Source organism: Meles meles, chromosome 21 (genome assembly GCF_922984935.1).
Source record: "Meles meles chromosome 21, mMelMel3.1 paternal haplotype, whole genome shotgun sequence".
NCBI lineage: Eukaryota > Metazoa > Chordata > Mammalia > Carnivora > Mustelidae > Meles > Meles meles.
The window spans coordinates 28,457,024-28,597,835 of NC_060086.1; the positions used below are offsets into that span (position 1 = coordinate 28,457,024).

At 42.4% G+C, this 140,812-nt stretch overlaps 1 protein-coding gene and 1 pseudogene across 1 annotated transcript; one reads left to right on the plus strand and one right to left on the minus strand.

Annotated features, from left to right (window-relative positions):
• Positions 1 to 14,430: 14,430 nt before the first annotated feature.
• LOC123933419 lies at positions 14,431 to 16,509 on the minus strand (annotated as a pseudogene).
• Positions 16,510 to 45,901: 29,392 nt separating this feature from the next.
• On the plus strand, positions 45,902 to 120,459 carry LOC123933618 (transport and Golgi organization protein 1 homolog). Its single transcript, XM_045992956.1, has 19 exons — positions 45,902 to 46,111; positions 50,793 to 50,814; positions 51,601 to 51,689; positions 51,920 to 52,000; positions 52,353 to 52,463; positions 52,959 to 53,022; positions 53,189 to 53,327; positions 55,585 to 55,686; positions 56,336 to 56,396; positions 56,505 to 56,540; positions 56,620 to 56,687; positions 56,811 to 56,905; positions 57,902 to 57,966; positions 59,914 to 60,061; positions 111,472 to 111,554; positions 111,654 to 111,774; positions 112,701 to 112,972; positions 113,078 to 113,233; positions 119,487 to 120,459. The coding sequence occupies exons 1-17, from the start codon at positions 45,968 to 45,970 to the stop codon at positions 112,730 to 112,732; spliced, it is 1,461 nt and encodes a 486-aa protein (XP_045848912.1). The 5' UTR covers positions 45,902 to 45,967; the 3' UTR covers positions 112,733 to 112,972; positions 113,078 to 113,233; positions 119,487 to 120,459.
• The last annotated feature ends 20,353 nt before the right edge of the window (positions 120,460 to 140,812 follow it).

The window sequence follows — 140,812 nt, forward strand, 5'->3', positions numbered from 1 at the left end:
TCTTAATGATGACAGCTTTGTAATAGAGCTTGAAGTCTGGAATTGTGATGTCACCAAATTTAGTTTTCTTTTTCACCATTCCTCTGGCTATTCGGGTCTTTTCTGGTTCCCTATAAATTTTAGGGTTATTTGTTCCATTTTTTGGGAAAAAATGGACAGTAGTTTGATAGGGATTGTGTGATTAAATGTGTAGATTGCTTTGTTTAGCATAGACTTTTTCAGAATATTTGTTCTTCCAATCCACGAGCATGGAATGTCTTTCCATTTCTTTGTGTCTTCCTCAACTTCTTTCGTGAATACTTTATAGTTTTCTGAGTATAGGTTCTTTGCGTCTTTGGTTAGGTTTATTCGTAGGTATCCGATGGTTTTGGGTGCAATTGTAAATAGGATTGACTCCTTAATTTCTCTTTCTTCTGTCTTGCTGTTGGTGAATAGAAATGCAAATGATTTCTGAGCATTGATTTTAAATCCTGACACTTGGCTGAATTCCTGTATGAGTTCTAACAGTTTTGGAGTGGAGTCTTTGGGTTTTCCACATAAAGTGTCATAGCAAAGAATGGGAGTTGGATTTCTTTTCCTATTCAGATGGCTCTTATCTCCTTTTGTTGTCTGATTGCCAAAGCTAGGACTTCTAGTCCTATGTTGAATAGCAGTGGTGATAGCTGTTGAATAGTGTTCAATAGGGTTGAATAGCTGTGTTCCTGACCTTAGGGGAAAAACTCTCAGTTTTTCCCTAATGAGAATGATATTCACTGTGGGTTTTTCATAGATGGCTTTGATGGTATTGCGGTATGTACCCTCTATCCCTACACTGTGAAGAGTTTTGATCAAGAAAGGATGCTGTACTTTGTCAAAAACTTTTCCCGCATCTATTGACAGTAACATGTGGTTCTTGTTCTTTCTTTTATTAATGTATTGTATCCCATTGATTGATTTGCAGATGTTGAACCATCCTTGCAGTCCAGGAATAAATCCCACTTGGTCCTGGTGAATAATCCTTTTACTGTACTGTTGGATCCAATTGGCTAGTATTTTGGTGAGTTTTTTGTGTCTGTGATCATCAAGGACATTGGCCTGTAATTCTCCTTTTTGATGGGGTCTTTGTTTGGTTTTGGGATCAAGGTAATCCTGGCGTTATAAAATGAGTTGGGAAGTTTTCCTTCCATTCTATTTTTTGGAAGAGTTTCAGGAGAATAGGTGTTAATCCTTCTTTAAATGCTTGGTAGGATTCCCCTGGGAAGCCATCCGGACCTGGGCTATTGTTTTTGGGGAGATTTTTGATGGCTGCTTCAATCTCCTGACTGGTTATGGGTCTGTTCAGGTTTTCTATTTCTTCCTGGTTCAGTTTTGGTAGTTTATACGTCTCTAGGAATGCATCCATTTCTGCCAGATTGTCAGATTTGCTGGCGTATAGTTGCTCATAATATGTTCTTATAATTGTTTGTATATCCTTGGTGTTGGTTGTGATCTCTCCTCCTTCATTCATGATTTTATTAATTTGGGTCCTTTCTCTTTTCTTTTTGATTCTTCTGGCCGGGAGTTTATCCATCTTATTAATTCTTTCGAAGAACCATGTCCCAGTTTCGTTGATTGTTCTACTGTTCTTTTGGTTTCTATTTCACTGATTCCTACTCTGATCTTTATGATTTCTCTTCTCCTGCTGGGTTTAGGCTTTCTTTGCTCTTCTTTCTCCAGGTCCTTTAGGTGTAGGGTTGGGTTGTGTGCTTGAGACCTTTCTTGTTTCTTGAGAAAGTCTTGTATCACTATATACTTTCCTCTCAGGGCTGCCTTTGCTGTGTCCCAAAGATTTTGAACAGTTGTGTTTTCATTTTCATTTGTTTCCATCAATTTTTTCAATTCTTCTTTAATTTCCTGGTTGACCCATTCATTCTTTAGTAGGATGCTCTTGAGCCTCCTTGTGTTTCTGTTCCTTCCAACTTTCCTCTTGTGATTGAGTTCTAGCTTCAGAGCATTGTGGTCTGAAAATATGCAGGGAATGATCCCAGTCTTTCCGTACCAGTGGAGACATGATTTGTGACCCAGGATGTGTTCTGCTTTGGAGAATGTTCCATGTGCACTAGAGAAGAAAGTGTATTCTGTTGCTCTGGGATGGAATGTTCTGAACATATCTGTGATGTTCATCTGGTCCAGTGTGTCACTTAAAGCCTTTATTTCCTTGTTAAATCTTTTGCTTAGATGATGTGTCCATTTCAGTGCGGGGGTTGTTAAAGTCCCCTACTATTATTGTATTATTGTTGATTTGTTTCTTTGATTTTGTTATTAATTGGTTTATATAATTGGATGCTCCCATGTTATGGGCATAGATATTTAAAATTGTTAGATCTTCTTGTTGGATAGACCCTTTACGTATGATGTGTCCTTCTCATGTCTTCTTATAGTCTTTGGATTAAAGTCTACTTGATCTGTTGTAAGGATTGCCACCCCAGATTTCTTTTGATGTCCATTAGTATGGTAACTTGTTTTCCATACCCTCACTTTAAATCTGGATGTGTCTATGAGTCTAAAATGAGTTTCTTGTAGAAAGCATATTGATGGTCTTGTTTTTTTTTTTTTTTTAATCCATTCTGATACCCTGTGTGTTTTCCCTGGGGCATTTAGCACATTTACGTTCAGGCTAACTATTGAAAGATAAGAATTTAGTGCCCTTGTATTGCCAGTAAGGTGGCTGTTACTCTATATTGTCTCAGTTCCTTTCTGGTCTATTACTTTAGGGCACTATCTTTGCTTTGAAGACCCTTTCAGTATTTCCTATGGGGCTGGTTTGGTCTTTGCCAGTTCTTTTAATTTTTGTTTGTCCTGGAAGCTTTTTATCTCTCCTTCTATTTTCAATGACAACCTAGCGGGATATACTCTTCTTGGCTGCATATCTTTCTAGTTTTGTGCTCTGAATATATCGTGCCAGTCCTTTCTGGCCTGCCAGGTCTCTGTGGATAAGTCTACTGTTAATATAATATTTCTGCCCTTGTATGTTACAGTCCTCTTGTCCTGAGCTGCTCTCATGATTTTTCTCTTTGTCACTAAGCCTTGTAAGTTTTACTGCTAGATGATAGGGTGTGGGCCCATTTTTTATTGATTTTGAGGGGTGTTCTCTGAGCCTCCTTGGTTTGATGCTTGCTCCCTTTGCCATATTAGGGAAATTCTCTACTATAATTTGCTCCTTATACCTTCTGCCCTATCTTCTTCTGGGATCCCAATTATTCCAAGATTGTTTCATCTTATGGTATCACTTCTCTCTCTAATTCTCCTCTTTGGTCCAGTACTTGTTTGTCTCTCTTTTGCTCAGCTTCTTGATTCTCCATAATTTGGTCATCTATATCACTCTCTAAAATAAGAAAATAAATAAATCTTTAAAAGAAATTATTGGGATGCCTGGGTGCCTCAGTCAGTTAAGCAGCTGCTGTCTGCTTGGCTCATGATCCCAGGATCCTGGGATTGTGTCCCACATCAGGCTCATTGCTCAGCAGGGAGCCTGCTTCTCCCTCTGGTTCTCTGTCTGCCACTCTGTATGCTTGTGCTCTCTCTCCTTCTGACAAAAAAATAAAATCTTTAAGAAATAATAAAAGAAATTAGCAAGACAAGTTCTAAATATGGAGAAGATTGTACTAAGCAGAGTGTTTCAATCTCTTTCAAAGGAAAGGCATGGTGATAGTTTTTAGTATGTTAAAAATGATGATAGTGTCCACTGATTCATCCATTTCCAATTTCTTCACTTTTCTGTTTTGCTTATTTTCGAATTCACATAATATATTCTTATGTCTTCCTAAGTTTTAATACTGTAAAGGCTCCTTTCAGGTGGCTTCTTGTATGAAACAAGGCAGGCCTTCTAAGCAGAATGCAGCTTTCTATAATAGCAGCATTTGTTGCTGTAGGTTATTACTATCTTTACCCACACAGGTGAAGATTTCTTCCCACACTGACTAGTCATATAAAAAAGGAATGTATCTGTATCAATATGATTTCATTTCATCTTAGTGTATTTTATTTGATAGTTTATTTGTATGTGTGTAGTTAATATAAGTATGTTTTAGACATAAGGCCATCCTCTCATTCACTGATTTTGAGAAGAGGTATTTCCTAGTTGTACAATTTTAAGGTTTGCACATTTGAATTCATACATAGAGAACTTTTGCTCATGGTATTAAGGTAATTTGCTGAAGAAGATGCAAGTGGGCATAATCATTTTTGGGGGAGATTTAACAACATATATCACACAGACCTGCTATAGTTACTCAATTATATATCTGGATAGGAGGAATTTTATGACCACACCGCCATTTTGCCAATTTAATAATGATTTCAGAAACTTGATATATCACATTTTCATTCCAAGATAACAAAATCAACAAATCTGTTGCTGTGCCAGTATTCTTTTTGAAATATTGTTATTCATGTCTAAATACCAAGTGTTATTTTAGTGTCAGGTGCGGGATATAATGATTCATCCATTGTATACATGAGTTTTGTGTGCATCACCATCAGTGTCCTCCTAATCCCCTTCACCTTTTTCACCCATCCCCCTTCCCACCTCTCCTCTGTCAACCATCAGTTTGTTCTCTGTATTTAAGAGTCTGATTTGATTCATCTTTTTTCTTTGTTTATTAAATTCCAGATATGAGTGAAATCATTTTTTATTTGTCTCTCTGAGTGACTTCTTTCAGTTAGCATTATATCTTCTAGATCTATCCATGTTGTTGCAAATGGCAAGATCGCATACCTTTTTTTAATGCCTGAGTATTTGTGCATAGATACTTGGGTTGCTTCCCTCTCTTGGCTTTGGTAGTAATGCTTCATTTAAAGTAGGGGTGTATCTCTCTTCCCAAATGAGTATTTTCATTGATCTCGGGTAGATTACTGGATCCTGTGGTATTTGTAAATTTTGTGAAGAACCCAAATCATGTTTTCCATAGTGGCTGCACCAGTTTGGACTCTCACCAATAGTGTGTGAGGGTACCTTTGTTCTAGCACTCAATACTTGTTATTTCTTATGGTTTTTCTTCTACCCATTATGACATGGGAGAGATGCTATCTCATTGTTACTTTGCTTTGAATTTCTCCCATGGTTAGTTATAGTAAGCACCCTTTCATGAGTGCGCTGCTCATCTTTATTTACTTATACAGAATTGTCTCTTCGTGTTCTCCATTTACTTTTCAGTTGGATCAAATTGAATTATTTGGGTTTTTTTTTTTTTTGGTATGGCATTTTATAAGTTCTTTATATATTTTGGATATTAATTTCTTACCAGACACATCATTTGCAAACATCTTCTCACATTCTGTATGTTGTCTTTGTGCTTTTTTTGGTAGTTTTCTAGGAGAAGTTTATATTTCATCGTAATCCCAGTGTATTAATTTTGCTTTTGTGTCCCTTGACAGAGGAGGCCTTCCTAGAAAACTGTTTCCATGGCTGATTTTAAAGAAACGACAGCCCATACTCAGGAATTTTATGGTTTCAGGTCTCACATGGAAGTCTTTGGTCCATTGTGAGTCTTTCTTGTGCCTGGTATAAGGAAGTAGTTTGATTTCATTGTTTGTGAGTGGCTGTCCAGTTTTTCCACATCATTTGTTGAAGAGACAGAGCTTTTCCCCATTGTGCGTTACTGATCTCCGTTGTCATGAATGAATTGACCGTACAAGAATGGGATTATTTCTGGACTGTGTGTTCTGTTCATTGATCTCTGCATTCATTTTTGTGCCAGGCCGTATTGTTTTGATTACTACCTTGTTGTAGTAGATCTTGAAATCAGGAATTTTGGTACCTTCAGTTTTGTTCTTCTTTTTCAAGATTGCTTAGGCCACTCAGGGTCTTTTCTGTTCCATAGGATTCTTTGTTTGGTTGAGTGAAAACTGGTGTTGATAATTTGATAGGGTTTGCATTAAAACTGTGAGTTCCTTTAGGTAGTATGGACATTTTAATCTTGGTTGTCCCAGTTGATGGACGTGGCATTTTCTCATGAATTTGTTCCTGTCATCTTCAATTTCTTTCACCAGTGTTGCATAGCATTCAGAGTACAGGTGTTTCACCTCCTTGGTGAAGTTTATTGCTGGGTGTTTTAAACTTTCTGGGGTAATCATAAACAGGATTGTTTTTCTTAATTTCTCTTTCTACAATTTCATTAGGATTATATATAAATGCAACAGATCCCTAATACTAATTTTGTATCCTGAAACCTTACCTAATTCATTAATCACTCTAGTAGTTACTTGGTAGAGTCTTTAGTGTTTTCTCTGTATAGTAGCATATCATCTCATAAGAGAGAAATTCTTTAGTAGGATGCTCTTTAGCTTCCATGTATTTGAGTTCTTTCCAGTTTTTCCTCTTGTGATTGAGTTCCAAATTCACAGCACTAGGGTCTAATCCCAGAGTTTTGGCACCAGTTGAGGTGTGATTTGTGACACAGTATTTAATCTATTCTGGGGAATGTTCTATGTGTACTGAAGAAAAATATTTATTCATTTTTTTTCTTTAGGATGGAATGTTCTGAATATATATGTGAAGTCCACCTGGTGTCCTGTGTCATTTAAAACACTTGTTTCCTTATTGATCTTCTGCTTAGATGATAGGTCCATTCCTGTGAGTGGGGTGTTCAAGTCCCCTACTATTTTTGTATCATTATTGTTGTGTTTCTTTAATTTTGTTGTTAATTGGCTTATCTAATTGGCTGCTCCTGAGTTAGCAACATAAATATTTACAATTGTTAGATCTCCTTGTTTGATAGAACCTTGAAGTATGATACAGTAGCCTTCGTCATCTCTTAGGACACTCTTTGGTTTAAAATCTAATTTGTCTGGGTGCACCTTGGTGGCTCAGTGGGGTAAGCCTCTGCCTTCAGCTCAGGTTATGATCTCAGTGTCCTGGGATCGAGTCCTGCATCAGTCTCTCTGCTCAGCTGGGAGCCTGCTTCCCCATCTCTCTCTGTCTGCCTCTCTGCCTACTTGTGATCTCTCTCTCTGTCAAATAAATAAATCTTTAACCAAATAAAATCTAATTTGTCTGAAAAGGGTTTCTACCCCAGTTTTCTTTTGATGTCTACTAGCATGATAAATATTTTTCTACCCCTCTCACTTTCAATCTGGAGGTGTCTTTGGGTCTAAAATGATTCTCTTTAGATGAAATATGGATGGGTCCTGGCCTTTTCATCCAATCCTAAACCCCATGCCTTTTGATTGTCCATTTATTCCATTTACATTCAGAGTTACTGTTAAGGGATGGGAATTTAGTGCCATTGTATTACCTCTAAAGGCACTCTTTCTGTATATAGTCTCTGTTCCTTTTTGGTCCGAGTTCCTTTTGGGCTCTCTCTTTGCTTAAAGGATCCCCTTTAGGGGTGCCAGCGTGGCTCAGTGGGATAAAGCCTCTGCCTTCACTCTGGTCATGATCCCAGGGTCCTGGGATCGAGCCCCACATCGGGCTCTCTGCTCTGTGGGGAGCCTGCTTCCTCTTCTCTCTCTGCCTGCCTCTCTGCCTAGTTGTGATTTCTCTCTGTCAAATAAATAAAATATTTTTTTAAAAAAAGGATCCCCTTTAGTATTTCTTGAAGGACTGATTTAGTGATCACAAATTCTTTTAGTTTCTGTTTCTCCTAGAAGCTGTTTCTTTCTCCTTCTATTCTGAATGAGAGCCTTGCTGGTTGCTTTTATATTTCTAGAGTTGCAGCTACTCTTTTCTTACATCTCTGGGTGAGTTCACAGGTGTTCAGAATGATTCAATAACTGTCTAACTGAATTACTGAAACCAGATCAAATTAAGGTTTTCTATTTCTCCACCATCTTAGAGTCTCTGGGAGTACATTTTATTTGTTTTTATTATTATTATTTTTTTTAAAATCAGATAGAGTGAGGAATTTGTTTTAAAGATTTTACTTATTTATGGGGCGCCTGGGTGGCTCAGTGGATTAAGCCATTGCCTTCGGCTCAGGTCATGATCTCAGGGTCCTGGGATCGAGTCCCACATCCGGCCCTCTGCTCGGCAGGGAGCCTGCTTCCCTCTCACTCTCTCTGCCTGCCTCTCTGCCTACTTGTGATCTCTCTCTGTCAAATAAATAAATAAAATCTTAAAAAAAAAAAAGAAAAAGGAGATTTTACTTATTTATTTCACAGAGAGTGATCCCAGGACCTTGGGATCATGACCTGAGCTGACGGCAGAGGCTTAACCCACTGGGCCACCCAGGCACCGCTGGGAGTGCATTTTAAATTATATATATATATATATATATTTATGCATATATGTATACATATATAGATTCATGACAAATAAAGTTAAGAATTTATTCTAGCCTACAATACATGGTGAGAGACTTTAGTCTATTTCATTTGTTTTTGATGCCATGTGCAGCCTCTGAAAATGCCCAACAATAGAGAAATGATCAAATTATTGACAATATTTAATACCACATAATTTAAAAAGCTGATGCAGAGCTATCATTTGTAACTTAAAAAGAGCACAGTATCTTGTGAAGAGGAAAAATACTGTCAATGAATGTACATATTACACTATTTGTTGAGAAACACTATTCAGAAGGAAACCCAAGCCGAAAATTGAACAAGTCCTTCTTTTGCCATAATACGTTTCTGAGATTTCAGAATGTTTACACTCGAGATACAAAGGTATACAGCTAAAATTTATTGAACATTTACTGTGTGTGCCACGTGCTGACTCAAACTTTATATGTCTTATTACTTCATTTAATCCCCCCCAATCCTGAGATGGTATGGCTCAGAGCCTGACAGTAAGTTGCCTGAGGTTGGAGTGAAGAAACAGGTAGAACTGGAAGTCAGACCCATGTGTCTCAGACAACAGAATTCATGCTTTACCTGTAAGGCTGTGCTGCCTCATAGAGAGGAGACTGGAGGATGCATGCCAGTTAGGAAGGGCCAGATGTTACTGTGAGTAACACGTATCCCTGTGTCTTAGCGGCTTCTACTAGGGAAGTATGTTTCTGGCACCTGCCACATGTCCACATGGTCTTCGTGGGACCAGGATAAAAGAGCACCCACCATAGGTAACTGCCAGGTGCTATATGAGATGGACGGAGGGGGAGCCAGACTCAGTCCAAAGTGTTCTGTTTGAGGTGGCATGTCTCACTCCCTCACCCATCTCACTGGTCAGAGCTCATCACAGGACTGCATCCAACTTCCTGAGGCAGAGGACCCTTCAGTGGACTTTTGTGTTGCTTTGATGTGACCCCACCAATGTTCGATTACTTCTTTACTTTCTGATCTAACAAGAGGTCTTAGACTTACCTGGTATTTGCTCTACTCCATACCTGGAAACATCAGTTTCTTGTAGGATCTCCTTGAATGGGCAATAATATTTAGAAGTCATGATCTGGGCTATGTTGATTCATTGCTATTACATGCCATTGCTTTGAGGACCTTTTAGTACACAGAACTGGGAAAAACAATTTCCAAATCAAACTTAACAGGACAGTTTCTTTTTAAGAATTATTTATTTATTTGAGAGAGAGGGAGAGAGAGAGTGTGTGTGTGTGGGAGGAGGGGCAAAGGCAGTGAGAGAGAGAGAGAGAGAGAGAATCCTAAGCACACTCCTAGTGAACACAGAGCCAGATGTGGGGCTCTTATGACCCTGAGATCGTCCCTGAGCCAAAATCAAGAGTCAGATGCTTAACCGGCTGAGCCACCCAGGCTCCCAAGGGTGGCTTATTTATCATTATTCCTATTCTTATTATAATTAGTTTATTTATTTGTTATGTCCAATTAGCCAACATATAGTACATTATTGGTTTCTGATGTAGTGTTCAAGGATTCATTAGTTGGGTAACACCCAGTGCTCATCACCAAACCTGCCCTCCTCAGGACCCATCATTGATTCCCCATCACTCCATCCCTTCTCTTCTGTAACGCTCTGTTATTTTTTTAATGTTTAAGGAACATTTGCTTATCATTTCCTGTAAACTGTCTATTCAAGTATTTTGCCCATTTTCCTACCAAGTTTGGTCTTTCTCTGCTTTAAGAATTCTAGATATCTTAGAGACATTAGCTCTATGTCTGTTGCATAAGTTGCCAATATTTTCACTCAGTACCTCATTGGTATTATCTGATCCCCATTAGCCAGCCTGGAGCTAATTTCTGAAGAAGGGCTCTTTCTCCATACAAGCAAAACATGGGCAGAAGAAAATGGAATTCCTGTTTCTTGGGTGTCAGGCACAGTTCGGGGAGCTTTGTGAACATTTTCTCCCTCGCCGCTTATGAAATATCTTTCAGTATTATTTCTTACCTGAAAACCATATGGCTAATGTGTTTTAGAATTCGTTGTTTCACAGCTTTTATAAAGGTGATATGGTGCATAAAACCATGGAGCTGCATCTTGAAATCATGCCAATAAATATTTCTGCATTGAAATATATGACTATGCCAACTGATTAGGATAAAGACTGCAGAGAGTTTCACTTCCTGATCGGTCAGGTTTTGAATCAAATGAGATATGAGAAGCAGGTTTATTTTTCAGAGCTTCTCCGATTTTGGCATGGGGGATAGGAGATGTTGTAGCTCTATCAGCCTTACATTATAGTCAGGGGAAAGGAATTCTGGTGTTTGTTGTTTAACCAAACACATCCCCCGACTTTCACCCTTTTCTTCTTTTTCTCTTTGTTTTGTAAGGAGGGGAGGAGGGAGCAAGCTGGAGAGCTTGGAGACTCGAGTGGATACCATGAAAACCGTGGTGTCTCTCTACTTCTCTCCACCTTCCTGCAGCCAGGGTGAGACTGAGATGGGCAGCCCTTCAGGGAGCGCAATATTCTTCATAACGAATATTTAACCAACATCCTTTATACACTTGTTCAACATCTGTTTGGAGGAAAAGCTGTTTGCTGCATGGGGAAGGATGAAAAAGAAAGGTATAGGGGACAGTGTGCAGCCTCACCCCCAGAGTGCCAAGCAAAGCAGCTCTGGCCCCAAGCTTGCGTATCCTCTCAGTCAGAAACAAAGCCCTGCAGTTAGTCCGATCTACTTTGCTTAGGTAGGTGGTTAGCAACTTGCTCCTTTCACTGCTGTGTCCTTTATGGATTTCTTAGCCAATATCCCAAATTACTTCCAGCCACACACTCTCAGTCTCTCTGAGAAGAATTAATATACTGCACATTTCTTTGTCTTATTACTTTTCTGGTTTCCTGGAAAGATTATCCCCCAGACAAATACGGTACAGGCCCTGCTCTGTAATGAAATATTTTGCCAGATGGGCTTGTTTTGCTCCATTATCTCCACTTCTCTGGCTGCATAGGGCCTCCTTCAGGACTGTGGAGTTTTATGGTTTTTATATTCTGGTTTTTCATGACCTGTCTCCTTTCTCCATCAAAACCAAACTACCTTGTCCCCTTGTGCCTTAGTGCACTACAGAAAATCTAGTAAATGAGGAGTGACTGGTTTTGTGATCCATCTCTCCCACAGTTCTGGTCTTGAATGATACCTGAGGTCAAAATTGCTGTATCGACAAGCAGGTATTTTAGACCAAGCATGTAGGTAGAGGGACTGCGAACTGAGGACTTTTACTTTCATAATGAGCACACCACCCTCTGCTCAATCTCACTCAATTAGGTGTCCAACTCTTGATTGAGTTTTGGCTCAGGTCATGATCTTTTGGTGTCAGACTGAGCCTCATGTCAGTGCCAGGCTCCGCATGCTGTGGGGAGCCTGCTTGAGATTCTCTCTTCTCTGTCTCTTTCTCTTCCTCTGTCTTCCCTTCTGAACTCATGTTCTCTCTCTCTCTCGTTTTCTCTCCCTCTCTCAAATAAATAAATAAACCTTAAATAACCAGTCAGAAAAAGACAAACATTCAGATTTTAAAATGGGAAAAGGACAGTTAATATACAAAAAACTTCAATCTGGGACACCTGGGTGGCTCAGTGGGTTAAGCCTCTGGCTTCAGCTTGGCTCATGATCTCAGGGTCCTGGAAACAAGACCCACATCAGGCATTTGCTCAGCAGGGAGCCTGCTTCCCTCTCTCTCTCTGCCTGCCTCTTTGCCTGCCTCTGTGCCTACTTGTGATCGCTCTCTTTCTCTCTCTGTCAAATAAATACATTTTTAAAAAATAAGAAACACGTTGGGATGCCTGGGTGGTTCAGTTGTTAAGCATCTGCCTTCAGTTCAGGTCATGGTCCTGGGGTCTTGGGATCGCGCCCCGTGTCGGGCTCAGTGGGAAGCCTGTTTCTCCCTTTCCCACTGCTCCTGCTTATGTTCCCTCTCTCACTGTCTCTCTCTGTCAAAAAAAAATCTTTAAAAAGAAACACTCCAATCTTACTAGTAATCAAAGGAAAAATAAGATTAACATGGAAGATTTTTCACTTTTCACATTGGCAAAGGTTTAAAACCTGATAACATCCAGTGTCACTTGCTCCTTTAGTGTCTGAAAGGGTTTTTGTAATTTTTGTGTTATTTCTTCCATAAATGTTTGATAGTATTTGCCAGTAAAACTACTTGGATCTAGGACTTTCTTTCTGGTAAGGTTGTTAATAATTATTTCAATTACTAAAATAGATATTGAATCATTCATATTTTTGTTTAATTTTGTGTTTTTATATACTTTTCTTTTTTTTTTTTAAAGATTTTACTTATTTATCTGACAGAGAGAGAGAGAAAGAGAGATCACAAGTAGACTGGCAGGCAGAGGAGGAGCGGGAAGCAGGGAGCCCGATTCGGGCTCAATCCCAGGACCCTGAAATGATGACCAAAGTGGAAGGCAGAGGCTTAACCCACTGGGCCACCCGGGCCCCACTAAGGTATATTTTTCCATTTCATCTACATTGTTGAATCTGTTGACATAAAACTGCTCGTAGTATTTTCTTGTCATCTTTTTTTTAATGTAATTATTTAATGACACAGGAAAATAACATGTTATAAAACAAGATGGTTATAAGCAGGGAGTAAAGGATGACTTCACTTTTGATAGAAAATTTAAAAGTATGTATACAAAACCTCTGATGGCTATGTATGAAAATACTGAGTTTTTACTCTTGCTCTGCGATTAAAGAGTCTTCCCCTTGTTTTTGCGTGTTTTTTGAGACATGATTATTTCTTTTAAAAAAAAGTTACTGAATGTCTTATATGAAGCATTCTTAAATGTCACAAGTCTAACCGTCAAGGCCTGAATCTGAGGACAGGTCCGGCCAGGGGACAACAGTCCAACCCAGACACAGAGGATCACTTTTTTTTTTAATCTACTGGGATGCTATTTGTATTAAGCTGTTTCCACCATATTTAATGTTCTCAGTGTATTTGTACTTAACAGGAGACTATGAATATTAACTAGCACAACAGCAAAATAATACCAACAATTTTGGTTTCACATTGATCAAAATGTAATAACCATTTTATAGTTATAAAATGCACTGGAAATAAAACAAGACCTACTAAATACTCTGGAAGTCAAGAGTTCCTACAACAAAATCCCCATGTGATGAAACGTCCATCTTTGCTGGTCTTTTTGACTGCTGTTCATTTCCAATCTTCATCATAAACCTATTTTCATTTCACAGACCTGGAAGGGGCACTTTTTCCTCAAAAAATGTTCTGCCTCCCTGAATATTCTGCAGAGTTAGAAGGGTTCAACAAAATCCAAACCACTTGGAACAAAGTTGAATGAGCAGTATCATCATTATGTGCCTTTTGCAAAAAGATATTTGCTAAGTTGTTAAAGGGAGAATAACAGATTATTACACATATATTGGTGTAAATGAGGCTCAAAAATCTCAGGTTCCCACTGTTTCCAACAAATATTAGGACTGTGAAGGGTGCTTTATTCAAATAACAATGACAAATAACCTACACCGTGGGCTCTTAAAAAAAAAATAGGAAAGGCTGACTCCTTTAAAATCTGGAGTATACAAAATCCCAATGCCACATTTAATGTAACATGCTTCCTAGCCACAGTAGCATTTTCAGGGGAGGTCAAGAACTACGGTTAAGCTCCAAGAAACAACCAAACCAAACCAAACCAAAACAAAACCCAAAAGCAAAAACAAAAAAACTGAGATAATTTTCTGCATCACCACCCCCAGTGTACCAGGTCACTGCCTTCTAAGGTAGGCTGAACTGGGTAATGGACATTAAGAGGGGCACATGATGTAATGAGCACTGGGTATATAGAAGACTGGTGAATCACCTAACTGCACCTCTGAAACCAGTAATATATTTTATGTTAATTACTTGATTTTAAATAAAAAAATAAAAAATAACCTGTCCCCCCCAACAATGACAAATTCAGAGGCAAAAGATCTAAAACACTCTGTTATCCAACAAAATCCAAAAGATCCCTTGTTTTGCTCTTGAACAACCTAGAAAAATTTAACTCAGTTTTACATCCCCAAATAAGAGCGGTATCTCCTGGAAGTATCAGTGCCTGGAGCTTGAAACCATCAACTCTTCCATCAGTCCCAACCCTGAAGCTACAGTTCCTTTGTTAGAGAGAGGGGAAAATATCCATTTCAGGACAAAGCTATTCGAGACAAAAGGAAGGTGTGTCTTCAGTGGGAGAACTGCTCGGGATTGGAGGACTTGTTACTAATGAGTTTGAAGATTTTGGATTTCTGGACATTTTTGGTTTTCTGATAGCGGAAGCCACCACTGCCTCCTCTCTTTTTAAGCTTGCTGTCATAGCTGTTCACATTCAGATCAACAAAAGGAGGCACCTTGAAACCAAATGGAAGAGCAACCTGAGGCAAATTTAAGTTATTAACATTGAAGATCTGTTTCAGAGAGTGGGAATCATATGCTCAAATGTAGGACTTATACACTTCCTGGTCTGACTTATGAAGGGAGTTGTGCTTTTCAATCAATTTTTCAAGCTGAGACTGAATGTCAGAAATTTTGGACCAGGAAAACTGAAATTCACTTAATGGAATCTTGGATTGCTTCAAGTAATGAAGGAAACCCAATTCTTCAGGGTGTAAAATGAGCAAGGCATGCCCTCTCCCGTTTAGGCTTCTGGCTGTTCTTCCCACACGATGAATATATTCCTTGGGGTCATCAAACAATCCAGTCGACTTCAGGAATATCCAGCCCTCTCGCTGCCACATCAGTACATAACAATATCCCTGAATCTGCGTTGCAAAACTGGAAGAATGTGGTTGTACACTTATTTTGCTTCTGCCTTCCATGAGTGGCCAAGACAGGCACATCGATGTAGTTCAGCAACTCATAGTGGTATTTCACGGACTTACAGGATGAAAAGAAGACCATCAGTTTCTTCTTCCGGTTCTTCTTAAGGAATGTAAAGAGTAGGAGGAATCTCTTTTCCAAGGGACAAACAACGTAGCCCTGCTGAAGAACATCCACTGTTGCATTAGCTTTATCGTCATCAACACCACATACAATGGCTCCTTTTTCAAAGAAATCCTTGCCGAGTTCTCAACTTTTCGAGTTTGTGTGGCAGAAAAGAGCATGGTTTGCCTGCGTGTTGGCAGAAGTTTAATAATTGTTTTAATTCCTCTTTAAACCCAACATCCAAGATACGATCAGCCTCATCAATAACCAGACACTGCAGATTTTTATACATAAACCCTGGGGTATTCTGCATGTGGTCTAGGAGGTGGCCTGGGGTGGCCACAATGATGTTGATCCCATTACCGAGTTTCTGTGCTTCAGCCGACCTGTTGCTGCCACCCATTATCAAACCATATGTGTGAACATGGTGCGTCATTAGCTCCTTAAGAACACCGAAAGTCTGCATAGCCAGTTCCGTACTAGGTGAGAGGATAGGAACTCCAGTTCCATTCCTAGGCATGAACTTTAACTTGACAATGAGTTTGACTGCAGGGATGAGAAATGCCAGCATTTTGCCACTGCCTGTTTTTGCGGCTGCTAGAAGATACCTGCCTTCCAGAAGTGGTCTGATACTTTTATGCTGGATTTCAGTCATGTTTGTAAAACCCATTTCTTTTATTGCCCTGGGAGTGTTCTCAAAGACAAGATCAGTAAGAGAAGCAAATGATATCCTCAAATGCGCCTGTCAGTCCTAGGGGTAGGCTGGACACTTCACTGTCCTCTTCCTGACCATCTGGCTTCTCCACACTGTTTTCTGTCCCTTCAGGAGCTTGGGTCCCTTCATCAGAGTCCCCTTTGTCTTCAGTTTTCACTTTTTTGGTATCAGGCCCAGCATCATCCACCATTTTTTCTCTTTTTCTTTTTCTTCTTTTTCGGTTCTGAATTGGGAGGCTGTGTTGCTGCTTCTCCATTGATTTTTATGGTAGATTTCGTTTCTTTCTTTCTTTTTTTTTTTTTTTTTTTTAACTTGTACAGTTTCCACTGTTTCTTTAATTCTCTCTCCATTCTGGGCTTCTGAGGAGCCCACATTCACAGACTGTTTCAGGGAATTTTTTAGCCTTCCCACCTCCCACTGGTTCTTCAGACATATCTCCATTTTGCGTTTCTGATAAGCTCACATCCGAGGCTCCCTGGAGCTTTAAGTTTCACTGGCACAATTTCAGGTTCCGTTTCTCGATCTTCTTGTGTGGGAGTTTCATGGGTAGATGGGACATGTTGTCGGTAAAGCGCCTCCACAGCGGCGCCACAACTTGGCTACTGGGTTGATGTTACTTTCTCCTGGTCGCACGTGGCATTATCTTTTTTTTTTTTTTTAAAGAAGATTTATTTATGTATTTTAGAGAGAGAGTGTGAGGGATCAGTACAGGGGTAGAGGGAGAGAGAGAATCTCAAGGAGGTTCCTTCCTGAGCACAGAGCCTGAAATGGGGCTTGATTCCATGATCCTGAGATCATGACCTAAGCCAAAACCGCTGAGGCAAACATTAATCAACTGAGCCACCCTGGGGTGCCTAACTTTTTTTTTTAATTTTATTTATTTATTTGTCAGAGAGAGAGACAGAGAGAGAAAGATCACAAGTTGGCAGGTGCCTAACTTTTTTAAATGTGTAAGATCTGTAGTGATAACATTTTTCATTTCTGATACTGGCACACAAAAGTTTTGTATTATAGGATGATCATCCAAGTGTTTTATAAAGTAAAAAATTGAAAAACAAAAAAAAACAAGCCTCCAACAGTGAAAGATTAGTAAACTAAAAAACTTTATCATCTTGACAGAATGAACTACTACATGGCCCTTAAAATGATATGAAAACTCTGATGAAATAATGCTGCAGTCTTACTGGGATAACTAAAGTTTGAAAGATTCATGACAATAAATGTTGTTGAAGGTATGGAGCAAGTAGAACTTTTTTTTTTCCACTTTATTTTTTCAGCATAACAGTATTCATTCATTTTGCACAACACCCAGTGCTCCATGCAAAACGTGCCCTCCCCATTACCCACCACCTGTTCCCCCAAATTCCCAGCCCTGACCCTTCAAAACCCTCAGGTTGTTTTTCAGAGTCCATAGTCTCTTATGCTTCGCCTCCCCTTCCAAATTTTTTTTTTAAATAAACATATAATGTATTTTTATCCCCAGGGGTACAGGTCTGTGAATCGCCAGGTTTACACACTTCACAGCACTCACGATAGCACTTACCCTCCCCAATGTCCATAGCCCCCTCCCCCTCTCCCAATCCCACCTCCCCCCAGCAACCCCCAGTTTGTTTTGTGAGATTAAGAGTCATTTATGGTTTGTCTCCCTCCCAATCCCATCTTGTTTCATTTATTCTTCTCCTATCCCCCTACCCCCCCATGTTGCTTCTCCATGTCCTCATATCAGGGAGATCATATGATAGTTGTCTTTCTCCGATTGAATTATTTCACTAAGCATGATACGCTCTAGTTCCATCCACGTCGTCGCAAATGGCATGATTTCATTTCTTTTGATGGCTGCATAGTATTCCATTGTGTATATATACCACATCTTCTTGATCCATTCATCTGTTGATGGACATCTAGGTTCTTTCCATAGTTTGGCTATTGTAGACATTGCTGCTATAAACATTTGGGTACACGTGCCCCTTCGGATCACTATGTTTGTATCTTTAGGGTAAATACCCAGTAGTGCAATTGCTGGGTCATAGGGTAGTTCTATTTTCAACATTTTGAGGAACCTCCATGCTGTTTTCCAGAGTGGTTGCACCAGCTTGCATTCCCACCAACAGTGGAGGAGGGTTCCCCTTTCTCCGCATCCTCGCCAGCATCTGTCATTTCCTGACTTGTTAATTTTAGCCATTCTGACTGGTGTGAGGTGATATCTCATTGTGGTTTTGATTTGTATTTCCCTGATGGCGAGGGACGTGGAGCACTTTTTCATGTGTCTGTTGGCCATCTGGATGTCTTCTTTGCAGAAATGTCTGTTCATGTCCTCTGCCCATTTCTTGATTGGATTGTTTGTTCTTTGGGTGTTGAGTTTGCTAAGTTCCTTATAGATTTTGGATACTAGCCCTTTATCTGATATGTCGTTTGCAAATATCTTCTCCCATTCTGTCAGTTGTCTTTTGGTTTTGTTAACTGTTTCCTTTGCTGTGCAAAAGCTTTTGATCTTGATGAAATCCCAATAGTTCATTTTTGCCCTTGCTTCCCTTGCCTTTGCTGTTGTTCCTAGGAAGATTTTGCTACGGCTGAGGTTGAAGAGGTTGCTGCCTGCATTCTCCTCAAGGATTTTGATGGATTCCTTTCTCACACTGAGGTCCTTCATCCATTTGGAGTCTATTTTCGTGTGTGGTCTAAGGAAGTGGTCCAATTTCATTTTTCTGCATGTGGCTGTCCAATTTTCCCAGCACCATTTATTGAAGAGGCTGTCTTTTTTCCATTGGACATTCTTTCCTGCTTTGTCGAAGATTAGTTGACCATAGAGTTGAGGATCGATTTCTGGGCTCTCTATTCTGTTCCACTGATCTATGTGTCTGTTTTTGTGCCAGTACCATGCTGTCTTGATGATGACAGCTTTGTAATACAGCTTGAAGTCCGGAATTGTGATGCCACTAACTTTGGCTTTCTTTTTCAATATTCCTTTGGCTATTCGAGGTCTTTTCTGGTTCCATATAAATTTTAGGATTATTTGTTCCATTTCTTTGAAAAAAATGGATGGTATTTTGATAGGGATTGCATTAAATGTGTAGATTGCTTTAGGTAGCATAGACATTTTCACAATATTTATTCTTCCAATCCAGGAGCATGGAACATTTTTCCATTTCTTTGTGTCTTCCTCAATTTCTTTCATGAGTACTTTATAATTTTCTGTGTATAGATTCTTAGTCTCTTTGGTTAGGTTTATTCCTAGGTATCTTATAGTTTTGGGTACAATTGTAAATGGGATTGACTCCTTAATTTCTCTTTCTTCAGTCTTGTTGTTGGTGTACAGAAATGCAACTGATTTCTGTGCATTGATTTTATATCCTGACACTTTACTGAATTCCTGTACAAGTTCTAGCAGTTTTGGAGTGGAGTCTTTTGGGTTTTCCACATATAGTATCATATCATCTGCGAAGAGTGATAGTTTGACTTCTTCTTTACCAATTTGGATGCCTTTAATTTCTTTTTGTTGTCTGATTGCTGAGGCTAGGACTTCTAGTACTATGTTGAATAGCAGTGGTGATAATGGACATCCCTGCCGTGTTCCTGACCTTAACGGAAAAGCTTTCAGTTTTTCTCCATTGAGAATGATATTTGCGGTGGGTTTTTCATAGATGGCTTTGATAATATTGAGGTATGTGCCCTCTATCCCCACACTTTGAAGAGTTTTGATCAGGAAGGGATGCTGTACTTTGTCAAATGCTTTTTCAGCATCTATTGAGAATATCATATGGTTCTTGTTCTTTCTTTTATTAATGTGTTCTATCACATTGATTGATTTGCAGATGTTGAACCAACCCTGCAGCCCTGGAATAAATCCCACCTGATCGTGGTGAATAATCCTTTTAATGTACTGTTGAATCCTATTGGCTAGTATTTTGGCGAGAATTTTTGCGTCTGTGTTCATCAAGGATATTGGTCTGTAGTTCTCTTTTTTGGTGGGATCCTTGTCTGGTTTTGGGATCAAGGTGATGCTGGCCTCATAGAATGAGTTTGGAAGTTTTCCTTCCATTTCTATTTTTTGGAACAGTTTCAGGAGAATAGGAATGAGTTCTTCTTTAAATGTTTGGTAGAATTCCCCTGGGAAGCCGTCTGGCCCTGGGCTTTTGTTTGTTTGGAGATTTTTGATGACTGTTTCAATCTCCTTACTGGTTATGGGCCTGTTCAGGTTTTCTATTTCTTCCTGGTTCAGTTGTGGTAGTTTATATGTCTCTAGGAATGCATCCATTTCTTCCAGATTGGCCAATTTGTTGGTGTAGAGTTGCTCATAGTATGTTCTTATAATTGTCTGTATTTCTTTGGTGTTAGTTGTGATCTCTCCTCTTTCATTCATGATTTTATTGATTTGGGTCCTTTCTCTTTTCTTTTTGATGAGTCTGGCCAGGGGTTTATCAATCTTATTGATTCTTTCAAAGAACCAGCTCCTAGTTTCATTGATTTTTTTCTATTGTTTTTTTGGTTTCTATTTCATTGATTTCTGCTCTGATCTTTATGATTTCTCTCTTCCTGCTGGGTTTAGGGTTTCTTTCTTTTCTTTCTCCAGCTCCTTTATGTGTAGGGTTAGGTTGTGTACTTGAGACCTTTCTTGTTTCTTTCTTTTTTTTTTTTTTGGGGGGGGGGTTTTATTTATTTATTTATTTTTTTCAGCGTAACAGTATTCATTCTTTTTGCACAACACCCAGTGCTCCATGCAAAACGTGCCCTCCCCATCACCCACCACCTGTTCCCCCAACCTCCCACCCCTGACCCTTCAAAACCCTCAGGTTGTTTTTCAGAGTCCATAGTCTCTTATGGTTCGCCTCCCCTCCCCAATGTCCATAGCCCGCTCCCCCTCTCCCAATCCCACCTCCCCCCAGCAACCCCCAGTTTGTTTTGTGAGATTAAGAGTCATTTATGGTTTGTCTCCCTCCCAATCCCATCTTGTTTCATTTATTCTTCTCCTATCCCCCTACCCCCCCATGTTGCTTCTCCATGTCCTCATATCAGGGAGATCATATGATAGTTGTCTTTCTCCGATTGACTTATTTCACTAAGCATGATACGCTCTAGTTCCATCCACGTCTTCGCAAATGGCATGATTTCATTTCTTTTGATGGCTGCATAGTATTCCATTGTGTATATATACCACATCTTCTTGATCCAGTCATCTGTTGATGGACATCTAGGTTCTTTCCATAGTCTGGCTATTGTAGACATTGCTGCTATAAACATTCGGGTACACGTGTCCCTTCGGATCACTATGTTTGTATCTTTAGGGTAAATACCCAGTAGTGCAATTGCTGGGTCATAGGGTAGTTCTATTTTCAACATTTTGAGGAACCTCCATGCTGTTTTCCAGAGTGGTTGCACCAGCTTGCATTCCCACCAACAGTGGAGGAGGGTTCCCCTTTCTCCACATCCTCTCCAGCATCTGTCATTTCCTGACTTGTTAATTTTAGCCATTCTGACTGGTGTGAGGTGATATCTCATTGTGGTTTTGATTTGTATTTCCCTGATGCCGAGGGACGTGGAGCACTTTTTCATGTGTCTGTTGGCCATCTGGATGTCTTCTTTGCAGAAATGTCTGTTCATGTCCTCTGCCCATTTCTTGATTGGATTGTTTGTTCTTTGGGTGTTGAGTTTGCTAAGTTCCTTATAGATTTTGGATACTAGCCCTTTATCTGATATGTCGTTTGCAAATATCTTCTCCCATTCTGTCAGCTGTCTTTTGGTTTTGTTAACTGTTTCCTTTGCTGTGCAAAAGCTTTTGATCTTGATGAAATCCCAATAGTTCATTTTCGCCCTTGCTTCCCTTGCCTTTGCCGTTGTTCCTAGGAAGATGTTGCTGCGGCTGAGGTCGAAGAGGTTGCTGCCTGCATTCTCCTCAAGGATTTTGATGGATTCCTTTCTCACATTGAGGTCCTTCATCCATTTGGAGTCTATTTTCGTGTGTGGTGTAAGGAAGTGGTCCAATTTCATTTTTATGCATGTGGCTGTCCAATTTTCCCAGCACCATTTATTGAAGAGGCTGTCTTTTTTCCATTGGACATTCTTTCCTGCTTTGTCGAAGATGAGTTGACCATAGAGTTGAGGGTCGATTTCTGGGCTCTCTATTCTGTTCCACTGGTCTATGTGTCTGTTTTTGTGCCAGTACCATGCTGTCTTGATGATGACAGCTTTGTAATAGAGCTTGAAGTCCGGAATTGTGATGCCACCAACTTTGACTTTGTTCTTCAATATTCCTTTGGCTATTCGAGGTCTTTTCTGGTTCCATATAAATTTTAGGATTATTTGTTCCATTTCTTTGAAAAAAATGGATGGTATTTTGATAGGGATTGCATTAAATGTGTAGATTGCTTTAGGTAGCATAGACATTTTCACAATATTTATTCTTCCAATCCAGGAGCATGGAACATTTTTCCATTTTTTGGTGTCTTCCTCAATTTCTTTCATGAGTACTTTATAATTTTCTGTGTATAGATTCTTAGTCTCTTTGGTTAGGTTTATTCCTAGGTATCTTATAGTTTTGGGTACAATTGTGAATGGGATTGACTCCTTAATTTCTCTTTCTTCAGTCTTGTTGTTGGTGTACAGAAATGCAACTGATTTCTGTGCATTGATTTTATATCCTGACACTTTACTGAATTCCTGGACAAGTTCTAGCAGTTTTGGAGTGGAGTCTTTTGGGTTTTCCACATATAGTATCATATCATCTGCGAAGAGTGATAGTTTGACTTCTTCTTTACCAATTTGGATGCCTTTAATTTCTTTTTGTTGTCTGATTGCTGAGGCTAGGACTTCTAATACTATGTTGAATAGCAGTGGTGATAATGGACATCCCTGCCGTGTTCCTGACCTTAACGGAAAAGCTTTCAGTTTTTCTCCATTGAGAATGATATTTGCGGTGGGTTTTTCATAGATGGCTTTGATAATATTGAGGTATGTGCCCTCTATCCCTACACTTTGAAGAGTTTTGATCAGGAAGGGATGCTGTACTTTGTCAAATGCTTTTTCAGCATCTATTGAGAGTATCATATGGTTCTTGTTCTTTCTTTTATTAATGTGTTCTATCACATTGATTGATTTCCGGATGTTGAACCAACCCTGCAGCCCTGGAATAAATCCCACTTGATCGTGGTGAATAATCCTTTTAATGTACTGTTGAATCCTATTGGCTAGTATTTTGGCGAGAATTTTTGCGTCTGTGTTCATCAAGGATATTGGTCTGTAGTTCTCTTTTTTGGTGGGATCCTTGTCTGGTTTTGGGATCAAGGTGATGCTGGCCTCATAGAATGAGTTTGGAAGTTTTCCTTCCATTTCTATTTTTTGGAACAGTTTCAGGAGAATAGGAATGAGTTCTTCTTTAAATGTTTGGTAGAATTCCCCTGGGAAGCCGTCTGGCCCTGGGCTTTTGTTTGTTTGGAGATTTTTGATGACTGTTTCAATCTCCTTACTGGTTATGGGCCTGTTCAGGTTTTCTATTTCTTCCTGGTTCAGTTGTGGTAGTTTATATGTCTCTAGGAATGCATCCATTTCTTCCAGATTGGCCAATTTGTTGGCGTAGAGTTGCTCATAGTATGTTCTTATAATTGTCTGTATTTCTTTGGTGTTAGTTGTGATCTCTCCTCTTTCATTCATGATTTTATTGATTTGGGTCCTTTCTCTTTTCTTTTTGATGAGTCTGGCCAGGGGTTTATCAATCTTATTGATTCTTTCAAAGAACCAGCTCCTAGTTTCATTGATTTTTTCTATTGTTTTTTTGGTTTCTATTTCATTGATTTCTGCTCTGATCTTTATGATTTCTCTTCTCCTGCTGGGTTTAGGGTTTCTTTCTTGTTCTTTCTCCAGCTCCTTTACGCGTAGGGTTAGGTTGTGTACTTGAGACCTTTCTTGTTTCTTGAGAAAGGCTTGTACCGCTATATATTTTCCTCTCAGGACTGCCTTTGCTGTGTCCCACAGATTTTGAACTGTTGTGTTTTCATTATCATTTGTTTCCATGAATTTTTCAATTCTTCTTTAATTTCCTGGTTGACCCATTCATTCTTTAGAAGGATGCTGTTTAGTCTCCATGTATTTGGGTTCTTTCCAGCTTTCGTCTTGTGATTGAGTTCTAGCTTCAGAGCATTGTGGTCTGAAAATATGCAGGGAATAATCCTAATCTTTTGATACCGGTTGAGACCTGATTTGTGACCCAGGATGTGATCTATTCTGGAGAAGGTTCCATGTGCACTAGAGAAGAATGTGTATTCTGTTGCTTTGGGATGAAATGTTCTGAATATATCTGTGATGTCCATCTGGTCCAGTGTGTCATTTAAGGCCTTTATTTCCTTGTTGATCTTTGGCTTGGATGATCTGTCCATTTCAGTGAGGGGAGTGTTCAAGTCCCCTACTATTATTGTATTATTATTGATGTGTTTCTTTGATTTTGTTATTAATTGGTTGATCTAGTTGGCTGCTCCCACGTTAGGGGCATAGATATTTAAAATGGTTAGATCTTCTTGTTGGACAGACCCTTTGAGTAGGATATAGTGTCCTTCCTCATCTCTTATTATAGTCTTTGGCTTAAAATCTAATTGATCTGATATAAGGATTGCCACCCCAGCTTTCTTCTGATGCCCATTAGCATGGTAAATTGTTTTCCACCCCCTCACTTTAAATCTGGAGGTGTCTTCGCGTCTAAAATGAGTTTCTTGTAGGCAACATACTGATGGGTTTTGTTTTTTTATCCATTCTGATACCCTGTGTCTTTTGATTGGGGCATTTAGCCCATTAACATTCAGGGTAACTATTGAGAGATATGAATTTAGTGCCATTATTAGCCTGTAAGGTGACTGTTACTGTATATTGTCTCTGTACCTTTCTGATCTACTACTTTTAGGCTCTCTCTTTGCTTAGAGGACCCCTTTCAATATTTCCTGGAGAGCTGGTTTGGTGTTTGCAAATTCTTTCAGTTTTTGTTTGTCCTGGAAGCTTTTGATCTCTCCTTCTATTTTCAATGATAGCCTAGCTGGATAGAGTATTCTTGGCTGCATGTTTTTCTCGTTGAGTGCTCTGAATATATCATGCCAGCTCTTTCTGGCCTGCCAGGTCTCTGTAGGTAAGTCTGCCGCCAATCTAATATTTTTACCATTGTATGTTACTGATTTCTTTTCTCGGGCTGCTTTCAGGATTTTCTCTTTGTCACTAAGACTTGTAAATTTTACTATTAGGTGACGGGGTGTGGACCTATTCTTGTTGACTTTGAGGGGGGTTCTCTGCATCTCCTGGATTTTAATGCTTGTTCCCTTTGCCATATTAGGGAAATTCTCTCCAATGATTCTCTCCAATAGACCCTCTGCTCCCCTCTCTGTTTCTTCTTCTTCTGGAATCCCAATTATTCTAATGTTGTTTCGTCTTATGGTGTCACTTATCTCTCGAATTCTCCCCTCATGGTCCATTAGCTGTTTGTCCCTCTTTTGCTCGGCTTCCTTATTCTCTGTCATTTGGTCTTCTATATCACTAATTCTTTCTTCTGCCTCATTGATCCTAGCAGTGAGAGCCTCCATTTTTGATTGCACCTCATTAATAGCTTTTTTGATTTCAACTTGGTTAGACTTTAGTTCTTTAATTTCTCCAGAAAGGGCTTTAATATCTCCAGAGAGGGTTTCTCTAATATCTTCCATGCCTTTTTCGAGCCCGGCTAGAATGTTCAGAATCGTCATTCTGAACTCTTGATCTGACATAGTACCAATGTCTGTGTTGATTAGGTCCCTAGCCTTCGGTACTGTCTCTTGTTCTTTTGTTTGTGGTGATTTTTTCCGCCTTGTCATTTTGTCCAGATAAGAGGATATGAAGGAGCAAATAAACTACTAATAGGGTGGCAAAGACCCCGGAAAAATGCGCTGTAACCAAATCAGAAGAGACCCCAAATTGTGGGGGGGGGGGGGGGAAGGGGATAAAAAACAGGTTCTGAAAAAAAAAGAAAAAAAAAAAAAAAGAAAAAATTTAAAAAATAAAACAAATAAAAAAATATAAAAAAGAAAGAAAAAATATATATATTTAGATGAACTAGTCAAAAAACGTTAAAAAAGAAAAGGGTAAAAGTTTTTAAAAAAATTTAGCAGAAGAAGAAAAAAGAAAAAAGAAAAAAAAATTGAAAAAAGAAAAAAAAATAAAAAATTGAAAAAAGAAAAAAAAATTGAAGTAGCCGCAAGACTAAAGAATCATGGGGAGAAAGCCATGAGTTCCGTGCTTTGCTTTCTCCTCCTCTGGAATTGCTCTGCTGTCTTAGGAATTGAATCTGCTTTCTCCTTGATAGATGAACTTCGTCCTGGCTGGATATTTTGTTGATCTTCTGGGGGAGGGGCCTGTTGTAGTGACTCTCAAGTGTCTTTGCCCGAGGCGGGATTGCACCGCCCTTACCGGTGGCTGGACTAAGTAATCGGCTAGGGTTCGCTTTTGGGAGCTTCTGTTCCCTGAACGCTTTCCGTAGAGTTCCGGAGGACGGGAATGAAAATGGCGGCCTCCCAGTCTCCGGCCCGGAGGAGCCGAGAGCCTGGGGCCCCACTCCTCAGTGCGCCCCCAGGGGACAGCACCCAATCACTCCCGTATCCCCAGCCTCTAGCCGCGCTCCGAGCTCACCCAGCCCGCGACCAGTTCAAGGTAACCCCGAGCTGAGAGTTCAGTCCTCAGCTCTGTCTCTGCAGCCGGTTTCTCCGTTCTAATACCTGCGAGCTCTCCGACACTCTGACACCCCCGATCCTTCTGTGACCTTGCGGGGCCTGGGGCCACGCTGGCCCCGCGTGGGCTTCACCCCGGTTTAGCCCCTGGAGCAATGTCCCTCAGTGGAACAGACTTTTAAAAGTCCTGATTTTGTGCTCCGTTCCTCCGCCGCTTGCCGGGAGCCGGCCCCTCCCCCCGCGGTCTATCTTCCCGTCGTTTTAGATTCACTTCTCCGCCAGTCCTACCTTTCAGAAAGTGGTTGATTTTCTGTTTCTAGAGTTGCTGTTCTTCTTCTCTTCGCTCTCCCGTTGGATTTGTAGGTGTTTGCTATGTTTAGATAAGCTATCTAGCTGATCTCCTGCTACCTGATGTAGTCTCAGGCTGCTACTTCTCCGCCATCTTGACTCCTCCTCACTTTTTTTTTTTTTTTAAGATTTTATTTATTCATTTGACAGAGAGATCACAAGTAGGCAGAGAGGCAGGCAGAGAGAGAGGAGGAAGCAGGCTCCTTGCGGAGCAGAGAGCCCGATGTGGGACTTGATCCCAGGACCCTGAGATCATGACCTGAGCCGAAGGCAGCGGCTTAATCCACTGAGCCACCCAGGCGCCCCACCTTTCTTGTTTCTTGAGAAAGGCTTGTACCACTATATATTTTCCTCTCAGGACTGCCTTTGCTGTGTCCCACATATTTTGAACTGTTGTATTTTCATTATCATTTGTTTCCATGAATTTTTTCAGTTCTTCTTAATTTCCTGGTTGACCCATTCATTCTTTAGAAAGATGCTGTTTAGTCTCCATCTATTTGGTTTCTTTCTAGCTTTCCTCTTGTGATTGAGTTCTAGCTTCAGAGCATTGTGGTCTGAAAATATGCAGGGAATGATCCCAATCTTTTGATACCGGTTGAGACCTGATTTGTGACCCAGGATGTGATCTATTCTGGAGAAGGTTCCATGTGCACTAGAGAAGAATGTGTATTCTGTTGCTTTGGGATGAAATGTTCTGAATATATCTGTGATGTCCATCTGGTCCAGTGTGTCATTTAAGGCCTTTATTTCCTTGTTGATCTTTGGCTTGGATGATCTGTCCATTTCAGTGAGGGGAGTGTTCAAGTCCCCTACTATTATTGTAGTATTATTGATGTGTTTCTTTGATTTTGTTATTAATTGGTTGATCTAGTTGGCTGCTCCCACGTTAGGGACATAGATATTTAAAATTGTTAGATCTTCTTGTTAGACAGACACTTTGAGTAGGATATAGTGTCCTTCCTCATCTCTTATTATAGTCTTTGGCTTAAAATCTAATTGATCTGATATAAGGATTGCCACCCCAGCTTTCTTCTGATGCCCATTAGCATGGTAAATTGTTTTCCACCCCCTCACTTTAAATCTGGAGGTGTCTTCGCGTCTAAAATGAGTTTCTTGTAGGCAACATACTGATGGGTTTTATTTTTTTATCCATTCTGATACCCTGTGTCTTTTGATTGGGGCATTTAGCCCATTAACATTCAGGATAACTATTGAGAGATATAAATTTAGTGCCATTATTAGTCTGTAAGGTGACTGTTACTGTATATTGTCTCTGTACCTTTCTGATCTACTACTTTTAGGCTCTCTCTTTGCTTAGAGGACCCCTTTCAATATTTCCTGTAGAGCTGGTTTGGTGTTTGCAAATTCTTTCAGTTTTTGTTTGTCCTGGAAGCTTTTGATCTCTCCTTCTATTTTCAATGATAGCCTAGCTGGATAGAGTATTCTTGGCTGCATGTATTTCTCGTTTAGTGCTCTGAATATATCATGCCAGTTCTTCCTGGCCTGCCAGGTCTCTGTGGATAAGTCTGCTGCCAATCTAATATTTTTACCATTGTATGTTACAGACTTCTTTTCTCGGGCTGCTTTCAGGATTTTCTCTTTGTCACTAAGACTTGTAAATTTTACTATTAGGTGACGGTGTGGACCTATTCTTGTTGACTTTGAGGGGGGTTCTCTGCATCTCCTGGATTTTGATGCTTGTTCCCTATGCCATATTAGGGAAATTCTCTCTAATACTTCTCTCCAATAGACCTTCTGCTCCCTTCTCTGTTTCTTCTTCTTCTTCTTCTGGAATCCCAATTATTCTAATGTTGTTTCGTCTTATGGTGTCACTTATCTCTTGAATTCTCCCCTCATGGTCCAGTAGCTGTTTGTCCCTCTTTTGTTTGGCTTCTTTATTCTCTGTCATTTGGTCTTCTATATCACTAATTCTTTCTTCTGCCTCATTTATCCTAGCAGTGAGAGCCTCCATTTTTGATTGCACCTCATTAATAGCTTTTTTGATTCAACTTGGTTAGATTTTAGTTCTTTAATTTCTCCAGAAAGGGCTTTAATATCTCCAGAGAGGGTTTCTCTAATATCTTCCATGCCTTTTCCGAGCCCGGCTAGAATGTTCAGAATCGTCATTCTGAACTCTTGATCTGACATATTACCCATGTCTGTGTTGATTAGGTCCCTAGCCTTTGGTACTGTCTCTTGTTCTTTTGTTTGTGGTGATTTTTTCCGCCTTGTCATTTTGTCCAGATAAGAGGATATGAAGGAGCAAATAAAATACTAAAAGGGTGGCAAAGACCCCAGAAAAATGCGCTGTAACCAAATGAGAAGAGACCCCAAATTGTGGGGGGGAGAAAGGGGATAAAAAGAGGTTCAGAAAAAAAAAAAAAGAAAAGAAAAAAATTTAAAAAATAAAACAAATAAAGAAAAAATATAAAAAAGAAAGAAAATATATATATATTTAGATAAACTAGTCAAAAAACGTTAAAAAAGAAAAAGGTAAAAGTTTTAAAAAATTTAGCAGAAGAAGAAAAAAGAAAAAAAATTGAAAAAAGAAAAAAGAAAAAAAATTGAAGTAGCCGCAAGACTAAAGAATCATGGGGAGAAAGCCATGAGTTCCGTGCTTTGCTTTCTCCTCCTCTGGAATCGGGCTGCTTTCTTAGGAGTTGAACCTACTTTCCTTGATAGATGAACTTTGTCCTGGCTAGATATTTTGTTGATCTTCTGGGGGAGGGGCCTGTTGTAGTGACTCTCAAGTGTTTTGCCCGAGGTGGGATTGCACCGCCCTTACTGGCCGCCGGACTAAGTAATCAGCTCAGTTCGCTTTTGGGAGCTTCTGTTCCCTGAACGCTTTCCGTAGAGTTCTGGAGGACGGGAATGAAAATGGCGGCCTCCTAGCCTCCGGCCCAGAGGAGCCTTGAGCCTGGGACCCCACTCCTCAGTGCACCCCCAGAGGACAGCACCCAATCACTCCCGTATCCCCAGCCTCTAGCCGCGCTCCGAGCTCACCCAGCCCGCGACCAGTTCAAGGTAACCCCGAGCTGAGAGTTCAGTCCTCGGCTCTGTCTCTGCAGCTGGCTTCTCCGTTCTAATACCTGCGAGCTCTGTGACACTCCGACACCCCTGATCCTTCTGTGACCCTGCGGGACCTGGGGCCACGCTGACCCCGCGTGGGCTTCACCCTGGTTTAGCCTCTGGAGCAATGTCCCTCAGTGGAACAGACTTTTAAAAGTCCTGATGTTGTGCTCCGTTCCTCCGCCGCTTGCTGGGAGCCGGCCCCTCCCCCCGCGGTCTATCTTCCCGTCGTTTTAGATTCACTTCTCCGCCAGTCCTACCTTTCAGAAAGTGGTTGATTTTCTGTTTATAGAGTTGCTGTTCTTCTTCTCTTCGCTCTCCCGTTGGATTTGTAGGTGTTTGCAATGTTTAGATAAGCTATCGAGCTAATCTCCTGCTACCTGATGTAGTTTCAGCCTGCTACTTCTCCGCCATCTTGACTCCTCCCCTTAGTTGAGTTTTTGAACTTGAGTCAAAACACTGGGAAAGCAAGTTTGTGGTTTTAGAGAGTGGGATGTTCAAATTGCTTGTCATATTGAACATTGTTGTGACTTTTGTGGTTGGCCAGCTCTGAATCGGGATGGCCCATGGAATCTGCTTGCCATCCTCTGCCACTCAGAATTTATTGCTCTTTGGATTTAATGGACTTTTCTCAGGCCCCAAAACTGCTTTAGGCACAGAAATTACTGCCAAGTTCATAAAAGGGGAAGTTCAGTTTTCACAGAGGTCTGAGGACATGAGGGAGCCTATTAGGGTGCTGGGAAAAGCTTGTGTCCTCATCTAGGTGGTGATCACAGGGGTGTAAACATGGAAACATTCATTGGGCTGTTCATGTAAGATTTGTGTGCTTATTGAATGTATGTTTAACTTAATTAAAACATTAAAAATGGTATTATATAGGTGTGCCCTATTGCACAGAAAAATGTTTTTCTTCTACTGCTGAGTGAAAAAGACAAGTTATGCTAGAACACTTCTCCTTCAGTTCACTTCTACTAAAAGAGTGTTTCTACATAAGAAGAAAGAAGACTAGTAGAATATACCCCAAAATAGGAGATGAATGACTTTTTAAAAAATTTTTGCCACTTGCATTTTCTAAACTTTCTCTAATGTTTATGTATCCGAGGTGGTCCAGAGCCCTCCGCAGAGCACCACAGCCTCCAGGCTCAAGAGCACTTACCAGAAGCATCTGACTTCAACACCTCTGTGACATCACCCAATCTTTCAGTCCTCCAGAGGTAACGATCTTCATCCATGATCCCTTTGTGTCCTCTGAAGTAAGCCATGTGCACTCTTGCTGAAGCATATTCCTCCCAGCTCACCTGAGAGAACAAATTCAGAAACCTAAATTCACATAACTTTCACAATCATTTAATGGTGTGAGCTGAGCACTGTGCTGGCCCTGAAGGGAGACAGAGAAAAATAACACAAAATCTTCACTCTCCAGGTGCTTCCCATAGAGAAAACACACATGCAGATTTTTTGTTAAGATTTTATTTATTTGAGGGTCACCTGGGTGGCTCAGTGGGTTAAAGTCTCTGCCTTCAGCTCAGGTCATGATCCCAGGGTTCTGGGATCAAGCCCCGCATCCAGCTCTCTGCTCAGCAAAGAGGCTGCTTCCCTTCCTCTCTCTCTGGCTGCCTCTCTGACTACCTGTGATCTCTGTCTGTCAAATAAATAAAATAAAATCTTTTATCTTTATTTATTCGAGAGAAAACCAGAGAGAGAGTGAGAGAGAGAACACAGGAAGAGAGCACAGAGAGAGATAGAGAAGCAGACTCCCCACTGAGCAGAGAGCCCAGCATGGGGCTTGATCCCAGGATCAGGACCTGAGCTGAAGGCAGACCTCCAACCGACTGAGCCATTCTGCCATCCCCAGTATCCACAGATTCTAACAGCAATTGACTCTGACTGCTGTTGGAACCATAAGACCAGTTTGTCTAGGTTCTTATCTCCAAAAAAATCTGCTTATTAAAGTTCTAATGAACTTTGGCAAAACTCTATGTAAGCAACGCATTCTCAAATAGCACAAGAATTCAAATAGGTGTATGAGGTATCAGAATCTCTTGTTTGGAAACTCTATATTATGGAAGAGAAAGAGATTTTTTAGTCTCAGTGTATTTGAGTTATCATCTCAAAGTTTGAAAAGATTACGCAGTATTCCTTATAGAAATTTTGTAATACTAGAACTTTGAGAAGACAAGAAACAGCATCTTAACTCTAGAAAACGAATGGTTACCAAGGGGGAGGTGGGTGAGGGGATGGCTGAAATAGGTGATGGGGATTACCAAATGGGCTTGTGATGAGCACCAAGTGTAGTATGAAAGTGTTGAACCATTGGCGGCACATGGGTGGCTCAGTCATTTAAGCCAATGCACCTCAAGTCATGATCCTGGGCTCTTGAGACCCAGCCCTGTATCAGACTCCTTGCTCAGCAGGAAGTAGAGTAAATTACCTAGCCTTTATCTCAGAAATTTGGCTTTTGATAAGTTCTCATAGGAAATAATTAAAATGAACATCTCAAGAGTTAAAAAGGATACTCATTGGAAAAGTGTGTTTAATATAAAACATTGGATACTAGCCCTTTATCTGATATGTCGTTTGCAAATATCTTCTCCCATTCTGTCAGTTGTCTTTTGGTTTTGTTAACTGTTTCCTTTGCTGTACAAAAGCTTTTGATCTTGATGAAGTCCCAATAGTTCATTTTTGCCCTTGCTTCCCTTGCCTTTGCCATTGTTCCTAGGAAGATGTTGCTGGAGCTGAGGTCGAAGAGGTTGCTCCCTGCATTCTCCTCAAGGATTTTGATGGATTCCTTTCTCACATTGAGGTCCTTCATCCATTTGGAGTCTATTTTCATGTGTGGTGTAAGGAAGTGGTCCAATTTCATTTTTCTGCATGTGGCTGTCCAATTTTCCCAGCACCATTTATTGAAGAGGCTGTCTTTTTTCCATTGGACATTCTTTCCTGCTTTGTGGAAGATTAGTTGACCATAGAGTTGAGGGTCGATTTCTGGGCTCTCTATTCTGTTCCACTGATCTATGTGTCTGTTTTTATGCCAGTACCATGTTGTCTTGATGATGACAGCTTTGTAATAGAGCTTGAAGTCCATTGGAAATGACCAAAATTTCCAGTAATAATGGAGATATATATATTTTAAGATTTATCTATTTGACAGAGAGAGATCACGAGTAAGCAGAGAGGCAGGCAGAGAGAGAGGAGGAAGCAGGCTCCCCGCTGAGCAGAGAGCCTGATGTGGGGCTCGATCCCAGGACCCCAAGATCATGACCTGAGCTGAAGGCAGAGGCTTAACCCACTGAGCCACCCAGGTGCCCTATGGATATATTTTTTAAAGGTTTTATTTACTTGACACAGAGAGAGACACAGAAAGAGAGGGAACACAAGCAGGGAGAGTAGAAGAGGGAGAAGGGGGCTTCCCGCTGAGCAGGGAGCCTAATGTGGGGCTCAATCCCAGGACACTGAGATCATGACCTGAGCTGAAGGCAGACACTTAATGACTGTGGCCACCCAGGTGCCCCAATAGTGGATATGTTAAATAAATCATAATACTTCCATTTGGTAGGGTACTTTGAAATTCATAACATTTTCTGTAATATAAGAAGAATTACCCATATGTGAAAATCACAAGTATAAAAGCAAGATTGAGAGCCTGCAGGGAGAATGTCATTCCAATTTTATAAAATAATATATGTACATAGAAAAATGTATATCCAAATGTTAATGACTAGTAATGGTGGGATTATGAGTGAAAAGAATTTTCTTTGCCCTTTTTCTTAGTTTTTCAAAGTCCTCTATTTTGAAGATAAAGTTTTATTATTAGAAAGTTTGAATAAATAATATATATTTAAAAATAATTAAAAGGAGGCTTCCCTTTACAGAAAAAAATGGCTATCTCTTTATAGAGGAATGCCACCTAATTAATATTAAGGAATGATGGGTTGAAAACCGCCATTTTGGGTCCTTCATTTTCATAATTGATTCAGGAACGAATCATCAGTGTGTGCTAAAATCAATGGGCGAATGTTGATCGGAAAATAAGGTATTCACAAAATGTCAAATTGTTGCCACACAATTACTTTCTAATTGTAAAGAGGAAAGTGCATCTTTACAATGGAGATATATGGTAGTACGCCATCTACCAAAGGACCAATATTAACAGCTCCCAAAGCAGGACAGTACGTTTCCCCAGTATGAGGAATGAGAAATATGCATCATCACTTATGTAGTATTTTTGTCAAAAATGTTTATCCCGAGTCTCATTATAAGGAAACAATAGATAACTCTAGAATGTGAGACATTTAACAAGACAACAGTCCTCTATTCTTTAAAACTGTTTGTATCCTGAAAAACCAAAAACTTGTTGGAACTTTTTTTAGATGGGAAAAAACCCTCACAAACCACAAGAACCAATGAAATGCACAAACATTGAGTGAATTCTGCATTTAGAAAAGGTAACAAATTTTGAATAGTTGGGGAAAAATATAAATATGGACTAAGTATTAGGTAATATCACAGAATTATTATTATTTTAAAGATTTTATTTATTTGAGAGAGAGAACAAAGTAGGGCGCCCATTTTCTGGGGAGGTAGCTGACTCCATGCTGAGCCAGGAGCCTTTCGTGGGTCTCAATTTCAGAACCCTGAGATCATGACCTGAGCCAAAGACAGATGTTTAACTAACTGAGCTACTCAGGCACCCTAATAGTAGAGATTCTAACACCTCAGTTATATCAATGGATAGATCATCCATACAGAAATTCAATATAGAAACATTGGCCTTCAATGACATTTTAAACCAGATGGACTGATTTGACACAGAGAACATTCCATCCAAAAGCAGCAGAATATACATTTTCTCCAGTGCACATGGGAAGTTATCCAAGATGGATTATAGGTTAGTCTATAAAAACAAGTCTCAATAAATTTAAAAGATTGAAATCTTCACAAGAATTTTGTTCTGACCATAATGGTATGACAGAAGAACTTGATTATGGAGGAAAACTGGACATATCACAAATATGTGGAGATTAAACAACATGCTACTGAACAATAATTGGCTCAAAGAAGGCATCAAAGGAGCAATGAAAAACATATCTAGTGACAAGAGAAAATGAAAACGCAGTAGTCCAAAACCTATATGGGATGAAGCAAAGTGCTTTTAAGAGGGAAGCTTATAGCACTACAGGCCTACCTCAAGAAACAAGAAAAACCTGAAGTAAAGAAACTAACTGTACACCTAAGTGAACTAGACACTTAAGAACAAATAAAGTCCAAAGGTAAGAGAAGAAAGGAAATGTTACAAATCAGAATGGAAATAAATGAAATACAGACTAAAAAGACCATATAAAGATCAATGAAATTAGGAGCTGGTTCCTTGAAAATATAAAGAAAATTGGCAGGCCTTCAGCTAGACTCATGAGGAAAGAAACACAGTGGGTTCAAATAAATAATGTCATAAATGAAGGGAGAAAAGTTACAACTGATGTCACAGATAGAAAGGACCACAAGGGACCGCTTGAAAAATGATACACCAACCCAACTGGACAACCAAGAATAAAATGGATACATTTCTAGAAACATGCAGTCTTCCAAGAATAAATTATAGACGGAGGATATCTGAGCGGACCAACTGATATCAAGGAGATTGAATCAGTAATCAGAAACCTCTTAAGAAACAGAAGTCCAGGACAAGATGGCTTTACTGGTGAATTCTACCAAAGATTCAAAGACTTGGTACCTAATCTTCTCAAACTCTTTCCAAAAATTGAAGAGGAAAGAATGCTTCTAAATGTATTTTCTGCTTTTTTGCCTAAAATGTTGTAAGAATTCTCAGACCGAACTTTTATTATCATCTGAATGTAATAAAAAAATTACCACCGGTTTTCATATAAATTTGGATTGCTTCTTCTCTTTTCAAAAAAAAAATGTATTTTAGGAGTTCAGCACTACTCTGATACCAAAACCAGATCAAGATACAAGAAAAAAGAAAATTACAGGCCAATATCCCTGATAAACATAGTTGCAATAATCCTCAACAAAATACTAGCAAAACAATACTACAATATGTTAAGAGGATCTTGCACTATGACCAATGGGGATTTATTCCAGGGCCACAAGGATGGTTCAACATCCACAAATCAATCAACATGATTCACCCCATTAATAAATGAAGGGAAAGAAATCACATCTCAATAGATGCAGAAAAAACACTTGACCTAATTGAGCCCTCATTTATGATTAAAAACTCCCAACAAAGTGAGGATAGAGGGAATGTACTTATATAAGAAAGGCCATATATGACAAACCCATACCTTACATCATACTTACGGTGAGAAGATGAAAGATTTTCCTTACTCCTCCAGGAGTAAGACAAGGATGTCCACTCTCACCACTTTTATTTAACATAGTATTAGAAGTCCACAGCCATGAGGCAAGGAAAAGAAAAGACAGCTAGATTGGAAAGGAAGAAGTAAAACTTTTGCTATTTGCAGAGGACATGATACATACATGTATATAGAGAGAGAAATCCTAAAGACCACCCAAAATTGTTAAGAGTCCTATATCAATTCAGTAAAATTACAAACAAAATCAATATAGGGAAATCTATTGTGTTTCTAAACACCAAAAGTGAACTATCAGAAAGAGAAAGTAAGAAAACAATCGCCTTTACAATTGGATTATAAAGAATAGAATACCTAGAGTCTAATTAACTAAGGATATAAAAGATCTGTATACTGAAAACTACCAGACACTGCTAAAAGTCATCGAAGAAGCCCAAACAAATGGTAAAATATTCCATGCTCATGGGTTGGAAGAGTTACCATGGTTAAAATGTCCCCACTACGCAAAACAATCTGTAGATTCAATGCAATTCCTATGAAATTTCTAATGGTGTGTCATGCTAACACTTTCCAGGATGAGAGCAGTTGTCTTGGTGTCAAGGTTCTGCTCTAAACTGTGAACCCTCACGTGGTCCTGCAACCACTTCCTGGGACTGACTGGCAAGTGTGGCAAGATCCTCCCTCCGACCAATAGTGCAGGTCTACACCACAGGAGTCCCTGAAAGGCTGACACATGGATGGGGTAAATGCAGGATTCAGATGGAAACCTGCTGATCTAATGGGGAAGAGTATGCAGAATTTGCATGAATATTTAAGATAAATGTTGAGAGTTCCATTATGTTTCAGGCCAAGGGAAACTGCTTGAGCCAAGCCCCAGTGCTTGGGGAGGACTAAATATTCACCCTCCTCCCTGAGCAGAGGCAGTGAGGTGAGAAACTCTGGGGAGCGTGCGAGTGTTGTATTTCTCAGCATGGAGTGCGCATTCTTCATGTTTGGGGCCAGATACTGTGACAGAGCCAGGTCCCCGGTATCTGGCTCCCTGTGACAGCTTTCCTGCAGGCCAGAGGTAGATGTGACCCTCCAAAACATGAAACCTGAGGGCCTGGGTCTCCTGACCCAGGCAGCTGCTCAGAAACCAAGCAAGAGCCATTGATCCTGCAGGAACCGAATCTGGCCCCTGGAGGCGGAGAACGCCCTGAGCAAACATCTGGCGGTGGCTGAATCAGCTGTGGTGAGCAGCCCAGACCCAATTCAAAAGGAGGTAAGGAGGACACAGAGGTGTTGTGTCTGTGTGTGGGCACTAAGGCACGTGCAGGGGAAGGTTCCTGTCTCCCCTGCCTGGGACCTAGGGTGGAGGGAGGCCCTGGGAACGTGGATGTGCATTTACACCGTGTGTTCAGCAGAGGGCAGTGTGGCCTCCCTCGTGTGTGAGGGATAATGATGCTTGTGAATGTGGCTTGCTGCTGGGGCTGCTGCTGCCCATCTCCTTGTTACTGTGCCCCTCCTGCCTGCTGGCTCATTTCCTGCTCATTTCCAGCAGCCCCATTAATTAAGGACTCGGAGACCCTCTTTTTTTTTTTAAATTTATTTATTTTTATTTGTTTACTTACAGCATAACAGTGTTCATTGTTTTGGCATCACACCCAGTGCTCCATGCAGTACGTGCCCTCCCCATTACCCACCACCTGGTCCCTCAACCTCCCAACCCCCCCACCCCCCCGCCACCCCTTCATAACCCTCTAGTTGTTTTTCAGAGTCCATAGTCTCTCATGGTTCATCTCCCCTTCCAGTTTCCCTCAACTCCCTCTCCTCTCCATCTCCCCATGTCCTCCATGTTATTTGTTATGTCAGAGACCCTCTTTTACAGAGACAGAAACAAGCATAAGGAAATGAAATAAGTGGCCTGATCACAAAGCTCTAAAGTGGTGGAGCCAGAATGGGAATCTGAGCAGCCTGGCTCCAGAGCGTGCATTCATTGATTCACTGTGTGCTGAGTGCCTACTGTGTACAAGGCCCTGTGCCCTGTAGTAGCGACATAAATAATACCAGAAGAGTTAATCACAACCACTTACTTAATGCCCACAAAACTCTCTCTACAGTAATAGTAAAAATGGTGATGATAGGTGTACCTGGGTGGCTCAGTCAGTTAAGCATCTGCCTTTATTTATTTTTTTCTTTATTTATTTTCAGCGTAACAGTATTCATTGTTTTTCCACACCCAGTGCTCCATGCAGTACGTGCCCTCCCTATTACCCACCACCTGGTTCCTCATCCTCCCACCCCCCGCCCCATCAAAACCCTCTGGTTGTTTTTCAGAGTCCATAGTCTCTCATGGTTCATCTCCCCTTCCAGTTTCCCTCAACTCCCTTCTCCTCTCCATCTCCCCATGTCCTCCATGTTCTTCGTTAAAGCATCTGCCTTTAACTCACATCATGATCTCAGGATCCTGGGATGGAGCCCCACAGCGGGCTCCCTGCTCAGCGGGGAGCCTGCTTCTCCCTCTCCCTCTGCCTCTGCCCATGACTTGGGCTCATTCTCTCTCAAATAATATCTTTTTTAGAAAGTCAATATAAAGTTTATTTAGCATAATGTTTAGAAAAATAAGTCTTTAAGAAAAAATGATGATAGTGATAGGCATAACAACCAGTTTAAACTAGCTTCATGGGTTATATGACTGATCTCAATGAATCTTGGCATCCATGCCCTGAGGCATGGAGCTGTGCTGTCCCCACATCACAGAGGAGGACACGGAGGGTAAGAGAGGTGAGGTAATTTTCCAGGCAAAGAGTAGAAATTGCAAGAATGGACACTGGTCCTGTCCTCCTCCAGAGGCTCAACTGTCAACTAGTTTTTCTCCATTTCCTTAATAAACATGTACTTTTTAGACTATGAACCAGTGCTAAATTCTGTCTCTGCAGGATTCTGCCCAAGCCCCATCAGAGAGGGCTCTGGGGCCAGATTCTGTCTTCATGTTCCAGGGGCCCGGGGTGACTCCTTCCGTCTGTTCAACAACCAGGACACAGAGGTCTGGGGAGGGACCCTTCCTTGGCCGCCAGTGTCCACCTCTGCCTGGCTTGCCCACGCCATGATGGAGGGTGAGGTCAGAGTCAGAGGCAGTGAGGTGGCTGGGGAAGGAGGAAGAGGATGAGGGCAGCCCAGCCTGGTGATTCCACTTACCTGCCAGACCATTCTTCCCAGCTTCATCCAGCATCCCATTGATCTGCTGCTGCTGGTGCTGCTGCTTCCAGACCCCCACCGGCTCCAGCAGATGTGTGGGTGGGATCTGTCCCGTTGGGACCCAGGAATCCTGTAAGATGCCTCCAGCCCTTTCCACGGGTTCCCAATCCCCCATTCCTTGCAGGGAGCCCCAGAGCTCTGCCCCCCAGCCCTGTGGGATCCCTCACTCGCTCACCTTGCCCAGGGTCCAGGAAGCTCTTAGTCTCGCCAGGGCCCCAGAGCTCACCCCACAGTTCATGGTATCCTCCTGCCATCTGGAGCCCGAGAGGTGATGTGGGCAAAGGGCAGGGCGTAGCACAGGCCTGACACAGGAGGGGCCTGTGGTTGTCACCCAGGCTGCCATTAGCAGTTGTGAGACGTGAGGCGCTGGATCTGGGAAGACTCTTGGCCCATGGAGATGAGGACGCCAGTGTCTGTATGTGCTCAACATGTGGCTTCCTCTTGTCCTCTGCACAGGTATGGACACAGGTGCGGGCACTCCCCATTCACGGAAGGAAACGAGCACTGGGCTACACAGCAGGTAAGCAGGAAGGCTTAGAGTTAGATCTCAAACTCTAGATTCCTGGCTTGTCTCCAGGAGCTACAAAGGGTTTCATAGATGGCAGGCTGACACTGGCTTTGGGGACACATCCTTAACTCCGTGACAGATCTCACCTGTTCGAGGCCCCCAAACTCTGTTCCCTGCTTCTTCTATCCTTGCTCCTGCTTCTAATCCTGGTTCTAATTCCATGCTCCTCCTAATCTAGGTGGCTGTGGCCATCGTTCATAGAACTCCCTGGTCCCCCTTATATGCTGGTCCTCTCTCCTGTTCACTTTTGGGCTAATCTGACTCCACCCCTTCTGTAGCTGGTCTCTCCTTTGACAACCAGGGCAGCCCAACTCTGGGGCTCTTGAGGTAGACAGCAGCATCTAAACAGAATTTAATACTATTGTTTTGTTATCCTTGTTTGGTTGTTGGCGTATTTTTTATGGTTTCTTTATCTTTATGCTAAAGATGTTCTCCTAAGTGATGGTGGCTGGAGTGGAGGGCGAGTGGGAAGGATGGGGTGTCTGGGGGATGGACATTAGGGAGGGTGTGTGCTGTATTGAGTGCTGTGAATTGTATAAGACTGGTGAATCAGAGACCTCTATCCCTGAAACAAAAAATGCATTATATATTAATTAGAAAAAAAAGCTATTCTCCTATTTTAGCAGTACTAGAATGGTTCCTGTTTATAAGAAATTTACATAAATTGTGTGAGTCCTAGGGAGAAATAGTTTAGGAAGTTCAGCTCAGGACAGGGCCCAGGAGAGAGGATAACATGGGGTTTGTTTAGTCTCCTGGACACTTGGCCCTGCCTACCTGCTTGGCTGTCCCCACCCAGCACTTCTGGAGCTGCCAACTCTCTGGGTGTTGTCCTGGATCCCCAAGGGGAGAAGCTGGTGAAAGTCTTCTCTTTAAATGCTCTCATTCCTGGAGGTCCCAGGAGAAGCCATGAGAGTCTGATTGGATTGTTTTCCTCTGAGCTTCATCATGTACAGCCCAAGCCAGTGGGTAGTGTAAAGTTTTATAGGCGAGATAAACATGACACCAAGTGAGGTAGGCACAAGGTAAGATTTATTAAAGGCACTCTGTGGTGAAGTTTCAGGGCTCAGGAGAAGGGGAGCCAGGAAAGTCGCACCGGGAGGAGGTGGGCAACCTCGAGCGAGGTTCCTCGACTCTGGAAAGGGGAGTGAGGGAAGTCGCACTGGGAGGGAGTTGGCCAAGGTCTTTTATAGGGCCAAGGTAGGTCATAGGCTCACATCCATATATGATAGGGTATTTGGTGATCGGAGGGTATGGGGTGGGGGGTCCAGATAGTTCTGTTTCCTGCATAGGTATTGGGTTACCTATGAAGATTTGACCTGGGCATACATCATTTTGGAGGGTGAATCAAGGGTTAAGGAAAGTGGGTGGGAGGAGGCTGGAAGATGGCAGGCTAATGGTCATCTCTATTATTCCTCCTGCATTCCCAGAGCTGCCGACCCAAGTAGGAGGGACACAAAGAGAAGTGACAGATACACTCTGTTTGAGGTGTTCAAATGTCTCAGCCAATTAGCAATGACTTTGAGACCATACAGTCTTCTCACACTAATACCGGATGATAGTCCAGCCCAGAAGACATATTTGATTACAATTGTATCATCCTCGTATCATTCAGTTCAAGTGTTGCTCTTTTTCTTTTCTATTTCTTTACTCCTGTTTCATTTATAGAGGTACTTCACAATTGCTGTACTCATTTTTCATCAGTGATTTATAGCACATTATGTTACCACAACATGCTCTGTTGTTGTCTGTGATTTCATGCATCTGAAAAAAAAAATAGAAATTTCCCTTATGGCCAAAGTAAATTGGGTGCATTTTTGTAATGGTCTCCTATGTGCCTAAAATCAATGCGTCCTCCACAGTGGATATGGATGTGGACAGATGTGTGGAGACAGCTGTGGGATTCAGATGGTTTGCCATCAAGATCTACATCTTGTGGATGCTCTGTAGACTGCGTTGAGTTGCTGAGAGAGGGCTGGATCCTCCTACTCTGGTTGTGTATTTGATTATTGTTGCAGTTTGGTCCTCCTTTGCTTTCTCCATTGTTCAGCCAGTGGCTCTCGGACGGGAGTTTGGACAGGAAGGAGAGAGCACCCAGGAGAGGGAACAGGGACCTGGGTTGGAGGGAGCAAACAAGAAGGATGGCCAAAGTTCCAGAGAGGACCTGTCGTTAGGATGGCACATGGTGGGGTATCAGGTGGTAAGGGGCTATGTACAAATGAGGTCACGTGTGGCATCCATGTTGAGCTACTAGGGGCAAAGGCAGCTGATTGGTGGAGAGATCAGAAAGGTTCTAGGTTGCTAAGGAAACGTTCAAAACAGGGGGAGGCTTGGTGGAAGATGGATTCTTCATACCAACTGCTCCTGAGAATTTACTTTACCTGCTAATGTGTCCTGCTGACCTTTTGTTTTACTAACCTGCTGACCTCCTAACCTTTCTGAACCGTGCTACTTCCCCTCGAATACTTAATCTGACTGCGACACTGTCCCTGACCCCTTCTTCTCCTGACCAACACTTCCCCCATCCTACCCTCTATTTCCTCCCTATTCCCATCCCCAATTACCATCCTATCCCCTCCCCACCACTCCCTCCCCTGCCCCCCAACCATCTCCACCTCCTCCCTTGGGCCTCAGTGCCCCTTAAAAGGACCGGACATGATGGTGCAAAGGCTACTCTTCTGGTTCCTCTTGTTCCCGTGTCCCAGTTTCCCAAACCGAAATGTGAGTAAACATGACACTTGACTGGTGTCTTCCTCCTTCTTCTTATTTTTTGAATATGATTTCTTTGAGCAAAAGAAAGGGCACAGGTGATGGGGAAGGGCAGGGGGGAGGGAAAGAGAGAATCCCAAACCAGTTGTGCATTGAGCCCAAAGCCCAAAGAGGGGCTCAATCTCAGGACCATGAGACCATAACTTGTTCCAAACCAAGACTCGGTCACTTAACTGACTGAGCTATTAGTGGTGTCTTCCTTCTGACTGGGTTCTTTCACACGGTGGTTAAATAACAGCTTTTTCATGGGGTTCCTGATGGGAACCTCAGAAGAATGACAGTTCTTCCTGAAGACCAGGCACAACAGGGCAGGTTTTTCAGTCAGCCTTAAGGGGTTGTAGCCACAGCCATTTCCATCGAGTTTTGGGTCCTGTCTGTGCTGCTTGGTCCGAGAAGAGCAGCTTTGGTAGGATGGAAACCTGAACACACCAGGTTTAGAGTGTGAAGAGGAAGGATTTATGAAGATATGAAAAGCCATTGAGCTCTTTGTCCTAAATAGGGGGCTTGTGTGATATGTACATTGTATCTCATTAAAATTGCTTTTGAAAATGCAGGAACTCTAATTTAATAGGAGCTAGGGGTATTAGATTGGCCCCTGGAAGCCCAGTGATGATCCTGCTTCAAGCCTGGTAAACTCAGGGTCCATCTTCTTATAGTTGGGTTTCCTATCAGCACATTATTTGTATTTGTCATGTTTGACAGCCCTGGGTATCTTAAGCATTGGTGTTGGGACTAGAGTGTTAAAAAGTGAAATGTCCTTTGTGCTCTGTGCTTCTGGGTTTGTTGACTTTTAGCCACTTGTGACTCAGGCCTTTCCTTCTGGTCTTGGAGGTTGTCCCCAGGAACCATGTGTCCCACCAGGTCCATGGAGACCTGAGAATCCCAGAAGACACTAAGTGACTGCGTCCTGCTCAGATATATGTCAGAGGAAAATCACTAGGAGTGATGTGATCAGGAAGTGAATGAGTTGTTGTTCTTTCTCTGGCCAAGTATGTGCAGAGGGTTGATTTTCCCCAAATAAGAAGGTTCTGGATATCCTTAGGATTGTCCAAATATAAAGAAATACGTGGTTCCCAGCATGAATATTTCACTCTATGATGGAAAAGTAAAACCTGTACCCCAGGAGCGAGAGAGAGACAACAGTTCGGGAACACCCCTGGAAATAAGCAGACTTCTTTAGATCTGCTTGTACCAGATTATGAAAGAGGGGTCCAGAAGTGTCGGTGTTCAAGAAGGACCCTTGTATTGAGGCAGACCCATGCCACGTGAAGACCTCTAGTCAAAATAGATTTCATTCTGTTTCATTTGAGTCTTCAGAAGAGGGAATTTCTTGGTCATCTTGATTGGAATTATTCCCCTCTACCTAGGCTGCATCTCATGGATCAGTTCACCTTTCTCACCCTACCCCATCTCTGAACTCTTGCCTAAACAAACTGGTCTTGCATTTCCCACTTCCACCTGCTCATGACGATTGTCGAGAACCTAGTGTTTTCGGCCCCACTGGCTGTTATCTAGTTAAGAGTCAGCTACTGGTATCAGCATCCAGACAGCTGCCGGACATACTGAGTGCCCACAACTGGGCAGGTTTTACATTCCTGACAAGATGGCCTCTGTTTCTTGTGCATTCGATTCCCATGATCAACCATTGTGCTGACAGCTACTGCTCTCTTTCAGACAGTGGCTATTCAAAGACAGAGTACTTTTCCCACTAGCCCACATTTTCCTGACCTCAGCTGTGAGAGCTGAAGAGGAAAATGTTATATATTTCAGGAGCTCCTTTCTAGAGAGGTGTGTGTACACAAAATTCAAGCTTGCTGTGAATTAATATGAGTTGCATTGTTAGTGTCTTTTACCCTGAAATACGTCTAAATGTAGTTTTTGTAAAATGATGTGTTCCTTGCCTTGGTGTTCGTATCCAGGAATTCTGTATTCTTTTAGAATTCCTGGGCACCTGGGTGGTTCAGGCAGTTAAGTGTCTGCCTTAGGCTTGGGTCATGATCCTAGGGTCCTGAGATTGAGCCTGGTTGGGCTCCCTGCTCAGATGGCAGTCTGCTGCTCAGTCTCCCTCCGCCCATCCCCTCTCTTTTTCAAACAAATAAATACATTCTTTAATATTTTCTCTCTTTAAAAGGTTAAATTTTATAGATTTTTTGCCTGATTTAATTACAATACTAAGAAATAGGAACAGGAATTCCTTCCTTTGGCCTTTTGGAGATTCCAAACCTCACAGATATCCTTACAACATACATGATCACCTGATTATGCAGATCTTTATGTACTTCAGGAATCTGACATCTTGGACTGTGATTCAGAGGCAATGTGAGCATTGAAGGAAAATATCAATGTTTTCAGAAACTAAGCAATAACTCTAATTGTAATTTTTACTGGAAAATAGTTACATAGCATATTAATGAGCAGCCTCCCTTCTCTCTCACATAAACATCTGTCCATATAACATGCTCATTTGTACCTCTAGTACATTATATTCATGCTTTCTCTCATTCTTCCATAAAGTTTGGGTGTAGTTTTGGAAATGTTCCAAAGGAGATTTTCCAGGTCCTTCATGGATGTACAATAGAAGTCACTGACTTCTTACCTATTCTCAGTTTACATCGACTTATCTTGTCTATTTTATGTTGGCTTATAAATTCTCAAGATCTGTTAGCTGTAGAAAAAAATCTGCAATGTGCTTGTAGGTAAAGTAAAATCTCTTAAGATTTGTCTATTAGATTTTGCCTACAGCTTCAGTGTGTTATAATGTATATGTGATCACAACATCTTTTCAAAGGATACTGTTTGTTGATATTGGACATAGGTAAGCAACAAGGACCATCACCATGGTAAGATGATAAACACACTCATCACTCCCAAAAGTTTGCCCCAGCTCCTTGGTCATCCCTCTGTGCTCCTCCTCCTCCAGGAGGAGGTAGTTGAGAGGTATGCTTACCTCCTGGAGGCCGGTTGAGGGTTTGTAAAGTAGATTCTTTGTGACAGGTACACAGTAAATGTCGTTGAGATTCCTCATTGTCTCACATGGTATTTCAGCTTGTCTTTTCCTTGCCTGACCATTTCCATCTTGGCCCTGATGTGACTGAAGTTCTGTGGAAGCTTCTCATTTTAACTGCCTCCTTGGGATCCTGTGCCTTTCTCATTTACTTCTGGAGAAACGTCCTCGCTGTAAGTATACTAGTGTACCTTCTATACTTTCATTCATAAATAAGCAGAAAATTTTAGAGTCACTGGGCATTTTCATGTCCATTCAGTACTACAAATTTCCCTGCAATATGTCAATTTTGGTTATCACCTAGATTGATGTAGTTTTGAATTTCTATTGAAGTGCCTTCTTGATCCATATGTGCTTCTTCTTCTTCTTCTTTTTTTTAAGTTCCAGCATAATTGACAAAAGTGCAATGTGAGGTTCAGGTGTACAACATGACTCAGCAATTCTGTACATTTCTCAGTGCTCACCACAAAAAGTGAACTCTTCTTCCCCTTCACCTCTTTCACCCATTCCTCTACCCACCTGCCCTCCCACCCTTGTCTTCTTTAGAAGTGTGCTGTTTCATCTCCATTTTTTGGCCATTCTCCAGCTATCTTTCTGTTCTCAATCTCTAGTTTGAGTCACTTGTGGTCTGAGAACATACTTCCTGTGGTTTCAATTCCTTTGGTGGTTCACATGTGTTGTTTGGCCCCAAATATGGCCTCTCTCTCCGTGACTGTTCCATGTGAGCTTGAGAGGAGTGCCTATACTTTTGTTGTTGAATGAAGTATTCTGCCGATGTTAGGGGGCAGACTGCATCAGTGGATGGGTGATGCTCATCAGTTCACCTGTGTTCTCATGGAACTTCTGTATCTCTGGGTCTGTCAATGAGTGATAAGAGGGTTTTGAATTCTCCCGGTGTAGGAATGGATTCATCTGTTTCCACCAGAAGTATTTTCAGTTTCTGCTTCATGTGCTCTGGTACTCTGTTGTTGATGCATGCACATTAGAAGTTGTCGTGTCTTTTTGGAGAATTGACCCCTTTATCATTGAAATAATGCCTGTCATTACTCCTGACAGGTTTCCTTACTCTGTGGTGTGTTTTGAAGGATCCTTTCACTGGCCACAGGCTTCTAGTTCGATGTTTCTTTAAACACTATAAACATTTCTTCCTTCTTGATGGCATGGGTTCTGAAAAGAAGTGTGATGTCGTTCTCATCCTTCTTCCTCTGGAGTAAGGTGTTACTGCTCCCCTCTCCCCCTTCCCCCACCCACTCCCAACCCCTGCTCCAGATTTCCAGAACTGTTTCTTTGTCTTTAATGATCTGTAGCTGAATATTCTATAAGAGACATCATTGGTGTTTTTTGTTCGTTGTTTGTATGTGTGTTTTGATATTTATCCTGCATTAGATGTTTTATTTCCCTGGATCTTGATTTGGTAACTCGATTAATTTCAGAAAATCCTCTGTCATTATTGCTTCAAATATCTCTCTGTCCACTCTCCTATAGGAATTGGTATTCCTATTATGTGTGTGTTACACATTTTGCAGTGACCTACCGGTCTTGGATTTTCTGTGCTGTCTTTGTAATTTTTGTCTTTGTGTTGCTTTTCTGAATTATTAATAACTTTTTAACATTTATTTGACGGAGAGAGATCACAAGGGCGCAGAGAGGCAGGCAGAGCAAGAGAGAGGAGGAAGCCGACTCCCCACTGAGGAGAGAGCCTGATGCGGGACTTGATCCCTCAGATCATGACCTGAGCTAAGGCAGAGGCTCAACCCACTGAGCCAACCAGGCGCCCTTTCTGTTTCCTTTTTGGAAGGAAGTTTCTACTGGACATTCTTTACTGTCAATGATTCCTTCCTCTGGTTTATTTTGAGCCTCTTCATGAAGCCAGCACAAGCACTCTTGAGTTCTGTAATGGTGTTGTTGTCCAGAATCATGTTACAGTCTTAGAGTTTCATATCTCTGCCCACATTTACCATCTCTTCTTCCTCTTGTGCCCTTTTCCCTGAGATCCAGTATCATACATGGAAGGGACCTTAAAGTCCCAGCCTGCTAACCCATCACTTCTGCCACAGGAAGTGTGATTCTCGTGCTTGATCTCATAGTTTTTACCTGTAGTATGTCTTGTAGGGTTGTGTTGAAATCTAGATACTGTGTCCTGGTAAAGGAACTGAGGTAGGTGGGTGTTAGGGCGAGGTTTGCTGCTCCTCTGGCTCGGGGTTAGACTGAGGTATTCATCGTTGAGGCAGGGAGAGATGGCACTGGAGTTGAGCATTTCCCTCACCTCTGTGGCTTAGTCTTTGGGAAAGCCCGAGTTAGACTCTGGTGACATAATTTCGCTTGAGGGCAGTCCTTTCTAAGAAGAAAGACCCCTTTTGAGCTTCTTTCTAAATGGGGATATTCCCCCTCTCCCTGCCAATGGAGAAAACTTCCCTTCAAAGAGGAAAGAAAACTATTATGTATTTGGTGTAGCCATCGACCTTTCCACCTCCCCTGCCTATGGGGCTGGTGACAAGGGCCAGGGGAGCTCAGAGGTTCCTAATCAACATGTGAAATTCAAGGAATAACTATGGTTTCCTGATTGCCCTGCACTGATGCACTCTCCCCAACAACATTATTATGACTGGATTGTTGACAGCATGGTGAGATTCCAATATCCTGGCAAGATTTGGGGGTTGGCCTCAATCTCTCATCATCCTGTAAAACTTTTGACTGGGGAAATATGTTAATGGTGTCAAAATGAGGTCTGGCCGAGATGTTATTGAGCTTCAATAACATCAGGATGACTCAAGTCTGAATTGCCTGGCTCCCCTTTTTGGAAACATCAGCTGTCTTTCTGTCTTGGCTTATGCTTCATCTCTCATTGTGGGCCACTCTTTTTTCTCATTCGATGGCTTTTACTTCTTTTTGATGACACTCCGTCTGAAACAGTCTGGGAAGCTTCATAGCACCTGATGTGCCCTAACTGTGTGTGAATTCAGCAAACAGTCAACTCTTTGTAAGGTTTCAGGAAAGCTTTCTAGAGAAGGAAAGAGTCATCTATGACACAGCATTTGCTCCCTTGCCTGTCTGCCTGCGTTCTTTCGTCCTTCCTTCCAGGACTTTAAAATAGTCCCAGGTTCTATACTTCAGTGCAGATACTGGGTTGCAAAAACGTTAAGGACATATGCTAAGTGAAATAAGTCCAGTAGAGAAAGTCACTTATCATATGGTTTCAGTAATTTGTGGAACGTAAGGAATAGCATGGAGGATATTATGAGAAGGAAGAAAAAAATGAATTAGGGGGTGGAATCAGAGGGGGAGATGAACCATGAGAAACTATGGACTTTGGGTGCAAACTGAGGGTTTTAGAGGGGAGGGGTGTGGGATGGGGTGATGGGTGAGCCTGGTGGTGGGTATTACGGAGGGCACCTATTGCATGGTGCACTGGGTGTTATACACTAACAGTGAATCCTAGAACACTGCATCAAAAACTAATGAGAGACGCACAGGACCAGAGCATGGGGACACAGCTAGATCTTGGGATGTCCAGCACAGGGACCTTCCTAAAGGAAAGCACCAGAAGCATTCACAAAGGAAAGGAACCACGTTCACTGAACTAGAACTGGCCAATTTTGAATCCTTGCTTAGCAGGAATCCATACCCCACTCCCCAACCTTCAGAAAGAATTGGCCTGGAAACTGGAGATCCATTCCACAGTACTGCAGGTTTGTTTCATGTACCACAGAGCAAAACTCAAGAAAGCCAAGCAGCAATTAGCTGGAGTAGAAGTCAAGACCAGCTCTTCCAAGGGACCCATGGAAGCCCCTCCAGGTTTCCCCCATGGTGCCTACCAAGCTTCCCTGGTTTATACAGATCACCTAATACCTTCCTTCCCACTTGGCATATGATCCAATTTGGAGGTTCTCCCAGACCATTCTGTTGGCCACAAAATAATCCATTGTGGGCGCTTCCAAGACCTTAACATCTATTCCCTTTGTCCCATTATGGAATCTGAAATTCTTCCCACATGTTTTACTGCTAATTCTCTTGGTTCTGCATCTCCACAATGAACTTAATGGGTGAAGCCAGACACAAAAGGCCACACATAGTGTAATGATTTGCCACAATACCCGTCTGAGAGATGTGAGACCCACGCAACATGGATGCATCCCAGAAACATGCCCCATGAAAGACAAAAAAGACACACAACACCTGTAGGGTAGAATTGAGTGGAAAGAGGCAGTCAACAAACTGACAGTGAGGGGAATGTTTTGTGTTGTAATTAGGATGGCAGGAACTTGCACTAAATTCATCTGAAGACACAGAACAGCAATACTCTATTACATACACCACAAAAAGCAACCATGGGGCAGGCCCAAAGAGCAGCCGTGGTGGTAATCATTTTGCAATCTATAAATATGTGAAATCAACACACTGTACACCATATACTTGTATCTCAGTAAAGCTGGGGACAGTGTTTCAATTCCTTCTCAGTAAATACAATGAGAAAAAACTAATGACAAACTGTATGTTACTAACATTAAAAAAAGCTAGGGAAATGGTGAAATAATGAATATTTGTAAATGTCTGCATGATCCCTTGTCAAAATTGAACAGGTTGAACATTCATTGAATAGATTGGGAATAGATTTGGGGTAAAAAAAGAAGTCATACACACTTGTGCTCTTTATCAGAAATGGATTGTGAACTATGATGACTTAATCAGGAAATTCTAACTCTGTCTTCTTTTTTAATCCTGTGAAATCATTCTGCTAAGCAAAGTGATTATTGTAATATCTTTGGATTACAAATTCGGTATTTATCTGAACTATAGATTTTTACTCGTATTATGTTTTGAAATCCAGCTCATCTTTGTTTCTTCCTCTCTTAGATAAAGCCTCGACAATATGGAGGTAAGATTTCCAGCTTCAGTTTTCTTTGCCAAAAATTCTCGGTTTTGATGTGTATGATGTGGGTATAATTTGATGAGGGATGAATATGGTGACTTCTGATGTCTCACTGACTTGTTAAGTCTTGAAAATGGTTCTCTTCCCCATGTGGAGTCTAAGTGACAATGTGGAGGGAGTTGTCCTCTCTAAGAGACCAGGAGGAGGAACACCTCATGGGACTAGGGAGAATACAAGGTGTAATTTTGCAGAGAGATGTGTAGGAGGCAAGTGATGATCACAACCTGAGGTCTGGAGTGAGTATTTCGCCAGGAGCTGACTCTTGGTGAAACGTCAAGAGGAGAAAACTCTCTGAGTCTAGCAAACAGGCTACACTTAGAGAAGAAGGCAGATATTGCCATGCAGAGCATGCATCATAGGAGAGGATTAAAGCATGGTTTTGAGTCTAAAGTGGTGGGAGACTTTCCTGCCAGGGGAGAATGAATGGAATAGATTGTGTGCCCGCTAATCTACTATCCACTAATGGATAGTGTCTGGGGCCCATGGATTGTGGTGATTCCGTGGTGCTGGCTGTTGACGGCCTGGGTGGCCGTCAGGCGATTTGGAAACCATCGAATGTCATTGTTCATCACTGTGAGTGCTTGCTTTCTTCAGGCACAATGGGAACGCTAACAAGTTAGTGACACCCACGTGTCAGAGAATGTGTCTCTGGCCGCATCATTCAATCCCACTGGGATTATTCAGTGTCGCTGGTTTTGCTGATTATCTTAAAATTCTTTTTTCTCCTTTCAGTTACTTTAGACCAAATAAAGAAGAAGATTGATGACCTTAAAAAGGAAAACAGAGATCTTGAGAAAAACATAGCTAGTTGGGAGGAGAAGGTATGTGTGCCCTTTCAAATACTTTTTGTGATTTCATTTTGGTCACTTTCTCCTCTGCTAGTTCATTCTGTTGATCTATTTCATGGGATCCTGAGTGGTCCTTGAGTAAGAGAAGCTTCACAAATGTAGAGCACCGCCTCTCTTTGTGAAAGGAGTTACACATTGTTAGATAGGATTCTCTAACATGATGCTCTTTTGGGATTCTGATTCCTTTTTCATATGCTTTATAGATCAGGGAAGCAAAGAAGCAAGCAGAAACGAAGAGAGAACGAAGAGAGAAGCTTTCCCTTGCTGAAGTAAATAAATTGAAAGTAAGAACCCTTTCTTTGCCTGAATTGTGTTCTAACAACAGAAATAAAAATAATGAATTACTATTATTATTATTATTATTTCTGAGATTGATTGATTTGAGAGAAGGAAAGAGTGAGGGGAGGGTGTCTGAAGGAGAGAGAGAGAGAGAGAATCCCGAGGAGACACCATGCTGTGTGTGTAGCCTGAAGCAGGGATCAATACCATGACCCTGAGATCAGGACTTGAGGCAAACGAAAGCAGGAGTCAGACACTCCACAGCCTGGACCATGCAGGTGCCACCCAAATGCCCCAAGGAATGAATCATTGTCACTCATTCAATACATATATATATTTCAATATATTTTCTTGAAGGAGAACATCAAAAATGTGGAAGAGATTAATGAAAATCTGAAGGACATCCTTCATTGTAAACAGGCTCTCTTACAAGCTGTGAGAGAAAAGAATATCAAGAATGTGGATGTGGTAAGAGTTCCGTGTTAGTTGTCCTATAATGTGGCTCGGGAGGCTTTGGTTCATTGGGTGAGGTGAGTGCAGTGTACCCGTGTGCTGTTTACTCAGTAGAGAGTGGGTGTCTGGGAACTGCAGCTCCTACTGAACAGTGAGCTGCGATTTCACTTAGGACCACCACCATGAGGATGGCTATTTCAAGGTCTAGGAAGTATGGTTTATTTCACAGTTGGGTAATCATCACATCATTCAGCGCTGCCCTCCAAATTATGTAGATAATGCCACAAAATACATGAGCGATGAAGGGCGATAGCAAGCCCAATTGTATAGAAGAAGATTTTTTGGTTTGTATCTGTTCCACTAAGAAAGCCATTTGTGCGTTTTTTGACATGAACTAGTTTCCTTACTTTCTCCTTATTCTATTTATGCCTCAAGGGCTTTCTTTGTTGCCCTCCATGATCCTGTCCTGTTTGGTGCCCTCATATGTCTTTTCTCAAATCTGTCTTAAAGGTCCAAGATGAATTGGATGATCGAGAACTGAGAGCCTTGGCACCCAAAAACCAAGAAATGGAAGGTACGTTGTTTTGGGGAAAGAAATCTCCATATGGTGGCAATGAGTTTGCATCGGCAAGGGAAAGAATGCCTTCCTGCCTTCACGGTCTTGGCCTTCTCCTTTCCCCATCAAAAGCAAGTTCTTGGGTCATGGCACAAACACGCAAAAGGAAACTCATCCTTTACAGAATATGAAAAGTTCCTGGAAGACCAGTATAATGCCCTGCGTTCTCAGAAAACAGCTAAAGAAGCAGAATTGAACCTGCTAAAGAAGAAAGTGGATATGGTGGTGGAGTTCACTGAAAGACAAAAACTGACGGCAGAAGAGTAAGCTATTGCTGTTCTGTCATAAATACTGTTGCATAAATTTATGTGGTGGCAAGTCTAGATAAGTGTATTTGGAACTTCTGGAATTGGATCTTAGAGTACTTTTGCCAAATGCTTTCTGTAGAATTGCGCGTGTCCTTCCTATCTTGATTTGTGTAACCTGCATTTTCCTGTCTGTTCTAATGACTTGCCACACGTTGTTGTGTGATTCACTGGGGTAGAAGGGGGAAGGTGCCAGCATTAGTCACTTTGATACCTGGATCCCCTCTGGGTCAGTCTACATTGTCCCTTCAGTTTCACTCTAACCACGTGCACTTACACGTCCTGCTTTAGGTCCATTTCTTGTTCAGCATGAGACTTGGGTCCAGAATGTGGAGAGAGAAATGGAATTCTCTTCCTGAAAAAATAAGGAAAGTTTCTTTGTGGAACGAGGGCTTGGGCTCCAGCAATACTGGGTCCCGTCATCTGGTGTACAACTGAGATCATTCGCTGCAGCCCAATTGCTAAGAAGGCCAGGGTATTTCCTGTCCACCTGATTTTCCTTTTATTTTTTATTTTTTATTTTTTGATTTTCCTTTTTAAAAAAGATTTTATTTATCTATTTGACAGAGAGAGACACAGCGAGAGAGAGAACAGAAGCAGGGGGAGTGGGAGAGGGAGAAGCAGGCTTCCTGCCAAACTTGGAGTCCAATGTGGGGCTCGATCCCAGGATACTGGGATCACGACCTGAATCAAATACTTTTAAGCAGATACTTAATGACTGAGCCAGCCTGGGACCCCTCCACATGATTTTCTAGGTGTCACTCTCCCAGATCCGAACCAAAGCCTGCAGTTTCACTGAGTCTCATCTTTGTTGGCTGGATGGGAACATCGTTTGTTGCATTCCAACCTGTCCCCCAAAGGTTGCTTGTTCATTTACTTTGTATTCACTCGCCTGTTCTGGAATTCACTGATGTGTCCTGGGGAGATTGGCTCCCACTGCCAGGCTGGCTTTCTCCTAGGCTTCCTCCTTCTCCATCTGGTTCTCATGTTTCTTCATGTGCTCTTTAGAACTTGGGTGCATTCACTCACAAGTTTGCTCTTGTGTCCAGGGTTTCCTTTGTTTCTCAGGAGGAGATCAGGACATTGGAGTCCCTCATTCATGTTGAAAAGCAAAACTGTTCCTTGTCTTCCCTGGAGACTCATCTTTGTGTTATTTCTTCCCATTCCAGGGGTAGGGGCTGCTCTCTCTCACAGGCACCTGGGTTCTGTTCATTTTAAGTTCTTCTTGGGGGGTGGTCCAGTGTCCTGCCCACCTTTCTCTCTTCAACACCATATACCTGAGCCCCACATTGACTGCCGCTCCAGAAGACATTTGCTGAAGGATACTGGAGAGACCAGAAGCACATGCTCATGTCCTTCTCTTTCTAGAGCTTTTGTCTCTGTTTCTAAAGTCTTTCTGCATATATTCTTGACAAATGTTCTGTTGAAAACTTGTCAGTCGACACCACGAACAAACGAGTCTGAGTGCAGCCCAGCAAACCAACATTTTTAACATCACCATTTGCTGTGTTCACTATTCATGCACTTGGTCTTGTTCAAGAAGGTTGACTCAATGGAGTTGACAGTTTTCTATCTGAAGTCTGTTCCCTGGAGACAACACCCTGAGTATGTGACAGTTCACCTGGATTATTTGAGGACATACTTTTGGCACGAAGATTGGCCTTTTCCTATACCAGGATCTTTCACGAGGGGGCAGGGGTTGTAATTCTAAAGCCTAGAGAGGTGTGGGAGAGTTTCCATGCCAGTGAAGCCACATTCTGGAAGGCTCCTTTTGGGCTGAGTGTGTTGGACCCAGCCTTGCTCTGAGGATCAGGGCTCCTGATGGAGGTGTGAGACTAATGATGGGCCACTGCTTCATCCTAATGGGTGTAGCTGGTCAGGCTTGGCTTTTCGCTTTGAATTGAAATGAGCCTTCACCATCGCAAACCAATGACCAATTCTGAGAGGGCACAAAGTGCAATGTTATTTGGTGACATGGTGAATGAATTGAAATAGAGAAGTATGAGGGCAGTCCAATTGCAGGGAACTTGGCAGCAGCCAGAGTTTGATTTTTCTTTAAGCCTAAATGGGGCCTTCATTCATTTCCCTGTTGTGTTGTCAGTCTGTGCTTTTAGCGGAGACATTCCAAGCTAGGCCATCAAGTGTGCTGGGAGGATAAATGGCAGAAATTCAGGACCTTGTCTCCTGGACAATGGATATATCTTTCCCATCTTAGGAAGCTAAAAGAGACCATTTATGAACTGAATGCAACCAAGAATGAGCTGTTAGCTGCCGAAGCAAATCTGAAGGTAACCAAAGAAGAAATGGACAAGTATAGGTAAGTCCAGACACTACATACTACTGGCTCCTGAAATCCCTGTTCCGTTTGGATTTTTAATCTTTGTGCATTATTAGGACTCAAGTAATATAAACAAAAATTCAGAGGATGTATCCAGAGAGAATTAACAGACACGGAAAAATAAGGAACAAAACAATTACATTACTAAACATGTCATGGTCCCCAGTGCTGGCATGACCTTGTGAAAACTGGCTCCACAGCAGCGTCCTTGGTGTCAGTTGTCCTCATCCTGAGGAGAGCAGTTTGTCCTAGGACGAATCTTACCTATAAACGTTGTAGTGCCATCTGATGACGCTGGTCTTTGCAACCCTGGGAACCATGGTGAGGATAGAATTAAAGGAGAATAGAGCTTCATGACAAAAGACACTTGTCATGTGATTAACTGAGGGAAAGATTGAAAACGGGTCAGGAAATTATGTCAATTCTGAACCTGCAGGCGACGAAAAACAATTAAGGAAAGGCTGTAACAATAGCTTTGATCCTTCCAATTATAATCAGGTGAAAGTGTTTCCTGTGTCAGGATCAATTGTATGAGGGGACTGAGAGAGGAGGATGGTCACTTGGGCAGATGATTGAAAATCACACGCAGTGTTGGGTTTTGTCTGATGAAAACAATTGTCCCTCATAGGCAACAAGTGGAAGAAATGCAAGATCAGCTGCTGGAGGCCGAGTTCACCTTCAAACACCAGGTAACCTGAATTAAGCCCAACACACTGACCCCTTGGCACCCCCTGCAGGTGATGGTAGTAGCCCTTGGGGCCCTGAACATGGGTTTTTGGTGTGTTGGCTTTTTTCAGATCGCAGTTCAGGAGAGGAAAGCTGCGGCTAACTGGGTGAGTGTTTTCCTTTTCCTCGTCTTCGTTTCGGGTACAGTTCGGCACAACTGAAGGTGGGTGTGTTTTTCTCCCGCAGATGAAGGCTCGAGATTGGGAGAGGAGGATAGTGCAGCAGAGAAGGGAGAACGCCTACCTGAAATACAGGTGTGAGAGTTTGACGTGCGTTTTTACGGGTGTTTGGATGGGTGACGGGTATGCTGTTTAGTGCCTAGGAGAGGACGTGGTGTTGTAATTCTTAGAGATGTCCATTCTTTTTCTGTGTTCAAGGCTGCGCATGATGGAAGGGGAGATGCTTCCTGTGGGATCCATGTGGCACGGACCGATGCCGGCAAGGCCTGAGTTGCAGAAGCCTCTGTGGCAAGGTAGGGAGCATGATGTGAAATGCAGCAGCCTGATTTCTGCTGTGAAAGTGCACAGTTTCCTTCCCGTTCCTGTGCGTGATCGCTGTGTGTCCTGGAGAGAATCACAAGCACTATGTAAGGCCTGCAGGTTGTCTGAAGGGGTGACAGTAGGGTGCTTTCCTCATATGCCCCCAGACAGCAGGACACTTGCCGCTGTGACAGATGGAGCTCACACCCCTCCACACCTTCCCTTCTGCTACCCCCTTCTGAAGAGGTGAGCCTGAGAAGGTGGGAGCCGAGCTCCCTTCCCAGCTCGACTCAGTGGTCAAGACTTGGGGGAAAAAAAAGACTATTTGTGAAAAAGGGCACTTATTTACTCATTGTAGATGTTCCTATATTTTTGTTTTATTTGTAATCTATAGGACCACATTCATCAATGAAATCTATTTTACTCCTCTCATGTTATCGGTGCAATGCCATAGCTTTATTGCTCAGTCTGCCTATGTTTTCTTTGTTCGTGACTATACAACTGTCAAAGTCTGTTTCTTCCCTGAAATGTCTACTTGTTGGGCAGTCATGCATGCTAGGTCTCATCCACAGGCTGGACAAATGAGCCATCCACCTGTGGCCTGGGAAGAGAATGTGGGCCATTCATGTCGGGGGGGGGTGTGGATGTCAACCACCCCAGGCTATTCTCACTTAGATGTTTAATCTATGAAGACAAAGTGATTTTGCCTGATGTGTGTTGAGTGCCCCAATTTTAGTGTTGATTTCCAGCCAGGTGTACCCCGACCTGTCCACACGTGATGGATTACTTTTGGAAACTCTGGAACCGGGGTCCTGGAGTGTCTCCCGCAAGAGTCAGGTGACTGGTGTCTCTCTTAGCAAAGGAGTCACTTGAGTCACGGGTGAAACCCTCTGATAAGGGACCAGAGTGTGGGAAAGAGTGCAAGATGGGAGAGGAAGGCATGGAGGGCATGCAAACCACAATAAACCTCTGTCCTTTGTCTGATCCAGCACCAAGACCGGTTCCCAGGATGAACAGCAGCACCGACCCTCGAAAGGACCCAGAGATGGCTATGGTAAGTGTTGCAAGCAGTTTCAGCTGTGTCCGTTTCTGAAATGTATTGCAGTGTGGACAGCACCCTGTCCTGGCCTTGTGATGTTGCGTGTGTCCTGCGATCATCCATTTCAGAATGCACGCTGTTCACCCAGGAGCCTCTGGGCTGCTGTGTTAGAGATCCTCAATTTCGTGATTCCTCCCAAATCTGTAGATGCTTAGAGATATGCGATGGTGTCGTTTCTTCTTGGCGGAGTCTGTGGCCATGGATAGCCCTTGTGGAGTGTAGAAGACCCCTTTGTCAGGGAGGGAAGCAGAGCTTCTCAGGCAGGGGCTGGTGGGCTTCCGGTTGACCCACGTGCGACTGCACTTCTACGCATGGACACCGGGCTTCCCATGGCCTCTCATTGTGCTTGTTCTCAATGTACAGAATTAGATGCTGTGCTTGCCATGATGGGGGAGTGTGGTCCTGGATGTAGATACCGGCCTGTGTGAAATGGAGTTTTTTCTTTAGTTGATTATCCTTGGTGGCAGACTCCTTGTCTCTGTCAAGGTGCAGACCTATGTTAACATGTGATGGTAGTTTTCCCCATGGCCTCTGTTCACCCCAGGGTATAGGTGAGACGAAGGAGATGGGTAGCTGTTCTGGCACGAGTGCTACTGTCTTGCAGCTTGGTGGTAGGGAAGATGCGTGTGCGTGTGTGTGCACCCCTGCCTGCCCACAGTGCACCTTGGGGAAGTAACGGGGGAGGAGGACCGTGCCCTCCACAGTGAAGTCCTCTGGTTGGTCCAACTCCCTTTAGGTTACGTTCAGGTGCAACTGGTGTAGTGCACATGCCGGGGTTAGATGGGTCTGGTAATCCTCACAAACAGAACCTGGGGAAAACTCTCTCTGTATTTTATACTGTCTCCTTTGCAGTCTAGAATGTTCTCAGGACAAGTTTCATGAGCCATCCCTGTTTTACCTCTGCTGGAAAACATGCTGTGCAGAACCCACGTACATACACCCTTTCTCCAAGTAATTTGAAGTATTAAAGCTCTCAGGCGCACTGTCATAATCACAACCCGCACACACATTCTAATGGGGGACGCCAGTGATTACCTGCATGACCAGTGCCTCCCAGCCCTTCAGCTGGGCTTCCAGGAGCAGGTCATTTGGTCCTAAGTTACCATAAGAGCTGGTTTCTTTTCTCATCACATGTGTGGATTTTTCCATCAGGAAGCATATACATTTTTGTGAATTCTCTTATTTGGCCTTCCCATGTTCATTTCCCATTGGACAAAATGACTCTGGAACTCCATACATTGAAAATTCCAAATGACTCTGTTTTAAGACAAACACAGCTGCTGAGTGTACATAAGGGTTATTGGTATCATGATCCTTGGAAAACACTTTTCAGTGCCTCTGTCAGACCACAACCACCACTTTCCTCAAGGGTCTTTGTGGCCATGGACAGAAACTGTAGAGAGTAGAGGACCCGTTGTCAGGAGGCAAGGAACTGTGGGGATAGTCGGGGACTTACAAGCAAACGATTCCCCTCACGTGGCTCGGAAACATTGCGGAGAAAGGGCATTCAGTTGCGTCACATTCTCTCTATTCTGACCAAAATAAAATCTTCTCTGGTGGCTGAGGAGGAAAGAGGAAGTGTTGTCCTGGATGTCGATGCCCCCGTGTCTGGAATGTGCTGCTTTACTAGTTTGCAATGATCCTTTTTCATCTTTAAGACACTACTTCTTGCTGGTGAACGTGGGCAGACATGGGCAGTGATGTTTGGTGACAGGCTATTCCTGTAACAGCCATTGCCCTCTCCCTCCTCACTGTACTGGCCCCAGCTGGGAGGGGCATGTACGTTTTCTAGCACCATGCAGCTCTCCTGTAGAAGCCAGGTGCTGAGAACTCTGTTTTGGTTTCTTTTCTTGGTGTTGCAACTTTTTTCTGTTTTACTAAAATATTTTCTTGTCTATTCAGCAGGTCGGTACAAGTGTGAGAGTGTTTCCTCGCTGCCCAGGACCCCTCCGTATGCCCTACCACATGGGGCCAGGCTTCCCTCCTCCTCCTCCACCTCCACAGTGGTGGCCATGGGGGCCTCAGCCACACCTCGTTCCTCCACCACATGGTGAGATGATCTGAATTGACGTGAGCCGTAAAGCGTATTCATAGTTGAACCACATCCATTAGAGGAGAAGATGGAGAGGTGGTACCACAAGGCTTTGCAATGCAAAGATAAGCCTGAGTGAGGTCATGGTAACATTCCTCCACTTTGGGTGGACATCCATCTCATGGACTGTCTGGTTCACCGTACAGAACTGGGCAGCAGGTGTCTGTCGTGGAGAAGAAAAGTGACATTTCGCAGAGGACAGCCATAGAAGCATTGCCCAGGTGCACTGCGCAGGCACGATATTTGGGCCTCTGGGCTGGATGAAGCACAACCTTCACATCACTGTCATGTGTGGAGGCCCCAGTTGTCCAGCATTCTAGATTAGTTCTGGAAACTTTTGTTCCTTAGGCAGAGTGGTCATATCCGCAAGGTGAGGAACTGTTCCCTCCTTCGCCCACAGGGTCAGGAGAGTCCTGTGAGAAACATAAAGTACCCAACCGAGGTAGAGCATGGAATAGGCTGGGGCAGGAGAAGGAGGTTGGCTTGAATCCTGCGTGGTCATCGCCAATCTGAATCCACCTCCGTCCCTTCTAGGGCTTCCTTCCCATTCAGAAGCCTGTGGAGCTCAAGGGGACAATAGCAGCACTGTGCCCAAGAAGGTCCCAGAGGAGAACCAAGTAAGTACAGGGGTGTTTTCAGTTGTACCCATTTCTGGAGTCCTGTTCCTCTCTGGGCAGCACAGTGTCCTGACCTGTGTGTGTTGTGTATATCCCGGGGACCGTGTGTGGTGTCGTTTCCCATTCAAAGTGGCAAGTCTTCATGTGGAGCTTAAAGGCATCTCTCGTTTGAGATCATTACCTTACGGTTGTGTTGATGGAACTAAGGCAGAGTTTGTGCTCAGGGCTTGACCTTCAAGGAGAAACCAGACTGGGGTGCTTGAAGGATTCTGACGTTCCTCAGGACACATATGTGTGTGCCTGGCTCTTTGCACACACTGAGCACGGGCAGGTGCCATTGTTGGGAACGAAATGTCTCTGCTGCACAATGGCAGACATCTGTCTCTTACCATCATGCATGGCGAGCATCCGCCTTTGTTGCTCTGGGAGGGATGAAACACCTCTCACTTCATCTGCAGCGTTTAGGGTTTGAGCTGTAATTTTATTAGTTGTATAAACGCCTGACACAGGGCTGTGGTCCCTTCATGGAACATTAGGGTAGGGGTCTGCCCTTGTCCTCTGCAGTCTGGAAACTTGTGGGAAATGGTCTTGTCCAGTCAGGGAGGTGAGAATGAGAAATAGTGGCAGATGCCAGAGGCAGGTGTAGAGGGTTCATTGAAATGCTGCTCAGTCACTTCCAGGGGGAGAAGCTTCTGTCTTTTCCATGGCGTGGGTCAGATACAGATGCTGGAGCGTCCTCCACAAGGACCAGTGGTGCCACCCACAGGCCTCTCATGTCATGGTGGAGTGAAGGCCACTAAGGACATGGTAACTTTCCTCTGGTTGTTCTGTAGATACAATTGATGGAGCTTGTCTTCTAGTCATACTGAGGGGGTGGGCAGGTCCCTTGTGGTGACGGAGAGCTGCCCTTCTCCGAAAGCTGGGCACAGCAGGTGTGCGCACGCACATGGTACAGAGACAATGCTCTGTGATCTGGGAGGGATGAGGCCTGCTCATAATGTGAGGAATTGAGGGTGTATGTCTGAGAGAAGGGAGGGACACACTGATGAAAGGACATAGACGGTGTGTTCCGTATAAGGGAAGAATCAGAAATGTATCCAGAAAGAAGGAAGGGAGCCTCAAGTGACAGGAACAGGAGGTTGTGGATGCTGAGAAGGCAGGAGGTGCTCGGGGAGAGGCTGGGCTTCTCTCAGAGAGGGTGAGGCCGTTCCCGGAAGGCCAGCAGCTTGAGAGTGAGTGTGAGGACACCGTGCGGTCTGTACCGACTGCTGCATGAGTTCACGCACACAGTGTCTATAACGCTGTTATTTGTCCAGAATGTTGTTTTTGCCATGAAGCCGTTCATCCGTAGTCTATGAGGAACTTTGTTTCCCTGAATTTCTGAAGGTTCTGAACCATGTGAAAGACTGTTGTGGAGACTTGGAAAATTTAACATGGTCTTTGGGGATTGTCGTCTGGCTGATGTTATGTCCCCCAGTGAGAAAAAGTGAAGAAGGGACAGAGACCTGGTGAAGGGTGGCCTCCCTCACCTCAGCCTGAGTCAGACTGTTAGTGGGGGCGTCAGGGTTGACGAGTAGCTGCCCTAGCTGGAGCCCTGTCACCAGCCTCTGCATCTGCGTCACCACCCTGCCTGCAGCTGTGCACCTCCCCTGGGACGTCAGTCCCAGTATCCTACGGATTTGCCTGTGTTCCTGATTTCTCAGCCCAAATACCAGCTCTCAGGGTGGCCTTCTCTGGGCCTCAGGTTTTTTTTTTTAATCTGTGAAAGGGGGAGCATACTGGATTCTGAGGTCACTAGAGCAGTAGGAGTTGAAGTACATAAAGAACCTGCAGGGGCTCCTGGGCGGCTCAGTTGGTTCAGCAGCAGAATCTTGATTCCTGCTCAGGTCATGATCTCGAGGTTCTGTAATTGAGCCCCAAGTTGGGCTCAGTGCTGAGTGTGGAGCCTATCTGGGATTATCTCTCTCCATCACCTTCTCTCACTTCCCCTTTGCTCACACATTTGCCCTTCCTCTGTCTCTGTCTCAAAAAACAAAATTGGCAAAGTATCTGGGCTCTGACAATTCACTGTTCTCACTGTTTAAATGAAAATAGTTCCATGCCCATGAGCGTCCAAAAAATGTTCATTTAGTCCGCAAAAACCACTAAGAGTCTAACACCTCAGCTGAGATAGTGGCGATTCTCATTTCAAAGACAAAACAAAGAGCCCTGTTTTCTATTAAATTTTAGGTCCTAGCCACAATGAAGTAAAAGATAGTTAAGAGAATGGGTACAATCAGAGACTTATATGTGAGTTGTGAAGACAATTATTTTCTATTAGGTATAGACTCGCAGAGGTGGCCACACACTCAAGTGTTCATCCAAGGCCTCAGATACACTATGGGAGGCAAAGAGCATTTGGGAAAACATAAGGTCCCAGTGTACTAACCCAAATCCTTTTGCCTTACAGGCTAATCATTTTGGAGTCTGAAGACTTCCTTGACCTCCAGCAGCCAGGCTCCAAGGAGTTTTTATTTACTAAAGATATGAATGTTTTCTTCCTGGTGGTCTGAATGCTTCCCCTGCCCATCCTGTCCCCTGTGCTTTGTCTCTCCTGGTACCCCCCAATAAACCGTTCACGGTTCTGTCTCTGTGTCAGCATCTGCCTTCAGGAGGACCTACAGTCCCTCTCCTTTGAGTGCACAGGGTGAAGCCGTCACACACAGATAACACCCTGGCGGCAGTAGTGGTGATGGAGGATAGAGCAAGATTACCCTCTGTGGTCCCTCTACTGCAAGGGACCCCAGGAATCCTTCTGGGGAGTGGCCCAGCTTGAATTTAGATCCGCTGGTGTTTGCATTAACTCTGGTGACAGATTCTCTTGAGCACATGGCATCTGCTAGTTTGGGGGTCGGTAGTGATCACCAAGACAGGTGCCTGTCCCCAGGCAGTGGTCTGCTGTGATAGTGAGCAGAGAATGAAATATCAGGCGAGGCCCTGAGAGACTTGTGTGGAGGCCCTCCATTAATCCGGGTTTTGTGCAGTGGTTTCACCTTACCAGCTGCCTCCCAACCACCGGGGGGCCTTGAGGGGAGCGATGGTGGCACTTTTCTTGGTAAGACCCATGATGCCCCACCGTCCTCCCACAGTTTCCCTGTTGAGGGATGGGCAGGGCAGAGATCACTGACAGGAGACCCATCCCTTCCTCTGCAGCAGGAGGAGTTGGGTGTATGCTTCTGTCACCTTTTAGGCCCCTTTTGCCAATTCCTTCTGCAGCAGAGCTGCTGGATCCTGCAAAGCCCTCCTTCTCCCCAGGTCATGGACGCAGCCATCCTCCAGCAGCTTTGGGGTCATGGCTGGGCCACCAAAGTATCAAGTCATTCTGTCCACATGCTGCCCAGGAGAGGCTGGTAACTGTACTGTGGCAGCCAGGGTCAGCCTGAGCAGCCTTTGTAAATGGCTTTGTCACAGCCTGTGACAGGGCCTGGGCCGAATGAGGGCAGGAGAGGGGCAAGACAGGAGAGGTGGTTCGCTCTGGTGTCCCTGGACAGAGCTGCACAGAGAGGAAGGCCTGAGGGTCTGGGGAGTGATAAAGTGACCGTCAGGGTGAGATGCTGAGTCAGTTGTGGGAGGATTGGGTCAGTGCTAGCAAGGGAGAGGAAGCAAGGAGACAGGGTAGAGAGAAGCAGAGACAAAGAAGAATTTCAGGGATGAAAATATGTTGCTGGCCTAGGTGTGTGGAGGTGGAGAATGGACTGGGGTGGAGGAGGTCTAGGTAGTTGCTCTGACCTTTGGGACCAGAGAAGGTGGGAATCCCAGGCATCAGATTTCCCTCCGCCCACAGCACTGACCTCCCTGGGGCTAGTTGTGGAGAGGTCATTTCACTTGGGAAGATGGGCGCACCTCTTTTTGCATGGGTTTGTGGGGCCTCCCTCAGGATCTGTCAGGGAGAGAGACAGCACCCTCACTCCCTCCAGCTGACATGCCATGACTTGGAGCATTGCAGGGATTCCGAGGGTGGCCAGTAGAGGGAGCCTGCGCACTTCCAACAGGAAGGGGCGGTTTCTCTGCGTGTGCAGTGATGGCCAGCAGAGGGCGCACCATCAGCTTTTCTGACCCAAGGGGCCTTAGCAGGAAGGGCTTCTGTGGCTGCCCAGGGATAGAGAGCCAGAGCTGTATTTCCAGCCAGTTCCCCCAATGCCCTAGCGAGATCATGAGGGCTTTGCAGAAACTTGTTGCTTCCTAAGGTGTAAAGGAGACGATGCCTTGTTGGCTAAGAGCTGAGCAGGGAGCTCTGGAAGCTTCCCCAGGACGTGCTGGTAGGTGAGAAGTACAGGCGCTTACATATTGGGGCTCTTCCCAGGGTTTGGTGCTCGTTTTCCCTGAGGGCATTTGAACAAGCCCTATTTTACTCTGGGGTCACTGGATTGAGAGCTCAGGGGACACCGCATCAGAAATGCTGTGGTTGGTTTGTGACCGATGCCAACAGGTTTCTGGGAAGAAATCGTGACTTGGCTTCAGAGGAACTGAAGCTCCATTGAGTTGAGACAGGTATCCAGGATCTTTAGGACCTTCCAAAAGGAGGAGCTGGGGTCCTGCTCTCTGAGTTCTGCTAGACCCAGTGCCCCAGGTAAAAGCACAGACTGTTCTCCACTGAAACATGCTTTTATTAATTTTTAGTGTTTCTTTTTTCCAACATTGTTACAGTAGTTGGAAAACCAGTGAAAACTTGACGGGTACCTGATACCATAACCTTTCATTCTTTTAGAGTTAAATTTACAAGGAAAACAGGAATTGTTTTATTTATCCTTTCCAGTCTTCATTGGAAGGAAACTCATCAATAGTATCTTCAAAATGTACCTTTTACCTCATCTCCTTTTCTGTTTTCTTTTTTAATGATTTTATGCAAGTACAGTGTTGAGGAGGGGGAGGCAGAGGCAGAGGGAGAAGGTGATTCAATACTGAGTGGGGACCCCAACGTGGGACTCGATCCCAGGATCCTGAGATCAAGACCTGATCCACCCAGTTGCCCCTGCTTATCTCCTTCCTTTCAACTGAGATTTGCCATGTTTTCTAATTTTCTCATGAGACCATAACAATCTTCAGCAGTTTTATATTGGTTACAGTTCACTAAGAGCTCATTCGCAAGATTCCACTGAGATTTCTTCTGTTCAAAGTGTCAAGACCACTTCTCAATATGCGGAAGATTGTACTAAGCAAAATTTGTGAATCAGTGTTTGAAGGAAAAGATGCTGGTATTTGTTGAAGATATTAAAATAGATGCTTAGCTCCACTGATTCATGCACTTCCCACTTTTTTCTTTTCCTTTGTTGCTTATGTCTAATTCAGATATCATACTCATAGTATGATATCTGAGTTTTCCATGCCTCACATGTACTTTCAAGTTTCCTTTCTGTCACTTGTGAAGAAAACAGACCTTCTGGTGAGCAGGCAGCTTTGTGTCCCTTCAGGATTTGTTGTTTACATCTCTATTAACATTTCCCACCCATTTGAAACTCTCATGCTACCTTGGCATATTACAAAAGAATGTAATCTCTATGCCTCCTTATGATATCTTTTAATTATAGTGTATTTCTTTATTTGAGATTTTCTTTTTATGACCAAGGCCTGAGAATATCTCTGAAGTTCACTGAATGTGGAAAAAGCATATATCCTAAGTATGAAATTTTGAAAGTTTGCATATTGCAATATGGAATATGAAAGATGCATATTTGCATCTCCTAAATGGAGATGATGTCCCTATTAAGTTACAGTTATTTGCTGAGCAAGGTGCAAGTGGACATAATCATTTTGGTGAGGAAGTAATGTCCTCCATTCTTTTACAAAATGCTACAGTTGCTCCATTATCTTATGTCTGGATATGGGCAATTATTTTTCCTTTTCAAATTTTTATTTAATTTCTACTTAGTTAACATACAGTGTATGGATATAAGCAATCTTACGACGGTATCCCCTTTTCAACCATTTATTAATTTCATAAATTAACATATCACTTTTTCTTCTCTATGCTAAGAAAATCAACAAATATATCATCTGTTTTTATGACCCAATTCTTTGTTTTTAGGATTTTACTTATTAATCTGAGAGATAGAGAAAGAGAGAGCATGCATGGAGGGGGTTAGGCAGAGGGAGAAGCAGACTCTGCTGAGCAGGGGGCCTGCTGCATGGCTCGATCCCAGGACCCCGAGACGTGACCAGAACAGAAGGCAGGTGCTTAACCCCCTGAGCCACCCAGATGCACCCTTATGACATTATTCTTAATATGACATCTCTTATAATGGACGCTTTTCCTCACTGATGGGCTTTGTCTGTTTTCCCATCAATAACCAAGGAGTAGCATTTTTCTTTGAATATTCTCAATAGTGTTTCAGGTTTAACATAATTTTGTAGTAGCATCACAAATTCTTTTTTAATTTTGTTATACAAATAAGACTAGATCTTCTTATCACTATAGGATTAGGCATATACACATTATAATAGTCTATAATACTCTAAGTTCAGAATCCTTCCTTTCTACACATCCAGTCTTTTAAAAACATAACCCTGGGGAGCAGATGTTTAGGTACTGACTGCCTGCCTAAATTCTATATCTTGTGAAACTGTGGCCAACATTTCCTTATCATAAATGAGGTCAATGAGTCAATTAAACATTCCTGAACAAATGTTAGCCTTCTAAATCCCTGATGCAGAGACCGCACCCCCCCAAGCCAGGCTGCAGAAAGGCATTACTTAGGCATATGTGTACCCTGTTCAATACCCCCAGTATTAGAAGGATTAATACTGTGATGGGCCCCCGCTCTTGCAAACCTGTCCGTCCCCCCAGGAAAGGGGGTTGTGTGTTACTGCCACCTCATGGTCACATCTTTTTCCTTCAGCTTGAAACTCATTGAACTCACTCTACATCCTTCCAGTCTTGGAATGTCTTTTTAAATTTGAAGTATTTGATTGTCCTATTACTGCTGAAGAGGATGAAGGAGAAGAAGAGAAAAACGAGGTTTACTGAGAACAAGTGAGCCAGCCACAATGAATCCCTTGGCCACATGTAATTTTTTTTTGAACAGGTTCAGTCTGTTGTGAAATATCTTATCCTCTATTTTTCACTTTTTGAGGAACCTCTACATTGTTTTCCACAGTGGCTGCACCAACTTGTATTCCCACCAACAGTGTGAGAGGGTTCCTTTCTCCCAGCTTCTCCAACACTGGTTGTTTCTTGCCTTGTTAATTTTTGCCATTCTACCTGGTGGAAGGTGGTATCTCAGTGTGGTTTTGATTTGAATCTCCCTGATGGCTAATGATGATGATGAACATTTTTTCATGTGTCTGTTAGCCATTTGTACGTCTTCTTTGCAGAAGTGTTTGGTCACATCTTCTGCCTATTCTTTGACTCGATTATTTGTTTTTTTGGGTGTTGAGTTTGAGAAGTTCTTTGTAGATCTTGGATATCAGCCCTTTGTGTGTAGTGTCATTTGCAAATACCGTTTCCCATTCTGTGTGTTGCCCCTTTGTTTTGTTGATGGTTTGCTTTGCTGTGCAGAAGCTTTTTATCTTGAAAAAGTCCCAAAGTTGATTTTCACTTGTTTCCCTTGCCTTTGGAGATGTGTCTGCAAGGAGCTGCTGTGGCTGAGGTCAAAGAGGTTGCTGCCTGTGTTCTCCTCTAGGTTCCTGCCTCAGTCTGAGGTCTCTTATCCAGACTTTTCATGACAGACAACACAGTGATGGTTGGCAGCATGGGTGAAATAGGCAATGGGGATGAAGGAGCTGCTTGTCCTGATGAGCCCTAGAGAATGCATGGAATTGTTGAATCACTCTGCTGTATTCCAGAAACCAATATATGTGAACTGTAGTGGAATTAAAGAATTTAAAAAAAGGAAAATATTTGGCAAACTGTGTTAGGTGTATGGAAATGTTCAGTCCTGTCTTTCCTATTTGGTTTTGTTGGTAAATCTAAACCTATTATACACTGAAAAGTTATTAGTCATCATTGCTTTTTATTTTTTAATGCATAATGTTGCATATTTAGTCCTACCATTCCTTACTAGTAATTGACACCTATTCTCTTCTATTGTTTTATTTCAATAATAACATTTGTGTTACAGAAAATGAGTAATACACAACAATATAGAAATCACAGAAGAGCTATTACAGATGTTTTATGTTAAGGTAAAAATATAACATTATGGATTCTATCATAATGTAGTTTTCTAATCTAGAATGTGTGTGTGTCATCACATGGCGCTCTGTGAAGTTGGGGCCTGCCATTCCAGGGGCTAATTATTCATGGAGAGAAAAAGCATGATTGTAATACTAGAACGATTAATACCAACAAAGGCTATTTAGAGCTTACTGGAGGGGATAAAAGAGTTGATATGGGGGGAACCACCTTGGCGGCTCAGTTGGTGAAGCATCAGAGTCTTGATTTTGCCTCAGGTCATGATCTCAGGGTCACGAGACAAAGCCCAAATCAGGCTCCACACTGAGCATGGAGTCTGCTTAAGATTCTCCCTCTTGGGCACCTGGGTGGCTCAGTGGGTTAAGTCTCTGCCTCCAGCTCAGATCTTGATCTCAGGGTCCTGGGATCGAGCCCCACATCATGTTCTCTGCTTGGTGGGGAGCCTGCTTCTTCCTTCTCTCTGCCTACTTGTGAACTCTCTGTCTGTCAACTAAATAAATAAAATAAAATAAACCGATTCTCCATCTCTTTCTAGCCCACCCCACCCATTCACCCATTCAGTCTTCTTTCTCTCTTTCTCAAAAAAAAAAAATATATATATATACACATATATATACATATATATATATACACATATATGTATATGTATATATATATATATATATGGTTGATTTCAAGATACACAGTTAATTGTTAATATTTATAGGAAGGGAACATGGTTAGATTTTTTTATTTTGTCACTACTTCAGTATAATGTCAATTGCTGTTCAGCTTGTAAAGCTGCACTTATTAATACTGATTTCAAGGATAGTGAGCACTCTTAAGCCTCAGATCCTATGCCTTCTGAGACTCTAAGGAATGGGAATTTTTTCCTGGAGGACAAAAGTGTTCACTGTTCTCGGTGTAAGGTATCCACTTTCGGTAGTCCTCCATCCCTTGTTAAAGGTTCATGTATTTGTCCCTGGCAAGATTTGAAAAGTGCTTGGAAGAAGAGTTCCTTAAACTGAAAATTCTGGAGTGAAAGAGTGGGGTTGGAGTCATCATGGGACAGAAGTTACTTGTTAGTTAAGAAGTATCAGTACTGGGACTGTAAGTTACCATGAAAGTAAGGCATCCTGACAGTCATTTGGTGTATGATGTACAGTACTACATTAATTTCTCAGTATTTCAGATCCCATGGGTCATGACAGGGAATACACCCATGAGAGGAGAGGGATGGTGCCCTCTGGTGTCTTCACTGGCAAGCCCTGTCTTGGGCACACAGTGGCTGCCTCCCGCAGTTGCCTGCAGCTCTTTGCCTGCAGCTCTTTGGCTTCTATGGCCATGACAGTGAGCTCATCAGCCAGGTAACCAATGTCCATAAGAGCAACACTCATCCCGTGCAGGTCTTTTTGCACTTATGGGATGAGTTCCGGCTGTTCTGCATGTCTCTTGGAAGTTCCCAATGAATGGAGACAGAGTTGCCCAAGCAGTGACCTCTAAACTAATGCCCTGTCTTGTGTGTTAGCAGCACTCCTCCTTCACGTCTTAGATCCTATCATTTCTTCCCACAAAATACCCTTCCAGAGAAACTACTTATACTCACATCCTTGTCTTAGAGTCACTTTCTGAGGCACCCAACCCCTAATAACTCCTGGTGCTGCCAAGAATGGTGGGTGTTGTCCCAGGAGAGAATCTATCTTTTAAAAGACACACATTCTTGGGAGATCTCAAAGCTCAGTCAGAGAATCAACTTACATTGTTCCCTTGTGTATGAGAACTGAAAATCCACGCATGCAAGGCAGTAGAGTGACCTAGATAATAGTGAGATTATTCGAGTTTTCTCACAAAGTGGAACGCTCAGGCTGGATGGAGTCATTTATTGTAGTATCTTTATCAGTGGTACTGTTATTGAATTCAAATATCCTATCCCTTGAAGGCTCTTCTTTGACTCCCGTTTTGTCCATAAGGGTACTTCTTGCCTATATGCTCACCCTCTACTCATGCCCAGTCCTTATCTTTGTATCCAGTCCTAGACTCACTGTCATCCATCCCTACCTCCCCTGTTCCAACTTACTGTGTACCTTCCTCCTTTTCTGCTCCCCAAGGTTTCCCAAGATCCATCTTGGCTCCAGACTCCCACCCTTCAGGTGTCTGTTTCCTTGGGTCCATCATCTCTCTGGATCCCCTCTGGTTAGAAGCAGGGGGTGTGAATATAAATGAAGGTCTTGCTCTAACTTTCCTTATGTCCTGGCCCTCCAAGGGGGAATGGGCCCCAGTCTGGAGTCCCGGATTGCCTGCATATTAGTCTATAGTGAAGAAGGAATTGAATTCAACTATAACTATAAATTGGGAATTAAGGAAGTCTTAATATATTTCAGAAGAATGAAACCCACAAGGGTTGTTCTTTGATCATAATTGCAAATGTGCTGTATTAATCAAGATAGGATAACTAGGATTTCCACATATATTTGCAAATTGAATAGCTTTTTGAATAAAACTATAAAAGAGAATATCAAAGAAAAATCGGTCTGATCTGAATGAAAATGATACTGCATATGTGGCATTAAAATATTCTTCCTTCAATCCTGGGAATTCACCTTTGGATAGAAAGATTTATGGGGTTCAAATCATCCCATATTAACAGAGAAGGTATTACACCTAAAACATCTCTAGAAACGCCACTTATCTCTGTAACCTCACTAGGTGTCAGTGTGGGGTTTACATTATAAACATAAATGGAAAAATGGCAAACTGATTCTCCTGCTTGATCTATGTGGGATCTCCACGATACTTACTAATTTAAGTCATCAGGTTCATCAGCTTCTCTTTCAAGGACTCCTGGACAACACCCATACAGTGTGGCACCAACAGGAGTCTGAGAGTGGAAGAGGAAGAGTGCGAGGTGACAGGAATAGAGAGAGGAAGAGACAAGGGGGAATTGCAAGGAAGATAGTTGGGACGTGGCCCAGGAGTGTGGAAGGGGAACCATGGCCCACGGAGGAGAGGCTTTGAGTGTTGGGGCAAAAAAAGGCAGGACTCTTGGGCATCAGGGTTCTCTGAGTCCAGCGCTCATATCTCCCTCCAGCAGCTGTTCACTTGCGAAGATGAGTCCCTGTCACTTGGCCTGGGGTTGTGGGGCCCAGCCTCAGGATCTGTCAGGGAGAGAGGTGGCTTGAGGGAGAGCATGCTGCTCTTTGGCGGATAGTTTCTAGTGCTTGCCCTGTGGGGAGGTGACCCTGAGCCATCTCCCTCCTTGCCCTCCTTGCCTCCTTGCCTCCTTCCTCCTGCATGAGCAGGGCCTAGCTCATGTTCCAAACCAGGCCCCCAGTCCTGCAGCCTGGAACTGGCACAGAGGCACAGCTGATCTCAACCCAGAGTATTTGAGAATAAGATCCATGTTCTCCCTCTGGAGCTGGCAATGTGCAATAGGATGAGGGGTTGCTATCCTCATGTTCACTGCCCATCCGGACGCAGGATGTTAGGTGGGCAGTTTCAACCCCTGCAGCCTTCTCTTACATCCAAACAGAAATGCCTACTTCGCCAAGCCTCCTTCTGCTTGTGAAGAGATGGCAATTAGTACTTGAAGGTAAATTGGTTCCTTACCAGATTGGTGGAAATGATTTCATCCATCTACCATGTCTAAATCCCCTTTCATTGAAAATATAATCTAAAGAGACATGCAGTAAATTCATAACGCATGTGTAGCTCCCTCTAGGTTTGCATTTTGACCCTGTCTCCTATGTGTCCCCAAACACTTTATTGGCAAGGTCGAAAATAAAGTCTCACAATCAAGATCTTGGTCCTAAATGATGTCTTATATCAGTGGACTTTCATATATCCTGACCTGACTGGAAATTCTTCCTATAAGGAAGAAGGAAAGAAAAATTCAAATAGTGTAATGGGTGTCAGTGAATTATATTGTAGGAACATTTTGGTGGGTAATCACAGGTGTCTGTTACTTTACATTTGTACTTCCATAGTGTGTATTTGTTTTGTTTTGTTTTAAAGACTTTATTTATTTATTTGAGAGAGATTGAGAGAGCATGAGAGGGGAGAAGATCAGAGGTAGAAGCGGAAGTCCCTCGGAGCTGGGAGCCCAATGCGGGACTTGATCCCAGGACTCCAGGATCATGACCTGAGCTGAAGACAGTGGCCCAACCAACTGAGCCAGCCAGGTGCCCTGCAGTCTGTATTTTTGAAGGGAGTGGTGCAAGCACTATATATTATGTAATGACATTGTCAAATTTGGCTTCACTCATCACTCACACAGAGAGGAGAAGGAATCGATTTTTGGATCTGAAGTGCTGTCACAAAGGCCTGTCCCAGTGTAGGGACAGGCTTTCTGGGACCAGAGCAGTCTCAGTGCCTCCCGCAGAGCAGCGCCACACCCTGCATGCCCTTAATCCCCCAATACCCCCAGCCCCCTCAATCCCCTCATCCCCCCCTTTAGAGCATTGCGGAGATTCCCAGGGCAGCCAGCAGAGGGCGCCCACGGACCTCCAGCCAGCAGTGGCTGGTTATCTGCTCCTGTGCTCTGCAGCCTTAAAGGGAGAAGGTGCTCCGTTGTGTCATCTGACGTTGGGTTCCTCGGGGCAGGAAGGGTTTCTGCCACCAGCTGAGGACCCTCAGACCCTCAGGGCTGTGTTTGCAGCCAGTTCTGACACTGCCCTGGAGAAATCCTCAGGGATTTGCAGCAGCACTCCTGTGGTGCCATGCTGGAGCTGCGGACTTGTTGGCTGAAAGCTGAGGGGGCCCTGGGCGGCTTCCTGAGACAAGCTGGCAGGTGAGCCGCCTTGTTGTTGCATTTTTGGTGTTGTTCCCTTGGTTTGGTCCTCATTTTCCTTGAGGGTATTTGAATAAGACCTATTTTACTCAGGGCCTGATCCGCGGATGGAGGGGTCACGCGATGCCATAACGGAGATGCTGTGGTTGGTTTGTTACAGATGCAGGCTTGTTTCTGGGGAGAAATCCCAACTCAAATTAAGAGGAACAGGAGCAGCATGTAGTTGGAAGCTGAAAACCCCAACTGCTGACTCTCAGGGTGTCCTTGAAGAATGTGCTTGAGACCCAATTGCTGATTTCTGCTGGAATCAGAGCCCCAGGTAAAAACAAAGTGCCGTCCAGTTTCTAACCTTCAAGGTTAGAATTATCAGCAAATGTTGGGTTTATTGCGAAGGAAGGAAACCTGAATGTAGGCCAAAGAAGCTGTGACTAAACCTGTGGCACATTGGGGACTTCGGAGAGGTTCATTGTTGTCAGAGAAAGGGAGCAATTTGAAACGCTGTTAAGAACCAGAAGTGCCTTGGAGGCATCTGGTAGTTCAAATCATTATGGCTTTTCATGGGTGAGTCCTGTTGGGGGAGGTGGGGGGCTGGATAGAGAGATGAGAATAGAGTTCTGCTAGCTGGAATAGTGAAGTACTCATGTGCAAGGTCAAGTCCATATCCTCCTGTTGGTTCCTCCATTTATTTGGAGTGGTAGTGTGTCAGAACACCCCCTACCAAAACCTCTTCCCTCTGCTGTGACATTCCCCTTATGGCTTTGGCCCTTTTGATCAAGATTTGCCTTGATAAACAAAATAGGTAAGTCAGAGAAACACAGGTATTATACAATTTCACTCATTTGGGGGAATTTATGATATAAAACATATGGGAGTTGCTCTGTGAAAAGTCTGCTCTACTGCAGTGTGGTTAGGTTGAATAGAGGCAACTCAATCTTTGCTTTATATGATATAAAACATAAAAGAGAAGGGAAAAGAGGCAAACTAAGAAACAGACTCTTAACTAGAGAACAACCTGCTGGTAATCAGGTGGTGTTTGTGTAGGATGGATTCAACAGGTGATGGGGATTGAGTCTAATTTTGTGACGAGTGCCAGGTGTTGCATGGAAGTACTGAATCACGATTATACACCTGAAATGAATAGAACAGTGTATGTGAGTTAATCGTAATATAAATTAAAACTTTAGGGAAGTTTCCCTGGAAGAATTTCAAATCAACAGTGAAGTCCTTTGTATTTAGTGGTTTTGTGTTTCAGTGCCAGCAAGGTCTTTTCTGGTTGGCCTGTCTCATGTTGGAGGGTATGTGCATGACAGGTGTAAACTACTCAAGTGACCCTTGAGGAGCGGGGAGGGTTAGAAGGTAGAAACTCTCACCCGCTCCCCATATGAAGTCTGTATCTGCTCAAGATGGAGATCAGTGAGCCAGCATCACCTCATTGGGGACAGTGTTTCTACACGGGATTTGAGAGACAGCAAGTGCAGAACCAAAGCAAGGTGCCAATTCCAAGCCATATGTTGGTTCTAAACCAGGACCCTGCGTATGAAAGGAGCCACTGAAAATATTTATTGGCACTTGTTTGGACTGAAGGAGGAAGGTTTTCTCCCTATGAAGGCCAACTCAGAGTCCTGTATGCCTCCTGGAAGTGTCCTCCACAAGTGGCCATGAGCAAAATAGTGAAATACTGCAAGAGTGCACTGAATGAAATCAGCACGTTTCAGAACATAGAGTGCACTGAAAAACATAAAGCATGTGTTAGAGAACTTGTTGCAAGAATAGGAATACTTCCAGGACATTTCCAAAAGTATTGTTTTTTTCAAAAGAACTGTTTAGAACTCTATGTTTTATCAAAAGTGGTCTGTTATATTGTAAATTCAGAAACCATGCATTTGAATTAGAATCAGGATTCAGTAAATAGAGGTAAAGGAACGACTTTTGAATTCTGAACCTTCTAAACGTCTAGAAATGCTCACAAGATCAAAATGAGTGTTTTCTGGAAAGGTCATAATCCAAAGAAGTTTCCTCCTTTTGCAAGAGACTGGGAGATGCAGAAAATGCCATGTTCTTTGCATGGAAGATGGAGAAGGAGCAATAGTGAGGAGAGGAATGCAGGCCTGGTCCGGACATGTGGGGAAAGCTGTCTCGCCAGATGTTTTGTATTTCAGTTGGTGCAGTATTAACCTTCTTGGGACCAGATGATGTACAGGTTGAGTCAGGCTTTAGTACCTTCTGTAAAGGTGTCCTGAGGCCCCAAGCATCCATTCCCTGGGGTCTGGCAGTGCAAGGTTTGGTTAGGTGTATTGGAGAGGGGCCTCTCAGGGGAGGTTGGAGAGAATCTTTGTGGAGGTGTCTTTCCCAACAGAATCTCCAGGTTGCAAGGTGTGATGGTCAAGATAAGTGTTCCCTGAGAGTGCACTGTGAAAAAGTCTGCTCTACTGCAGCATGGTTATGTTGAATAGAGGCAATTCGATCTTTGCTTTTTTTAAATATATCCCCTTTTCCCAACTGTGGGTCCAAAGAGGCAGTGGTCGGATGCACGGTATCCAGTTACTATCTCCAAGGGTGAGAGTCTAATTTCCAAAAAGGGGTGGACTTGAGATTTAGGAGTGACGGCAATCCCTTTGACCCAGGTAGTTGGAAAGTCTGTGTAGATTTTGCCAGTTGAGTCCCTGGTCATTGTGTGAGACTAACTTTGAAGATAGAGGACAGTAATGTACAATGAAATTGTTGTAAAACTAGCAAAACATCAAAAATTGGTGAAATGCCTGCCTGGTAGAATGGGTTTTCTGGTCACTGTGTATAGTTCAAGAAGGCTTCCCTGGGAGTGGTAACTTTTTCTAACAGGATTTTAGCTACAGAAGAGTCATTGGCCTTTCTCCAAGGGAAAGCTTGTGTCCAGTGAGAGGACATAGGCACATTGACTAACACCTACTTATATCCATGAGATGAGGAAATTGCATGAAATCCAGTTGCCACATGTCTGATGGTTCATTGAGTAGTTTAAAATGCCCAGGGGAAGTATGGCTTTGTTTCCCAGGATTGTGTTTTGGACAAGTAGGACAAGCTAGGTAGGCCATTTTTGTAGTCTTTGAAACACTTCCCTGCCAATAGTGGTTCGTGAACTCTCTCAAGTTGTCAGCAGACCAATGGTTTAATGCTGGTACAGTTGTCAGGAGTGGGAATTTTAGAATATTGGGCAGGGCCAGATTGCTCTTTGCTCCAAGCCAGAATTCTCTCTTTTTATCCAGACGTCATTAGATTTGCAATATTGTTTCTCCTTATCTTGGCCCAATTGCTGGGCACGTCTGTCAATTTTTCCAAGTTGTCAGTTCATAGGACATCCCTCCTACACATGACAGAGGTCTGGATATTGGTCTCCTTTTGAGAAGGTTTTTTTTTGACAGAAATATCAGCGAGGTGGTTTTATTTGGCCTCCAGGGAGTCAAGTGCAGAATATCCCTGGATAAAAAAAAAGAATACCCTGGGACCTTAATAATGGCTAGATCTGCAGGAAAAGTGTGGCATCTGATGCGTTTTGGACATGGGAACCAATTTTCATCTCATCCCTATTGTAGGGAGGGAAACCACGTTGTTTCCATAATATTCCAGAGCCATGATTGAGCTACCCAAAGCACATACTGAGTATCCGCCTCCATGTTTCCCGTGGTGCCGTCAGCTAAATTAGAAGCTGGAGTAAGGGCGTGTAACTCATCCTGCTGGCCTGAAGCAGCCAGAGGGAAAGGTGCTGCCTCAGTGTCTTCAAAGGGAGTTGCAGTAGCATACTTGTCATGATATTTATCATTTTCCTCCTTTAAATAAGAACCATCAGGAAAGCATGAAAAGTCTGCATGGGTTAGAGCGTTTGCTGCAAGTCGTCACAGGGAGTCAGCAGGTGATCTGTCATTGTGAAGCGGCTGTGAGGGGTTTCATATGTGAAAGAGGGGAGGATGGCAGGGTTGAGGCTGTGGTAACCAGAAAGAGTTATGTTGGAGTGGTAAGCAGGAAGATTTCATAGGAGGTGAGGTGACCGGCTGGAAAATACTGAGTGTGAGAAAAATTCAGAAGGGCTTCTACTACATGGGGCATGGGGATGGTTAAAGAGGATGCTGTGATGAATTCTTCAATGGCCTCATCCCAGAGGGCAGTGGCAGGAATGGCTCTGAGGTAGGGGCCATATACCACAGCCACAGCATCTACCTGTTGAGTCTAAAAGCCTATGGGGTGATGCTGGTCCCTGTGTTTTGGGGTGAGCACTCCAAGGGCATTCCCTTCCCTGTCACATAGAGAGAAGGAAAAGAGAAGTTGATAATGAGGAAGTCTGAGGGAAGGGGCTGTTGGTAGACTTCTGTTTCAGGTTTCAAAGGCTGTGTCATCCCCCTCTTTCTGATTAATAGAGTTAGGTTTGTCAGTTTTTAGTAAAGCATGTATTGGCTGAGAAGTTTGGAATCCACTGTTGACAGTAGCCGGCCAGTCAAGGAAAGCCTGGGTATAGGCGCTTCATTTTAGGTTGTGAGAAATTGAGGATGTCTTGAGTCTACTTGGATCCAGATGTCGTTCTTGTTCTGAGATCAGGTGACTTAAATACCTAAAGTGAGTTTGAGCAAACTGCAGTTTTTCTTTGGAGACGTTATGTCCCTTTTAAGGCCACAAGTTTTCCCAAGTGGATGCTGTCTTCTGTCAGGAGGGAAGCAGAGATGCCAATCATTTACATATTGTAACAAAGGAGAGCCCACAGCACACTTCCTGTCATGTGGTGGGCAACATGAGCCAAGGGAAGAGGGAGATATAGGCCTCCAGTAGTGAAATGAGTGTCACAGGAATATAAAGCAGAGCATAAGGAATACAGTCAGTAATCATAGTGATGTAATGGGATAGATGGTAGGTATACTTGTGAACATAGCATAACATGTAAATTTTAAACTTAGATAATCGCTAATTGGAAGCCTGAAACGAATGTCATATTGGGTGTCAACTGTAGTAAGAGAAAGCAAAAGAGGAAACTTGGAAATATGGAGTCTATTTAGATCCTCAGAAGACTTAACTCCAAAGGGGCCGATTTCAACAGGTTTGGGAAAAGAGGGAGCAGAGGGAGCTTCAGAGGGAAAAGAAGGGTTAGTAAAAGGATAAGAGGGTAGGATCAGAGGAGATGAGAGGGTGCAGAGAGATCAGAGAGAGATCATGCCAGATGGGGCCTGATGGTGTGGCCTGAGCACAAGGTTTTGCCTCCCCTGTGTAGACAAAGAAGGTGAGGGATGGGAAGAAGAGGACTCAGAAGCTCTGTTTTTTCTCTCTAGGTGTATGATTACCTCATTTAGTTTACAAATTGTATATAGAGAGATGCATTTTTCAATTCTTGATAGCATTTGGAAGCTTCAAAATACTGATTGAAATAAGCATCCCATTTTAGAGCCATGGTTGTCCAATTCAGCTTTGAGAAAATTATCATTGGGATGATCAAAACTTCCTCATCGTGGCCATTGAAGTTTTATATTATTTCTGGTTAAGTCAGGCCATTGATTTGTAAATGTGCATGCAGAGGGACCATTTTTAAAAAATTTGTTAATTTTTTAATCTTATTTTTATTAACATATAATTTATTATTTTCTCCAGGTGTACAGGTCCGTGAATCATCAGGCTTACACATTTTACAGCTCTCACCATTGTGCATGCCCTCCCCAGTGTCCATAACCCAACCACTCTTTGCCTACCCCCCACCCCCCAGCAACCCTCAGTTTGTTTTGTGAGATGAAGAGTCTCTTATGGTTTGTTTCCCTCCCGATTCCATCTTGTTTCATTGTTTTCTTCACTACTCCCCAACCCCCCTGCTCTGCCTCTCACATTCCTCATATCAGAGAGATTGTATGATAATTGTCTTTCTGATTGACTTAATTCGCTCAGCATTATACCTTAGTCTAGTTCCATCCACATCGTTGCAAATGGCAAGATTTCATTTCTTTTGGTAGCTGCATAGTATTCCATTGTGTACATATACCACATCTTCTTTATCCATTCATCTGTTGATGGATATCTAGGTTCTTTCCATGGTTTGGCTATTGTGGACATTGCTGTGATAAACATTTGGGTGCACGTGCCCCTTCGGATCACTACATTTGTATCTGTAGGATAAATACCCAGTCGTGCTATTGCTGGGTCATAGGGTAGCTCTATTTTCAACTTTTTGAGGAACCTCCATGCTGTTTTCCAGAGTGGCTGCACCAGCTTGCATTCCCAGCAACAGTGTAGGAGGGTTCCCCTTTCTCCACATCCTCGCCAACATCCGTCATGTCCTGACTTGTTAATTTAAGCCATTCTGACTGGTGCGAGGTGGTGTCTCACTGTGGTTTTGATTTGTATTTCCCTGAAGCTGAATTATGCTGGATGTCTTCTTTGCAGAAATGTCTGTTCATGTCTTCTGCCCATTTCATGATTGGATTATTTGCTCTTTGGGTGTTGAGTTTGATAAGTTCTTTATAGATTTTGGATACTAGCCCCTTATCTCTTATGTCATTTGCCAATATCTTCTCTCATTATGTCAGTTGTCTTTTGGTTTTGTTGACTGTTTCCTTTGCTGTCCAAAAGCTTTGATCTTGATGAAGTCCCAATAGTTCATTTTTGCCCTTGCTTCCCTTGCCTTTCACAATGTTTCTAGGAAGAAGTTGCTGTGGCTGAGATCAAAGAGGGTGCTGTCCATGTTCTCCTTCAGGATTTTGATGGGGTCCTTTCTCACATTGAGGTCTTTCAACCATTTTGAGTCTATTTTTGCGTGTGGTGTAAGGAAATGGTCCAGTTTCTTTTTCTGTATGTGGCTGTCCAACTTTCCCAATGCCATTTTTTGCAGAGACTGTCATTTTCACATTGGACATTTTACCGTGCTTTGTTGAAGATTCGTTGACCATAGAGTAGAAGATCTATTTCTGGTCTCTCTCTTCTGTTCCATTGATCTATGTGTCTGTTTTTGTGCCACTACCATACTGTTCTAATGATGACAGCTTTGTAATAGAGCTTGAAGTCTGGAATTGTGATTCCACCAAGTTTAGTTTTCTTTTTCAGCAGTCCTCTGGCTATGCAGGGTCTTTTCTGGTTCCATATAAATTTTAGGATTATTTGTTCCATTTCTTTTAAAAAATGGATGGTATTTTGATAGGGATTGCATTAAATGTGTAGATTGCTTTAGGTAGCACAGACATTTTCACAATATTTGTTCTTTTTTTTTTTAGGATTAACATTTATTTTATTTATTTTTTCAGTGTAACAGTATTCATTCTTTTTGCACAACACCCAGTGCTCCATGCAAAACGTGCCCTCCCCATTACCCACCACCTGTTCCCCCAACCTCCCACCCCTGACCCTTCAAAACCCTCAGGTTGCCCCAACCTCCCACCCTGACCCTTCAAAACCCTCAGGTTGTTTTTCAGAGTCCATCGTCTCTTATGGTTCGCCTCCCCTCCCCAATGTCCATAGCCCGCTCCCCCTCCCCCAATCCCACCTCCCCGCAGCAACCCCCAGTTTGTTTTGTGAGATTAAGAGTCATTTATGGTTTGTCTCCCTCCCAATCCCATCTTGTTTCATTTATTCTTCTCCTATCCCCCTACCCCCCCATGTTGCTTCTCCATGTCCTCATATCAGGGAGATCATATGATAGTTGTCTTTCTCTGATTGACTTATTTCACTAAGCATGATACGCTCTAGTTCCATCCACGTCGTCGCAAATGGCAAGATTTCATTTCTTTTGATGGCTGCATAGTATTTCATTGTGTATATATACCACATCTTCTTTATCCATTCATCTGTTGATGGACATCTAGGTTCTTTCCATAGTCTGGCTATTGTAGACATTGCTGCTATAAACATTCGGGTACACGTGCCCCTTCGGATCACTATGTTTGTATCTTTAGGGTAAATACCCAGTAGTGCAATTGCTGGGTCATAGGGTAGTTCTATTTTCAACATTTTGAGGAACCTCCATGCTGTTTTCCAGAGTGGTTGCACCAGCTTGCATTCCCACCAACAGTGGAGGAGGGTTCCCCTTTCTCCACATCCTCTCCAGCATCTGTCATTTCCTGACTTGTTAATTTTAGCCATTCTGACTGGTGTGAGGTGATATCTCATTGTGGTTTTGATTTGTATTTCCCTGATGCCGAGGGACGTGGAGCACTTTTTCATGTGTCTGTTGGCCATCTGGATGTCTTCTTTGCAGCAATGTCTGTGCATGTCCTCTGCCCATTTCTTGATTGGATTGTTTGTTCTTTGGGTGTTGAGTTTGCTAAGTTCCTTATAGATTTTGGATACTAGCCCTTTATCTGATATGTCGTTTGTAAATATCTTCTCCCATTCTGTCAGTTGTCTTTTGGTTTTGTTAACTGTTTCCTTTGCTGTGCAAAAGCTTTGGATCTTGATGAAATCCCAATAGTTCATTTTTGCCCTTGCTTCCCTTGCCTTTGCCGTTGTTCCTAGGAAGATGTTGCTACGGCTGAGGTCGAAGAGGTTGCTGCCTGCATTCTCCTCAAGGATTTTGATGGATTCCTTTCTCACATTGAGGTCCTTCATCCATTTGGAGTCTATTTTCGTGTGTGGTGTAAGGAAGTGGTCCAATTTCATTTTTATGCATGTGGCTGTCCAATTTTCCCAGCACCATTTATTGAAGAGGCTGTCTTTTTTCCATTGGACATTCTTTCCTGCTTTGTCGAAGATTAGTTGACCATAGAGTTGAGGGTTGATTTCTGAGCTCTCTGTTCTGTTCCACTGATCTATGTGTCTGTTTTTGTGCCAGTACCATGCTGTCTTGATGATGACAGCTTTGTAATAGAGCTTGAAGTCCGGAATTGTGATGCCACCAACTTTGGCTTTGTTCTTCAATATTCCTTTGGCTATTCGAGGTCTTTTCTGGTTCCATATAAATTTTAGGATTATTTGTTCCATTTCTTTGAAAAAAATGGATGGTATTTTGATAGGGATTGCATTAAATGTGTAGATTGCTTTAGGTAGCATAGACATTTTCACAATATTTATTCTTCCAATCCAGGAGCATGGAACATTTTTCCATTTTTTGGTGTCTTCCTCAATTTCTTTCATGAGTACTTTATAATTTTCTGTGTATAGATTCTTAGTCTCTTTGGTTAGGTTTATTCCTAGGTATCTTATAGTTTTGGGTACAATTGTAAATGGGATTGACTCCTTAATTTCTCTTTCTTCAGTCTTGTTGTTGGTGTACAGAAATGCAACTGATTTCTGTGCATTGATTTTATATCCTGACACTTTACTGAATTCCTGGACAAGTTCTAGCAGTTTTGGAGTGGAGTCTTTTGGGTTTTCCACATATAGTATCATATCATCTGCGAAGAGTGATAGTTTGACTTCTTCTTTACCAATTTGGATGCCTTTAATTTCTTTTTGTTGTCTGATTGCTGAGGCTAGGACTTCTAGTACTATGTTGAATAGCAGTGGTGATAATGGACATCCCTGCCGTGTTCCTGACCTTAACGGAAAAGCTTTCAGTTTTTCTCCATTGAGAATGATATTTGCGGTGGGTTTTTCATAGATGGCTTTGATAATATTGAGGTATGTGCCCTCTATCCCCACACTTTGAAGAGTTTTGATCAGGAAGGGATGCTGTACTTTGTCAAATGCTTTTTCAGCATCTATTGAGAGTATCATATGGTTCTTGTTCTTTCTTTTATTAATGTGTTCTATCACATTGATTGATTTGCGGATGTTGAACCAACCCTGCAGCCCTGGAATAAATCCCACTTGATCGTGGTGAATAATCCTTTTAATGTACTGTTGAATCCTATTGGCTAGTATTTTGGCGAGAATTTTTGCGTCTGTGTTCATCAAGGATATTGGTCTGTAGTTCTCTTTTTTGGTGGGATCCTTGTCTGGTTTTGGGATCAAGGTAATGCTGGCCTCATAAAATGAGTTTGGAAGTTTTCCTTCCGTTTCTATTTTTTGGAACAGTTTCAAGAGAATAGGAATGAGTTCTTCTTTAAATGTTTGGTAGAATTCCCCTGGGAAGCCGTCTGGCCCTGGGCTTTTGTTTGTTTGGAGATTTTTGATGACTGTTTCAATCTCCTTACTGGTTATGGGCCTGTTCAGGTTTTCTATTTCTTCCTGGTTCAGTTGTGGTAGTTTATATGTCTCTAGGAATGCATCCATTTCTTCCAGATTGTCCAATTTGTTGGCGTAGAGTTGCTCATAGTCTGTTCTTATAATTGTCTGTATTTCTTTGGTGTTAGTTGTGATCTCTCCTCTTTCATTCATGATTTTATTGATTTGGGTCCTTTCTCTTTTCTTTTTGATGAGTCTGGCCAGGGGTTTATCAATCTTATTGATTCTTTCAAAGAACCAGCTCCTAGTTTCATTGATTTTTTCTATTTTTTTTTAATATTTGTTCTTCTAATCGATGACCATGGAATACCTTTCCATTTCTTTGTGTCTTCCTCAATCCTTTTCATGATTAATGTATACTTTTCCGAGGATAGGTTCTTTGCCTCTTTGGTTAGGTATATCCATAGGTATCTTATGGTTTTGGGTGCAATTATAAATAGGATTGACTCCTTAAGTTCTCTTTCTTCTGTCTTGCTATTGGTGTCTAGAAATGCAACTGATTTCTGAGCATTGATCTTATATCCTGACACTTGACTGAATTCCTGTATGAGTTCTAGCAGTTTTGGAGTGGAGTGTTTTGGGTTTTCCACATAAAGTATCATATCATCTGCAAAGAGTGGGAATTGGACTTCTTTGCCTATTCAGATGCCTTTTATGTCCTTTATTGTCAGATTGCTGAGGCTAGGACTTCTAGTACTATCTTGAATAGCAGTAGTGATACTGCACATCCTTGCTGTGTTCCTGACCTTCGGGGAAGAGCTCTCAGTTTTCCCCATTGAGAATGATATTTGCTGTGGGTATTTCATGGATGGCTTTGATGGTATTGCAGGATGTACCTTCTATCCCTACATTGTGAAGGGTTTTGATCAAGGAAGGGTGCTGTCCTTTGTCAAAAGGTTTTTCAGAATCTACTTAGAATATCATACGGTTCTTCTTCTTTTATTAATGTATTGTATCACATGGATTGATTTGCGGATGTTGAACCATCCTTGCAGCCCAGGAATAAATCCCACTTAGTCATGGTGAATAATCCTTTTAACATACTGTTGGATCCAATGGCTAGTATTTTGGTGAGAATTTTTGCAACCATGTTCATCAAGGATATTGGTCTGTAATTCTCCTCTTTGATGGGGTCATTCTTTGGTTTTGGGATCAAGGTAATACTGGCCTTATATAATGAGTTTGATAGTTTTCCTTCCATTTCTATTTTTTCGAACAGTTTCAGGAGATTAGGTATTAATTCTTCTTTAAATGCTTGGTAGAATTCCCCTGGGAAGCCATCTGGACGTGGGCTCTTGTTTTTTGGGAGAATTTTTTTTCCCATTTTATTTATTTTTTTCAGCGTAACAGTATTCATTGTTTTTGCACAACACCCAGTGCTCCATGCAATATGTGCCGTCCCTATTACCCACCACCTGTTCCCCCATCCTCCCACCCCTGACCCTTCAAAACCCTCAGGTTGTTTTTCAGAGTCCATAGTCTCTTATGGTTCACCTCCTTTTGGGAGATTTTTGATGACTGCTTCAACCTCCTGACTGGGTAGTATTTCTTCCTGGTTCAGTTTTGTTAGTTTATACATCTCTAGGAATGCATCCATTTCTTCCAGATTGTCAAATTTGCTGGCATAGAGTTGCTCATAATATGTTCTTATAATTGTTTGTATTTCCTGGGTGTTGATTGCGATCTCTCCTCTTCCATTCATGATTTTATTAATGTGGGTCCTTTCTCTTCTCTTTTTGATAAGTCTAGCCTGGCGTTTATCAATCTTACTAATTCTTTCAAAGAACCAGCTCCCAGTTTCGTCGTTTTGTTCTACTGTTCTTTGGGGTTTTATTTCACTGATTTCTACTCTGATATTTATAATTTCTCTTCTTCTGCTGGATTTAGGCTTTCTTTGCTGTTCTTTCTCCAGCTCTTTTAGGTGAAGGGTTAGGCTGTGTACTTGAGACCTTTTTTGCTTCTTCTGAAAGGCTTGTGTCACTATATACTTTCCTCTCAGGGCTGTCTTTGCTGTGTCCCAAAGATTTTGAACAGCTGTGTTTCCATTTTCATTTGTTTCCATGAATTTTTTCAATTCTTCTTTAATTTCCTGGTTGACCCATTCATTCTTTAGTTGGATGCTCTTTAGCCTCCATGTATTTGAGTTCTTTCCAACTTTCCTCTTGTGATTGAGTTCTAGCTTCAGAGCATTGTGGTCTGAAAATATGCAGGGAATGATCCCAGTCTTTTCGTACCAGTGGAGATGTGATTTGTGACCCAGGATGTGATCTATTCTGGAGAATGTTCCATGTGCACTAGAGAAGAAAGTGTATTCTGTTGCTTTGGGGTGGAATGTTCTGAAGGTATCTGTCATGTCCATCTGGTCCAGTGTGTCATTTAAAGCCTTTATTTCCTTGTTAATTTATTGTTTAGATGATGTGTCCATTTCAGTCAGGGGTTTGTTAAAGTCCCCTACTATTATTTTATTATTGTTGATATGTTTCTTTGCTTTTGTCATTAATTGGTTTATATCATTGGCTGCTTCCATGTTAGGGGCATAGATCTTTAAAATTTTAGAGCTTCTTGTTGGATCGACCCTTTTGTTCCCATGTTAGCGGCATAGATATTTAAAATTGTTAGATCTTATTGTTGGATAGACCTTTTAAGTACGATATAGTTTCCTTCCTCATGTCTTATAGTACTCTTTGGCTTATAATATAATTTATCTGATGCAAGGATTGCCACCCCAGCTTTCTTTTGATGTCCATTAGCATGATAAATTGTTTTCCACCCCCTAACTTTATATCTGGATATGTCTTTATGCCTAAAATGAGTTTCTTGTAGACAGCATATCGGTGGGACTTGTTTTTTTAATCCATTGTGATACCCTGTGTGTTTTCCCTGAGGCATTTAGCCCTTTTACATTCAGGCTAACTATTGAAAGATAAGAATTTAGTGCCATTGTATTGCCAGTAAGGTGATTGCTACTATATATTGTCTCTGTTTCTTTCTGGTCTATTACTTTCAAGCTATCTCTTTGCTTTGCGGACCCCTTTCAGTATTTCCTGTAGGGCTGGTTTGGTGTTTGCCAGTTCTGTTCGTTTTTATTTGTCCTGGAAGCTTTTTATCTCTCCTTCTATTTTCAATGACAGCCTAGCTGGATATAGTATTCTTGGCTGCATATGTTTGTAGTTTAGTGTTCTGAATATATCATGCCAGTATTTTCTGGCCTGCTAGGTCTCTGTGGATAAGTCTGCTGTCAATCTAATATTCCTACCATTGTATGTTACAGTCATCTTGTCCTGAGCTGCTTTCAGGATTTTTCTCTTTGTCACTAAGACTTATAAGATTTACTGATAGATGATGGGGTGTAGACCTATATTTTATTGATTTTGAGGGGTGTTCTCTGTGCCTTCTTGTTTTTGATGCTTGCTTCCTTTTCCATATTAGGGAAATTCTCTACTACATTTCACTCCAATATACCTTCTGCCCCCTCTCTGTATCTTCTTCTGAGAACCCAGTTATTCTAATATTGTTTCATGTTATGGTATCACTTATCTCTTGAATTCTCCCCTCATGGTCCAGCAGTTGTTTGTCTCTCTTTTGCTCAGCTTCTTTATTCTCCATCATTTGGTCTTCTATATCACTAATTCTCTCTTCTGCCTCATTTTTCCTAGAAGTAAGACATTCCTTTTATTTTAAGATTTTATTTATTTATTTGACAGACAGAGATCATAAGTAGGCAGAGAGGCAGGCAGAGAGAGGGGGGAAACAGGCTCTCTGCTATGCAGAGAGACTGATGTGGGGCTTGGTCCCAGGACCCTGAGATTGTGACCTGAGCTGAAGGCAGAGTCTTAACCCACTGAGCCACCCAGTGCCCCAAGAGATACCATTTTTTATTGAACCTCATTAATAGCTTTTGAAATTTCAAATTTGTTAAATTTTAGTTCTTTTATTTCTCCAGAAAGGGATTTTCTAATATCTTCCATGCCTTTTTCGAGCCCAGCTAGCACCTTGATAATCATCATTCTGAACTCTAATACTGACATATTACCAAAGTCTGTATAGATTAGTTCCCTAGCCATGCGTACTGCCTCTTGTCTTTTATTGTAGTGAGTTTTTGAACCTTGTTATTTTATCCAGTTGAGAATATATGAATGAGAGATTAAAATACTAAGAGGGTGGCAAAGACCCCAGAAAAATATATGCTATTTCAGAAGAGACCTGAAGTGGGGGAAGGTAAAAGGGGGGGTGAATGTATATATATTAGACTGGTGAATAGACAGAGTCACTCATTTGATTTTCAGTGTATTCTGGTCTCTTAGAAAAAACTACCTCTCAAAATTTTATTTTATTATTATTTTTTAAAATTTGTATGCATTTATTTGAGAGGGAGAGAGAGACAGAGTGAGAGAGCATAAGAGGGGAGGTCAGAGGGAGAAGAAGATCCCCTTGGAGCTAGGAGTCTGACGCGGGACACAATCCCAGGATTCTAGGATCATGACCTGAGCTGAAGGCAGTCGCTTAACCAAATGAGCCACCCAGACATCCAGCCTCTCAAAATTTTAAAGACAGAAAAACTCATGTATATACAAAAATAAGGGTAAATGTGATGAAGGGCTGGAATATGACTTTAAAGATGAAAATAAGAAAAGATTATAAAAAAGGAATTGATTAGTTGGTTGGGGGGAAAAAAGGAGGGAATGTGATCAGGCTGGAGCTAGGTTTAGGGGATATGTTGATCTATTACAAGAAATTATATCCCAAAATATCAAAGAAAAAACCCCTATATGTATACAAAAAGTAAGGTTAAATATAATGAAGGGATAAAATATGACTATGACAATGAAAATTAAAAAGATTTTTTTTAAAAAGTTTTGATAAGATAAAATAGTTCAAAAACATTAAAAGAAGAAAGGAAGTTTAAAAATAGAAATAAAATAATAATAAAATTTAAGAATTTAACTTTGAAAGTCTAAAAGGTCATGGGAAAATAGCCATGAATTCTGTGTTGCTTTCCCCTAGCTCTGGAGTTCCACAGTTCTCGTTGATCAGGAACTTGGTCTAAGCTGGATTTTTTTTTTTTTTTTTTTGCTGATCTTCTGGGGGAGGGGCGTGTTGCAGTGATTCTCAAATGTGTTTGCTCGAGGTGGATTTGCACTGCCCTTGCCAGGGGCCAGGCTATGTAATCTTCTTGGGTTCCCTCTCAGTATCTTTTGTTCCCTGAACACTTTCTGTAGAGCTTTGGAAGATGGGAATGAAAATGGCAGCCTACCAGCCTCTGCCCCAGAGGTGCCGGGAGCTCAGGCCCCAACCTCAGTTCACCCTCAGAGAAGAGCAGTCCATTCCTCCCCTCTCCCTGGTCTCCAGCTGCACCCCGTGCTCACCCAACCTGTGACTGAACAGTTCTATCTCTGGCACACAGCCCCATTTGGAGTCTCCAAACCCATCAGATTCCTGCCAAGTGCTCCCGTGCTGCTCTTCCTGGAGGAGGATGGAGGGGGTCTCTCCAGATCTGCCACTTGTGGGGTCCCTGCTCCAAGAGCAGTGTCCTCACTGTGCCTTGAATCACTGTTTAAGGTAAGCCTGAGCTGAGAGCCCCCACTTCAGCTCCATCTCTGTAGCTGCCTTCCCCACTCAAATACCTGGCAGCTCTGCCACACTCAGAACCCGCTGGTCTTTCTGTGACCCCACAGGTCTGAGATCACACTGTCCCCGCAAGGGCACCTTCCCCTCTTAGCCTCTGGAGCGACATCCCTCAGTGGAACAGACTTCTAAAAGTTCTGTTTTTGTGCTCTGCTGCCTGCTGAGAGCTCCCTCCCCCACCCCTATCTATCTTCCCGTCACATCAGATTCACTTTGCTGCATGTCCTAACTTCCAGAAAGTGGTCAATTTTCTGTTCTTAGAATTGCATCTCTTCTCTTCTATCTTCTGTTGAGTTTGTAGGTGTTTGATAACTATCTAGCTGACCTCCTGGGACCTAATGCTATTTCCGTTTCCTACTCCTCTACCATCTTGCTTCCTCTCTCTTTTGCTTCTTCTCTTATAGTTATTTTTTAAATTTCATTTTCTTTTTTTTTTTGGATATTAATTATTTATTTGACAGACAAAGATCACAGGTAGGCAGAGCTGAGCAGAGATCCTGATGCTGGGCTCGATCCCTGGACCCTGAGACTATGAACTTAGCTGAAGGCAAAGGTGTAACCCACTGAGCCATGCAAGTGCCCCTGAGTTTAATTTTCTTATATTTAAATTCAATTAATAAATATATAGTGTATTGTTAGTTTCAGAAGTAGCGTTCACTGATTCATCAGTTGCATATAACAGCCCAAGCTCTTTAAATCCTATGGCCCCTTAATGCCCATCACCCAGTTATCCCCTGCCTCCATCCATCTCCCCTCCAGCAACCCTCAGTTTGTTTCCTATAGTTAAGAGCCTCTTGTGGTTTGTATCGCTCTCTGATTTCATCTTATTTTTTCTTTTCCTCCTTTCCCCATGATCCTGTTTTGTTAGTTAAATTCCACGAATGAGTGAAAAATCATATGGAAATTCATTCTCTGATTGATTTATTTGCTTCGCATAATACTGTTTAGTTCCATCCAGATTGTTGCAAATGGTAAGATTTCATTTTTGGTGGCTGAGTTAATATTCCTGTGTGTGTGTGTGTGTGTGTGTGTACACATATATTGTAGTTTCGCCCTCAGGATGGTGCTTTCAAGTCACTTTGATGACTGGGATTCCATTTCTTAGGAGTGTTTCAGGGACAGCTTGTTTCCAGAAGGAATGAGACCAAAGGCCAGGTCAGTTTCAGAGAGAACAGTTCAGTCCCAAACAGACCAGAGACTGAAGGCTAGTGCAGTTGCATCAGGCAGAGTCCCAAAGGGAAGAGTTCAGTTGCAAAGGTGAATAGGACCAAAGCCTACACTGTTCCAGCTGGCACAGATCCCACTAGAAAGGTCTGCCTTTCAAGGGACTGAGATTGGGGCCTAGCCCAGTTCCATTAGGGGCAGTCCCATTCCAAGTAGGAATTAGACCACTAGCACAGTTCCTTCAGGAAGAGTCTAAATCACACTTAAAGGCCAAAAGAGGACTCTCAGAGATGATTTAATTTTTAAAATAAATAAGGCCTTTAATAGATCCCAAGTAAAGCCTTCAGAGCTCAGACACAGGCTGTGGAGCTTGAAATCTAGGAGAAGACTTGCCCTCAAAACCCCAAGTAGGGGTGGGGGCGCCCCTGGGTGGCTCAGTGAGTTAAGCATCTGACTTTTGATTTTAGCTCAGGTTTTGATCTGAGGGTCCTGGGATTGAGCCCTGTATCAGGCTCCTCACTCACTGGGAGCCCAATGCTTGTGCTCCCCCAGCTTGTGCTCTATTTCTGTCTCTCTCTAAAATAAAAAAATAAATAAATCTTTTTTTTTCCTTTTTATTAATTTTTTCAGCGTAACAGTATTCATTCTTTTTGCACAACACCCAGTGCTCCATGCAAAACGTGCCCTCCCCATCACCCACCACCTGTTCCCCCAACCTCCCACCCCTGACCCTTCAAAACCCTCAGGTTGTTTTTCAGAGTCCTATGCAGCCATCAAAAGAAATGAAATCTTGCCATTTGCGACGACGTGGATGGAACTAGAGCATATCATGCTTAGTGAAATAAGTCAATCGGAGAAAGACAACTATCATATGATCTCCCTGATATGAGGACATGGAGAAGCAACATGGGGGGGTAGGGGGATAGGAGAAGAATAAATGAAACAAGATGGGATTGGGAGGGAGACAAACCATAAATGACTCTTAATCTCACAAAACAAACTGGGGGTTGCTGGGGGGAGGTGGGATTGGGAGAGGGGGAGCGGGCTATGGACATTGGGGAGGGGAGGCAAACCATAAAAATAAATAAATCTTTTTAAGAAAATTATTGGGACACCTGTGTGGCTCCGTAAGTTAAGCAGCTGTCTTCTGCTTGGATCATGACCCCAGGGTCCTGGGATTGCATCCCGCATCGGGCTCCTTGCTTAGTGGGGAGCCTGCTTCTCCCTCTGCCTGCTCTGCCTGCTCCTCTGTCTGCTAGAGCTCTCTCTCTCTCTGACAAATAAATAAAATCTTTAAAAAATAAAAAAGGAAATTTCAAGACAGGTTCTAAATATGGAGAAGATTGTACTATGCAGAGTTTTATATCTCAGAAGAAAAGACATGAAGGTATTTTTTAGTATGTTAAAAATGATGCTAGTGTCCATTGATTCATACATTTCCAATTTCTTCACTTTTATGTTTTGCTTATTTTCTAATTCACATAATTTATTCATGTATCTTCTTAAGTCTTTTTTTAAAAAGATTTTATTTATCTCTTTGACAGACAGAGATCACAGAGAAGCAGGCAGAGAGAGAGGAGGAAGCAGGCTCCCCACTGAGCAGAGAGCCGGATGCGGGGCTCAATCCCAGGGTCCTGGGATCATGATCTGAGCTGAAAGCAGAGGCTTTAACCCACTGAGCCACCCAGGCACCCCATATATATTCCTAAGTCTTAATACTGTCAAGGCTCCTTTCTGTGGCTTGTTGTAAGAAAGAAGATAGGCCATCTAAGGAGAATGCACCTTTCTATAACATCAGCATTTGTTGTTGTAGGTTATTGCTAACTTTCCCCCCACAGGTGAAAATTTCTTCCCATGTTGACTAGTCATATAAAAAAGGAATGTATCTGTATCAATATGATTTCATTTCACCAGAGTGTATTTCATTTGATAGTTTATTTGTATGTGTGTAGTTGATATAGGTATATTTTAGACATAAGACTATCCCCTCAGTTCACTGATTTTGAGAAGAGGTATTTCCTAGGTATACAGTTTTAAGGTTTGCACAACTGAATTCATACATAGAGAACTTTTGCATATGGAGTTAAGGTAATTTGTTGAAGAAGGTGCAAGGGCACATAATCACTTGGGGGGGCAGAAATAATGGCATATACTGTACAGACCTGCTCTAGTTACTCAATTATATATCTGGATAGGAGCAATTTTATGACAATACTGCCATTTTTCCAATTGATTCATGATTTCAGAAACTTGATATATCATATTTTCATTCCAAGGTAGCAAAATCAACAAATCTGTTGTTGTGACAGTATTTTTTTTGAAATATTTTAATTCATGTGTAAGTAACAATGTGTTATATTAGTGTCAGGTGTGCAATATAATGATTCATCCATTGTATACATGAGTCTTGTGCCCATCACCATCAGTGTCCTCTTAATCCCCTTCACCTTTTTCCCCCATCCACCTTCCCACCTCTCCTCTGTCAACCATCAGTTTGTTCTCTGTATTTAAGAGTCTGTTTTGATTCATCTTTTTTCTTTATTAAATTCCACATATGAGTGAAACCATATGTCTTTCTCGGAGTGACTTCTTTCAGTTAGCATTATATCTTCTAGATCTATCCATGTTGCCAATGGCAAGATCGCATACATTTTTTATGGCTGAGTATTTATCCATTGATATGCGGATAGATACTTGGGTTTCTTCCATATCTTGGTTGTGGTAATAATGCGTCGTTTAAGGTAGGGGTGCATCTCTCTTCTCAAATGAGCATTTTCATTGACCTCAGGTAGATTACTGGATCCTATGGTATTTATAAATTTTGTGAGGAACCCAAATCGTGTTTTCCATAGTGGCTGCACCAGTTTGGACTCTCACCAACAGTGCATGAGGGTACCTTTTGCTCCAGTCAACACTTGTTCCTTCTTACGGTTTTCCTTCTACCTGTTATGACATGGGTGAGATGCTATCTCATTGTTATTTTGCTTTGAATTTCCCCCATGATTAGTGATAGTAGGCACCCTCTTATGTGTCCATTGCCCATCTTTATTTTTTATAGAGAAATGTCTCTTCTTGTCCTCCATTTTGTTTTCTATTGGATCATTTGGGGCTATTTTTTGGGGGGGTGGCATTGTATAAGTTCTATATATATATAGGATATTAACTTCTTATCAGACACATCATTTGCAAACATCTTCTCACATTCTGTATGTTATCTTTGTGTTTTTTTGGTAGCTTTCTTCACTGAGCAGAAGTTTATATTTCATCATAATCCCAGTGTATTAATTTTGCTTTTGTGTCCCTTGCCAGAGGAGGCCTTCCTAGAAAACTTTTTCCGTGGCTGATATTAAATACATTACAGCCTATATTCTTTTAGGAATTTTATGGCTTTGGGTCTCACATGTAAGTCTTTAATCCATTTTGAGTCTTTCTTAGGCATGGTGTAAGGAAGCAGTGCGATTTCATTGTTTGTGGGTGGTTGTCCCGTCTTTCCACTCATTTGTTGAAGAGACAGATATTTTCCTCATTGTGCATTTCTGATCTCCTTTGTCCTGGATGAATTGACCACACAAGAATGGAGTTATTTCTGGACTGTCTGTTTTGTTCCATTATCTGTATGTTCATTTTTGTGCCAGGCCTTATTGTTTTGATTACCTCAGCATGGTAGTACCTCTTGAAATCTGGAATTTTGGTACCTCCAGTTTTGTTTTTCTTTTTCAAGATTGCTTTTGCCACTCGGGGTCTTTTTATTCCATACAAATTTTAGAATTCTTTTTTCTGGTTGAGTGAAAACTGGTGTTGATATTTTGATGGGGATTGTATTAAAACTGTGAGTTCTTTTAGGTAGTATGGACATTTTAATATTGATTCACCCAAATTCCATGGAATTTGCTCATGAGTTTGTTTCTGTCATCTTCAATTTCTTTCACCGGTGTTGGATAGCTTTCAGAGTACAGGTGTTTCACCTCCTAGGTTAAGTTTATTGCTAGATGTTTTAAGCTTTTTGGGATAATTATAAACAGGACTATGTTCTTAATTTCTCTTTCTACAATTTCATTAGGAGTGTATAGAAATGCAATAGATCTCTGTATACTAATTTTGTATCCTGAAACTTTACTGAATTCATTAACCACTCTAGTAGTTACTCGGTAGGGTCTTTAGTGTTTTCTCTGTATAGTAGCATAACATCTCAAGAGAAAGTTTCTTTCCTGTGGTGGAAAACCAATGGGAATCTATGGCTGGCATGTTAACTTACAGGAAATAAAAATCAGACAAGTGTCTAGAACTATCCAAGACGTTTATATGTAATATTTCTTTTTTTAAAAAAGAATTATTTATCTTTGAGAGAGATGGTGGGGGGGGTGGAGAGGGAGAGAGAGAGAAGCTCACGTAAGACTCTCTGTTGAGCCTGGGCCCTATCTCAGGGCTTGATATCATGATGCTAAGATGATGACTTGAGCCAAAATCAAGAGTTTGATGCTTAAGTAACTGAGTCACTACGGTGACCCTGAAGGCTATTTCTCATCTTTCAAATACTGAAAAAGAAATTCAGATCAACAACTGCCACATGTTTTTCAAAACATTAGTCATAGTAGGCAGTACATTGTATTTGTTTTTCATTTTTTAATTTAAATCCAGTTAATTAGCATATATTATAGGTTTCAGAGGTAGAGGTCAGTGATATCAGGCTTATACACAATGCTCACTACATCACATGTAATTCCCATCACCCAATTACCACATGCCTCCACCATCCTCCCCTCCAGCAGCTCTGTTTGTTTCCTATGATTAAGAGTCCTTATGGTTTGTGTACCTCACTGGTTTCATCTGGTTTTATTTTTCCCTCTCTTCCCCTATGATCCTCTGTTTTGTGCCTTAAGTTCCACATACTAAGTTCCACATACATACATACTAGTTCCACATACACTAGTGAGATCATATAATTGTCTTCCTCTGATTGACTTATTTTGCTTACAGTAATACCTTCTAGTTCCATCCACGTCATTGCAGATGGGAAGATTTCATTTTTTGATGCCTGAGTGGTATTACATTGTGTGTGTGTGTATGTATGTGTGTACACACACACACACATCATATCTTCTTTATCCATTAATCTGTTGCTGGACATCTGGGTTCTTTCCACAGTTTGGTTATTGTGGATATTGCTGCTACAAATATTTGGGTGCATGAGTGCCTTCGGATCACTACATTTGTATCTTTTTTTAAGATTTATTTATTTATTCATTTGACAGATAGAGATCACAAGTAGGCAGAGAGGCAGGCAGAGAGAGAGAGGAGGAAGCAGGCTCCCCGCTAAGCAGAGAGCCCGATGCGGGACTCGATCCCAGGACCCTGGGATCATGACCTGAGCCGAAGGCAGAGGCTTTAACCCACTGAGCCACCCAGGCACCCCATTACATTTGTATCTTAATGGTTAATACTCAGTAGTGCGATTGGTGGTTCATAGGATAGCTTTATTTGCAATTATTTGTGGAACTTCTGTACTGTTTTCCAGAGCGGCTGTTCCAGCTTGCATGCTACCAACATTGTAAGAGGAATCCTCTTTCTCTGCATCCTCAACAACTTCTGTCATGTCCTGACTTGTTAATTTTAGCCATTCTGACTGGTGTGATGTGGTATTTCATTGTGCTATTGAATTCTGTTTCCCTGATGCTGAGTGATGTGGAGCATTTTTTCATGTACCTGTTGGCCATTTGTACGTCTTCTTAGGAGAAGTGTTGGTTCATGTCTTCTTTCCATTTCTTGACTAGATTATTTGTTCTTTGGATGTTGAGTTTGATAAATTATAGATCTAGGATACCAGCCCTTTATCTGATGTCATTTCCAACTATATTCTCTCATTCTGTCAGTTGATTGGTATTGTCAGCTATTTCCTGTGTTGTGCAAAAGCTTTTTATCTTGATGAATTCACAATACTTCTTTTTGCTATTGTTTCCCTTGCCTTTGGAGATATGTCTAGCAAGAAGTTGTTGCGGCCAAGGTCATTGAGGTTTGGGTCTGTGTTCTCCTCTGGATTCCTATCTTACATTTAGGTCTTTCATCCATTTTGAGTATAGTGTAAGGAAATGGTCCACTTGCAATCTCCTTCATGTGGATGTCCAATTTTTCCCACACCATTTGATGAAGAGACTGTCTTTTTTCCACTGGCTATTCTTTCCTGCTTTGTCAAAGATTAGTTGACTGTAGAGGTGAGGGGGCCATTTCTGGGCTCTCTGTTCTAGTCCATTGATCTGTGTGTCTGTTTTTGTGCCAGTACCATAGTGTCTTGATGACTACAGCTTTGCAATAGAGCTTAAAGTCAGGAATTGTGATGCCACCAGCTTTGATTTTATTTTTCAACATTCCTTTGGATTTTCAGGGTCTTTGTAGTTCTGTACATATTTTAGGATTATTTCTTCCATCTCTGTGAAGAGTGGATGGTATTTTCATAGGGATTGCCTTGGATATATAGATTGTTGTAGGCAGCATAGTCATTTGGACAATATTTGTTCTTGTAATCCATGAGTATGAAATGTTTTTCCACTTATTTGTGTCTTCCTCAATTTCCTTCATGAGTGTTCTATAGTTTTCTGAGGACATATCATATGCCTCTTTGGATAGGTTTATTCCTAGGTATATTACAGGTATTTTTTAAATTTTATTTATTTATTTGACAGAGAGAGCTCACAAGTAGACAGAGTGGCAGGCAGAGGCGGGGGGAAGCAGGCTCCCTGCTGAGCAGAGAGCCTGATGCGCAGCTTGCCTGGGATCATGACCTGAGCTGAAAGCAGAGGTTTTAACCCACGAGCCACCCAGGCACCCAAGTATATTACAGTTTTGAGTGCAACTGTAAATGGGATTGACTCCTTAATTTCTCCTTTCTTCTCTCACATTATATAGAAATGCAACTGATTACTGTGCATTGATTTTATATCCTGCCATATTGCTGAATTTCTGAATGAATTCTAGAATATTGGAGTGGAGTCTTTTGGGTTTTCCACATAGATTATTTTATCATCTGCAGAGAGTGAGAGTTTGACTACATCTTTGCTGATTCAGATGACTTTCATTTCTTTTTTTTTTTTAAAGATTTTTATTTTATTTATTTGACAGAGAGAGATCACAAGTAGGCAGAGAGGCAGGCAGAGAGAGAGGAGGAAGCAGGCTCCCCACGGAGCAGAGAGCCCGACGCGGGGCTCAATCCCAGGACCCTGAGATCATGACCTGAGTGGAAGGCAGTGGCTTAATCCACTGAGCCACCCAGGCGCCCCCTTTCACTTCTTTTTGATCTGATTGCTGAGGCTAGGACTTCTAGTACTATGTTGAACATCTGTGGTGATAGTGGACATCCCTGTCATGTTCTTGTCCTTAGGGAAAAAGCTCTCAGTTTTTCCCCATTGAGAATGGTATTCACTGTAGTCTTTTCCTATTTGGCTTTTATGATATTGAGGTATGTTCCTTCTAGTCCTACACTGTGAGGAATTTCAATCAAGAAAGGATGCCATACTTATCAGTGCTTTTTTCACATCTATTGAGTGGATCATATGGTTCTTGTCCTTTCTTTTATTTATGGAGTATATCATACTGATTGATTTGCAGATGTTGAGCCACCCTTGCAACCCAGGAATAAATACCACTTAATTGTGATGAATAATCCTTTTAATGGACTGTTGTATCCTACTGGCTAGTGTTTTGGTGAGAATTTTTGCATCCATGTTCATTGGGATATTGGTCTGTAATTCTCTTTCTTGCTGGAGTCTTTGTTTTGGGAAGCAGGTAATACTGGACTCATAGAGTTTGAAGGTGTTCCTCCTATTTCTGTTTTTTGAAGCAGCTTCAGAAGAATAGGTGTATGTTTTTCATTAAATGTTTGGTAGAATTCCTCTGTGAAGCTGTCTGGTCCTGGACTTTTGTTTGTTGGGAGATTTGTGATTATTTGTTCAATTTCCTGGCTGGTTATGTGTCCAGGCTTTCTATTTTTTCCTGTTTCAGTTTTGGTAGTTTAGACATCTCTAGGAATGCCTCCATTTCTTCCAGATTGCCTAATTGTTGACATATAATTGCTCATTATATGTTCTTATAATTGTATTTCTTCAGTGTTTGTATTTTTTTGGTGTTGGTCAAATACAATCCATGATTGTATTTACTTAGTTCCTTTCTTTTCTCTTTTTGATAAGTCTGGCCAGGGGTTTATCAGTCTTATTAATTCTTTCAAGGAACCAGCTCCTTGTTTCGTTGATCTGTTCTACTCTTTCTATTTCATTGTTTGATGCTCTGGTCTTTATTAGTTCTCTTCATCTGCCATGTTTAGGCTTTTTTTTCCTGTTCTTTTTCCAGCTCATTTAGGTGTAAGTATAGGTTGTGTACTTGAGACTTTTCTTCTTTCTTGTGAAAGGTTTGTATTGCTATGTGCTTCCCTCTCAGGCCCACCTTTGCTGAATCCCAAAGGTTTTGAACCATTGTGTATTCATTTTCATTTGTTTCCATGATTTTTTCCAATTCTTCTTTAATTTCCTGGTTGACCCATTCATTCTATAGTAGGATACTCTCTAGCCTCCCTGTATGTGAGTTCTTTCCAAATTTCCTTTTGTGATTGAGTTCCAAATTCACAGAATTAGGGCCTAAGGATATGTGAGGAATAATCCCAATCTTTTGGTACCAGTTGAGATGTGATTGTGACTCAGTACGTAATCTATTCTGGAGAATGTTTTGGTGTACCCAAGAAAAGTGTGTAGTTTTTTGCTTTAGGATGGAATGTTCTGAATATGTATGTGAAGTCCACCTGTGTCATTAAAAACACTTATTTCCTTGTTTATCTTCTGTTTAGATGATAGGTCCATTCCTGTGAGTGGGGTGATCAAGTCCAGTACTACTGTTGTATTATTGTTGCTGTGTTTCTTTAATTTTATTATTAATTGGCTTATATACTTGGCTGCTCCCTTGTTAGCAACATAAATATTTACCATTGTTAGATGTTCTTGTTTGATAGAGCCTTTAAGTATGATATAGTAGCCTTCCTCATCTCTTATGACAGTCTTTGATTTAAAATCTAATTTGTCTGATAAGGGTTGCTACCCCAGTTTTCTTTTGATGTCTCCTAGTATGATATATATTTTTCTACCCCCCTCACTTTCAATCTGAAGGTATCTTTGGGTCTAAAATGATTCTCTTTAGATGAAATATGGATGGGCTTTGGCCTTTTCATCCAGTCCTAAACCCCATGCCTTTTGATTTTCCATTTATTCCATTTACATTAAGAGTAACTATTAATTAATTTAGTTGCATTGTATTACCTACAAATGAAACTTAAAAGTCTAAAAACAAAAAAAAAGGAGAAAGAAGAGGGAAGTTACTCAGCCAGGTGAACAGAACAAAGAGAGTATTATGGGATAGGTAGGGAAAACAGAGCAATACACTACATATCCTGAGTGTATTTTGGTTGGTTTGTTAGAAAGAACTCCTTCTCAACATTGTAGAGAAGGAAAAACTTCCATAAGTGTATATATATAGAGAGAGATATATAGATATAGATATAGATATAGTTAATAAATAATACATATAGTACATAGTATTATCTAATATATATTATGTAAAATACTCCCACATTTATAAATTTACATATTTACATATATTTACAAATATATCTTTTAAAATATATATATTTACATATATATATCAAAAATAAAATTAAATGTACTGAAAGGACAGAATGTATCCATGAAGATGAAAATTTATAAAGACTTTAAGAAAACAACAACAAAAAAAACTAAAAAAACCTAACAAACAAAAACAAGAAGGGGAAGAGGAAGAGGAAGAAGAAGAAAAGACAGCATTATTAAACAGTTAAAGAGAAGAGAGCAATACCCTAGATTCTGGGTGTATTTTGTCTGTTAGAATAAACTGCACTCCAAAATTATAAAGCAAGAGAAACTTAAATATTTGCAAAAACAAAATTAAATACAATGAAAGAATAGAAAGTTAAGTACAAAACTGAAAGTTAAGATTAAAAAAGAGTTGATAAAATAAGTTGGTTGAAAAAGGGAAAGAGAAAAGAAATTAAAATTGAAAGACAAAACCGTGAATGGATAAAGAAGATGGGGTCCATATATACAATGGAATTTTACTCAGTCATCAGAAAGGTTGAATACTCAACTTTTGCATCAACATGGATGGGACGGGAGGAGATTATGCTGAGTGAATTAAGTCAAGCAGAGAAGGGGCACCTGGGTGGCTCAGTGGGTTAAAGCCTCTGTCTTTGGCTCAGGTCATGATCCCAGGGTCCTGGGATTGAACCCCACATCGGGCTCTCTGCTCCGCGGGGAGCCTGCTTCCTCCTCTCTCTCTGCCTGCCTCTCTGCCTAGTTGTGATTTCTCTCTGTCAAATAAATAAAAAATATTAAAAAAAATAAGTCAAGCAGAGAACGTCAATTATCATATGTTTTCACTTACTTATGGAACATAAGGAATAACATGGAGGGCATTAGCAGAAGGAAAGGAAAAGTGAATTTGGAGAAATCAGAGGGGAGATGAACCAGAGAGATTGTGGACTCTGAGAAACAAACTGAGGGTTTTAGAGGAGATGGGGTGGGGGATGGGTGAGCCTGGTGGTAGCTTTTAAGGAGGGCATGTATTGCATAGAGCACTGGGTGTTGTACATAAACAATGGATCTTGGAACACTGACTCAAAAACTAATGATGTATTTTATAGTGACTAACATAACAAAATAAAAAATGAAAAAATTTGTAAAAAGCGACAGACAAAATCATGGGGGAAAAAAACCCATGGATTCTACGTGTTATATTCTCCTAGCACTGGGGTTTTGGCATTCTCAGTGATCAGTAAACTTGGCTGGGTGTTCTTGCTGATCATCCAGGGAAGGAGCCTGTTGCCTTGATTCTGTGGCATCTTTGCCCAAGGCAGAATTCCACTGCTCTTGCCTGGGTGTCAAGCTAAGTAATCTGCTCCGGTTTGCTCTGGCTTTTGTTCCCTGAAGGTTTTCTTTGCCTCTTCAGAGGATGAGAATGAAAATGGCAGCCTCCCAGATCCAAGAGTCTGAGGCCCCATTCCTCAGTGCGCCCTCAGGGAAAAGCAGTGAATCATTCCTGGTTCCCTGGTCTCCATCAGCTCTCGGTGCTCACCCAGCCTGTGACTGAGCATTTGCATCTCAGGGCGGGACCCTGTTCAAGTCTCCAAACCCTAGAGACTCCTGCAGGGCACACCCAAGCCACTCCTTCTGGGGAGGAGAGGGGATCTTGCCCGTGTGCTGTTTGCTGGGTCCCTGCTCAGAAAGCAGTCACCTGACTGTGACATGGCTTATAGCAACCTGGAGCTGAGAGTCCATGCCTGGGCTTAATGATTCCAGCAAGAGTCCCCGCTCCGATGCCTGGGAGCTCTGCCACATCGGGAACCCCTGTTATTTCTGTGACCCTGGTATCCCGAGATGACACTGTCCCACCCAGGATTCTGTCCTGCTTCTGCACTGGGTCCCTTTCAGGCAGGAATATCCCTCATCAGAGTAAACTTCTAAAAGTCCTTATGTTGCAGTCCTCTGCTATATCATTTTCTAATACCTCCCTGTAGTTTATCTTCCCATATATCAATGTGAATTCACTTCTCCACACATCCTATCTTGTAGAAAGAGGTTGCTTTTATATTTCTAGAGTTGCAGCTACTCTTTCCTTACATCTCCGGGTGAGTTCACAGGTGTTCAGAATGATTCGTTAACTGTCTAACTGAATTCCTGCAACCAGATCACATTAGGGTTTCCTATTTCTCCACCATCTTAGAGTCTCTGGGAGTACATTTTAAATTGTATACATATATGTATACATATATAGATACATGACAAACAAAAGTTAACAAAGTATTTATTCTTACCTACAATACCTGATGATAGACTTTAGTCTACTTCATTTGTGTTTTTTTTTAAAGATTTTAATTTATTTGTCAGAGAGAGAGTACACACAAGCAGGCATAGAGGCAGGCAGAGGCAGTGAGAGAAGCAGGCTCCCCGATGAGCAAGGAGCCCGATGAGGGACTTGATCCCAGGACCCTGGGATCATGACCTGAGCCAAAGGCAGTGGTTTAACCAACTGAGCCACCCAGGCGTCCCTACTTTATTTCTTTTTGATGCCACGTGCAGCCTCTGAAAATGCCCAACAATAGAGACATGATTAAATTATTGACAATATTTAACATTACATAATTTAAAAAGCTGATGCAGAGCTGTCATTTGTAACTTAAAAAGAGCACAGTATCTTGTGAAGAGGAAAAATACTGTCAATGAATGTACATATTACACTATTTGTTGAGAAACACTATTCAGAAGGAAACCCAAGCCGAAAATTGAACAAGTCCTTCTTTTGTCATAATACGTTTCTGAGCTTTCAGAATGTTTACACTCGAGATACAAAGGTATACAGCTAAAATTTATCGAACATTTACTGTGTGTGCCAGGTGCTGACTCAAACTTTACATGTATTATTTTTTCATTTATTCCCCCAAACCTGAGCTGGTATAACCATCCACCTTATAGAGTAGAAGTGGAGGCTCAGAGCCTCACAGTAAATTGCCTGAGGTTGGAGTGAAGAAGGAGGTAGAACTGGAAGTCAGACCCATGTGTCTCAGACAACAGAGTTCATGCTTCCCCTGTAAGGCTGTGCTGCCTCATAGAGAGGAGACTGGAGAATGCTTGCCAGTTAGGAAGGACCAGATGTTACTGTGAGTAACCCGTAGCCATGTGTCTTAGCGGCTTCTACTAGGGAAGTATGTTTCTAGCAGCTGCCACATGTCCACATGGTCTTCGTGGGACCAGGATAAAAGAGCACCCACCATAGGTAACTGCCAGGTGCTATATGAGATGGATGGAAGGGGAGCCAGACTCAGTCCTAGGTGTTCTGTTCGAGATGGCACATCTCACTCCCACTCATGTCTCACTGATCAGAGCATGTCTACAGGACTGCATCCAACTTCCTGGGTCAGAGGACAGCTTGACATGCTTTGTGGAGCCTCTGGGGGACTGTGCAGAGTCAGAGGAAGGGCATGGGATATTGGTAGGAAATGACAGCAGGACTACATCAGGATGGGTTTGCTTTCTCCTCCACCACATAGAATTTATAGGTTTCAGTCTATTAGGCATGATTTTGAGACCATACAGTGTTCTCATACCAAGATTCTAGGGTATTCTCAGCTAAAGACATATTTGATTATGATTGTACCATGCTCGTATCATTCAGATCCAGTGTACCTCTTTTTCTTTTCTATTTCATTACACCTATTTCATTGATAGAGGTACTTCTCAATTTCTAAACATATGGGCATTTCTAGTTAGCTTTTTATCAGTGATTTCTACATTATGTTACCACAACAGGCTCTGTGTGATTTCATGCCTCTGAAAGAGTTTGAAATTTCCCTTATGGCCAAAGTAAATCAGGTGCATTTCTGTAATGGTCTCCTGCGTGCCTAAAATTAACATGTCCTCCACAGTGGATATGGATGTGGACAGACGTATGGAGACAGCTGCAGGATTCTGATGGTTTGCCATCAGGAGCTACATCTTGTGGATGTTCTGTCTGCATTGAGTTGCTGAGAGAGGGCTGGAACCTCCTACTCTGGTTGTGTATTTGATTGTTGTTGTAGTTTGGTCCTCCTTTGCTTTCTACATTTTTCAGCCAGTGGCTCTCAGATGGCAGTCTGGAAAGGAAGGAGAGAGTGCCTAGAAGAGGGAACAGGGACCTGGGTTGGCGGGAGTAAACAAGAAGGATGGCCAAAGTTCCAGAGAGGACCTGTCATTGGGATTGCATGTGGTGGGGTATCAGAAGGGAAGGGGCTTTGTACAAACAAGGTCACCTGTGGCATCCATGTTGAGCTACTAGGGGCAAAGGCAGCTGATTTATTGGGAGAGTGTGTAAAGCCTCTGGGTTGCTGAGGAAACACTGAACCAGGGGAAGGCTTGGAAGAAGATGGATCCTCCTCCACACCAATTGCTCCTGAGAGTCCACTAGCTGCCACTGTGTCCTGTGACCTCGCGCTTTACTAACCTGCTGACCTTCTAACCTTTCTGAACCGTGCTTCTTCCCCTTGAGTACTTAATCGGACCTTGATACTGTCCCTGACCCCTTCTTCTCCTGACAAGTGCCTCTGTTTCCACATTGCTCTCATCCCCATCTCCTTTCCCACCCCTCCTCACCCCTGCCACCCCTCCTCTTCCTCCAACCATTTCCACCTCCTCCCTGGTGTTCCAGTGCCCCTTGAAAGGACAGGACATGAAGGTGCAGAGGCTGCTCTTCTGGCTCCTCTTGCTCCTGTGTCCCAGTTCCCCAAACCCAAATGTGATTAGACATGGCACTTCAGTGGTGTTTTCCTTCCTTTTTTAAAAGCTTTTAATCCTAGAAAAAGGGTACAGGTGTAGGGGAAGGACAGAGGGGGTTGGAGAGAGAAAATCCCAAGGCAGTTATGTAGTGAGACTTGAGCCCAAAGAGGGGTTCAGTCTGAGGACCTCATGAGATCAAGACTTGATCCAAACCAAGACTACATCACTTCACTGACTGAGCCACCTGGGTGCCCATGAGCTGCTGGTGGTGTCTTCCTTTCTACTGGGTTCTTTCACATGGTAGTTAAATAACAGGTTTTTCCTGGGTTTCTTTATGGGAAATTCAGAAGCACTTCAGATCTTCCTGAAGACTGGGCAGCACAGGGCAGGTTTCTCGGTCGGCCTGAAGAGGTTGTGACCACAGCCACCCACCTGTCTGTGCTACTTCGTCCAGGAAGAGCAGTTTTGGTAGGATGGAAACCTGAATATCCTAGGTTTAGAGTGTCAAGAAGGAAGGATTTGTGAAGATACGAAAAGCCATTGAGCTCTTTGTTCTAAATAGGGGGCTTGAATGATCTGTACATTATATCTCATTAAAATTATCTTTAAAAATGTCAGGAACTCAAGGCCCCTGGCTCAGATGATTAAGCATCTGCCTTCAGCTCAGGTCATGATCCCAGGGTCCTGGGATCAAGCCCTGTATTGGGCTCCCTTCTTGGCAGGGAGCCTCCTTCTCCTTCTCCCTCTGCTGTTGCCCTCTCACTCTGTCATATGTATAAATAAAATATATTTTTAAAAATGTCAGGAACTCTAACTTATAGGAGCTATGGGTATTAGAGTGGCTCCTGAAAGCCTAGTCAAGCTCCTGCTTGAAGCCTTGTAAGTTTAGGGTCCCTCTTATGTGTAGTTTGAGCAATCAACACACTGTTCATATTAGTAAAGTTTGGTGGCCCTGGGAATAGTGCTATCTTAAGCACTGGTGCTGGGAGTAGAGTGCTAAAATATGAAATGTCCTTTGTGCTCTGTGCTTCCTAGTTTGTTGACTTTTAACAACTTCCGAGTCAGCCCCTTTCTTCTGGTCTTGGAGGCTGTCCCAAAGGACTGTGTGTCTGTGTCCCACCAGGTCCATGGGAGACCTGAGAAGCCCAGTAGACACGAAGTGACCACATCCTGCTGGGGCATTTGTTACAGGAAAACCCCTAAGAGTCATGCAATCAGGAAGTGAATGAGTTGCTGTACTTTCTTTGGCCATGTATGTGCAGAGTGTTTATTTCCCCAAAGTAAAAAGGTCCCGAATGGCCTTAATTGTCCAAATATAAAGAAATTTATGGTTTCCAGTATGAATATTTTATTCTGTCATTAAAAAGTGATACACCAGGGGCGCCTGGGTGGCTCAGTGGATTAAGCCGCTGCCTTCGGCTCAGGTCATGATCTCAGGGTCCTGAGATCGAGCCCCACGTCGGGCACTCTGCTCCGCGGGGAGCCTGCTTCCTCCTCTCTCTCTGCCTGCCTCTCTGCCTCCTTATGATCTCTCTCTCTGTCAAATAAATAAATAAAATCTTTAAAAAAAAAAGTGATACACCATACCCCCAGAAGAAAGCCACACTGATAGACAGATAGGGAACACCCCTAGAATTAAGTACCTAACTTACTTCCATACCTAACCATCCATCTGCAAGAGTTCAGTAGCTACTAGACAGTTTTCAGTTAGCTTGGAGGTAGCTGGGTAATCAAAAATGTCTAATCTCTGATTCAATGTGAACCCTTAGAACTTGACCAAGAGTCTGAAAAACTTTTTGTTAATGCTGTCTAGCATTTGTTTGATATCATTACTTTTCACCTATTGAGCCTGAAAGAGTGTTCTGGATTGATTCAATGGCAACAATAAACTTGCCTATCTTTCTTTAGCACCTTACAATCAAACCACTACATTACAGCCACTGCAGAAAACATTTGCTGAAGATTTGCCAAGAAACCAGATGCAAATGCTTGTGTTCTTTGTCTAGAACTTTGTCTGTTTTAAAGGGACTTTTTGCATGTGATTCTTGAGGGTGTCATGTTGAAACTCTTTAAATCAATACCATGAACAAAAGAGTCTGAGGGCAGTGCAACAAACCAACCTTTCTAAGCATAGCCATTCACTGCCTTAATTATCAATGAACGTGGTCTTGTTCAAGTAGGTTGACTCAATGCAGTTGATAGTTTTCTGAAATATGTTGCCTGGAGATAACAGCATGAGTATGTGACAGTTCACATCGTTTTAGACTTCAGGGCATATTGTCAGCACTAAGATTGCCTTTTCCTGCACCAGGATCCTCAAAGGTGGAGTTGGGGGTTGTACTTCTAAAGCCTGGAGATGTGTGGGAGTGAGTTTCCATGCCAGTGAAGCCATATTCTGGAAGGTTCCTTTGGGCTGACTAAATGTGTTGGGCACAGCCTTGGTCTGAGGATCAGGGCTCCCCACGGAGTTTTGAGACTAATGATGGGCACCTGCTTTATCTTAATGAGTTAGCAGGTCAGGCTTGGCTTTTCACTTTGAATTGAAATGAGCCTTCACCATCGCAAACCAATGACCAATTCTGAGAGGGCACAAAGTGCAATGTTATTTGCTGACATGGTGAATGAATTGAAGTAGAGAAGTATGAAGGCAGTCCAATTGCAGGGAACTTGGCAGCAGCCAGAGTTTGATTTTTCTTTAAGCCTAAATGGGGCCTTCATTCATTTCCCTGTTGTGTTGTCAGTCTGTGCTTTTAGCGGGGACATTCCAACCTAGGCCATCAAGTGTGCTGGGAGGATAAATGGCAGAAATTCAGGACCTTGTCTCCTGGACAATGTATATACCTTTCCCATCTTAGGAAGCTAGAAGAGACACTTTATGAACTGGTTGCAACCACGAATGAGCTGTCATCTGTCAAAGAAAATCTGAAAGTAACCAAAGAAGAAATGGACAAGTATAGGTAAGTTCAGACACTACATACTAGTGGTTCCTGAAATCCCTGTTCCTTTTGGATTTTTAATCTTTGTACATTGTTAGGACTCAAGTAATATACACAAAAATTCAGAGGATGTATCCAGAGAGAATTTACAGACATGGAAAGATAAGGAACAAAACGGTTACTTACTAAACACATCCTGATCCCCAGCGCTGGCATGACTCTGTGGAAACTGGCTCCACACCAGTGTCCTTGGGGGTGGTGTCAGTTGTCCTAATCTTGAGGAAAGCAGTTTGTCCTAGGATGAATCCTACCCATAAACATGGTAGTGCCATCTGATGGCGCTGGTCTTTGCAACCCTGGGAACCATGGCGAGGATAGAATTAAAGGAGAATAGAGCTTCATGACAAAAGACACTTGTCATGTGATTAACTGAGGGAAAGATTGAAAACGGGTCAGGAAATTATGTCAATTCTGAACCTGCAGGCGACGAAAAACAATTAAGGAAAGGCTGTAACAATAGCTTTGATCCTTCCAATTATAATCAGGTGAAAGTGTTTCCTGTGTCAGGATCAATTGTATGAGGGGACAGATAAGAGGAGGATGGCCACATGGGCAGATGATTGAAAATCACAACCAGTGTTGGGTTTTGTCTGATGAAAACAATTGTGCTTCCCAGACAGCGAGTGGAAGAAATCCAAGATCAGCAGCAAGAGGCTTCAATCACAAGGTAACCTGAGTTGTGCCCAACACACTGACCCCTTGGCGCCCCCTGCAGGAGATGGAAGTGGCCCTTAGAGACCTGAACATGGGCTTTTGGTGTGTTGGCTATTTCAGATCGCAGTTCAGGAGAGGAATGCTCTGGCTAACTGGGTAAGTGTTTTCTTTCTTCTCGTCTTCATTTGGGGCACAGTCCGGCACAACTGAAGGTGGGTGTGTTTTTCTCCCGCAGATGAAGGCTCAGGTTTGGGAGAGGAGGATAGTGCAGCAGAGCAGGGAGAATGCCTACCTGGAATACAGGTGTGAGAGTTTGACGTGCGTTTTTACGGGTGTTTGGAGGGGTGATCCCTATGCTGTCTAGGAGGGGACATGGTGTTGTAATTCTTAGAGATGTCCATTCTTTTTCTGTGTTCAAGACTGCTCATGATGAATGGGGAGACGCCGCCTGAGAGATCCATGAGGAAGGAACAGATGCCAGGAAGGCCCGAGTTGCAAAAGCCTCTGTGGCAAGGTAGGGAGCATGATGTGAAATGCAGCAGCTTGATTTCTGCTGTGAAACCACACGGTGTCCTTCCCATTCCCATGGGTGATCGCTGTGTGTCCTGGAGAGAATCACAAGCACTATGTAAGGTCCTTGTGCCTTATGCCTCATATGCCCCCTCATATGCCCCCAGACAGCAGGGCACTTGCCCCTGTGACAGGTGGAGCTCACGCCCCTCTCCAACTACAGACCCTGCCAATCCCTGCATCACCTCCAGGAGAGCTGAGCCTGGAGGAGTTGGGAGCTTGAGCTCCATTCCCACTTTGACTCAGTGGCCAAGCCTTTTGGGAAAAAAGGACTATTTGAGAAAAAACACATTTATTTATTTATAGTGGTTCCTTTATTTTTGTTTTATTTGTTATCTACAGTACTACATTCATCAATGAAATTTTTGCATTTTACTCCTCTAATGTTATTGGTATAATGCCTCAGCTTTACTGCTCATTTTCTTTTTTGTTGTTGTTCATGACTGTTGTAGCCCATTTATTTTTAAAATATTTATGTAGTGGCCAGTCATACATTAGGTCTCATCTATAGACTGAAAGATGGAACCATCAACCTACAGCCTGAGAAAAGATCACATGCTGTCCGTGTTGAGGTTTTAGTCATTTTTTAGCAGGTTGAGCTGGGAGCCCTCTACTGCTGTTCCCTTAGCTATGAAAACACCTGAGGCAAGTTTGGGGGCAGTGGTCCCTTCCTTGAGGGGGAGGGGTGAGTCTCTCCTTTGTCCTCAGGGGTCAAAAGAGACCCATTTCCCACATGGGAAATGCCCCGTGTCTGAGAAGGGACCTGAGAATGGGAGAGAGGAACGTGGTGGGGGCGGGTTTGGAGGCCTGGTGTGAATTCTGCAGTCAGTGCCCATCTGAATCCACCTGCATCCATTCTAGGGCTTTGGTCTGATGCTGAGGCTGGCGGGGCACCCATTCGGAATGATGGCACTGAGAGTAACAGAGACCCAGAGATGGGCAAGGTAACTATGGTGGCCTTTTCCAGATGTTCCAGTGATTCTTTCTGAGCAGCACCTGTTCTGGCCTTGTTTCTGTTGGGTGGGTCCTGCAGTTTGTCTGTGGCTTTGTTCACCTTTCAAAATACAGGCTCTTCACCTGGAGCCTGACAGGCTTCTCCATGACAGATCCCTCCCAAAGCCACGGGTGCTTGGAGGAGAAAGATGGCAGGGCACTTACCACATGCATTATGCTTGTATGTGCCCGTGTGCGTGTGTGCATGTGCGTGTGTGTGCACCCCTGCCTGCCCACAGTGCACACTAGGGGAAATAACTCATGGAAGGAGGACCCCTAATTCCCCAGTGAAGTCTTCTGGCTGGCCTGGTGGTTGATGAGGAAGGTGGCATGTTGACCTGGACGTCGATGCCCCCGTGTCTGGAATGTGCTGCTTTACTAGTTTGCAATGATCCTTTTTCATCTTTAAGACACTACTTCTTGCTGGTGAACGTGGGCAGACATGGGCAGTGATGTTTGGTGACAGGCTATTCCTGTAACAGCCATTGCCCTCTCCTTCCTCACTGTACTGGCACCAGCTGGGAGGGTCATGTACATTTTCCAGCACGATGCAGCTCTCCTGGAATGTGGCATTGGAGAAGGAGCCGGGTGCCGAGAGCTCTGTTTGGGTTTCTTTTCTTGGTGTTGCAACTTTTGTCTGTTTTACTAAAATATTTTCTTGTCTGTTCTGCAGGTCGGTACAGGTGTGAGAGTGTTTCCTCATTGCCCAGGGCCCCTCCATATGCTCTACCACATGGGGCAGAATTTATCAGGCTTCCCTCCTCCTCAGCCACCTCCGCAGTGGTGGACATGGGGGCCTCAGCCACACCTCGTTCCTCCACCACATGGTGAGATGATCTGAACTGACGTGAGTCGTAAAGCTTATTCATAGTTGAACTCCACATCCATTGGTGGAGAAGATGGAGAGGTGGTACCACAAGGCTTTGCAATGCAGAGATAAGCCCAAGTGAGGTCATGGTAACATTCCTCCACTTTGGGTGGACATCCATCTCATGGACTGTCTGGTTCACCGTACAGAACTGGGCAACAGGTGTCTGTCGTGGAGAAGAAAAGTGACATTTCGCAGAGGACAGACATAGAAGCATTGCCCAGGTGCACTGCACAGGCACGATATTTGGGCCTCTGGGCTGGATGAAGCACAACCTTCACATCACTCTCATGTGTGGAGGCCCCAGCTGTCCAGCGTTATAGATTAGTTCTGGAAATATCTGTTCCCAGGCAAAGTGGTTGTATCTGCAAGGGTGAGGGACTGTTCCCTCCTTTGCCAACAGGGGTCAGGGGAATCCTTGAGAAATAGGAAGGACCTGACCAAGGGAGAGCGTGGAATAGGCTGGGGCAGGGGGAGAGGTTGGCTTGAATCCTGCGTGGTCATCGCCAATCTGAATCCACCTCCATCCCCTCTAGGGCTTCGGTGCCATTCAGAAGCCCATGGAGCTCAAGGGGACAATAGCAGCGCTGTGCCCAAGAAGGTCCCAGAGGAGAACCAAGTAAGTACAGGGGTGTTTTCAGTTGTACCCATTTCTGGAGTCCTGTTCCTCTCTGGGCAGCACCGTCTTCTCACCTTGTGTCTATTGGCATTTTGAAAGGTTAAACGCCATCACACAGAGATCCTACGATATACCCAGTCCTTCATGCAGAGCTTACAGGCTTCTCTGTTTCCAGATCATCACTTTCAGTGGAGCCTCCTGAAGCCCCAGGTTCTTAGAGGTGAAGGACGGAGGGCACTGCCCTCCTGTGTGTGTGAGTGTGTGTGTATAAATAACTTGAAGCAGGTGACATCTCCCTTCACAGTGAAGTCGGCCAGTCTGACTGACTCCTTAAAAGTTTGTTTTCCCACAGGAGTGGGAGCATTGTTGGTTTTGGGTCAGGAGACTAACCTGGGAGGATGCCTGTGGTAATCCTCACAGACAGAAAATGGGGAAAACCATGCTGTGCCTCGCACTTTGTGCCACATGCTTTGGGCAGCTTTGAGTGTTGGTGGAGAAAGTCAGTTGTGACCTCATGTGTGTGCCAGGCAGAGGGTGAGATGATGGTGAACGCTGCCAGGTGCCAGATGTAGCATAGAAAATGCCCCCTGGAGCATCAGCCCTGAAGAGGGAATGCCAGTGACTCCGCGCAGGGCCCACACCTCACTCGTGTTTCAGTTGTGCTCCCGTGAGTGGGTTCAGATGGAGTCTGGTGGCTGTGCCTGCTCATAGCGTCTCTCCAGACCCAACCTGGGAGCATCGCACATGCTCTCCAGACACACTGGTTTGCATTTGGGGATGTCGAATCTGCCCCTCAGTGGTTCTCAGCACCAAGGACTATGCATTTGCTCTGTGCCAGAGCTAAGGAGTGTGTGAATGTCGGGGATGTGGATCCACAGAGCTGGTCTCGCTCACTCGTAGGGGTCATGCTTCTCTCGGAAAGCACTCTTCCAGGTCCTCTGCAGGATGCAGTAATTCCCCTCTCCTCAGTTGTGTCTGTGGCTGTGGACAGTCTTTGTGGAAACTAGAAGATCCCCATGTCAGAGAGGGAAGTAGATGGTGAGGCAGGGGGTGATGGGCAGAATTTTGACTCATGAGGGGTTGCGATTCCACATGTGGACACTGGGCTTCCCAGTACTTCTCATTGTGTTTGTTCTCACTGAGTAGACATGACAAGCCACTTGGGCCATGTTGGATGAAGGGGGCAGAATGCTCCCGAACACAGATACCTGCCTCTCTGGAATACTCTGCTTATGGATCGTTTCTTGTGGCATCTGGTCAACCGGTAGAAGATGACTTGACATCCCGCCTTCTCAAAGATGGATGGTGATGTGTAGTGACACTACATTCTTTCCTTCCCTGTTCCCCGACCGTGTGGTGGCACCAAGTCAGGGGTAAGGTTTTGTGGCACTGGTGCTCTGCTCTCCTGGATGTTGAGGGTGAGCCTGGGGCCAGGTGCTGACACCTGCTGCTTTGGGTTTCAGGTTGGTGGGTGTTCTCCTTCCGTCTGCCATAGCAACACGCCTTTGATTTCTGTTCTGCAGAACCTATGGATGTGAGAAGATCTGCTCCTATACCCAGTGCACTATGGACACCGAGCCCCATGGATCTCCCTTCATCACCATCGTGAGGCCCTTGGGCACATACCGCTCCAACCACCCAGTGGTCTCTGGGTCGTTGCCCCGCACCTACACCACAGGGTAAGATGATATTAACCATAGGAGTTGACATATAAACAAACCATAGTTGTCTTCTGCTTTCTTAGTGAGTTGGTGGAGCAAAGGCAGAGTTTGTGCTCAGGTCTTGACATTCAAGGGGAAACCAGGCTGGGGGCACTGTAGCATTCTGAAGTTCCTCAGGGCACACATGCGTGTGCCTGGCTCTTTGCACACATTGAGCACGGGCAGGTGCCACTGTTGGGAAGGAAGTGTCTCTGCTGCACAATGGCAGACATCCGTCTCTTACCGTCGTGCACATCCAGCACCCGCCTTCGTTGTTCTGGGAGGGATGAAACCCCTCTCACTTCATCTGCAGCGTGTAGGGTTTGAGCTGTCATTTCATTAGTTGTATAAACGCCTGACGTAGGGCTGTGGTCCCTTCATGGATCATTAGGGTAGGGGTCTGCCCTTGTCCTCTGCAGTCTGGAAACTTGTAGGAAATGCTCTTGTCCAGTCTGGGAGGTGAGAATGAGAAACAGTGGCAGATGCCGGAGGCAGGTGTAGAGGGTTCGTTGAAATGCTGCTCAGTCACTTCCAGGGAGAGAAGCTTCTGTCTTTTCTATGGCGTGGGTCAGAGTTTATGTCCCCCAATGAGAAAAACTGAACATGGGACCAAGGTCAGCAGAGGGGCTGCCTTGGCCTCAGACTGAGTCAGACTGTTAGTGGGGGCGTCAGGGTTGACCAGGAGCCGGCCTAGCTGGAGCCCTGTCACCAGCCTCTGCATCTGCGTCACCACCCTGCCTGCAGCTGTGCACCTCCCCCGGGGACTTCAGTCCCAGTGTCCTGGGGATTTGCCTGTGTTCCTGATTTCTCAGCCCAAATACCAGCTCTCAGGGTGGCCTTCTCTGGGCCTCAGCATTTTTTTTAATCTGTGAAAGGGGGAGCATACTGGATTCTGAGGTCACTAGAGCAGTAGGAGTTGAAGTACATAAAGAACCTGCAGGGGCCCCTGGGCGGCTCAGTCGGTTCAGCAGCAGAATCTTGATTCCTGCTCAGGTCATGATCTCGAGGTTCTGAGATTGAGCCCCAAGTCGGGCTCAGTGCTGAGTGTGGAGCCTACCTGGGATTCTCTTTCTACCTCACCTTCTCCCCTTTCCTTCTTCGCTCACAAGTTGCCCTCTCTCCCTCTAACCCTTTCACTAAAGAAAGTCATATGCATAATATCTGGGCTCTGACCATTCACTGTTCTGTTTCAATGAAAATAGCTCCATGCAGATGAGCGTCAAAAGATGTTCACTTAAGTCCACAAAACACACTAAGAGTGTAGCACCTCAGCCCAGATAGTGGCGATTCTCATTTCAAAGACAAGGCAAAGAGCCCCCCTTTTCTATTAAATTTCAGGTTCTAGGTGCAATGAAGTAAAAGATAGTTATGAGAACTGTGCAATCAGAGGTTTATATGTCAGATGTGAAGACAATTATTTTCTATTACATATAGACTCACAGAGGCGGCCACACACTCAAGTATTCATCCAAGGCCTCAGATACACTATAGGAGGCAAAGAGCATTTGGGAAAACAGAAGATCATATTGTACCATCCCAAAATCTATTTGGCTTACATGACAATTATTTTGTAATCTGAAGACCTCCCTAAACATTAACAACCACACTTCTTAGAGTTTATATTTAGTAAAGGTCTGAATGCTTTCTGCCTGGTGGATTGAATGCTTTCCCTGCCCATCCTGTCCCCTCTGCTTCGCCTTCCTGGTATCTCCCCATGGGCCTCCAATATTTGTTCCTTTACAAAGTTGTATATACCCTCACACTTTTCAGGCTACTAGGGTTAAGAAGGCCACAGTGAGAAGGATAGGAATGATTAGTGAGCGAATGTTGATTATACACATAATGCTAGGAAGTTGAATTGAACGAACCTCTGGGAATAAAGGGTTAAGTTTTATGTAATTACCGGGCTCTGTCCCCCTAACAAGCCCTTCTCTGTGGTGTGATTTAAAGTCAGCTGATGAGATTAAGGTAATAACATCTATTAGTCTAAGGCACTAGAATCTTTCTTTTGTCATTTCAAAAATGGAAGAAATAATTTAGTAGCTAGAAAGCGACCTGGATGAGTCTAGTCTGAACTCAGACCCCATAGGACTACAGTTGTTGAACAAACGAGTCCTTCACAGCTGCTGCACCATTAGGATGTCCTGATCAAACATCAATATGACCTCTCAAAGAAGACTGTGCTCTTGTCCACAGGGTAACTTGTTCCACTGATCAAAGTTTTTTTGATCAACAAATAAGGTATTTTGACTGGTGAGTCTAGGTTTATTTCACTTGGAGTTTATTTTGTTCTCCAGCGTCACCCCAACCTAAACTGCTAACCCATATAAAAGTTTGTTATCCCTGGTCAGTTAGATTGAGGAATTTGTCTGGGCTACTTAAGTTCCAAAGGGTCTCCTGGGCTTATTTTTTTTTTATCCTCACCTCTTCATGAGAAGGTGAGTTGCACTGATTGGAAGTCAAGAGGATGGGAAGGAAGAGACAGTTAACTCTTCATGTGGCTGTTCATACAACGCCTTACTTAGAGAACAAATGAGTATGCTCCCTCCGCAAGGTCAGGATCCTGTGGCTGTTTAAAGAGTGTCAGTGGGCAGGCAGTGCCTCCAATACTGGAAATGCTAGAGGTGTTGTTTTTGGGAAACAGGTAGAGTGTGTGTTTGCCGAGTTCCTTTTTTTCTTTTAACCTTTCCTTAATTGCATGCCTGTGTTGGATTAATAGTTTTAAGTGATTTTTTAGATTAGTTTTATTTTATTAACTGGTTATCTGCTCTGATATAAGCTTAGGCAAGGAGAAATAATTCTTGTTACTAGTGTTAGTATTATTGCTTCTCCTATTAACAGATTAACTGTTATATTAGGAGTTAAATATTTTTGATATTTTATTTAGTTTGAATGCTTTCTTAATTGATGACTGCTTTTAAGCCTATGATGGTTGTATCCTTTTTTCCTTTTATATGTTAGTCACCAAAAAAAATAAAAAGCTTTATCTTTTTAGATTACATTTTTAAACTTAGAGTTTTTAGGTTTTTTACATAAATTTAAAGTTGAATTACTATTCTATTCTGGGTAACCAGCTATCACCAGGCTTGTTAGACTTTTCACCTCTACCTAGGAATCTCACAATTTTGCAACATAGATGCGTTCATCCCAGTGGATTCTTCATGTGTAGCTCCTCTGGTTTCAGGGGGCTTAGCTCAAGCTCTCTTTAAGTTAATCTAGCTAATTCATTATGCAAAATGTAAAAGGATTAATCTTTGCTCTTTAGTACTTTATTTTTTCTTTCTTTATTCCCTTATAGTCCTTTCTTACAGCTCCAATTAAAATTTCTCTTATATTTTTATAATATAATAATGTTTGATTGTGTTGTGCTAATTTGTAGCTGTTTGGGCTATCTTTGGCTCAAAGTGGTCATCTTTATAGGAACTCTTCGGGGTGTAAGCCAGATGCTTTGTTTAAGCTACACTTTGGTTTATCCAAGCACAGTTTCCAGTATGCTCGCCTGTTATAACTTGTCTCCTCTTGTGTTTTAGTGCTTTTAATATGTGACATTTAGGTTCTGTGACTTGAGGAGGGTTATGGGCAGTATGTGTGTGTGTGTGTGTGTGTGTGTGTGTGCTTCATGGCCCCATTCTATAAGCTCTCTATTCTTAATTTCCTACTAAATCCTCCCTTGGTTTTTAGTTTCATAAAAACTTCCGTGGGTGTCGTGTTCTTACATAGAGACAGTAGCCCATTTCTTCCCACCCCACGGGTTTATACCTTGACCTGTTTCCTGTGTAAAGTTTGTGCTTGCTTCTTTTCCTTTTTAAGGGTTTGCTGGAGATGGCAGTATATAGACTGAATTATCAAGGGGTGGTGAGGTTTATAAAGCTTTATCAATTATAAAATGGGCTCCTCTAATGGGGTATAAAGCACTGCCAAGTCCATTGAGTCTTCAGCTGTTGCTAGTAATTCTCTGGTGAACAGTTTTGTTGAGTGAATTATAGTGGGGGGATCTGATCCTAGTTTGGGTTTTAGTTACTGTGTAGTCAGAATTATTAGAGTCAGTTTTGTACCTGATTTTCATGGTAATTGTAGCTTCTTATGGCTTAGTTGAGTCTTACCTTTTGTATGGAAATATCTTTAACACATTTTACACCATAGCCTATTAATCTGGGTTAATCAGATGCCTGCAGTGGCTGGCACAAAATCCACCAACCTTGTTTTAACATAGCTTAGTTGAACTTTCATTTATGGCCTAGTTTATCACGGCTGTATGCTGTGGGGGTTGCTTGAGGAAGGCATTGTAAGCTACTTGTATAGTGAGCTTGATACCTGCTCCTTTTAATCATTAGTGATTTGGAGAGCATTTTCACTGGGATGTGGAGGCTTGCATGTGTAATCTTATTAAGAATTCATGGCAAGGCCAGGACCAAATCTTTAGAATCTAATGACTCAGGTAGGCATTTTCAGCGTCTTGCTTTATTTATTAAGCTACTTTAACTAGTGTCACTTGTGAAGATCTGTCATGTCTTGTAATATTAATTTATATTGTGAAATTGAAGTATTGGTTGTTTAGGCCTATCATGGTAAGATAATTCAATAGGGGGGAGTTAGAGTTTCTACAGATAGATTGAAATAGCATGCTGGTGTTCTAAGTGATTGGTTGAGATTATGTAGTCGATTACGTAGAATTTTAGATGTTTAACCTTACATCTGTTGCATATATTTAGTTCTGTTTTGGGGCTTTGGCAGGACAAAACTAAGCATTTGTATACCTTTTAAGGTTACAGGTGAGGGGGATTTGGTTAAGCTGTATTTATCTGTTGTGTATGGTTACGGTACATATGCAGGCTACTCTGAAATTCTACAGTATCTTGTGACTATTGACTGAATTACACCTATGGTTACATGATGGTGGTAAGTAATGTTCAATTCAAGTCCACCTCCAAGCATGTGACTGCATAAGACCTTATGGTCCTAGCTGAGTGATACCACTTTTACCCCCCTAAAAATTAAAAGGTACCAAATTTATGTGTGATCATCAGCTGATTAGTCATTAGTCCATCAAAATATCCCTATAAGAAATTACTTTCTGTAAGTAATACAGTAGATACATCCCAGAACACAAACTATAGACAAGGCCAGGAGAGAGCACTGTAAATGGTCACAGCATTTACCTTGACCGTCTCTGTGTCCATACTAGTGACAGTTACTGTTTCTCATGGAAGCTGCACCAGGTCCTGCATTTGACAGAGGCCAGAGAAGGTTGGAAGTCTAGTCTCACTTGCATAGACTGGGTGGGGAAAAAACCAACAAAACACTCCAGGTCTTCCACCTTCTTACACTGCTTCCTACCTCAGTTCCCTTGTGAGAGACAGAAGGTTTCCCACTTGCCTCAGGTGATCCCTCTGGACTAGGGGGAGACCTGTCCCCTCAGTCTAAAGGAAGGCTCTAGAAGGCCTTGGTTAGGTATTTGATAACCAACTGTGGGAGAGGTCAGAGATCAACTAGTTGGAAATCAACAATGAAACAAGGGTTTCCTAATAAACATCACAGGACAGATTAAAAATTAAGAATGCCTCAGTATCAGTATCAGCATCTGTCCTGTCTCACAAGCTGTGTGTGGCTTATTCAAATGTCTTACTGTATATCATCTGCTTTATGTATCTGACAGGAATATGTAAGTATTCATGAACAGAAATTACCTTAAAGAGACTATGTGGTATTACTCATAAAGTTTTCTCATAATGCCACCTAATAAAGTAACACTAGAGGAGTGAAATCACACAAGAGTTCACTTCCCTAATGGGGTACTATAGTTCACAATACAAAAATGTCTGCTTTCTTAAAGCAGATTTTCTATGGAATATTTATCTACAAAGACAAATCACGAAAGCTTACCAGGAAAAACTTACCAAGATAAACAGCCTTCAACATTGTGGCAGGGTGGAAAGGGCCCTGACTCATGTCTGTTCTCATGCCTACTCTCCAGTTAAGTGTAACAAAGAGGTGGGGGATGGGGGGCATAGTCAGAGAGGGTATGAGCTCTACCACTCACAAGGGACAGACTCAAAGAGCCCTGCTATCTGGGGGCATCTGAGGAAAGAGTCCTGTCACCTCTGTGAGACAACCTGTTCCCTCTAGCAACCTCTTCTGATTGTTTGCAGGAGATGGCAATTACCCAGTGGAACAAGCAGCGGTGTGGATGTTGCAGCAGAAATTTCACAATGTCCTCCTTACCTCCCCACAGAGGGATATCTCCTTGTCAGCTCCTCCTGGACTGGTTCCTGCTTCCTGGATTCCTCTGGCGGCCTCTGTCTTTGGATTTCTTCCAGTCTTGGAAGATGTAGATGAATCAGTTTCACTAAGAATCACCACACCTAGGCCTCCACTGAACAAACAGCTTCACCTTAAAAACCTCACACCGCCCTTAGAAGAAGTATGTTAAAATCCTATACTTGTGTTTCAAGCGGGCAACCTCCTGCTCTGCTCCACCCCACCATCACCCTCTCCAGATCAGGAGCCGAGATGCGGGAGAGAAACACACTCACGGTCAGCTGTGGCAGAGTGTGCACAAGAAGAAGAGAGAAAAACATTCTTATCCAGTTGTCCTGAGCCACCTTCCTGACGAACGATCTGAAGGAGCCAGCACATCAGCCAAGAACCCATGCTCAGAGACTCAGTGAGCCATGGATCCTCTGCAGTAGGTGCTGAAGGATTCAGAAAACACTGGGCAGAATGCAGGCTCCCGGTGTCAGAGGTGGTGTCTGAAGGGGAGCGCTGGCTGCTGCAGCTGTTCCTGCATCTCTTCCATTCTGTTCCTGGGAGTGACGACTGCTTTCATCAGGTGGAGCACAACGTGCAGCAGGGATTCCATCTGCCCAGGTTCCTGTTAGGAGAAATTAACTCTAATATACATTTTGCAGTCATATAAGACATATTTCACATGATTATCAAAATACGCTGGGCTCGTAGCTATTGCTGCGAGTTTGTAGTCACTGTGTAATGGCTGTGGGGGTCTGAGCTGACAAGATCTCCTTACCAGTCCTGACAGCTCCCTAATTTATCCTGCAAGGAGTATCTTTCATCATAATATCTGATTCTCCTTTTCCTTATATCCTTATCTGGTTTTGCAGGGCTACAAGTGAAGCATGTCTGGGAACCACATTTCCACAGTGTCTGACCAGCCTGGGGATCAGGAAATCTTTAGTAACAAATTTTTTAAAAATATTTTCAACTGACCATCTGGAAAATATGTATATAAAATATGTGTCTTCTGAATAAGTGTGTATATTTGTGTGTGAGCTGGGTCTGAACATTGCACAATTACAAAACAATCCAGCAAGCTTTGTGTAAGCCACTGGTGTTAGGAGCTGAACTCATTTGTAGTTCCCTCTATCTTCTGCAGCCAATTTCAGTTTGTCCCCTGCCCCTGAGAGCTGCTTCCCCCACGTCCGCCTACTCACATTCTTTCAGTCCCAGCTTCCTAAGAGGGGAAGGAAGTATTTATTACCTGGTAACCCATGTGAAATTCTTTCTTCCTGTTCCCATTCACCTTCCCTATAAATGCAACAGCCACAAACCCACTCGTAGGGATGAAGGGATTGTCCCCCCTCCCCAAAAAAGGGACTAAAAACACTCAAACTTCAGCCTGCAGGCAAGTCTTCAACTCTGAAGGCCTCTTCTCTTCACAGGTCTCTATTCCTACTCATCAATACATTGAATAAATATAAAAAGCACATACGAGATGCACTGTGTGTCCATTCAGGCTCTGGTGATTGAGATGGCATAAGCCCGTCTCATTACAGTAGAAAACCGGGCCTGACCAACTCATCACTACAAAACACATAAGGATGAAGCAGGGCTCCCTGATGTGTCTAGTTTCTCTTGAGAGCCCTGAATTTTCAGTTCAAACCTGGGGCCTTGCCATTGCCATAGAGACATCTTTCCTGGACATGGTGTCATTAACACTGTGCAGTTAGCTACTGGACATTTCCTAGAGTTCCCAAGGGAACTCCTGCCACCTACTAGTTGAGAAGAACACAAGCCACACTGAACAACAAAAACAATGATCTGAATTGCCCCACTGTCAGGATATTGTCTCCTGAAAAAGGACTTCAGCTGGGAGGTGGGGAGGAAGGAAGGAGGGAATGTAAGGGGGACAAGAAGAAAAGGAAAAGTGAGTTCACAGGATTTGGGACTACTGGCACACCCAATCACCAGCCAACCATAAACTTCCATCTTGTCTTCAGCAAGATACCATCATAGTACACCTCAGTTTTTCTTTAAATATTCCCTACCCAGTATCTGGAGTCCAACACATTGGACTGACATATGGCAGCCAACACAATGGCAGACATATGGCAGTCATGATGCTATGACATTCTGACCTCTCCCAGATTGCAACTGAGCATGCACACTTTGAATGATTTCGTTAAGGATTTCATTAGTGCTCTAAAGTGTCTCCCTGTCATTCTTCAACAGAACATAACAGACATTGAGAATACATACTCATTACTTTTATCTCTGTTTTTAGAGTGTAATACAAGACAAAGACAGGACTTTTTTTACCTTAATCTATGGGCTTCATAAGAGGGAAGCTTATTTGGCCACACAGTTTCTTGAACACATTTCTTTGCTTCATTGATCTATGCAAATATGTAATAAGGGATTCAGAATTCAAAAAATTAATTATGGTGACAACAGAACCTCTCTCCCATACTAAGTCATCGAAATAAAGGAAGCAGTACTTCACACATGTGATGCTTCCTTTGAATTCAGCCTGGTACAGAATGGAATGAAAGGGAACACCGGGATGAAAGAGGAGATGGCAAAATCAGCAAACCGGAAGTGGGCGCCATTCTAGGTGAAACCATAAAAATAAAGCGGGGGGTGGGGGGGTATGGTGATTTTACCTTCTGTTCCAAATTGGATTTTTTATTTTTAGCAAATTCTGCATTTACCTTGATGAAATTCTTAATCGTCTCAGAAATTTGATCTAAATTAACCAAAAAGACAAAAAGGCAACCTCTAAGATTCTTACCAAAACCAATAAAATCAAACTACCCACTGCATCAACAACAAAGGTGTATGATCTGACACTATGAGTGCGTATAACACTTGAGCACTACTGTGGTCCCTGAAGAAGGCGTGTTTTAATTAGCAGCGGTAAATGTTGGAAGCAAATATGAAAATAACATTTCAGTGAGATCAATCTTTTGGGAAAAACACAGTAAAAGCTCTTAGCCTAATATCCTATCACTAAGCAACACTCTTCATAGAAAATATGAAGAGTTCAAATTGCTGTCATCACCAGTGGAGAAATGGAAAAAAATCAAGTATTCTATTTCCTTATATTCTGTCCTCCATTATCAAATAAATCAATGCAATTAATTTAAAAACAAAGGTCAAAACCCCAAAATAACCTAAGTTCTTCCAGTTTTCTCCCCACCTCCACCCCCCTAAACACCTTGAAAAATACTGAGAAATTAGTTATTCTAAATGTCACCTTTTTGGTACTCAGAGACCTCCAGTGTCTTTCTGCTGCCCACCAGAGTCCCCTCCATGAGAACCAGAGTGGGATACTCAGGCGGATAAAGTCTTGGAATCAAACACACTTGGGGAACTATCTGTGCTTTACCACCTAGTGGCCAGAGGCCCTGGCTAATTCCTCATCTGCTTAAGTCACAAGATGTTGAAGGGCCAAAATGCAAATGTCACCACCTGCATTACTGGTAACCACCACCCAGGAAATAGCACATGTAAAGTACCCAGAACAGGGCCCAGGACTCCAGAATCTTCTCACATGCATTTAATCTACTATTCCACTCCAAACTGCAAACTGATCTTCAATCTGTACAGTGGGAGAGCTCTACTGTCCAGAAGTCCCCTTTACTATACTACCAATGCTGTATTCATCATTTCTTTTTTTTAAGGATTTTATTTATTTGAGAGAGTGAGAGAGAGAGAGAGAGAGAGAGAGCATGAGAGGGGAGGTGAGAGGGAGAAGCAGACTCCCCATGGAGTTGAGAGCCTGATGTGGGTCTTGATCCTGGGATTCCAGGAGCATGATCTGAGCTGAAGGCAGCCACTTAACCAACTGGGCCACCCAGGCACCCTGTATTCATCATTTCAACATCAGCATTTGAAGACCTACTATGTACCAGGTCCTTAATCATCATAGTCCCCGAAGCCCATAAACCGTTCATTACCCCCATTTTCATCCTGCCCACTTCCACTTACTCCCTACTGCCTTTAGTCTCTCTCCCCTCAAGACGCATAATACATGCTTTTTAAACCACCCTTGTGACACACACTTGGTCTGGCAATATTTGGCTTCTCTAAGCCTCTAGCTTCCTGACAGGCTCAGAGAGTGAGCCTGTACCTTTCCCCCAACAGCCAGGTCATGCCAACGTACTCCTCCCAGATTTGACACTCACATCACATCATCACTGACTTCTTAAACATTTCAAACCAGAAGTAAACCATCTGAGTCTCCCTAATTGTGCAGTCTGTTCCCCCACCTGGTCACCTGTCTCAATTGGTAGCAACTCAACCTGTGTTGTCACCAGTGCTGCAAACCAGAAAAAAGCAACTGGGAAGAGTTAAGGGGCTAAGGAGATGAGATGAGTCAATGCATTTAATTCTTGCTGGATTAGAAACCACATCAAACAGCTATATTAAGAAAAGATTATCAGGGAAACAGAACACTGAAATCTTACCTTCAAATGAGTTTTTACTGAGAAGAGAGAGAAACAAAATAGAACTTGATGGAAAAAATATTTTTAATAAAAAATATACTTCATGACAAAACAGTTAAAAATCATCAAAACACTTAAGACTCTACCAAGTAAGTACTAGGGTGATTAATGAATTCAGTAAAGTTTCAGGATACAAAATTAGTATACAGAGATCTGTTGCATTTGTATACACTCCTAATGAAATTGCAGAAAAAGAATTAAGAAAAAAATTCTGTTTACAATTACCCCAAAAAGTTTAAAACACCTAGCAATAAACCTAACCAAGCAGGTGAAACACCTGTGCTCTGAAATCTATCCAACACTGGTGAAAGAAACTGAAGATGACAGAAACAAATTCATGAAAAAATTCCATGTTCATCAACTGGGAGAACCAATATTAAAATGCCCATACTACCTAAAGGAACCCACAGTTTTAACGCAATCCCTTTCAAAATATCAACACCAGTTTTCACTCAACCAGAACAAAGAATCCTAAAATTTCTATGGAACAGAAAAGATACTGAGTGGCCAAAGCAATCTTGAAAAAGAAGAACAAAACTGAAGGTAACAAAAGTCCAGATTTCAAGATATACTAGAGCACTGTAGTAATCAAAACAATATGGTCTGGCACAAAAATAAACACACAGATCAATGAACAAAACAGTCCAGAAATAACCCCATTCTTGTATGGTGAACTCATCCATGACAAAGGAGATCAGAAATGCATGGGTGCCTGGGTGGCTCAGTGGGTTAAAGCCTCTGCCTTTGGCTCAGTTCATGATCCCAGGATTCTAGGATTAAGCCCCACATCCGGCTCTCAGTGGGGACTCTACTACCTCCTCTCTCTCTATGCCTACCTCTCTGCCTGCTTGTGATCTCTGTCAAATAAATAAAATCTTAAAAAAAAGAAATGCACAATGAGGAAAAGATCTGTCTCTTCAACAAATGATGTGGAAAAACTGGACAGCCACCCACAAACAATGAAATCGCACTTCATCCTTACACCAGGCTCAAGAAAGACTCAAAATGGACTAAAGACTTACATGTGAGACCTGAAGCCATAAAATTCCTGAAAGAATATATGCTGTCATTTCTTTAACATCAGCCAAGGAAACAGTTTTCTAGGAAGGCCTCCTCTGGCAAGGGACACAAAAGCAAAATTAATACACTGGGATTACGATGAAATATAAACTGCTCAGTGAAGAAAACTACCAAAAAAACCACAAAGAGAACATATGGAATGTGAGAAGATGTTTGCAAATGATGTGTCTGATAAGAAGTTAATATCCAAAATATGTAAAGAACTTATACAATGCCACACCCCCCCAAAAAAAACCTCAAATGATCCAATTAAAAAATAAACAGAGGACATGAAGAGACATTTGTCTATAAAGAAATAAAGATGGGAAACAGACACATGAAGGGGTGCTTACTATCACTAATCATGGGGGAAATTCAAATCAAAATAACAATGAGATAGCATCCCACCCATGTCATAACAGGTAGAAGAAAAACTGTAAGAAAGAACAAGTGTTGAGTACTAGAACAAAAGGTACCCTCACTCACTGTTGGTGAGAGTCCAAACTGGTGCAGCCACTATGGAAAACACGATTTGGGTTCTTCACAAAATTTATAAATACCACAGGATCCAGTAATCTACCCGAGGTCAATGAAAATGCTCATTTGAGAAGAGAAATACACCCCTACCTTAAATGAAGCATTATTACAAGATATGGAAGAAACCCAAGTATCTATCCACATATCAATGGATAAATACTCAGTCATAAAAAATGTATGCGATCATGCCATTGACGACATGGATAGGTCTAGAAGATATAATGCTAACTGAAAGAAGTCACTCCGAGAAAGACATAACATATGATTTCACTCATATGTGGAATAAAATAAGGAAAAAAGATGAATCAAAACAGACTCTTAAATACAGAGAACAAACTGATGGTTGACAGAGGAGAGGTGGGAAGAGGGATGGGTGAAAAAGGTGAAGGGGATTAGGAGGACACTGATGGTGATGCGCACAAGACTCATGTATACAATGGATGAATCATTATATCCCACACCTGACACTAACATAACACTTTGTTACTTATACATGAATTAAAATATTTCAAAAAGAATACTGTCACGACAACAGATTTGTTGATTTTGCTACCTTGGAATGAAAATATGATATATCAAGTTTCTGAAATCATGAATCAATTGGAAAAATGGCAGTATTGTCATAAAATTGCTCCTATCCAGATATATAATTGAGTAACTATAGCAGGTCTGTGCGGTATATGCCGTTATTTCCCCCCCTCCAAGTGATTATGCCCCCTTGCACCTTCTACAGCAAATTACCTTAATTCCACATGCAAAAGTTCTCTGTGTATGAATTCAGTTGTGCAAACCTTAAAACTGTATACCTAGGAAATACCTCTTCTCAAAATCAGTGAACTGAGGGGATAGTCTTATGTCTAAAATATACCTATATCAACTACATACATACAAATAAACTATCAAATGAAATACACTCCAATGAAATGAAATCATATTGATACAGATACATTCCTTTTTTATATGACTAGTCAATATGGGAAGAAATTTTCACCTGTGTGGGGAAAGTTAGTAATAACCTACAACAACAAATGCTGATGTTATAGAAAGGTGCATTCTTCTTAGATGGCCTATCTTCTTTCTTACAACAAGTCACAGAAAGGAGCCTTGACAGTATTAAGACTTAGGAAGATATATGAATATATTATGTGAATTAGAAAATAAGCAAAACATAAAAGTGGAGAAATTGGAAATGTATGAATCAATGGACACTAGCATCATTTTTAACAAAAATACCATCATGTTTTTTCTTCTGAGATTTAAAAACTGTGCTTAGTACAATCCTCTCCATATTTGGAACCTGTCTTGATAATTTCCTTTTTTATTTTTTTAAAGACTTTATTTATTTCTCAGAGAGAGAGAGAGCAAAAACAGACAGAGGAGCAGGCAGAGCAGGCAGAGGGAGAAGCAGGCTCCCCACTAAGCAAGGAGCCCGATGCAGGATGCAATCCCAGGACCCTGGGGTCATGACCAAGCAGAAGACAGCTGCTTAACTTACGGAGCCACACAGGTGTCCCAATAATTTTCTTAAAAAGATTTATTTATTTTTTTATTTTAGAGAGAGACAGAAATGGAGCACAAGCTGGGGGAGCACAAGCATTGGGCTCCCAGTGAGTGGGGAGCCTGATACAGGACTCAATCCCAGGACCCTCAGATCAAAACCTGAGCTAAAATCAAGTCAGATGCTTAACTCACTGAGCCACCCAGGGGCGCCCCCACCCCTACTTGGTGTTTTGAGGGCAAGTCTCCTAGATTTCAAGCTCCACAGCCTGTGTCTGAGCTCTGAAGGCTTTACTTGGGATCTATTAAAGGCCTTTTTTTTTTCTTAATTAAATCATCTCTGAGAGTCCTCTTTTGGCCTTTAAGTGTGATTCAGACTCTTCCTGAAGGAACTGTGCTAGTGGTCTAATTCCTACTTGGAATGGGACTGCCCCTAATGGAACTGGGCTAGGCCCCAATCTCAGTCCCTTGAAAGGCAGACCTTTCTAGTGGGATCTGTGCCAGCTGGAACAGTGTAGGCTTTGGTCCTATTCACCTTTGCAACTGAACTCTTCCCTTTGGGACTCTGCCTGATGCAACTGCACTAGCCTTCAGTCTCTGGTCTGTTTGGGACTGAACTGTTCTCTCTGAAACTGACCTGGCCTTTGGTCTCATTCCTTCTGGAAACAAGCTGTCCCTGAAACACTCCTAAGAAATGGAATCCCAGTCATCAAAGTGATTTGAGAGCACCATCCTGAGGGCAAAACTACAATATATGTGTACACACACATACACACACACACACACACACACACACAGGAATATTAACTCAGCCACCAAAAATGAAATCTTACCATTTGCAACAATCTGGATGGAACTAAACAGTATTATGTGAAGCAAAATAAATCAATCAGAGAATGAATTTCCATATGATTTCCACTCATTCGTGGAATTTAACTAACAAAACAGGATCATGCGGGAAGGAGGAAAAGATAAAATAAGATGAAATCAGAGAGCGATACAAACCACAAGAGGCTCTTAACTATAGGAAACAAACTGAGGGTTGCTGGAGGGGAGATGGATGGAGGCAGAGGATAACTGGGTGATGGGCATTAAGGGGCCATAGGATTTAAAGAACTTGGGCTGTTATATGCAACTGATGAATCAGTGAACTCTACTTCTGAAACTAACAATACACTATATATTTATTAATTGAATTAAAATATAAGAAAATTAAACTCAAGGGCGCTTGCATGGCTCGGTGGGTTACACCTCTGCCTTCAGCTCAGGTCATGGTCTCAGGGTCCAGGGATTGAGCCCCACATCGGGCTCTCTGCTCAGCAGGGAGCCTGCTTCCCCCTCTCTCTGCCTGTCTCTCTGCCTACCTGTGATCTCTGTCAAATAAATAATTAAAACCTAAAAAAAGAAAATGAAATTTAAGAAATAATTATAAGAGAAGAAGCAAGAGAGAGAGAGGAAGCAGAGAGAGGGGAAGCAAGACGGTGGAGGAGTAGGAAACTGAAATAGCATTACATCCCAGGAGGTCAGCTAGATAGTTATCAAACACCTACAAACTCAACAGAAGATAGAAGAGAAGAAGAGGAGCAATTCTAGGAACAGAAAATTGACCACTTTCTGGAAGGTAGAACATGCAAAGAAGTAAATCCGACGTGACGGGAAGATAAACAGGGTGGGGGAGGGAGCTTTCAGCAGGCAACAGAGCACAAAAACAGAACTTTTAGAAGTCTGCTCCACTGAGGGACGTCATTCCAGAGACTAAGTGGGGCTGGAACCCTTGCGGGGGCAGTGTAATCTCAGACCTGTGGGGTCACAGAAAGACCAGGGGTTTCTGAGTGTGGCAGAGCTGCCAAGTATCTGAGTGGGGAAGGCAGCTACAGAGATGGAGCCAAAGTGGGGACTCTCACCTCAGGCTTACCTTAAACAGTGATTTAAGACACAGCAGGGACCCCACAAGTGGCAGATCTGGAGAGACCCCCTCCATCCTCTTCCAGGAAGAGCGGCGCTGGAGCACTTGGCAGGAATCTGATGGGTTTGGAGACTCCAAATGGGGCTGTGAGCCAGAGATAGAAACTTTCGGTCACAGGTTGGATGAGCACGGGGTGCAGCTGGAGACCAGGGAGAGGGGAGGGATGGACTGCTCTTCTCTGAGGGAAAACTGAGGTTGGGGCCCCAAGATCCTGGCACCTCTGGGGCAGAGGCTGGTAGGCTGCCATTTTCATTCCCATCTTCCAGAGCTCTACATAAAGTGTTCAGGGAACAAAAGTTACTGAGAGGGAACGCAAGCAGATTACTTAGCCTGGCCCCTGGCAAGGGCAGTGCAAATCTGTCTCAGGAAAACACATTTGAGAATCACTGCAACACGCCCCTCCCTCAGAAGATCAGCAAAAACATCCAGCTTAGACCAAGTTCCTGATCAACAAGAACTGTGGAACTCCAGAGCTAGGGGAAAGCAATACATGGAATTCATGGCTATTTTCCCATGATCTTTTAGACTTGCAAATTTAATTTTTTTAATTTTGTTCTTTCTTTTTTTTTTTAAGATTTATTTATTTGACAGATAGAGATTACAAGTAGGCAGAGAGGCAGGCAGAGAGAGAGAGAGGAGGAAGCAGGCTCCCAGCCAAGCAGAGAGCCCGATGCGGGGCTCGATCCCAGGACCCTGGGATCATGACCTGAGCTGAAGGCAGAGGCTTTAACCCGCTGAGCCACCCAGGCGCCCCTAATTTTGTTCTTTCTTATTCTATTTTTAACTTCCTCTTTCTTCTTTTAACGTTTTTGAACTATTTTATCTTATCAAACCTTTTTAAAAAAAATCTTTTTAATTTTCATTGTCATAGTCATATTTTATCCCTTCATTATTTTTTGTACACATATAGGGGGTTTTTTTCTTTGACATTATGGGATATAATTTCTTGTAATAGATCAACATATGTCCTAAATCTAGCTCTAGCCTGATCACATTCCCTCCTTTTTTTTTTCCAACCAACTAATCAATTCCTTTTTTATAATCTTTTCTAATTTTCATCTTTAAAGTCATATTCCAGCCCTTCATCATGTTTACCCTTTTTTGGTATATACATGAGTTTTTCTGTCTTTAAAATTTTGAAAGGCTGGGCGCCTGGGTGGCTCATTTGGTTAAGCGACTGCCTTCAGCTCAGGTCCTGATCCCAGAATCCTGGGATTAAGTCCTGTATCAGGCTCCCAGCTCCATGGGGAGTCTGTTTCTCCCTCTGACCTCTCCTCATATACTCTATCACTCTGTCTCTCTCTCCCTCTCGAATAAAAGAATAAAAATTTTAAAAAATAATAATAAAATAAAATTTTGAGAGGTAGTTTTTTCCAAGAGACCAGAATACACCAAAAATCAAGTGAGTGGCTCTGTTCTATTCACCAGTATTATATATATATATATATATATATATATATATATATATATATACACATACACACACATATATATATACATATTCACATATTCCCCAGCCCCTTTTACCTCCCCCCACTTTCAGGTCTCTTCTGAAATAGCATGTATTTTTCTGGAGTCTTTGCCACCCTCTTAGTATTTTATTCTCTCATTCCTAAATTCTTAACTGGATAAAATGACAAGACAGAAAAACTGACTACAAAAAAGACAAGAGGCAGTACGCATGGCTAGGGAACTAATCTATACAGACATTGGTAATATGTCAGTACTGGAGTTCAGAATGACGATTATCAAGGAGCTAGATGGGCTCAAAAAAGGCATGGGAGATAATAGAAAATCCCTTTCTGGAGAAATAAAAGAACTAAAATTTAAAGAGGTTGAAATTTCAAAAGCTATTAATGAGGTGCAATAAAAAATGGTATCTCTTGGGGCATCTGAGTGGCTCAGTGGGTTAAGCCTCTGCCTTCAGCTCAGGTCACAATCTCAGCGTCCTGGGACTAAGCCCCGCATCAGTTGCTCTGCTTAGCAGGGAGCCTGTTTCCCCCCTCTCTCTGCCTGCCTCTCTGCCTACTTGTGATCTCTGTCTGTCAAATAAATAAATAAAATCTTTTAAAAAAGGAATGTTTTACTTCTAGGATAATGAGGCAGAAGAGAGAATTAGTGATATAGAAGACCAAATGATGGAGAATATAGAAGCTGAGCAAAAGAGAGACAAACAACTGCTGGACCATGAGGGGAGAATTCAAGAGATAAGTGATACCATAACATGAAACAATATTAGAATAACTGGGTTCCCAGAAGAAGAAGATAGAGAGAGAGAGAAGAAGGTATATCAGAGCAAAATATAGTAGAGAATTTCCCTAATATGGCAAAGAAAGCATGCATCAAAATCAAGGAGGCACAGAGAACACTCCTCAAAATCAATAAAATATAGGTCTACACCCCATCATCTAACAGTAAAACTTACAATTCTTAGTGACAAAGAGAAAAATCCTGAAAGCAGCTCAGGACAAGACGACTGTAACATACAATGGTAGAAATACTGGATTGACAGCAGACTTATCCACAGAGACCTAGCAGGCCAGAAAGGACTGGCATAATATATTCAGAGCACTAAATTACAAACATATGCAGCCAAGAATACTATATCCAGCTAGGCTATCATTGACAATAGAAGGAGAGATAAAAAGCTTCCAGGACAAACAAAAATGAACAGTACTGGCAAACACCAAACTAGCCCTACAGGAAATACTGAAAGGGGTCCTCAAAGCAAAGACAGCGCTTAAAAGTAATAGACCAAAAAGGAACAGAGACAAAATACAGTAACAGTCACCTTACTGGCAATACAATGGCACTAAATTCTTATCTTTCAGTAGTTAGCCTGAATGTAAAAGGGCTAAATGCCTCAGGGAAAACACACAGGTATCACAATGGATTAAAAAAAACAAGTCCCACTGATATGCTGTCTACAAGAAACTCATTTTAGGCATAAAGACACATCCAGATTTAAAGTGAGGGGGTGGAAAACAATTTATCATGCTAATGGACATCAAAAGAAAGCTGGGGTAGCAATCCTTGCATCAGATAAATTATATTATAAGCCAAAGAGTACAATAAGACATGAGGAAGGAAATTATATCGTACTTAAAGGGTCTATCCAACAAGAAGATCTAACAATTTTAAATACCTATGCTGCTAACATGGGAACAAAAGGGTCGATCCAACAAGAAGATCTAAAATGTTAAGGATCTATGCCCCTAACATGGAAGTAGCCAATTATATAAACCAATTAATGACAAAAGCAAAGAAACATATCAACAAAAACACAATAATAGTAGGGGACTTTAACAAACCCCTGACTGAAATGGACACATCATCTAAGCAAAAGATTAACAAGGAAATAAAGGCTTTAAATGACACACTGGACCAGATAGACATCACAGATACCTTCAGAACGTTCCTTCCCAAAGCAACAGAATACACTTTCTTCTCTAGTGCACACGGAACATTCTCCAGAATAGATCACATCCTGGGTCACAAATCACATCTCCACTGGTACGAAAAGACTGGGATCATTCCCTGCATATTTTCAGACCACAATGCTCTGAAGCTAGAACTCAATCACAAGAGGAAAGTTGGAAAGAACTCAAATACATGGAGGCTAAAGAGCTTCCAACTAAAGAATGAATGGGTCAACCAGGAAATTAAAGAAGAATTGAAAAAATTCATGGAAACAAATGAAAATGAAAAAACAACTGTTCAAAATCTTTGGGACACAGCAAAGACAGCCCTGAGAGGAAAGCATATAGTGATACAGACCTTTTAGAAGAAACAATAAAGGTCTCAAGTACCCAGCCTAACCCTTCACCTAAAAGAGCTGGAGAAAGAACAGCAAAGAAAGCCTAAATCTAGCAGAAGAAGAGAAATTATAAATATCAGAGTAGAAATCAGTGAAATAGAAACCAAAAGAACAGTAGAACAAAACGATGAAACTGGGAGCTGATTCTTTGAAAGAATTAGTAAGACTGATAAACTACTGGTCAGACTTATCAAAAAGAAAAGGGAAAGGACCCACATTAATAAAATCATAAATGGAAGAGGAGAAACCACAACCAACACCCAGGAAATATAAACAATTATAAGAACATATTATGAGCAACTCTAAGCCAGCAAATTTGACAATCTGAAAGAAATGGATGCATTCCTAGAGGTGTATAAACTAACAAAACTGAACCAGGAAGAAAATCAAAACCTGAACAGACCCATACCCAGTCAGGAGGTTGAAGCAGTCATCAAAAATCTCCCAAGAAACAAGAGCCCACGTCCAGATGGCTTCCCAGGGGAATTCTACCAAGCATTTAAAGAAGAATTAATACCTATTCTCCTGAAACTGTTCCAAAAAATAGAAATGGAAGGAAAACTATCAAACTCATTATATAAGGCCAGCAATGTCTTGATCCCAAAACCAAAGAAAGACCCCATCAAAGAGGAGAATTACAGACCAATATCCTTGAAGAACATGGATGCAAAAATTCTCACCAAAATACTAGCCATTGGATCCAACAGTATGTTAAAAGGATTATTCACCATGACCAAGTGGGATTTGTTCCTGGGCTGCAAGGATGGTTGAACATCTGCAAATGAATCCATGTGATAGAATATATTAATAAAAGAAGAACCATATGATAATCTAAATAGATTCTGAAAAATCTTTTGATGAAGGACAGCAACCTCTCATAATCAAAACCCTTCACGATGTAGGGAAAGAGGGTACATCCTGCAATACCATCAAAGCCATCCATGAAATACCCACAGCAAATATCATTCTCAATGGGGAAAAACTGAGAGCTCTTCCCCGAAGGTCAGGAACACAGCAAGGATGTGCACAATCACTACAGCTATTCAAGATAGTACTATAATCCTAGCCTCGGCAGTCAGACAATAAAGGAGATAAAAGGCATCTGAATAGGCAAAGAAGTTCAACTCCCACTCTTTGCAGATGATATGATACATTATGTGGAAAACCCAAAACACTCCATTCCAAAACTACTAGAACTCATACAGGAATTCAGTCAAGTGTCAGGATATAGGATCAATGCTCAGAAATCAGTTGCATTTCTAGACACCAACAGCAAGACAGAAGAAAGAGAACTTAAGGAGTCAATCCTATTTATAATTGCACCCAAAACCATAAGATACCTATGAATATACCTAACCAAGGAGGCAAAGAACCTATCCTTGGAAAACTATACATTAATCATGAAAGAGTTGAGGAAGACACAAGGAAATGGAAAGGTGTTCCATGGTCATGGTTTGGAAGAACAAATATTGTGAAAATGTCTATGCTACCTAAAGCAACCTACACATTTAATGCAATCCCTATCAAAATACCATCCATTTTTTAAAAGAAAAGGAAAAAATAATCCTAAAATTTATATGGAACAAGAAAAGATCCCGAATAGCCAGAGGAATGCTGAAAAAGAAAACTAAACTTGGTGGAATCACAATCCCAGACTTCAAGCTCTATTACAAAGCTGTCATCATCAAGACAGTACGGTACTGGCATAAAAACAGACACATAGATCAATGGAACAGAAGAGAGAGACCAGAAATAGACCCTCAAATCTATGGTCAATGAATCTTCAACAAAGCATGATAAAATGTCCAATGTGAAAATGACAGTCTCTTCAACAAATGGTGTTGGCAAAATTGGACAGCCACATACAGAAAAGGAAACTGGACCATGTCCTTCCACCACACACAAAAATAGACTCAAAATGGATGAAAGACCTCAATGTGAGACAGGAACCCATCAAAATCCTGAAGGAGAACATGGACAGCACCGTTTTCAACCTCAGCCACAGCAACTTCTTCCTAGAAACATCATGAAAGGCAAGGGAAGCAAGGGCAAAAATGAACTATTGGGACTTCATCAAGATCAAAGCTTTTGGACAGCAAAGGAAACAGTCAACAAAACCAAGAGACAACTGACAGAATGGGAGAAGATATTTGCAAATGACATAAGAGATAAAGGGCTAGTATCCAAAATCTATAAAGAACTTATCAAACTCAACACCCAAAGAGCAAATAATCCAATCATGAAATGGGCAGAAGACATGAACAGACATTTCTGCAAAGACATCCAGCATCAGTCAGCATCACTGAAATACAAATCAAAACCACAATGAGATACCACCTCATACCAGTCAGAATGGCTAAAATTAACAAGTCAGGACATGACAGATGTTGGCGAGGGTGTGGAGAAAGGGGAACCCTCCTACACTGTTGCTGGGAATGCAAGTTGGTGTAGCCACTCTGGAAAACAGCATGGAGGTTCCTCAAAAAGTTGAAAATAGAGCTACCCTATGACCCAGCAATTGCACTACTGGGTATTTATCCTACAGATACAAATGTAGTGATCCGAAGGGGCACGTGCACCAAAATCTTATCACAGCAATGTCCACAATAGCCAAACCATGGAAAGAACCTAGATGTACATCAACAGATGAATGGATAAAGAAGATGTGGTATATGTACACAATGGAATACTATGCAGCTACCAAAAGAAATGAAATCTTGCCATTTGCAACAATGTGAATGGAACTAGACTAAGGTATAATGCTGAGCGAATTAAGTCAATCAGAGAAAGACAATTATCATACAATCTCTCTGATATGAGGAATGTGAGAGGCAGAGCGGGGGGGGGTGTTGGGGAATAGGGAAGAAAATGAAACAAGATGGGATCAGGAGGGAGACAAACCATAAAAGACTCTTCATCTCACAAAACAAACTGAGGGTTGCTGGGGGGTGGGGGGTAGGCAAAGAGTGGTTGGGTTATGGACACTGGGGAGGGCATGCACAATGGTGAGTGCTGTAAAATGTGTAATCCTGATGATTCACAGACCTGTATGCCTGGGGCAAATAATACATTATATGTTAATAAAAATAAGAATTAAATAATTAACAAATTTTTAAAAAATGGTCCCTCTGCATGCACATTTACAAATCAATGGCCTGCCTTAACCAGAAATAATATAAAACTTCAATGGCCATGATGGGGAAGTTTTGATCATCCCAACGGTAATTTTCTCAAAGCTGAATTGGACAACCATGGCTCTAAAATGGGATGCCTATTTCAATCAGTATTTTGAAGCTTCCAAATGCTATCAAGAATTGAAAAATGCATCTCTCTATATACAATTTGTAAACTAAATGAGGTAATAATGCACCTAGAGAGAAAAAAACAGAGCTTCTGAGTCCTCTTCTTCCCATCCCTCATCTTCTTTGTCTACACAGGGGAGGCAACAACCTTGTGCTCAGGCCACACCATCAGGCCCCATCTGGCATGATCTCTCTCTGCTCTCTCTGCACCCTCTCATCTCCTCTGATCCTACCCTCTTATCCTTTTACTAACCCTTCTTTTCCCTCTGAAGCTCCCTCTGCTCCCTCCTTTCCCAAACCTGTTGAAATTGGCCCCTTTGGAGTTAGGTCTTCTGAGGGTCTAAATAGACTCCATATTTCCAAGTTTCCTCTTTTACTTTCTTTTACTACAGTTGACACCCAATGTGACATTCATTTCCAGCTCCCAATTAGTGATTTTCTAAGTTTAAATATTTAAATGTTATGCTATGTTCACAAGTATAATTACCATCTATCCCATTACATCAATATGATTACTGACTGTATTCCTTACACTCTGCTTTATATTCCTGTGACTTACTCATTTCACTACTGGAGGCCTATATCTCCCTCTTCCCTTGGCCCATTTTGCCCACCACATGACAGGAAGTGTGCTGTGGGCTCTCCTTTGTTACAATATGTAAATGATTGGCATCTCTGCATCCCTCCTGACAGAAGACAGCATCCACCTGGGAAAACTTGTGGCCTTAAAAGAGACCTAACGGGGGCGCCTGGGTGGCTCAGTGGGTTAAAGCCTCTGCCTTCAGCTCAGGTCATGATCCCAGGGTCCTGGGATCGAGCCCCGCATTGGGCTCTCTGCTTGGCTGGGAGCCTGCTTCCTCCTCTCTCTCTCTCTCTCTCTGCCTACTTGTAATCTCTATCTGTCAAATAAATAAATCTTTAAAAAAAAAAAGAGACATAACGTCTCCAAAAAAAACTGCAGTTTGCTCAAACTCACTTTAGGTATTTAGGTCACCTGATCTCAAAACAAGGAGAATATCTGCATCCAAGTAGACTCAAGACATCCTCAATTTCTCACAATCTAAAACGAAGCGCCTATACCCAGGCTTTCCTAGACTGGCCGGCTACTGTCAACAGTGGATTCCAAACTTCTCAGCCAATACATGCTTTACTAAAAACTGACAAACCTAACTCTATTAATCAGAAAGAGGGGGATGACACAGCCTTTGAAACCTGAAACAGAAGTCTACCAACAGCCCCTTCCCTCAGACTTCCTCATTATCAACTTCCCTTTTCCTTCTCTTTATGTGACAGGGAAGGGAATGCCCTTGGAGTGCTCACCCCAAAACACAGGGACCTCCATCACCCCATAGGCTTTTATTTATTTTTATTTATTTGACAGAGAGAGATCACAAGTAGGCAGAGAGGCAGGCAGAGAGAGAGAGAGAGAGGGAAGCAGGCTCCCCGCTTAGCAGACAGCCCGATGCGGGACTTGATCCCAGGACCCTGAGATCATGTCCTGAGCTGAAGGCAGCCACTTAACCCACTGAGCCACCCAGGCGCCCCACCCCATAGGCTTTTAGACTCAACAGATACATGCTGTGGCTGGAGGATATGCCCCCTACTTCAGAGCCATTCCTGCCACTGCCCTCTGGGATGCGGCCATTGAAGATGAGATGAAAAATGGTTCCCATGTTCAAAATGCATCAGATGCCACACCTTTGCCTGCAGATCTAGCCATTATTAAGGTCCCAGGGTATTCTTTTTTTTTTTTTTTATCCAGGGATATTCTGCACTTGATGCCCTGCAGGCCAAAGGAAACCACCTCTCTGATATTTCTGTCAGAAAAAGCTTCTCAAAAGGAGACCAATATCCAGACCTAGGTCATGTTCTGGAGGGATGTCCTACCAACTGACAACTTGGAAAAATTGACCAGACATGCCCAACAATTGGGCCCAGATAAGGAGAAGCAATGTTGCAAATCTAATGACGTTTGGATAAAAAGAGAGAATTCTGGCTTGGAGCAAAGAGCAATCTGGCCCTGCTCAATATTCTAAAATTCCCACTCCTGACAACTGTACCAGCATTAAACCATTGGTCTGCTGACAACTTGAAAGAGTTCATGAACCAGACTGGTGGGGAAATGTTTCAAGGACTACAAAAATGGCGTACCTAGCTTGTCCTACTTGTCCAAAACACAATCCTGGGAAACAAATTCGTACCTCCCCAGGCATTTTAAACCACTCAATGAACCATCAGACATTTGGCAACTGGATTTCATGCAATTTCCTCATCTCATGGATTTAGGTAGGTGTTAGTCAATGTGCCTATGTCCTCTCACTGGACAAAAGCTTTCCCTTAGAGAAAGGCCAATGACTCTTCTGCAGCTAAAATCCTGTTAGAAAAAGTTACCACTCCCAGGGAAGCCTTCTTGAACTATACACAGTGATCAGAAAACCCATTCTACCATGCAGGCTTTTCACCAATTTGCTATGTTTTGCTAGTTTACAACAATTTCATTGTCTATTACTGTCCTCTATCTTCAAAGTTAGTCTCACACAATGACCACAATACTGGGGACTCAATTGTCAAAATCTACACAGACTTCCCAACTACCTGGGTCAAAGGGATTGCCGTCACTCCTAAATCTCAAGTCCACCCCTTTTTGGAAATTAGACTCTCACCCTTGGAGATAATCACTGGGCACTGCATTCGACCACTGCCTCTTTGGACCCACAGTTGGGAAAAGGGGATATATTTCAAAAAAGCAAAGATTGAGTTGCCTCTATTCAACCTAACCATGCTGCAGTAGAGCAGACTTTTTCACAGTGCACTCCCAGGGGACACTTACCTTGACCGTCACACCTTGCAACCTGAGATTCTGTTGGGAAAGACACCTCCACAAAGATTCTCTCCAACCTCCCCTGAGAGGCCCCTCTCCAATACTGCTAACCAAACCTTGCACTGCCAAACCCCAGGGAATGGATGCTTGGGGCCTCAGGACACCTTTACAGAAGGCACCAAAGCCTGATTCGACCTGTACATCATCTGGTCCCAAGAAGGTTAATACTGCACCAACTGAAATACAAAACATCTGGGGAGACAGCTTTCCCCACATGTCCGGACCAGGCCTGCATTCCTCTCCTCACTATTGCTCCTTCTCCATCTTCCGTGCAAAGAACACGCCATTTTCTGCATCTCCCAGTCTCTTGCAAAAGGAGGAAACTTCTTTGGATTATGACCTTTCCAGAAAACACTCACTTTGATCTTGTGAGCATTTCTAGATGTTTAGAAGGTTCAGAATTCAAAAGTTGTTCCTTTACCTCTACTATTTACTGTATCCTGATTCTACTCCAAATGCATGGTTTCTGAATTTACAACATAACAGACCACTTTTGATAAAACATAGAGTTCTAAACAGTTCTTTTGAAAAAAACAATACTTTTGGAAATGTCCTGGAAGTATTCCTATTCTTTCAATAAGTTCTCTAACACAAGCTTCACGTTTTCAGTGTACTCTATGTCCCCAAACGTGCTCCCTGATTTCATTCAGTGCACTCTCGCAGTATTTCACTATTTTGCTCATAGCCACTTGTGGAGGACAATTCCAGGAGGCATGCAGGACTCTGAGTTGGCCTTCATAGGGAGAAAACCTTCCTCCTTCAATCCAAACAAGTGCCAATAAATATTTTCAGTGGCTCCTTTCATACGCAGGGTCCTGGTTTAGAACCAACATATGGTTTGGAATTGGCACCTTGCTTTGGTTCTGCACTTGCTGTCTCTCAAATCCCGTGTAGAAACACTGTCCCCAATGAGGTGGTGTTGGCTCACTGATCTCCATCTTGAGCAGATACAGACTTCACATGGGGAGCGGGTGAGAGTTTCTGCCTTCTAACCCTCCCCACTCCTCAAGGGTCCATTGAGTAGTTTACACCTGTCATGCACATACCCTCCAACATGAGACATGCCAACCAGAAAAGGCCTTGCTGGCTCTGAAACACAAAACCACTAAATACAAAGAACTTCACTGTTGTTTTGAAATTCTTCCAGGGAAACTTCGCTAAAGATTAATTTATATTATGCTTAACTCACATACACTGTTCTATTAATTTCAGGTGTATAATCTAGTGAATCAGCATTTCCATGCAACACCTGGTTCTCATCACAAGAATAAGACTCAATCCCCATCACCTGTTGAACCCATCCCACACAAACACCACCTGATTACCAGCAGGTTGTTCTCTAGTTAAGAGTCTGTTTCTTAGTTTGCCTCTTTTCCCTTCTCTTTTATGTTTTATATCATATAAAGCAAAGATTGAGTTGTCTCTATTCAACCTAACCACACAGCAGTAGAGCAGACTTTTCACAGACCAACTCCCATGTTTTATATCATAAATTCCCCAAATGAGTTAAATCGTATAATACCTGTTTTTCTCTGACTGACCTATTTCCTTTATCAAGGCAAATCTTGATCCGAAGGGGAAAGCCATAAGGGGAATGTCACAGCAGAGGGAAGAGGTTTTGGTAGGGTGTGTTCTGACATACTACCACTCCAAATAAGTGGGGGAACCAACAGGAGGACAATGGACTGACCTTGCACATGGGTACTCCACTATTCCAGCTAGCAGAACTCTGTTCTCATCTCTCTATCCAGCCCCCA

Excerpts from the sequence above, each read along its gene's own strand:
- LOC123933618 (XM_045992956.1), top strand. The coding sequence starts at position 45,968 with ATGGTATTTCAGCTTGTCTTTTCCTTGCCTGACCATTTCCATCTTGGC. Across the intron at positions 56,541-56,619 it reads GGAAAGCTGCGGCTAACTGG|ATGAAGGCTCGAGATTGGGA; the intron begins GTGAGTGTTTTC and ends TTTCTCCCGCAG. Across the intron at positions 111,775-112,700 it reads GAAGCCCCAGGTTCTTAGAG|ACATGACAAGCCACTTGGGC; the intron begins GTGAAGGACGGA and ends CTCACTGAGTAG.